This window comes from Lytechinus variegatus, chromosome 11 (genome assembly GCF_018143015.1).
Source record: "Lytechinus variegatus isolate NC3 chromosome 11, Lvar_3.0, whole genome shotgun sequence".
NCBI lineage: Eukaryota > Metazoa > Echinodermata > Echinoidea > Temnopleuroida > Toxopneustidae > Lytechinus > Lytechinus variegatus.
In genome coordinates, this window is record NC_054750.1 from 18,757,636 (window position 1) to 18,871,077 (window position 113,442).

At 36.4% G+C, this 113,442-nt stretch overlaps 3 protein-coding genes and 1 long non-coding RNA gene across 5 annotated transcripts; 2 read left to right on the forward strand and 2 right to left on the reverse strand.

Annotated features, from left to right (window-relative positions):
- Positions 1-754: 754 nt before the first annotated feature.
- On the reverse strand, positions 755-52,822 carry LOC121423718 (angiopoietin-1 receptor-like). The gene is made up of 27 exons (XM_041619149.1): positions 52,312-52,822; positions 51,383-51,676; positions 40,232-40,495; positions 38,390-38,521; positions 37,345-37,482; positions 23,418-23,546; positions 21,169-21,300; positions 20,815-20,930; positions 20,166-20,340; positions 19,317-19,604; positions 17,668-17,970; positions 17,402-17,475; positions 16,774-16,993; positions 16,085-16,287; positions 15,136-15,244; positions 14,448-14,753; positions 13,323-13,421; positions 12,002-12,189; positions 10,513-10,759; positions 10,124-10,234; positions 8,634-8,842; positions 8,300-8,413; positions 7,387-7,457; positions 7,144-7,184; positions 5,576-5,672; positions 5,062-5,161; positions 755-4,356 (listed from the first exon to the last, which is right to left on the reverse strand). The coding sequence occupies exons 1-27, from the start codon at positions 52,376-52,378 to the stop codon at positions 4,264-4,266; spliced, it is 4,320 nt and encodes a 1,439-aa protein (XP_041475083.1). The 5' UTR covers positions 52,379-52,822; the 3' UTR covers positions 755-4,263.
- Positions 52,823-68,182: 15,360 nt separating this feature from the next.
- Positions 68,183-72,649, forward strand: LOC121424320. Its single transcript, XR_005971360.1, has 4 exons — positions 68,183-68,265; positions 68,964-69,019; positions 70,343-70,433; positions 72,232-72,649. It is a non-coding gene; the product is annotated as an uncharacterized LOC121424320 (long non-coding RNA).
- A 5,709-nt stretch (positions 72,650-78,358) lies between these two features.
- On the reverse strand, positions 78,359-92,567 carry LOC121423997 (DNA polymerase epsilon subunit 4-like). Its single transcript, XM_041619558.1, has 4 exons — positions 92,336-92,567; positions 81,809-81,893; positions 80,966-81,007; positions 78,359-78,970 (listed from the first exon to the last, which is right to left on the reverse strand). Exons 1-4 carry the CDS (start codon positions 92,531-92,533, stop codon positions 78,951-78,953), a joined length of 345 nt encoding a protein of 114 aa, XP_041475492.1. The 5' UTR covers positions 92,534-92,567; the 3' UTR covers positions 78,359-78,950.
- An 8,995-nt stretch (positions 92,568-101,562) lies between these two features.
- On the forward strand, positions 101,563-109,900 carry LOC121424055 (dynein light chain Tctex-type 5-B-like). 2 transcript variants are annotated; one of them, XM_041619638.1, is made up of 2 exons: positions 101,563-101,814; positions 108,895-109,900. In XM_041619638.1, the coding sequence occupies exon 2, from the start codon at positions 109,158-109,160 to the stop codon at positions 109,779-109,781; it is 624 nt and encodes a 207-aa protein (XP_041475572.1). In that variant the 5' UTR covers positions 101,563-101,814; positions 108,895-109,157; the 3' UTR covers positions 109,782-109,900. The 2 variants fall into 2 exon arrangements, with proteins under 2 accessions (XP_041475572.1, XP_041475573.1); XM_041619639.1 differs by lacking the exon at positions 101,563-101,814 and adding an exon at positions 107,037-107,413.
- Positions 109,901-113,442: the final 3,542 nt, after the last annotated feature.

Consider the following 113,442-nt stretch of genomic DNA (forward strand, 5'->3'; position numbering starts at 1 on the left):
GAAGTCAGAGATAAAGAGTGATATCTGTATTAAACAAAAATATCTTTCTCAAAATAATTATGTTAAAAGCAAATGCTTTGGGTCTATGTTAAAAATAAAAACAAATCTGTAAGTATGCATGTTCTGGAATAAAGCTCTATTCTAGCATAACTTTTCATTAGGCATTAATACTACTAACTGGCTTTTAAAGAAGAAATAAGTGAAAATACATGACACTAATTAATAAAATATCAGATGACAATGTAGCTGGCTTGCAGATTGATAAATCATTGCTCTCTTGCACATAACTGTAGTTCATAACAGTAATAATGATCACCATTCTCATTTATGCTATATGTTCAAATTATATATTTTCTGCATGATTTCTCCTTAAAATCTTGTTTTTTAATATATTACCATGATGATGCTTCTAATCTCTTAGATAATGTTCTAATTTTTTAACTTAGCACCCTTGAGATATATAAAAAGACATATTACACACCCCTTTTATGCCGTTTGATGTGAATATAGGGCAAAAATGCCATTTTCCAATATAATAACCAATATAAAAATAATCGCAGATCAAAATGGTTTCCGGATTTGTGTTCAGCAGCCAAAATCGCCATAAAATCTGCCCGATTCGAACAAAATAGTTTTGCCCACCCCTATTTATAGGAGTAGCCATAACAAATGTTTGAAAAATATACCGTGTTTGATTTGACCTGTTATATTAAACCATTATGGGAATCCAAATCTAACAAGAAAATAGAGTTGAAGACATTCTTTTTGTTTTCAAATTATTTTATTTACAAAAGAGATTTAATGCAGACAGAAATACAACATGGAATATAGTGCAGACTGTACATACAAAGATTAGGGAGAATTCGTTTCAGGATGGAAGCTTAGATTACTGTATAGACCTGTCGGGAGGAATAATGTGTACTTGCCCGAATGTCAACTAAAACACTTCCCAATATCCCGGCTTCGATCTTCTCTGGAGAACCGTTCCATCTTGATCTCAGAATGCGCATTATTTTGGTTTAAACATTTAAGTCATGGAAAAGAACAAGATGGAGTGCGGTAATGTTCACACATACGCAGAAGAATGGCTTGCATGTATTCTCCATGATGACTGACCGATCCCCAAACTACCATCCTGTAAACGGGCTGTCACTCGACATGTAGAAAGGTTTAGCCAGAGTCCTCTTATTACTTTCATCCTAATTCTCGATATATAGAGTGAATCTGTTTCCCGATATAAAGAAATCGAAATACTGATAACAAGAATTGAATTTCTCGATTATAACGAAATCATTTTATGTTAATGAATCGTAATTATTGATGTATCAAGAAATAGGATGATATAATGAAAGGATTTGTCGTCCTTACATACTGATTAAATCATGCAGATGTGACAGCCTCGTATTAAACGAAAACTCCCTAAAATGTTCCTCAACGGTAGGCCACAGATCTTAATACTGATTGGATTGGCAAGAAAACGTTAACAACTGTGACGTAATCACACCATGATTTGGCAGTTCTGCTTAAAATTGCAAAAGTCATTAACATTTTTTATACCAATACGGACATAGATTCATCATGCATTAAGGAAATGTTGGACGAACATCAACAGCTCACTATTAACATGATAAACATGATGAACAAATGCGTACAAAATATTGCAATTTCAGCCGCTCGTATACATACAATAACAGAAAGCGTGATATTTACAGAGTATAAAGTGAAACTTTGTAGCTGCTGACAAGAGAACATACCGACAAGAATATGGTAATGTCTTAGCGCACTTAGTTATAAACATCTTCTATAATACAATGACAATATATTTACAATTCCATTGAAATCATAGTGAAATGAGAAGACTAACAAAAATATCAAAGTACACGCATTTTTGTTTATATATAAAAAATGCACTCGTAAGTTCATATCACAAAACCTTCACTTTTAGTAGTCTGTAATAATTATGTTTACAAAGTTGTAATCAAAATTCACATTACTCTCCACATATCAAATAAAGGAAATAATACTTATCGGCGCCTCCGCAATACTGCTATTGTTAAAAACCTTTTTGACTTACATTTTCAGTTTTGACATATTTGGGGTTCTAAAAAAGGGTTATATATGTTAATCATTTTATTCAGAAACAACAATTGGGAAAAGAGTGCAAAATGCAATTAACAAGCTGTATTTTCCGGTATATTTACTTCACGAGCTGACCACACTGTCGAAATAAGTACAGCAAAAAAAAAAGAATTTAAGAGGACCGACTTTAAGAAATGTAAAAGTGACAATTTTTAATGTCAAAGGTGTATCGCTTCATACGGGAATAGATAGCGGAGTCCAATTCATTCCAATAAATGTCAGCTTACACTTTTGAATCACGAAAAGGAACATCGCAGTCCATTGAGCATAACGATCTGCATTTTGAAAAGGCATTAGTACCTGATATCGCACGCAACATACACGAAACAAAGCTCCACACCAACCTCATCTAGGTCGTTTGACTATGGGCTCCGTAACACAAAGGTTTGCGATGAATTGTAAATATGAAAGAACCTCACTGATTGGTCCCTGGTCGTATCTTTATGTTAGCCAGTCCATGTAGCGATCGATCGCTAATCTATGTGTTAAGAGCCCTGGCGTTCTGGGTTCCATAACACAAAGGTTTGCGATGAATTGCAAATATGAAAGAACCTCACTGATTGGTTCCTGGTCAGTATCCTAAACCAAATGCGCGTGAAACATTGAACTTTATTGGCCAGTCCATGTAGCGATTGATCGCCAATCTTTGTGTTACGGAGCCCTGGCATTCTGGAGTCTGTAACGTTCTAGAATGTAACAATAGTATTTTCTTACCCATAGTACTTTTTTTTCCATTTTATAAGATCACACAGGCTTTCAGTATAATGACTGTTCATGTAAAAAGTACAACAATAAGCAGCAAATAGTTGTTAAAGTACTGATATCGATAAAAATATATTTAAATTTGAAATCCCTATGTAATCAGTATCAATATTTATTATTATCGTTCCAGAGTATGTAGTAATAATTCCTCATATGTAATAAGTATCAATATTTATTACTATCCTTCCAGAGTATGTAGTAATATTAACTGTAGTTCAATTCCGGATGGTCTTTATTTACAAAATTATTATTACTACTACCACCTTTAGTATTACAATCGTTTTCAAAATTATGTTCTTAATAACTATTGGCATTTTGTAAAAACAATCTATACATTCACACAATTCTGATTGTAAATTATTTCTCGTCGATGCCGAACAAAGCAAAAAATAGGCAGTTAAATCTTCTTTATGAGATCACGTTATTAAAGGGAAATATTACATTCTTTTTAACATGAGTTACTTAGGTTTTCCATAGACACAATACATTTCTCTATAACGTAATGAAATCACTAACATATTTGGAAAGGTTTAACTACGTGGTTCTCCTTTTGATTTAAGAAACATATAGAAACGTTTCAGGGGCATTACGGAATGATATATAAAAAAAAAAGAATCAGTAATCTGCCTAAAAGCGCATACCATTATCGCCTAAACAGTATTCTGGACAAAATACAAAAAAATCTTGGGTTTGATTTCATAGGACCTAACAAATTCTAACGATAATTTAATAAAATTGACACCTCGGATAAAACAAGCAAAGCGGAAATGAATACGACATTTGCTTGTCTCCAATATGCCACTTGGCTGATATATATAGCCGTTCTTATATTTATAGGAAATTATTAAGATTTATATGATATCAAAATAGTTCCCAAAGATTAACAAAATAGAGCTAATTGTTTATGAAACTAAGATATAACCACACATACGGTGGATGGACGGAGAAGCGGACACTCAGTCAAAAACAGGGAAAGGGTGTCTATCGAGATTGGTTACCATGGTTACATAATCTTGATAATGATTAATTAAACCCGATAATTCTCTGTAGTCAAGGATGCATCAATGAAGACATATTATGCAAATGGGACGTTGAAAGAAACTTGACTTCAATTCCAAATCGGTTATTATAAGTCCCAAATTTAAATGCAAGTCCTTAAATTTAGCTTAATTTTATAGTTGATTTGCGTTCAATGATGATTGAAAATCAATTACGCCTGATCATGTGATTTACAATTGAACGCAAATTTCTCCCCACACGCCATGATGGTAATTTTCATGTACCCGCAAAATTGACCGGTGTTTTCGCCGTGATGGGACCAAAGAGATTGTATTTATTGATTAGTTTGGCCGAAGAAGTCTTTCACATAGCCCAGCTATCGTGTTTAAAATCTTCGTCGGAGTTTAGCTCTGAGAATTGAAGGTCGCTCTCAAGTTTTTCCACATTCACATAGGGCTGAAAAGAGAAGTGAAATGGCAGAGATATACTTCATCGTGCAGCATATTTATCGTGGAACTTCAGACAGGAAGACGATTTTTAAACGAATCTACAACCCGTGAGTACAAACTCCACATTTCAAAAGGTTATATTTTGACGTTTATGATCATCATTGTAGCTATTATCGCTATTCTTCTCTATCATCATTGTAACTGTTCGTACTATTTCTACTCTCGGTATTTATTATCATTCGAATGATTATTTATCATATCATTATAATCCTTATCAGGAAATGTATTAGGATCATCATTATCATATTGTTACCGTCGTCATCATCGTCATTATTATCCATATTATCATCACTATTGCACCAATTATCATTAGATCGATAAGAATGGTGTGAGCTTTCTTACCAATGGCAGTTTTGAAACATGAAAATGGACAACACAAAGTGAGCAATGACAAAAATGGAAGCTATATTCCCATGGCGTATCGCTGTCTAAAACTCTCAGCACCTTGTTTAAGTCCATTACTCTAACAACTATTGTCAGTCTTAATCAAGCTGCTAACAATTTTGAACAAGTTGTTTACAGAACATTGAACATTAAAAAGGGTTTAACAATTGTAAAATAGCTTAAACAACTTGTTAAGATTGGCTTAAACAACGTGATTTGATTTTTAAACACCGTTTTTGTAGGTATAAAGTGCAAAGTGAATTTTTACCTGTTTTGCCTTTACTAATCCAGATAGTACTGTGTATAGCTGATCGAATGTTGGTCGGTCATGGGGACGATCACGCCAGCAATGACGCATGATATTATACCTATAAAACAGAGAGATGGAAGTATAAATACACCATTCAGTTCAGTATGTATAGAGTGTGGAATTATTGTCATGGTTTTGATTACAGTGATGATATCTATGAATATTTCCATGATTGTATCAAATATTGGTAATAATTATTGTTTTACTTGGTATCGTTCATATTATCATTACTTGTTGCTATTCAACTATTATTTCTTTGACAATCCCATAATCAGTTTCTATCATGTATTTACTGTCGATATGGAACGGAACTTCTATGTTCCTCTTGTGTCTCATTGCAACTCGTTGTTTTCGTACAAATACACACACATTTTTTTGCTAATAAGGTGTCTCCCCTTTGAGATCCACTCGTGTCCCTTATGTCAAAACTGAATTTCTCGGTAAACGTCACTTGGTAAATTATTTTACTTACACCTCATCCTCGCAGTTAAGGGGCTTTTCCATGCGATAACCAAGCGGTAACCTCTCATATAGCTCTGCACATGTCATACCAGGGTATGGTGTCCCACCTGCAAATAATAAAAAATGAATAAAAAAAAACCTCTTCTCACTGAAAAATTATGATAACCATCATTGTGATTGGGATGGTAGCGTTTCGGCATAGGGATTCTGACTCTCGCTTTTGAGAATTAAGGCCTGGGTTGAACCCATTTCATTCAACAAATTCATCCATCTTAATAGTGCAGAAGAGATCCCATGAATTGATACCAGGCAGGATTAACTCAGAAGCGCTGGATACCTCAGCTCAAACTGAAGTGCGTGCCAAAAGGCGGTGCTGCACCATCCCGAGTTTGCTCAATCTCGAGATTTTAGCCCGATCAGCCCTCTTCGCGATTAATCTCGAGATTCAAGAAACCCCGTCTCCACCATCGCACGAAGAGCGATTCTTGCTCGAGCGAGGCAACAAGCCCGATATTCCGAGCATGCGCACTTTCGATCTTGGAGTTTCAACGGCCCGCGCTTTTGAATAACTTCCCGCGATATGCAATCAAATCCATGTACTCTTTCGCCGAATTCGACCGTTGTTATGCAACAATCCTCTCAGCTCAGCCGCGCTATAATTATAAGCGAGTGAAGTATTCTTCGTTTAATATGATGACGGACTCCGAGGCAACGACAGAGGGGGAGAGAGAGATAGGGGAGGAAAGAAATGCTATTTGCTCACATTTTGCGAAGGAATAAGACGACAATGCTGTCAGTATTGTTATTGACTATGACCATCGTCGATAATGAGCGCCTCCCCCATCAGTCATCTGGTCTCTCCCAAAATCCATTCACGGGGGGCTTGACACCATCGTTGCTGATTGGGGAATTGATGAACGCTATGATAAAGTTGACTTTCGCATGCGTTCGGTATAATCGCTGTTTATGTTTACCAAGGCGGAAATGGAACGCGAATTGCATTATGGACTGAAGGTCATGAATAAATTAACCCGAGTCCAAACCCGAGTGCGTCTGCACCTACGAATTAGCGCGATAATTCGTAAATAGCGCGCTATTTTGCAAATAAACCCGAGTTGACTTGGGATTGCAATCTCGAGATTAATCCTACGAACTAGCGCGATAATTGCGTCTGCATTACAAACAATCTCGAGATTTTTCAGATCGGGATAATTTGCCGGATCAGAAATAGCGCGCTAATTTGAAAACTCGGGATGGTGCAGACAGCCCTTTAGAGTGATAGTGTTTTCTAAAATCCCTTCATTAATATCACCCCCGTTGTTATTAATCTTGAAAGTGGCTCTACCAGTCTACCTGACCTAAAATAGTGTAACTACTAACAACCCCATCAAAATATTAATCTTGTTTCTTTTCCATTCACATGAGCCCCTTTCTTTTAACTTCTTTCTACGAGGTAATAATAAGGCCTAATAAGGCCTGTTCAAAGTTACTGTATAACGATTCTAACATTAATTTGACCAGGGATGACTCCGAACTCCCTGATTTGAAAGTTCAAAAATAAGAAAGTTAATAACTCACCTAAAGTACAAATCTCCCAAAGAAGAACGCCAAAGGACCATCTATATAAGAAATATTAGAAAAAGAGGTGTAATGATCATGATCTAGAATCAAACCTAGCGTTTGATATGCATGAATTATCTCAAAATTGTAAAAAAATACAATAGAAATTTCGTCAATGCAATTGGGGTGTGCTCGTGTTTGTACGGCCCTGAATCCTCGGTAATGTCTTCAGAGATCTGTATGAATTATCTATATACTTACACGTCGCTTTTGGTTGTGTAGACACTGTAGTTCAGGGATTCAATTGCCATCCAGCGCACTGGTAAGCGACCCTGAGATTAGAGACAAAAGTGATATAATCATGATATTAAACAAGAGAGTGATTCAAGGATTTTCTCTCTTCGTTCACTGGACGTTAAACCATGGAATTGGTTCCTATCCGTCGCTTTAAATACGCAGATAATGTGAGAGGCTGAATTTGCACTGCACTGTTATGCCAAATTTGGAAGAGGCAAGTAGAAAATTGACTCGTTCGAAATGAATAGTACATTTTTATCATAAATTTGCTGCTAAAAGTGTCTTATCGAAAGAAGTTATTCAAGGAAAAATATTATGATTTAAAGAAAACAAACTTAAATGATAAACACAATTTTCATTAGTGGGAGGCATCCCCCCGCAATTATCTCGATCATAAAAAATAACTAATACGCCTATGCACTATTACTGTAGATATACCAATAAGCTGATAGGTGTACAGAAAGATTTCGTTCTAAGGAAGTCTTTGGCGGATACGTGTATAAGTTAAAAGTTTATTAATCTCTTAATTAGCAATTGAAAAAAAAAAAAAACCCACCATAACTAATTTCGTGATCATAATTGCTTTACATTGCCATAAAGTAATCAAGATAATGGAGATGCTAGAAAATATGTCAGTTCCAACAAAAACAAATCACAAATATTACTAGTTCAAACGTGAACATAGTAGATCAAATTTTCAAGGAGTATGGTTTTTAATCTAATATCTTAAGTACATCAGTAGATACGTATATCTGCCCAAAGAAATCACATAATGTCCATTAAAAAAAAATTCTTTGTATATAAACTTAACGAGTTCCGAGACAAGTTTGGAACACCTTTAATGGAGAAATAATATTTAGTTTATGTGGGTACTTACAGCTGTAGTCTTTACATAAACTTCGTCACTTCTTGAAAGACCAAAGTCTGTTACTTTGCATACATAGTTGTCACAGACTAGGATGTTTCGGGCAGCTAAATCACGATGTACACACTAGGGATAACGTGGTAAGAAGCAAAAGTGACATTCGTTTAGTTGTAACGTTTCGTTAGAGACATCATCAAACTAACAGGGGTCAATATCTGAAATTGTACATTACAAAGTATAAGTACATGCATTTTCGATTCACCTTAAAGTGAAGGAAATACGCTTGAATTTCATGTCTGTATAAGCCTGATATACACACTTTGCTGCTACCCAAACATTATCTTACCCCTTTCTGTGCCAGATGCTGCATGCCAAGGGCCACGTCAGCAGCGAATCCAAGAAGCTGCTCCGATGTCAAACTTGTAGACACATTGACCTTGAAGCGACTAGTCGGACTAGAAGGGAACGGCGAATCGGCTTCAATCGTTCGGCTGGATCGTAGGAAATTTAGAAGGTTTCCATAGCGAGCATATTCCGTTGCAACGTAGAGGATACCTGAGACAAGCAATAGCGATACCTAGTTATTCATATACATGCACAGAGAAATTCAAAGATGTGTTAGGGCATGCAAGTGAATGTCTATTTTATCATCCGTTTAAGACTTAATGATTTCAAATCATACAGGTGGATGAGAGTAGAATACTTTTTGGCAATAAGATTGAGACTCACAAAAGACATAATGATCCCCGCTTTTCGCAAGCGCCAATTCAAAAGTACCTAGTATTGGCCAGTTTGCTGGTTTTGAAAGAGTCAAACTGGACTACATGAGACTGGCGAATTACACAAAGTATGTTCATCATGTTCATTGTTTCTATCTGAGAAAGATGACAAGTGACCCAGAAGGCCAGAACGCATCAAACACTGCCTTCCTAACAAAATACTGAGGTGTTTTTATTCAGTCTAACAATAATCAATGAAGTATAAATATAGCATGCAATAAAAAAAATTGATTGAACCCGTCCATGGTTTGATGACCATTGGGAAAGGAGAGCTTATAACAAAACTTGATAAACACTCTTTTGTACTCATAAAAAGCGAAAAAAAATCAACATTATTTCAATTATCGGGAAAATTTGAATCGCGCTCTTTAAAGGTCAAGTCCACCCCAGAAAAATGTTGATTTGAATCAATAGAGAAAAATCAGACAAGCACAATGCTGAAAATTTCATCAAAATCGGATGTAAAATAAGAAAGTTATGACATTTCAAAGTTTCGCTTATGTTCAACAAAATAGTTATATGAACGAGCCAGTTACATCCAAATGAGAGAGTCGATGATGTCACTCACTCACTATTTCTTTTGTTTTTTATTGTTTGAATTATACAATATTTCAATTCTTACGAATTTGACGATTAGGACCTCCTTGCCTGAAGCACAAAATGTTAAAATAATGGAATTCCATGTGTTCAGGGAGGAATGAAACTTCATTTCACATGACAATGACGAGAAAATAAAAATATTTCATATTTCATATAATAAAATACAAAAGAAATAGTGAGTGAGTGATGTCATCAACTCTCTCATTTGGATGTAACTGGCTCGTTCATATAAATATTTTGTTGAAAATAAGCAAAACTTTAAAATGCCATAACTTTCTTATTTTACATCCGATTTTGATGAAATTTTCAGTGTTATGCTTGTTGAATTTTTCTCTTTTTATTCAAATAAAGTTATTGTTGGGGTGGACTTGTTCTTTAAACGCACACCCACCCAGACACCATGCACGCTGACATTCACCCAACTGGTTTATATTTCGATCTAACAGTTCTCCCTTACCTTGGTGTTCACATGCTCCTATCAGGTTGACAATATTCGAATGAGTTCCTACTTTGGACATGATCTCAAGCTCTCCCATGAAATCCTTTCGATCAGCATCGGAAGCACCATCTGATAAAAAAAAATTGAAAGACGAAAATTCAAATAAGATAAAGGGAAAATAATAGCATAGCAGGGAATGCGATAGATTCATTTTTTAACCGGAGGTTTCAGCGAATCATTTGTTTCTTAAACATTTTTAAGACTAGTTAACCATTCATGGTCTTTAAAACCGTTTGAAACAACCTTCGTAAAACTATGGCATGAACCCACGGTCTAAACCACGGTTTTGAATGAAACCGCCTGTGGATCTTTAAGTTTATAAACTATAACCGGGTCGGGATACCTACCTTTCAGCGTCTTGACGGCGGCTTCGATGACGCCTCCGTCCTTCTTCACCGTCGCTTTCATCACTTGCCCGAAGTTACCTTCAGCAATGACGAAGTTTTCTAAGGTGAGACAATCGAGGGGTATCCTCCAGTAATCCATAGGGACAGGTGAGCCAGGAGGCGAGGCCATGGCGCCGAACATCATACCACGACCGTTCTCATCGTAGTCATTCGTGATACTCTGCGTCACACTTTGTTGTCGAGCCAACTGAAATGATGAGATTAACAGTAGGAGAAATGTTGACTCTGGGTAGGATCTCATATCGATTGCTGGCTAGACTATAACCCTAGCTGTTTAATATCTTCTGTTCTATTTTCTAATAGGGTATTTTTAAGGCAATTCTAAATCAATTTTTACGTCGAATGGAAAATTGTTTCGAAATATTAATGCTCTTCAGGATTTCTTGAGGATTCCATGATGTTTTTTTTTCTTGTTATGGAGGACATGGCTTTTAAAACCCTTTGAGTATTTTGTTTTGCACTGTATACCCAGTGGAGGATCCAAGGGGTCTCACTCCTGGATGATCCCTGTATGTTTTTTTTTGGCACCCTGCCTCCCTTGATCCCCCATCCCTTCTGCATCTGGGGTGATAAACTTTTTATTTTTCTTGTAAAATTTCTTTCGGCAACAATAATGCCATTCTTGTTAACGAGGACAGAATGAATATCGGCAAGACAAATTAAATGGACCAATTTTCATCATGGAATCCTGAATCTGTCAATGTTTTTACCATAATTATACGAGGTAATCCTTCTATACAAAACTACGGTACAGATACACTATCATGATACTGCTAGGGATCTGTTTGAGGTTGTTCAACGTTTTATAAAGTCAGGGATCCTCTTTCGTGGTGTTTTGTATATTCATAATCATTTGATCAAGTTCAGTCTCTGCTACAAGCAGAAGCGGATCTAGAGGGGGGTGAAGTGGGGTTGCAACCCCCCCAAAAAAAAAATCCGGGGACCATTTTTTTAAATCTTATTTTTCTTCTTTAACTTGTAATTTTATTTTATTCTATTCTATTTCTATGTATTTATTTCATTTATTGTTTTTATTATTATTATTATTACTTCTTTTTTTTTTTTGGGGGGGGGGGGGGGTTGGGCGAACAAATGTCTTTGTATCTGTGTTGTTAACTGGCCTTACATTGCAGGAAAATGCAACTTAATTTTACAAATTTGCATGGGGTAAAATTTGGCAACGACCTCTATACCGAAAATAGTGGTGTTTTAGATGCAAGAAAACGCCATTTTCACACACAGATTTTCAAAAAATTTCCCTACTGTGGGAGGGGGGATACCCCCCTCCCACACCCTCCCCCCTCGCTCGCTCCGCTCGCTTGGACTCGGTCGCTACGCTCCCTTGCATACCACCCCAACCCCCCCCCTTTATAAAAAGCTGGATCCGCCCTTGACAAGTGACCCTTTTCTAGTACACTTCGAATCTCACCATTTCGTTGAAGCGGTAAGCGCCTAAATCCGACCCGGCAATACTGGCGACGAACTCCACACTCCCCGCCGACTTCCTCTTCTTATACATCCATCCACCGAAGACGATAGCGACGACGATGATGATTGAGACGCATACAAGACCGAGGGCAAGCACTGTGGTGCTTGATATTCCACCTTTATTCGGACCTGTAAAATAACAAAGTTAACAGCATAAGTATTTGATTACAAAGTTTGACCTGTCGATTTATCCACAAGTTTTGATATGTTGGCCTAATTAGACCGTATATAGTTCTGACATCATGATACGCTAATTGCATGTTCTGTCAATTTTGGCCTGATTCATTTGGTTACAAGTATCAATGTCAACAATTTTGCAAACTGTAATGACTGACCGGTCGCAAAGTTTATTGATAAGATTTGTTTGTATTTTTTTTTAATATAATACAAACAAGAGTCCCCTAACTTTAACAAAGATGCTGTGTAATGTCTACCTTTCAAATGTATTCGAAACAAATTAATGCAGCTGTTCTAAAAGATGCTGTGTAATGTCTACCTTTAAAATGTATTCGAAACAAATTAATGCAGCTGTTCTAAAAGATGCTGTGTAATGTCTACCTTTAAAATGTATTCGAAACAAATTAATGCAGCTGTTCTAAAAGATGCTGTGTAATGTCTACCTTTCAAATGTATTCGAAACAAATTAATGCAGCTGTTCTAAATCTGTTATGTACAAGCATGTGTATACAGTCTCCAGTATAATTGGTTTTATATGTACCAGAACTTTATCATGAAAATCGCAAAGGCAGAAAATAAGACAAAATCAAGGATCATGAAGGAGGTATAGGTTTTGTGACGCACCATGCACAGCGAAAATTGTGGTGTTAACCGGTGTACATAGAGGACCACACCAGTTATTTTACACCGGTGTTAAATTGGTGGTGTTAGTTTTACACCTATAGGTGTTATTACAACACCTATGGTTGTTACATTTACACTCTTTGGTGTTATGTTCAAACTCTAGGGTGTTATTTTAACACCTCAGGGTGTGGTCCTCTATTAACACCAATTGGTGTCAGTTTTAACACCACAGTTTTTACAGTGTGTGATCAATTGCCCATTGCTGTAGATGATGTAAACAATAAGTTTAATATACAATTTATAATGATCATAGCTTGTTATTTAAGCACGCTCCAACACAATAAACTCAATTATCAATTATAAAAAATAGGGCATTTATTGAACTTTATTGCAGGACCTATCTGGCAGTTGATGGCAAGTGACGTCACACAGGTAAACTTTAATAATAATCATGTACTTACTATATGAAGCTCCTGTATTTTCCCCTGCATTATTCGATGGTTCTTCACTTCCCTTCATAGTGATTGCGTTCGGTGGTGTGGTGATGAATTTCGCTGCTTCTGTAACAAGAAGAATATGGATGATAAACGAATAGATGCACACGCCAGTCAATATTCTCAAAAATTGCACGCAGTCAGTCCTTTAGATATTTCGTACATCTCCTCATACGCCCCGCTAGAATCACACACACATACGCGTCCACGCACACACACACACACACACACACACACCCAGACTGACTCCCTTACCCTCACACATTGAACGCGAAAACCCATGGAATAAAAAAAAATACAAATGTCGTGTCACCAGCAGGTGACATTCAGACACACAATGTCCCCACAGACACACACACACCCTCACACACACCTCTCAACACACGCACGCACCTGTGAACATCAACGATAACGAGGGGCTATATAGACTCACGTACACGCACCTTCTAAAAAATTACGAATGCACCGCAACCCCGCTCATCCACACTCGCCAGCTATACTTACACGCCCACACACTCACATTATAAGAAAAAAACCCGTGTTATGCATCTACCGATCTCTCACAATCACAGACACAAGCACAACATCAGGCGAAAACGTCATCACAAGAAGATGCACCGACAAACTAAGACATGAATTGAAAGACAATTGGCTCATAATATATACTGGCACTAGCGTTCCGTCCCACATACTCTTAAAACACCCTTAATGTCGACATTAACATCAGTTACGTGAATGACAAAATGCAACCTTTAGTCAGTACGTTATACATTACTTGCCGAAAGAAGATACATGTATGCCTTTGGCATAAAGACACTGTGGTGTTAATTTGGTACTTTTACTTGATAGTTAAGACTTGATAATATTTCTAAATAAAATTCTGTAGATTCGATGATATTCAACACATTAAATTTGATTTAATTTATTTGTTTGAATTTAAGTGTTGTTTATTCATTCATGCATGCATGCATTCATTCATTATTCATTCATTCATGCATGCATGCATGCATTCATTCATTCGGGTCCCCGAGAAACCGTCGAGAAATTTAAATACGATTATATCTTAGGGTGCCTTTCCTGTCGGTATCGTACCTTCTACTGTGAGAGTATTGTGGCTGATCTCTGCTGTGAATGGACCCGGTCCTACCGAGGTGTAGGCCCGAACCTTGAACGAGTACCTCATATTCGGAATCAGGTGACGCAACGTCACTTCCGTATCCGTAACGTTTTCAACGTCGCTCTGGTAGACACCGCTTTCCGTCACATACGTGACGCTGCACTCGTAGACGATGATCAAACCGTTTCGCTGATCGACCGGAGGCGGCTGCCAGGCGAAAGACATCCTCGTGTCCAAGGTCTGACCACTCACCCATGGGGTGGAAGGGGCTTCACTAGGTGCTGAGAGAGAGGGGGGGGGGGGGGATGCATGAATGAATGTGCGGTAAGTTAACTAATATGTGTTTTGATGATGTGATACGGGAAGGCCTAGATAATTATCACGACATACGATTCTATAAGTATTGATTTAGTACATTTTTCTAAACTTCATCCCCTACTTATCCCCCTTTGGAGACTTCGAAATGGTTACTTCGTGGATCATATAATTTTTCTGCAGCTCATTTCGTTTTATTATCATTTCCAACATTACAGAATATCCTTAAACACACAAACACGCACACACACACACACACCTTTGCCTAAGCTCACGCCCTCCCTCTCACATGTCCACTCAGTAATTCACCACACACTTACACGACTACACACACACACCCTGTCATACCTGCTTCTCTTGTTGTAACCTCTTTTCTGCTAATTTCTCCTTCCGATCGGTACCTGGTATTTGCAGATACCTCGACTACATACGATGTGAATGGCTTAAGGTCAAAGATCTAGGAACAAAGAAAGAAATGAAAAACAGTTAACGATCAGGAATCATTCTATAACATTGTAGATAAAATCATATAGTATACCATAATGACAATACGGATGATGATCCTAATTTGGGTCATCAATTTTTGCTACTTGGAAGTGGATCCAATCACGTCAACACACAAACAGAAGGATCGCCGTTTCGAATTAATTGTGAAGATGAGATGAATTTAAGACCAAAGGAGAAGTGAAGGCCACAAACTTACGGTATTTTACGACAGCGGCGTCGAAATTGCAAAAATTAGCGATTGAGCCTTTCTTTTTTTACGCTCGTGCCTAAGGTTTGGGAGGTCTTCTATTGGAATGAAATTTAATCATTTATCAATATGTGTATACACCAACGGTTTTACAGTATTAAAAATGTTCGAAAGAAAACGGTCGATAGCAAGTTAAATTACATGAATAGGCAGGAAGTGGCGCCACATAATCTAATGGTAGGCCCTATACAGAATATGCTTTCAGATATTACGTAACAAAAGTACCGTAATGAGTTAAAAATTTTGAAGGGGCTAGATATGGCGTATCGCTTTCAATTAATGAAAAGTTGTGAGTGGCTAAGCGTTAAAATATTCGACATTTTTATTTAAAAAAAAATCAAATTTGTAATAAGTTTATTTTTATTTCTTCGTTGCATCATCGGATTTTTTTTTTGTAATTTGTTAAGTCTTTTATATTATGTTTCCCTCTTGTTTTGTCATCGACATGATATGATATTTTACAACTTCAAACAGAATTATGAATGTAAAGTTTTTAAAATTGCTCTCAACATGCTCATGAAAGAATTGAGTTGGATTGTGCACCTGAAAGACATTGTTGGTTGTCCTTTCACCTCGTTCTTGGTCGCCAAACAGGGGAGTGTCACTCACAACTCCATCCACCTTCTCAAATATCCTGACGTAGTAGAACTGTATGATGCCTCTGGTTTCCTCAGGAGCGCTCCAACTCGCTCTTATCTGATCCGATGATTCCCTTCCCAGCTGAAAGTTCCTTACCGGCCCAGGGGCTGTATGGGTGTCAGGGGAAAGTTTGGTCGTGAAGAAGGTGAAAAATGAAATCTGTGTTTCAGATACGTTTCATTTTGTGCTTTTAAGGGAAAGTGAAGAAGTTATTGCTATACTCATATTCTACTTACAGTAAATTCACACCAACAGTTTCAAACTTAATATCATTTTCATTAGCAATAAATTTGTAATACTTTCTGCCTTCCATTCCCTCTTCCTTTTCTTCTGGATATTCGCATTCTTTCGTTCTATATTTTTCATCTTTGTGTTCATTCTTTTCTTTTTGTTCTCCTTCTTCTCTTCCTCCTCCCTTTTCTTCATCTTTCTTCTTATCATTGTTATTATCATCACTCAGATGTATCATCATCTTGTACTACTTCATAAGCGCTATCACCGTTAAACTATCCGTCATAACCAATCACACATTTTATAATTATTGTAAAAATACAAAATACGAAAATCTAAATGATATTATTCGGTTAACTCACGTCCTTCTCTCGTAGAGAGACTGTTTTGTGCTGATCGAATCGAGTCGCCACCACAGTTAAAAGGAGTCAATATGACCGTGTAATAAGTATTGGCGGATAAACTGGTTAGTCGGAAAGTCCGAGTACCCGGGTCATGGATTTCTTCTGTATTGACACTACCTCCAGATGCCCTATATTCAATCCGAAAACCGCTCAACTCATCCACGATTTCTCTAATAGGCTATACGATTATAATAAAACACAAATATTTCATGTCACTTCAAACAATTCACTTTAAAGCAGGCTAATATCATAGAGATGTATTAATAGTATTAGTATATATCTCTATGGCTAATCATATATATGGCTAATATACAGCGAACAACTTCTGACAGCTTCTTTAGGCGTACTGATGTCCTTAACGATTCCAAAGGGAATAGAAAAAAACCTTGGCAAGTTTATACATTCAAACTTACTTTTTTCAATTTATTCCACGGCAAAATATAAAACTTCCGGTCAGTACAAAACAGCATAGATATTGCGCCCGTACCTGGGCAAATTTAAAACTTATCGCATTTTTCAGATCCACCAATAGGCAGATAGGATGGCAATATTAATGCACAAAAGTAAACTCAGTATAATTACATACCCGCCAGGACGCTTCAATGGATGACCAGTCTTCGTCAGACGTAGTCAGTTGCAACGAAAACTCAGCCGTCGGCCCTAAAAGAGAGAGAGAAAGATGTATTTGATTTGATAAAAATCAGATAAAGCAAAAATTGATGGTGAGCACATATTTTTAAACATTTTACGTACTATTGCCCCACCCCGAGAAAATTTCTGCCTGCAGCCAGAAACCCTGTTCCTAGGTAGCTGAAGGTAAGTCCTTATAAAAACCAGTCAATCTCTACTTACTCGAACAAGTGGTCGTCAGTAACGTGGGTGGACCGCTGACACCTCGACCACCGGGCCCTTGCCGTATCAGTACCACTCGGACATTGTAGTCCTGGTTGCTAACAAGATCGCGAACGAAGACGGATGAACCCTGATTGAGGGGAACCGACAAGGGTGTCCACGCGTTACGACCGGCCCGTGTGTACTGAAGCTCGACGCTGCTGATGGGACCGTCACCATTGTAGGGTTCGTAGTTTAGGTCGATCTCCACAGCACGAGAGTCGGTGTCCAATATGATTGGGCCATTCACAGGTACTGGTTGCACTGGGTTCGAAACAAATTTCAAGAGTTATGATCAACGAATGCTTGAGGAGCGAGAAATTAACATTAGGGAGTGTTACATTTCTTATCCACGATAATTAGCATTTCTGCACAAGGATATGGAAGGGAGCGCAGCTTGAAGGGAGAGAAGATTCCTCGTCGGTGGAGGCTAGATTGTAAAATTTGAAGCTCCTTATAATATATGACATGAGAAAATATTCCCTTAACAATTAAAACCAATATCATTTTTACATCCTTGGGAGCGTTTCATAAAGCTCTTGTCGGACGTTTTCTGACAAAGTCTGTTTTATCCGGCAGTTACCATAGTAATAATACTTCTTAGGCAAGCAAAATAAAAAGTTGTCAGATAAGAAAACTTTTCGCAAATTTCCATGACAAGCTGTCTTGAACACAAATAGCAAGGTAAAAGATTTAAAATGAAGGGGCAGCAATCTTCATCAGCAAATACGTTGCCATGGATGGTGAAAACTGATGTCCTGATCCGTAAATAGGTCTCTTATTTACAAAGAGTATTAAAGGTTTATGACCATAGGCGGCGGGACGGGGGGGGGACGTGTCCCCCCCCCTATATTTTAGTTGGGGGGGACGGTCCCCCCCCTAAATTTTGTTTAGATAATCCCCTTTTTTTTTTTTTTTTTGCTTGTCAACTTTTTTCATGCGTCCCCCCTAAATTCACGTGGACCCCCCCCCTGAAACGTATGTTGTCCCCCCTAAAAATTTAGGTTGATGACCTTTTTTTTGTGCTTTTGTCAAATTTTTCACCTGTGTCCATCCCAAAATTTCAGGTGGACACCCCCTAAATTTTCTGGCTTCCGCCGGCAATGTTTATGACACCACACCACATAGGCCTCCAGGTGCGCGCTGTTTGACACAATAATCTGCTCGCATGTTAGCCAAGTTTTCGGTTCTCGCACGACGAATTCAAGAACATAAAAAAGTATTGTCAAACGTCATTCATGACAATGAACAACCAAAAACAAAAATTGGTCAAAACAGCAGTTGGACAAACGAAATATTTGTCATTTTTTGTCAGCCTCGAAACTCGTAACGAAATTGTTCCAGTTCACCAATTTTCGACAAAGTTCTCAAAGAAATTCATTCTTATTTGACTTGCACTTTCAATACATTCAATCTCTTCTGAATTCTTTGTGCATGGCATAAACTGTAATATTGAGGCCACACAATGCTTTAGGAATGTTAGAAAAAAAATTAGCGTTTATAGAGTTCGCATCCATATTACTACTGGTACCAGATCATTTCATTATCGTTCACATCTTTCTATAATATAGGGGTCCAGACTAATTTACACCTTATATTGGCTTCCTTACCAAAAACTTGGAGTTGTATGTCGTTCTGATCGGTTCCCGTGATTCCATTGGCTATACAACGATACGTGCCTTCATCTTCCTTGGTTACCCCGTCAATGTTAAAAAGAAAGGTCGGAGAGTTCCTAGGTCCAACTGAGATGGGGTTCCTTATCACATGGTTTGAGGGGGTCAACAGGGTGACATTCACGTCTTGATAGGATAGTCCATGCACTTTACACTGGAATTTAGCCACTTGGTGGAGGTTGACTGTATCAGCTAACCAGAATTGAACAATGCTCGGGGGCTCACCTGTGGGATAGAAAAAATCGATCGCTGATTCAGATTTCATAAGGTCATTTTACGATTTGATATCATTCATTAGAATAAAATTCAGTTACTTTCATTTATTTTTTCAATGTGTCTCACAAAAAACGTGATGATTGTGAAAGGCACATGTTCGTATTAGAACCCACGATCTTCTGATGAATGGTGAGAGTCGAAACCACTAGACCTCGATGGTTCGACCTCTTTGATTCTCGAAACATAACTAAAATTTTTAAAAAAAAGTAACATGTCTAAGCGATAAAGAGTGTCCAACAACACAATATGTGGCACTGGAGTCTGATCCGACATCACTCAAACGAGTCACATCTGGTTTCCGCCATATGTTGTCATAATCGTAGAGCAAATATCATGGTTCAGGATCAACCGTCTCTACAGCATGTACAGTTGTCCTCGAATCATTCTGTCGTAAAGCAAATATCAAGGTATAGGATTCATAGTCGTCACTGCTCCCTTTCACGCCCTTGGACTATTTTTTTCTTCGAAATGTAAGCTAGAAATACAAAGACGGACAACGGCCAATCTTACCTGTGACGTTGACCTTCAAGGTGAGGGATCTATCTTGACCTCGGAAGTTAATGGCATGACACCGGAAGTTCCAGTTACCGACTGAACCGCCAGGAACGAAGGTCATTCCTAAGCTTGTGTCGTTAGGAAAGGATAAATCCATCCCCATCCCAAACATTTCGGAGGGTTCAAACCGCTAATCCAGAAAGAAAGAAAAAAGGGATTTCGATATAAAATTCAAGAACGTGCCATAAGCATAGAAGGGTGTACATGTCCGTAACTTTCAGTACCAGGAAGGATTTGTGTGTGTTTTTTTTAATTAAATGATGAGCTTATGTGTGGTATACTCAGCTGTATAATAAAGATTAAAAAAAATGAAAATATACTTGATCTTGGTGTCGAATGGATCCCAGACTAAATAGTATCACATAATTGATATAGTTGTGTTACCATTCTTCAGCGTAAATCACACCTTCACAAAGTTCGCAATCTGAACATACTCTAAGAGGTGTCCGCATTGTTAATCATCACATTTTTCCACAACGATTGCAATGTGAACACACTCTGAAAACATGTGGGCACACTGTGAACACACTGTGGTGTGTCCATTTCCCTGCTAGTTACTATCGGCGATGCGAAATGGGAGTTGATCGACAGACCCACTAATTACCTCAATTTCAAAAGCGGGACATTCGTGGAGGGGAACTGCAGAAGTGCAACCGCAGGTCAATCGTACCTCAGTCGTATCGATCCAGGCAATATCGTGGGACGTGGTGAAATAGAATGCTACAAAATGAGAAGGCAAGAAGAAAAGGGTCAGAGACATGGAAATGTAATCATCAGATATATTATCACAATCAGCTAGCTCCAATACAGCACAGGGTTACTACTCTACGCACTGGTGCATAGAGGGGGTGGGGGGGCTTTGGGCCATGACCCCCCCCCCCCCCCCCGAAAAAAAAAAAGAGAAAAAGGGAAAAGGGTAAAAATATAATATTATTTTCGTAAAATATAGTAAATTTACCTTTTTCTTGGCACGTAGGTCCAGCCCAGTCGTCAGTGCACAGACAACCAAGGCAAGGGTCACATGAGCCACCATTTTGGCACTCTCCGGAGTCTGCGCAGAGTGATCCGTAAATAGTTCCATCAGCGCACGCTATAAATAAGAACACACAGAATTATCATGGTTATCATGGTAATCTAAAAATCGCAGAGAGGCATCGATCCTGGGGGGGGGGCAAACGTATCGACTTGTACCCTTAATAATTTTGACAGCTTGACCATGGACCTGGGTCCATGGCATGACGAATGTATTATCTGGAATGAAAAACATTGGAAGACACTTTTACTTGGCATAAAAATACTAATAAACATTTTTTTTTAAATTGTCAAGTTTTCGAGTTTTTTTTCTCTTTTGCCTCCTTGGTCTGTAACATGCATCGAAGACCTTGATTACCGTCCAATATCATTGTGTACTCAAAATAAAGATATGCTGAATAAAACTTTTTTTCTGCCAAATTAGAGATTATAAGGTACTTCAAAGAACCAGAAAAATGTCCTTATACGTTCACTCGTTTTTCGAAGTGTTGAATTAGGTATACTATTAAAGTAAGGGACAAAATAGCTACTAACCTTTTAATTCATTTATTCATTACCATTGTAATTCATAATAGGCCTACATAATCACATACAATGATGTGAAAACAAAATCTAAATTGATTACAGATATATGATTATAATCAACAATGAAGATGCATAAAGACAGCTCTAAGCACTCATTGAGAAAGTTCAGTTGCTTTAGTATAATTGCATTGGTATACACACTGGAAATGCATTAATTAAATTATATCCAAGTCTTTAGATACACATCCCCGGGAATGAATGAGTATCACAGACCCCCACTGCCTTGGATATGATGGGATTTCATGCAAGTTTTTCCGATGGATTTCATTTTTGCTAACGAATATATTCATAATATTATGATGTTGATTTCAAAAACACCCAGGGGACGTGTCAGTAATATGCATTACAAATGTATGTTATTTTAGGCGGGAAACGGGGTCATGTCACACAGCGTCGCACAATGTGTTCACATAGCTGACAATGTCAAGGAGTGTGTCACGCCATTAAAATGCTCAAATTCAACAGTGTGAATGTGATTTCACATAATGTTCCACACCATAAACACGCCGTGACCATCATGTGAACACAGCGTGAACACCTTGTATTCCACACCAAGAACACTTTACAAACACCCGGTGACCACACTGTGAACACATTGTGTTCCAGACACCGAACACAATGTGAACACATTTTGTTCCTCACACTGTAAACACCCCGTGAACAAACTTTAAACACGTTGTATTTTACATCATGAACACGCTGAGAGCACACCATGAACGCACTGTGAACACGCTATGAAGATACTGTGAACACACTGAAAACTATGTGAACACACTATGAACACGTATTTTACACAATGAAAACACTGAAAACACACCATGAACACACTGTGATCACGCTATGAAGACACTGTGAACGCGCTGTGAAAATTCTGTGAACACACTATGAGCACGTATTTTACATCATGAACACACTGAGAACACACCATGAACACACTGTGAACACGCTATGAAGATACTGTGAACACGCTATGAAAACACTGTGAACACACCATGAACACACTGTGAACACGCTATGAAGATACTGTGAACACACCGTGAAAACTATGTGAACACACTATGAACACGTATTTTACACCATGAACTGACTGAGAACACACCATGAACACACTGTGAACACACTATGAAGATAATGTGAACACAATGTGAAAACTATGTGAGCACACTACGAACACGTATTTTACACGATGAACACACTGAGAACACACCATGAACACACTGTGAACACACCATGAACACACGGTGAACACGCTATGAAGATACTGTGAACACACTGTGAAAACACTGTGAACACACTATGAACACATGTTAAATACACTGTGAACACATTTTGGACACCCAATGGGACACCGTATTTTTCTCCCCAGAAGGTTGGCATGCAGGTATTGATTGCGGAAGAATATAGACTCCAGCACTACTGTAATTTTGCAATATTAATTTCATACTTTTATTGATTTTGAGTAGACAGCATCACTATTATTATAATTGTGTTCTCAGTCAATTGTCACAACAGTTCATACTGTAAGCCTAGAATATACAACTATTTCAAGAAGTATCCATTAAAGGAATCAATGGAAAGCCAAATATTTACTCTTTATCTCACAAGTTGGACCAGTCCAGTTTCCAATACACATGCATCCAAAGAAAGAATCGCAGATCCCTTCATTTTCACAGTGACATGTCTGGAGACACCCGGCACCATAATGGCCATCCGGACATTCTGTAAGAAAGTGAGAGGCAGAGAGCAAGAGAATATAAATCATAGTAAATATGGAAATAATAGATTGAGACTGGTCAAGAAAAAAGTTGAAACATATTAAAAAAGTGAAAAATTACAAAGTTATAGTATTTTATGAGTCTTTGGGTAAAAGATGTTCTTTGCTTGTCATCTTGTACATAAACCAAGCGAGCTGATATCACCTCCCCATTAAAATATATTAAAAAGTAAAATTATTAAGTTAGTATACCATAAGAATGAAAAAGCACCATTAAACATGTAATTATCGTGAAAGGTAATCATTCCTGTATCATATTTCGTTACGAAGGGCATAATATAAAATGCATAACAAGTGGAATGCCTCTGGCCGTCTCACCTGCATCACGCGGTTCAATATAGCAGCAGTGCTGACTTTGAATACTACTCTAACTCGCACAAGATGTTCAGTGATACATGGTTACTCTTATGTCCACTTTTTATGAACTAGACCAATAAACTTACAGAGATATGATGGTTATTCACCAAAAAAACCCAACATGGCCAAAGTTCATTGACCTTACATGACCTTTGACCTTGATCATGTGACCTGAAACTCAAACAGGATATTCAGTGATACTTGATTACTCTTATGTACAAGTTTCATGAATCAGATCCATAAACTTTCAAAGTTATGATGGTAATTCAACAGATACACCCAATTCGGCCAAAGTTCATTGACCTTTGACCTTGGTCATGTGACCTGAAACGTGCACAGGATGTTCAGTGATACTTTATTACTCTAATGTCCAAGTTTAATGAACTAGACCAATAAACTATCAAAGTTATGATGGTAATTCAACAGATACCCCCGATTCGGCCAAAGTTCATTGACCCTAAATGACCTTTGACCTTAATCATGAGACCTGAAACTTGCACAAAATTTTCAGTGATGCTTGATTACTATTATGTCCAAGTTTCATGAATCAGATCCATAAACTTTCAAAGTTATGATGGGAATTCAACAGATATCCCCAATTCGGCCAAAGTTCATTGACCCTAAATGACCTTTGACCTTGGTCATGTGACGTGAAACTCATGCAGGATGTTCAGTGATACTTGATTAACCTTATGTCCAAGTTTCATGAACTAGGTCCATATATTTTCTAAGTTATGATGACATTTCAAAAACTTAACCACAGGTTAAGATTTCGATGTTGATTCCTCCAACATGGTCTAAGTTCATTGACCCTAAATGACCTTTGACCTTGGTCATGTGACATGAAACTCTAATAGGATGTTCAGTAATACTTGATTAACCTTATGGCCAAGTTTCATGAACTAGGTCCATATACTTTCTAAGTTATGATGTCATTTCAAAAACTTAACCTCAGGTTAAGATTTGATGTTGACGCCGCCGCCGCCGCCGCCGCCGCCGTCGCCGCCGCCGCCACCGCCGCCGCCGCCGCCGTCGCCGCCGCCGTCGGAAAAGCGGCGCCTATAGTCTCACTTTGCTTCGCAGGTGAGACAAAAACAAAAATTCGTTTGATTAAATTTCGGGGGAAGAAGACCAGGAAATTGAAAACGTGTTATTATCGGCTTACTCTATGACATGCATACAACTGTTTCACCAAAATAAACCAAAACTTTGAAATTGCATTTCTTTTTTAACCTTTAATCCGACTGAATCCTGACTAAATTTTTCGTATTGTGCTAGTTTAATTTTACTCCATTTATTCAAACCACATAGATTCAGCCTGGAGCACTTACTTTTGCTGATGTTTTGAAAAAGATTAAACGTCAAATTCATAGCCAATATTCTGTCGATTTTCCGTTCAAATAAGAATGAAATCATTTAAACTCTGTTGATATGAACTGTGATGTCAAAACATATTTGTTATTTTTTTTCAAGTAAAATTATAATAACATGACCACATCCCTTTGATGGAGGATTAGTAAAAGACAGAGAAGGATTTTAGATCATAACAATGAACCACTAATTGCATTCACACACGATAGTGTTGTTGAGAAAGTGACAAAATAACACACCCAACTGCAAACTGCTGCGTTTAGTTATGTTTCCGGGAACATGTGTTGGACCCTGTATTAAAGCAAATCTTGTTAACTCTAATCATGCTATAATTTAGGCCTCTTTTTCTCTTCAAGAATGGGCATCCTTGATCATCAATATGTAATTTCGAACAGATCAGTATATCCTGTCGATCTATCAACTGTGTAGCACCATCATTTTGCCTTTATTTTACTTATTTGTCATCATTATTACTTATTTACTTATCAATAAATTATTGATAAATTCAATCATCTGTAGAAATGTATTTACTAATTTATGTGTACATCTAATTTGTACACTGAAAGAATCGAACCCATACCGAATTAATTGAACTTTTAAATGCATACGCGATATATACGCCGGCTAATAAAGATTGGAGTATGTCTTTTCTACAGTTGCCCCCCCCCCCCATCTGGCGTCGAACATTAAGTCTGTTCTATCATTTTTTCGGGTGTTTCTAAAAATTAATGCTTGATCAACTTTGGAAACGTTATCAAATTGCTTTATTATCTTTATAAATCTACATGACTATTGCTTTTTAAAATCATAGTTGATCTTATCAAATCTATCTATTTTGCATGTGTACAGAAAGCGATATATTCTATCTGACAGTGGTAATTTTCACAAAAGATCAATGGAAAATATCAATACAACATTCAAAATGTACGCTTAACAGGTTTCATTAACATATTTGTTTTATCATGATATCAATAATATCGTATTGACTAAAATGACCTGTGACCCCGATTCACTTCCTGTTTGTCAGGAAGGAAAACCATCGACTAACAGGTGACTAAAAACATAGACTTATTTCAGTCTTTTTTTCGAGCAGTATCAATAAACTTTTACCTCTTAGATAAACTGAACTTTGCAAACAAAATATGGATGCCGATACAACGAAGCTTGCTAGGACAGGTCGTGGTGATGATGATGATAACAACCTTTTATTTGCTCTATGGAACTGAACGTCAATTCCAAGGTCTGTCGAAACTAAATCAACCCTTGATTAGTTACCCTGGATCGCATTAAGCAGCTAAATGAAACACCTGTGTCCCGTTACAACACAAAAGTTACCGATTAATCGTACGTTTGATTTTCACGATCGTTAAAAAAATGTTCTACGATCATTGCTCAGCAGTGTGTTACGGACCCCTGGTTTGATAAAACAGGGGGCTGTTTCATAAAACTGTTCGTAAGATAAGAGCGACTTTAAGAACGACTGGTGAACCTTTCTTACGCGCTTAACTATCGCCAATGTATATACCATTTACCACAAGAAAGGATCACCAGTCGTTCTTAAAGTCGCCCTTAACTTACGAACAGCTTTATGAAACACCCACCTGGCCCGTGAAGGCAGTGGCATACCTAGGATTTTCCAGAGGTGGGGCAAATTCGTCCGCACAAAAGTTTGAGAGGCCAAAAAAAAGGTATTCAAGTTCAAAGGAGAAATGAGGGGACCACTGTCCCCCGTAGGACTGGTACGCTAGTGCGTGAAGGTTTAAAACATAATTTGTAAGGACAGGGTAAACCTGTCTGCGAATCTTTTACTAAAATAAATCTGATTCATCATCACCACATAATAAATAGCTATGAAATACTTCTGTTTTAATAATCGAACGGGAAATCAATACAAGTGGACAATTCCGATATGTAAGAGATTAACTCACTGATACTTGGAATACACATAACTTTTCAAAAAACATCCGTTTCAATGTAGATCGTTGATCAATGTCATAAACTTTTAATATCCCCTTCTTGCTCATTTCTTTAGAATCTTTAAATCTTAGTATTATATATAGTACGTAGTAGTATTACTATAAGCAGAAGCAGCAGCAGCAACATCAATAGTAGCAGTGGTAGTAGTAGTAGTAGTAGTAGTAGCAGTAGTGGTGGTGGTGGTGGTGGTAGTAGTAGTAGTAGCAGTAGTGGTGGTGGTGGTGGTAGTAGTAGTAGTAGTAGTAGTAGTATTAGTAGTAGGAGTAGTAGTAGAAGTAGGAGTAGTAGTAGTAGTAGTATTACTATAAGCAGAAGCAGCAGCAGCAACATCAATAGTAGTAGTAGTAGTAGTAGTAGTAGTAGTAATATAGTAGTATATAGAGATAGTAGTAGTAGTAGAAGAAGAAGTAGTAGTGGTAGTAGTAGTTATATTAGTAGTTATAGTAGTAGTAGTAGTTATAGTAGAGTAGTAGTAGTAGCAGTTATATTAGTAGTTATAGTAGTAGTAGAAGTAGTAGTAGTAGTAGTAGTAGTAGTAGTAGTAGTAGTAGTAGTAGTAGTAGTAGTAGTAGTAGTAGTAGTAGTAGTCGTCGTCGTCGTCGTCGTAGTAGTAGGGGCTATTGGGTTGGTGGTGATGGTAGTGGTAATGTCGGTGGGAAAGGTAAAAATATCAATCTCTCTCCTTTAACAAATTTTTATTCATCTTTCACGATCTACAATGATGATATTGATGAATGGGAATGCATAATGCAGAGACGGATACAAACTCGAGCAATATATTCTTTACGCACAAATCAGTCGCTATCGAAATGAGACTGGTACGAGCGGTATCATAATGCATCCCCCCTTAAAAAATTCAATACAAGGCATTACAATTTCCTGTGTCAGACTAATAACATTACTTTCTCTGCCCACCGGTCGATGTGCCTTTGAACTTTCTTTTATTTATATTTTAGCAAAAAATGGGAAAAGAAATCAATTGATGAAATTCGTTTAAACCCTATTGGAACCCAATGTCTGTATTGATGTATACATCGATAAATCAAACAATGAAACGTTTGATGGTAGCAATATTGGTATCCGAATAGTTCAGGACATGCTTATTCTGGTTTACAGTGCAGGATGCTACATAAGCGCTTGCCCGATTGCCCGGGGCAAGTAAAAGTTTGAGTCACGCAAGTGTTTTGAAGTAAACCCCAAAACCACTTACCCGAATTGGGCAAGCTAAATTCTGACAGTAGAATGACCAAAGCTAGGGTCAATATGATATGATATTGACCCTAATTTTGGCCATGGCAGGCAAGAAAAAAAATCACTTTGGAAAAAGAAATGCAATAACAAGGTAGATCAGTTCATGTCAATAGAGAGAAAATGTCAATGGTTTATAAAACCGCAAAACTTTCTTTTGAAGAGGTAAAACTATATTTTCAAGGATTTTTTTAGGTAAGTGAAATAGATTTTTGGGCAAGTACATTTAACTATTCAAAAATCTACTTGCCCGACCGTCCGGGCAAGTGCTTTAAAAGAGTTATGTAGTACCCTGCAGTGAAAGAGTGACACACCTTGTTGAAAAAAATCAAAATACACGAATGTATTACAGATAATTAGCTCTATTCGGGAACAATACTATTTTTAGCCTAGGCTTTTAAGTAATACCAGGAACTTATACAAATGCTGCATCAATAAGAGCACATTTATCACTGTATCAAGTGGCATGTGCGCTCTTTCATGTTTTTAAAGGAAGAAATATAAAAGAAAAGACTTGCGAGTGTGAAACGGCGATTATTTTGACGCCCTCGTTTTTCTTTCCTTATCGATATCTGAACATAGATATAGGTACTTGCATGATATTTCCTGATAGATAATCATCTTGCCCTATTTATTTGTCTGGTGGGTGTTTCATAAAGCAGCTGTTCGTATGCTACGAGCGACTTTACGAACGACTGGCGATCCTTTCTTGTTATATGTGATATACACCAGCATTATATTGATGTTGATTTAGCTCATAAGAAAGGATCACCAGTCGTTCGTAAAGTCACTCGTAACTCACGAACAGCTTCATGAAATACCTACCAGGTATGATTACTTTTAATCTATTATTCCATCTTTTTCCTGATTTGACTCTCAGAAATGGCGATTTTTAGAATGAAAATATCATACAATAATTGCGATTTCTTTCGATTTTTTACTATATCGTAATTACCGAACAGACAATGGCTATTTTGGGAAATATCTATTCACTTTTATATGCCTTAAAGCAGTTCATTGGTTGCTTATAATATCAAATATTTAATTTCTTTACAAAATAAAAAATGATTGAGAACATTGGGAGACTTACACAAATTGCTGAATTGAGAGGTTTTTTGCTAGGTTTGATATGGTTAACACTCATAGTGTAATTGAACTATTTTAGAGAAAAGAATGTAAAGTAATACAAATAGGTCTATGCAGTAACTCAATCCTAGTATTATGAGAAAGAAAAATCCTGTTCGTTTTTCATCCATACTTAAAATCTACTAGGCCTGAAATAAAAAAAAATAAATATTCAATATTTTCAAGCTAGACTTTTCAAACAATTCGTCCTATAATGCTGTTTGTTCATACTACTTATAATGATATGATAAAATAAAATATTATACGCCTGTATACAGAGATATGTCAAACTGAAACTAATAAAGAATAATTCTCGAGAAGACAGGTATGCTTATTTTGGTCTAAATCCGTTTCCTATTAATTATTATATATATTATCCATTAAGTAGGTTTGCATATTGTTTTTGCTTTCACATTCAAAAGAGATTTGAGCGAACATATCCGTTTTATGGTTATTTGCATGGTTTTTCAGGACAAAAAGGTTTGTTCAAGATATTTTTTCCTCTGAAATTCTGGGGAAATCCTGCATATGACGTATTCTGATTTCCCTATTGTATCAATTTAAGTTCAATATACTGTGAAGATCATGAGAACGGTTGTTTGGAAAGTTACGAATGATTTTATGATGGAGGTGTCAAAGCACAACCCCCCCCCCCCAAAAAAAAAATCCCCAAGCTTATAATAATAATGATAGCCAATTTTTATAAAGCGCTTTTCCCAGAATGGCCCAAAGCGCGTTACAGCATATTATTACCCCGGTCATTGGATTCATTTCAATCAAGCACGAAAAGTCCACAATTTTCACTCCATGGGGAGCATTCCTTGCATTCGTCGCAGCCACATTATGGCGCTGCATGGCAAATCAAACATACAATATCTTTCGCATCCTACCGGGTACCCATTTAGCACCTGGGTCGAGAGTGGCAAAGTGTGGATTAACGCCTTGCCAAAGGACGCTATACCGCGGTGGGATTCGAACACACGACCCTCTGTTTGCAAGGCGAGAGTCATAACCACATCACGGCTCATCCACTGTGACTGTATTTCAAACTAATTTATTTCAACTACGGCAAAAGATGGACTACGCACTGTAAGGCAACCAGAAAAAATGTTTATGAATATTCATAATGTAGTTGTTTAATTTCAGACTTTCCTGATTGGTCAAAATGTGTCAAATGATATTCAACTGGAGAAACTATAGAAAGTCCTGAAGGAAATACTGACAAATTGGTGGTTGATTATGAGAGATGGGGAAGACTCTCACACTTGTGGTGTACACGGTCCTGAATATCGTTATCATTATCACCATTATAATGCAAATTACTGCAACATATCTATCAGCATAATGTTCATATTTTTAGTTTTACACCTGAAACCGTTGTGATATGAATGTACTCAAAGTGACATTCAAAAATAAAGTGAACAAACGCGGCTTATGGATATCGTAATTCCAGGAACTTAACATGTTAAACCACAATGATCACCTCGGTATATATATTTACTTAATTTCATTATCATATTGCAATTGTTTTTTATGATATTGATGGAGAGGATAAAAGCTCCTCGCATGAGACAGGAAAACAAGTGATTTATCTACCTTGTACAACGGTCGATGGAAGACGTGATCGGAAACATGTTTTAACAGTTGATGCTTTCTTCTCAGTTACTTAATGGATTTGAAACGTTAACCAGGTCTATAGAACCGGATGTTTTCCAAATTAATTTTTGTTTTTTCGTAATCAATTAAAGGTGAACGGCTCCAGAAGGCTGAAGTAACAGATGTCTTATACATGATCGATATCAATTTAAATATAATTAATCAACGTACACACACAGTAAAGTAGGTTAAATTTTGCGCCTAAAGCCAACACTGGCGGCACCTTCTGGATGCAATCTTGCCTTTTTTATATCCTGTTTGCATAAAAAAAAACGTGCGTTTGCACCATAAGAGGTGCAACTGTGCGCCTTTTAAGTTGCATCACGTCATTTAAAGATGGTAAATTTGTATACCTTTTTAAGATGGTGGAGTGTTGCTGAGTTTACAGATAAAGATGCAAAGTTGCACCCCAAAAGGAGCTACCGATGTTGCATTTGAAGAATTGCAAATTGCACCTATTTTCTTGTGTACAATGAATTCATGTTGGAAAAAGAGATCTCATGGGGAAGGTGACGAAGATTTAAATGCTGTGACTTTTGATGTTCAAACACAACATGATAAAGGAAAATTCAAAATAAAATTAAAAATATCATATAGATTGCAGCAGATATGTTTTACATTTTAATTGAAAATTTATAGCATCGTCAAAGTTTCAAAGATAACTTTTTATCGAGAATGAAAAAATGCCAAGACGTAACTTTGCACTCTATGTTAAACACAGTAAAAAAAACCTATACAACGCTGTTTACTATATGAACCTTACAGTAATTGTTTAAACAGTTTAAACAGGTGTTTAAATCTTAACCAACCAAGTTCAATTTTTAATATATAATTTTCACTGAATTAAACATGATTGTTTAAACTGTTAAACAAATACTATACTGTAAGGTTCATATAGTGCACAAAAAATGAGAACTTGCATGTATTAGTAATCACACTCAAACGTCCGAGTATTTTTGACACTATAGTGACACACATGGATGAGTGTTTTCACTCAATGAAGTTACTTCGAAAACACACCTAATGGAGTATTTTTGATTTGACACTATAGTGACATACCAAATGAGTTTATTTAATTAACTCAATTAATTGAGTAACTTAACTAAATGTTTTGAGTGCATTGCATAAGCTCATCTAGTGAGTAACGCTTACAAACTCAGAGAGTCAGTAAGTTAACGTTGCACAAACTCATCACAAGCAAGTTCTACTCACATCACTGCATCCATTCACTCAAACCAATACTCACATCAGTGCATCACCTTACTCAAACTGTGTACACGACTGACAAAGTAATGGGAAATCCATGGGATCAACATTGGTTTCTTGCTATATGAATATCACCAACATGCATTATATATGGATTTTTTTGGCGAGTAATATGCTGAGTAAAAAATAAACAATGTTTATGTGGTTTTTCCATTCGTTGGTCAGTGGTGCTCACAGTGTCATTTGCTCATTGAATTCCAACATATTCAATACATGCAGAGATTGGTTTGATTTCTGAGTTTAGAAAAGAGGTTTAATATTCATGAACATGAAAATATGGCAAACAGAACAATTAAGAAAGGCATCAGCAGTGTATAAATGCTCTACTGGCATCATTCATTTTCAATTTCTCTTTCATGGCTCTTCCATGTGAAATCTTTTCTTACAAACAAATAACAAAAACATGATCTAAAACTTATGTTAAATAATTACCAAACATAGAGCTCCAACATAACTTATCGTGATATCAACATAACACTTTTTTACCGAGTTATATTACATTAATGTAATGCAAACAAATTGATTATTTTCGTTCAAATTTGCCGGATACTATTTCAAGTTTCCTTGATTTTCAAGTTCTATATTTATGATTGTATTTTTCCATTATGCTCATTCAGTAATTCAAGACATTACATTCCATGATGGAGACACAAGCATTTTCGAACCTAACAATGATAAACATAACAATGTGTAAAGTAGACACCATCATCGTCATCACTATCACTTTGGTCATCAACAGCGTCACTCATCAGCATCGTAATCACCATCATCAACATCGTCATCATCATCATTAATGTCATCAGCACCATCTTCATCATTGTCATCAACACCATCACCACAATTATCTCAATCCTATCCATAATCATCATCATCGTGGTAATGATGATGATGGTGGTGGATATGACGAGTGACGTGAAGCTGACGAGGACTGTGATAGAGATTACAATTACGATAGTGTTAACTTTATGCATTTTTTCATTGTTAGGTTTGAAATGCTTGTCTCCATCATGGAATGTAAAATTTGAATTTGGGAATGATTATAATGGTAAATACCATCATAAATATAGAACTTGAAAATGGAGACCTCAAATTTTTATCCAGTTAATTTGAACAAAAACAAGATTGTTTGCCAAAATATTAACATTTGACAGCCCCGAGCTAATCTGGGGGAATGTGATTGCCAAATGACTACCATGAATCGAAATATACTAAATTTAATGCACAATATGTGAAATTAAACAGCAAAGTCGCCAAATTGAACTTTTGATTTACAGATCCCCATATTTTAAAGGCAAAAATTCAAACGAAAATTTTTAATTTGAATGGGTCAAATTTGGCGGGAAAACTTATATGTGATCCCAAACAGATTTTTAGAACGCTTCACAATATAAGCCACAATTGAAAATGCACCATGCCTCAGGAAGATCCGTTGGCACAGCCACATGAATTGTTCATACCTGACGGAATGTCCTTCATCCCTTTGTTCAATATATGGATACACTAATGGGCATTTGCCCTTAGAAGATATCTATGGCAGATCTCACTCTGGCATAATGTCCATTTTGTCCAATTTGTTGACATGCCTACTTGAGTTGATTGATGAGCTTTATAGTCGGTCATAGAAGCTTCAACTTTTTAAGTCAAACATCGTAACCTCCAAGAAAGACGGTGTCTTTTGCGACTTGAATTTCTTCACATATGATCGAATATCCATCATTGGCACATTTCACTTAAATGTGTGGATGCATCATTGGTTTGAGCAGCCTGAACTTGCTCTGGATCAGACTGAAATACAAGCAAATATATGAAACATTGTTATTGTAATATGATTGGTACATTTAACCCGTAACTTAAAATAAATTTCAGACATCCGAAAGGAACCACATGCCTCCTGCAGGTTAGCTCAGGATAAGGCATTAGAAAAACAAATTGTTAGAAATGAAATTAAGAAGATCATTTTCCATCTGTTACTGCAAAATATTCATCAGCAAGGAGGCTGATCCATTCTATGAGCCATCTAAAGAACTTTTTGCCATAAGAAACACAAATATTTATTCATTTTACATAGACTCTGAAAATCAATCATTCTGAAGGCTGATCATTAGAATTGAGGTTACACTGTACATGAACATGTATATATTTCAACGAGAGAGCATTTTTCTGTAGGTGATCTAAAGGTCTGGACACTGATTATGAAAGGAACATGGATAATATAATGATCTCTTATCTAATAACTAGTTTTAAATATGAAATATCAAAACCACACCCCTCAAACATGAGAAGATATATTCCATGATGAAGTTTTTTTTAAAGAATGTCAAAGTTCAAGGAATGAAAGATCACAAGATATATCAAGTTTTTGAAGTGTCTCGCAGATGACTCTGGATGCCAGCAACAATGATGACGACCCTATACCGATGTATATCATTAGTACATGTAAATTTGTTGCAACAGTAGAACAAAGCAGAAATAACAAAGTAATGACTAACCTGATTTTCTTGAACCATGAATACAGACAAGTTCTCTTTCAGAATACCTGGCACAATCATCAGTGCTGCCGTCTGATATTCTGAAAAAAAATAGGAAAGAAGTTGCATTATGTTTCTTTTTCTATTTTCAAAGCAATACATCTGATTATGAAGATATAAATTTCATAAAACATTGGAGAGTACTCACCCCCCCCCATTTTAACAAATTTATAGATATATGAAACAGAATTTAATAACTTTTTAATAGTCATTGCAAGGTAAGAATAAAAAAAATACTCAACAAACAGCACATTTAGCAAAATCATTATTTAAACTCTGGCCTCTGGCTTCAAAAAATTATCACTTATCTTACTTTTACCTCTCTCCTCCCAAAACTGAGAAATAAATGTCCCTGGTTAGTGGGAGGTTGTGGGCTTGGGGAGGATATTACAGTCAGGGGCAGTGGAACCGGGGGGGGGGCTTCAGCCCCCCACTTTTTTCCAAAACCATGTACAAAAATGTAAAAATGACCATATGATTGTGATTTTTAGCATGGTCTGCTCCCCCCCCTTTGAAAACTGTTCTGCGGCCCCTGACAGTAACCTGCAAACTAACTTCCCCTGTGGAAAATGCTGCAAAATTTGGTAGCACAATTACCTATCACAGATGTTTTCTTGGACTTGTTTAACACAAATGAGGCCAAATCTTCCAGCTTGCTGCAGAATGGTGTGCAGCAATCAGATGCAGCAACACCTGTCACCCTTGTCATCTCCTGCAAAAACTGAAAAGAGCATGCAAAATATTACAAAAAATATACTTGGAATATTTACCAACTATGAAATATTCAATAAGTTAAAATAAAATAATAAATTAATTTCTGGCAATAATTGCAAAGGAAATACCATCTTGCACCATATCTTAAACTTACGGCATAGTACATTTTTAGGGGGACATAATGTTTGTGTTTAGGGTCATCTACGATACTTACAGAAGTTGATTTGGTTTAGTTCTGGGGTGGTAATAAAGGATTTTAGTGGGGGGGGGGGGTAATTTTGATACCTAGCAACCAGAGGTGTTGAAGGATTGTGCCAAGTTTTATGCTTTTATCATTTTCTGAGCAATAGTTGCTGTATTTTGCACCCCTCGCCTCGGCTAGACAAAGTATGGGAGGCTGAGTGTCATAGCACTGTATTGACTCAGATTTCTATCAATACAAAGCTCTCACAGCTACATCATACATGCAAACACATCATTATCATGATCATCACCGACATTATCATTATCACCACCATCGTCATGGTCATTACCATTATCATTACCGATATTATCATCATCATCCTCATTCATGCATGCCGATGATGCCGACTTAGCCCTAGGCTAAGACTTAGATCAGTATCATTGATAACACAAAGTTACTCGAGTGGGACTAACACAAAAAATTTTAGGAAGGAAACACGAACCAGACTATGCCCATCAATATGTCTTCTGTTTTAGCCAATTTTACTATAATGCCGGTAATATTAATACCAACAACAGCAGATTTAAGAAAATATTCCATATAAAAAGGTTAACATAAAACAAACTTACCGGTGAAGACTGAATAATTTAGTAGTCAAACTCTGACTCCATCGCATGCATGCAGCTGATCTTTACTCTCTTGTGATCGTGATGACCCGCGCGCGCCGCACAAAGTTTCGTGAATAAAATTACTCAATGAAAACTTAGTGATGCGTTTCACGTGTGATGTTGGCCGTTAAACTAATTTTCGTAGATAATTTTACTCACTGGACAAGTAAACTGCATCGACGAGCGAGATAACCTGTCAATGAGTAAATGCCAAATTTTAAATTGAAAACTCAGTGATGCGTTTAGACGTGTGGATCTACTCATTTAACATTATTTTCATCGTTAACTCAGCTTCCTTACTCACTTTTTTCTTCATCGGTTGAGAATACTCGTTAAAGTGATCTTATTTATTTAACATTGAGTGAAATTAAACTCATCAATGCGGTAACGTATGTGATTCTTGCCGCATACTCATCTTTGGGTGTAAAAATACACCTTGTACAAGTGCATTTTACCCGCCTGTGTGAGTTTCTAAGGGCTTTACTCGAAACATCGAGTTCCGATTTTTTGTGTGTGAACAGCGTTGTATAAAATCTTAAACAGCATTTTTACTGTGTAAGCTTTTTAAGAGTTTATCACATTTTTATATGAGCTATAACGAGCTTTGATATAAATCTTAATTACAATAATCATTTCAAACGAATCTTACCTTCATCGCAAGCGAGACCAGTGTAGCCGGTGGCACAGGAGCACCCGTAAGGATCCGGTAGACAGAATTGCATGAATCGACATGAGTTAGCAGTGCACTCAAACTCACAGCTCGGTCCAAAAAGATTCGGGCCGCAACCTGCAAAAAAAATATTATGAAATAGTTTTATACATTCGAATTTACAACGAAATCATATTCAATCATTCTCATGGTAATTTTTGCATTGAATTGAATTTATTTCCAAATAAAAATACATATAAAATGGCCCTACTCAGCAGCACCAATCATAGTCCTGCTGGTCTACCGAGGGGTCCTCATGAAAAAAAATGCTACAAGAAATGAGCGTACACTAAAAATGACCAAAGTATACAAAACATGAATTACTATTTCATTTTATCACCACATTTGAAAAAAAGAATTATCAAACATATTTGATCAGAATAATAAGATCGGAGTATTTGGTTCCTTGTGGAGTTATAGAAAAGGCGAGAATAAGCGCAAAAAATGTGAAAGATCAGGTCACGAAAATACATAAGAATGAGAATCAGATAGCAGATCAATGCAAATGATGAAATATGCATTGTAAATAGGATAATATCAATATAACTATAATACAATCAATATCGAAATTCGAAAGGTTAAATGCATTTCATGATTTACTAATATAATTATGTCGACATATATCAATTCTGTGTGATTAAAAAGGACTTCATTTCATTTCCATTTCCAACCATGCCAGCGATTACAATGTAATGTTTATTTTCGGACATTAAGAATAAACATATAGTATACTTCTACATACAAATTCGATATTATACAAAGATATTGAGAATGGAGGTAAAAAAACAAGCTTGCAGAGAGCAGTCTCCTTTAAAAAAATTTTATAAATAGCATAGACGAAAAACTCAAATTAGGCCTAAATATAGCTTTTAAACTTTGAACAAAGAAAATTGTACAAAATTATACCATATTTGTATCTCCATCATGATTAATAGATTCATGTTATCAATACAAAACCATTGTATCTATAATAATTTTTTCTTACCTATTTCACATGTGTCTCCTCGGAAACCAGGGGGGCAAACACACACCCCAGTGACGTCATCGCATACCCCTCCGTTAATACATGTTGGGCATTCGTTGGTACATCCTGCACCCCAGCGATCAGCAGGGCAACCTGAAAATGTAAGTTATTATTATTATTTATTATTATATTATTATAATTATCATTATTCTTATTATAACTATTTATGTATTCATTAAACGAAATAGTCAGTTTTAAGCATTTCAATTGTCATTATAAACTGAAACGACAAATTTACTAGAAATAGGCCAAAATTAAAGTTATCTTATATAACTTGAAACCCCGGCCCCCACTGAGTGTTATTTAGGGTACGCCTATGCTCGTTCCCTGCCTTTTAAAGCAACCTCTATCTCATGTCTACCAACATTTCTGAATCCCCCTTTCGCGGGTTTTTCCTGCCTTGGAGACCCCCCCCCCCCTATATCCGGAACACTGCTCAATGTACCCCCTATCTCAGGTGAGCTCTCATTCCACCCCCCCCCCCTTGATCTAAGGTAAGCTGTCATTACAATAGAGGTTCCCTGATGTAATGATGGAGGACAAGCTTTCAAAACTATGGCAGGAATTTCAGGAATTCGATCATTTTTTCTATGACATTCAAGATTTTTTATAACTTCCTTTTTGAATTTCTCAGGAGTCGAACAATTAAGAGAGAGAGAGAGAAACAAAAACACCCCTTTTTAAAGAAATCTCCGGGTGAAAAGTCAAATACAATCCTTTTTTTTTTTACAAATTCGCGGGCCGGACTTGTCCCGCGAAAAAGTACTCTGTTACCGGACATTTGGGGAACACGCATGCGGCCCCTCCGACCCTGGAGGAAACCAGGGGGGGGGGGGCGGCTTGAACCATATTAAGAATGATTAACCTAAAAAGCGTGATGAGACTACTGATCTTTATGCATGAACCAACCGTTTTCTATAGTTAAGATTATACCTTTTTTTGTCAGCATGAACAGTTTTTGCAGTAATATTAACTGACTATATAGTCACAGCAGCGGTGGTCATCACCACCTTTCTAGTGTCATGCACCACTATCACTTCTACAACCATTAACTGTCACAGTGTGGTACAGTCGGACACAGTTTGGACACAAGTCATAGTCACTATATGAAATTGTTTTCATTTAAAATAGTGATCGTGTTGAGCATTATAGTAGAGTGACTATAGTGGTTCTATGATGACAAAGTGTCAAAATGTGTTACATCCAGTAGGGAACCCCCTCATAATATATAGCATTTATTAGGCTTCGATTTATCTGGTTTCCTATTGAATGGCGCACTATACATTACCCCAGCTGTAGCTCCAGCTGCTAAAGGCGCTTGGTGCATTCAAGGAATTAATCCCGCCGGGTACCCATTCACCTCACCTGGGTTGAGTGCAACACAATGTGGATAAATTTCTTGCTGAAGGAAAACACGCCGTAGCTCGGATTCGAACCCACGTCCCTCTCATTGAAAGACGAGATTCGTATAACTACTAGACCACTACGCCACCATATCCACCATCTACTATTCCTACTATCAATATTACCCCTAACCTTACAAGAAACAACTTACCACCACAACCACCACACAAACGAATATTACCCCTCTACTACCACCAATACCAGCAACACCAACATCCGATACCACCACCACACAGCCAACACCATGTCCACAGCTACTTCCACTTCTACTACCATCACCACAACCACCACCACTACCAGCACGACCACGACCACAAAGCTTCTATTACCTCTACGATCACAAACAAAATCAGCACCACCAGCCGCTACCTGTACCGACAATTGTTACCACCATCTTACCCCTAATAATGAGCCTCATATAACCGCCTTGGGTGTGGTCATCTGGCGGGTAAGCTTGGTAGATGCCACCATCCTCCTCTACCACTGCTGGTATGTTGTATCTATCGTTGAAGCCAAACCGGGTCGCGTTGTAGGGGAGGGGTTGGTCGTTATGGGCCCAGATGAGGTAATCAGGGGTTCGAGTCCTGCTCAATATCTGCATGGTGATGGTGATGTTATCACCGGGGCTAGCTGTGACGGTGAAGTGTTCTGGTTTGATCTGAGCTGCAAATAAAAGAGAAAATGAAGATTTATTTTTTAAAGGGTTGCACAACTATGAATTCAAATCGATTTCCAGTTCATCAAGAAAGAAATTTGTACGAGCTTCTTTTTTGTTCTAGAGTAATAAACCTGGTATATTCATCAATAAATTGTTAAAGTTAATATCACTATGGATTTTTTCTTCACTTTGTTGGAAATGGTTTCGTTCTGAAATGAAAGTAAAAAAAACAGGAAAGACAGTAGCTTTTATAATATTTCATGAGGTGAAGTATGGCGTTTCTAGATAACATTATATGTCATCATAAATCATGATCATGTAAATTATTACTGAGAGGAATCGTGGATGTTGACCGATAAATCGTCCAATAAATTAATAAATAAAATATTCTACTCAAAGAGGTTTATGAATGCAATGCATTCGTGTTTAACTTTCAGAAATCGACTGCATTTTGATGGCAATGTTGGTTTGTGCATAGAGCTATAGTTCCATGGTTTGTGTGTAGGGAATCGGCTGGCCATTGAATCATAGAATCTCTGACTTTTGGGGAGCTTTGCATGAAACTTGCGATCAATTGCAAGTATATTTTTGGTCTCTAAATGAAACAAAAGTCTTGCAATTGATTAAAAATTTGTGATTGATTGCTAATCTGTTTCTTGAAAAACAAGGATTGTAACCTGATTTGCTACAGCTAAAACTGATCGGTCTATTGTACAATTACAAACAAAAATATTTGCAATTGATTGCAAATAGTTTGTTTGCAACACCCCCTTAAAGTATCTCTTTCAAGTCAAAACGCTTGCAGTTGTGGCCTTTGTTGCTTGTAAATTTTCGAAGACTGAAACAACTTTCTGTGCAGGGGTTCACATCGGTTTTCAATGGATCCCCAAATAACCATAGTCATTTACAGATACTCTAGATACTTTATATCAGGGCGGCTCCAGGATTTAAAAAAAAGGGGCCACATTTTCCCGAGAATAATTTGACAAGCAGAAAAAAGAGGTTTTCACCAAGAATTGAAGGTCATTTCCTCCAATAAGGCAAATTTGACAATAAAAAAAAAATTGTGCATTCAATATTTTTGTCGAAGAGTCAAAATAATAATCTAAGTTTTGTACGCTTTGTTTACTCTCACTTATGATACTGCAATAAAATATAGGCCTTGTAATTACTTTTCCACTGTTTTCTTTTGGCAATTATTAAATACGGATCTTAACTCTTGAATAGTTTTATAGTGACAATTTTTACTGGCATATCTCGCATTGTTTGAAAAGAAAAAAAAGTAAATTATTTCACGCATCTCCACATTTCTTCGTCTTCTCCAATGTTTTGGTTCTGATTTTTACAAAAGAAAATTAGTAACCAAAACTATTCTTCAGACATTTTAACTAAAAACTCATTATAAAATTTCAAAAAAAAAATCAAAAAGAGATTGATTGAGAACCACACCCTCGCCCTTTTATCGTAAAAAATGAGATGATAAGTTTGAGAAAATAATACACAAAATATTTCATTGATTAATAAAATTTGAAGCCCACATTTCCGAAAAGATCTTACAAATTTAGATTCCCACCCCCCCCCACACACACACCCACACCCTTCACATACACTCATATCTATGATAATCAGATAATGACACACTTATCCAGAATATGGTCAATATGCACAGTAAAAAATATATATATATATACAACGCTGTTTACTATATGAACGTTACAGTAATTGTTTAAACAGTTTAAACAAGTGTTCAAATCTTAAGCAACAAAGTTTAATTTTCAATATCTAATCTTCAATAAATGAAACATGATTGCTTAAACGGTTAAACAAATACTGTAAGGTTCATATAGTAAACAGCGTTGTATAAAATCTTAAACAGCGTTTTTACTGTGTGCGTCATGACAAGGTAGGGTATCGAAAGTAGAGTCTTTTATTTTGATGAAAATCAAAATAAACCCTGTTTCACCTTCTTATCCCCTCGTAGTAGATCGGCTGATCTGCTAGACTCATTAGATCACGCTGTAGTCAAATACGGAACGGGTTACCATGTTTTGTGTCTAATAATAACGCCCAGCAACACCCGCAACATGCATTGCTGACGAGGTGATGTTCTTTCATTCACAGGGAAAAGTGGTTTCCATGGTAACAAGAGTAAATTCATTCTCCAGGCACGCCTTAGTTTCCAGGGGCTTGGCGTGACCCGAGACGTGCACCAAACACCCGGTTACAACGTGGCACCGAATTCAAACGAAAACGGTGTTACATCAGTCGCAAGCCGGTTATTTGCACGAATGCGAACAAATTATGAGAAACTCATCCAACCCTATATTAATGGAAAACTATGAGGGATCATTGCACCTCACTGTTTTCCAGTCGAGGTGTTGAGAAAATGAAATCTCTATTATATAAATTACAAATTGGCAATTTTGTCATCAATAGGCACCTAGATTCTTACATGGACCTCTGCAAATTTTATGTACATGTATCATAATATATAGTATACTATACTATATATATATAAAAGAAAATTCTAATTTCTGCGTATTAATTTTGGAAAAATAGTGATTTTGCTTCTAATTTGTCCCTCGCCTGTATCATAATTACATTACTAATGGAGCTTATTTGAAAGATAAAGCAATTACAGCTTTAAAAAAATGCAATTTTTCGTCCGATAACCTGCATAGAGTTGCTTGGAAAATGAAAAATAAATCTTTCATGTCACAAGATAAAAATACAGGCGGATATAGAGCTTAAAATATCAAGTTTTGAAGTCCGATAACCTTCATTGAGTTGATTTTTTTTTCATAATTGGAGTATGAATTTAAATCGCACCGGTGTGAGTGAGAAACTTGCAGGAGTGTTGTTTTAGTAGGCGATATGGTGCAAATGAAAATCAAATTATCTTGATTTTATGTTAATCAAATGAGATATATCTGGGATTTAAGTTTGCCATGCTTTTTAATGAACGAAAAGTAAAGTATATCACCACTTGCAGCACGCGCCAATGCAATTATCGAGGATGGCTTCATGGCCCCGGACCGTGTTCTGGGGAAGCCGTTATAGAGCGTATATACATGATATATGGGGCAGATCAGTGAGAAAATTTTCAAAGCAAAACCCTACCGAAATTATGAGGTAAGTTTCATAAGAGCTAACTTTTATTTTGTCATTTACTAGGTTAGCTCATGTAAATACTATTTCTTATCTTATATAACGGTATATTTCATTACTTTGTGTTCCTTTCAAGCTCAATGCACGCTCGATATTTTTTCTCGATAATGATTTTTATCATCATTCAATTAGATATTTATATGAAAGTCGTAATGAAATATACAGCAAAGAAGGTGGTAAAAATTGAATTAAGCTAAAAATGAAGTAGGAAAAAGTCATAGTTTTCAAAGTATTATTTAAAATGCGCTAGCTTCCTCAGCCCCCCCATGTTTTACGAAACAAAATCTTTATATTATGTTCAACTTTACATCGATGTTCAATTAATGTTGCTATTGCCGTTTGGTTACACTTTTTTAAATACCAAAGTAACAATAATGATTCATACCACGTCTCTATTTCAACAATATTTCATTTAAAAATACAGACTAGACAAGATATAAGCAGGGGCGGATCCAGGATTTTGAAATAGGGGTGGCGCCAGCGGCGAGGGAGCGAAGCGACCGAGCGGGGGGAGGGTGTGGGAGGGGGGATACCCCCCTTCCCACGGCAAGGACTTTTTAAAAAAATCAGGTCCAAAAGTCGTATTTTGAGAGCACCTTTAGAAGAAAAATGCACACTTAAATCACTGTAACTTCATGAATAAAAGACACATACTGACTCACGTAGGAGCTGGTTTCCAGTCACACACCGTATAAGCGGTCATTCAAAACATACATTTGGCAAAGGCTCTTCACTTGCTTGCATCGTGTGATTGAAACGTCAAATTTAAATGATACGAAACTGAGACTTGTAATCGATAAGTTCCGAATAATCCATTCTGTTTATTGTCATTTGTGTATTTACATTGTGTGTTTCAAACGAGAATTGTTTAGTCGTATGGCAACATGCATAAAATTTGGTTCTTTTTTCCCCAAAATGCACAGTAAATTGTTACAAACTACAGAAAAAAACGACATCATCTTCTGGTAATCAACCCTTTCCCTCGTATTATTTTCAAATTATCTTCAATAATCCAGTCATTCTGCACAACCTCAAAGTAATATAATGCTTCTTAAGGGGATTCTCATCATTTTTATTGTTTACGTTCAAAGTCTCTCATCGCGTTGCCATCTTAACTTATGACCAGCCAGGATGAAATTGTATTTATATTTATTTTAACATAAGATAATCAGTTTTTACGAAGCACTTGTTAAAACTATACCACAAATAATTAAATAAGGTCAATGATAAAATGCTAGAAAATACATGTAAGGAGCTTTGATATCCAGTCCATAATTGTATAAGTTATAACTATCAGTGGCAGAAAATGTAAAATAAACCGAGGCTCGTCTTCGGTATACAGAGTTCAGAAGGCATTTTGTAAGCTTTTCATTTATGAAATTACAACTTGTTTAGACCATGAATTCATATAGGCTTCCAATTTGATGTTTTTTCTACATGTTGAATCAATGTATACTAGCTTTCCAACCAACAAATTAAATGTTGTAAACTGTATTGATTGCCTTCTGTTGGCATTAACCTATAGATTATCAAACATTAAAAAAGGGGTAAGGGGGTTAATGTCACAATTTCTACATTTTAACAATATACAATGTGTCCTCTGGACGTTTTTCCCCAGCACGAAAGTATTTTTATTCCCCCCCCCCGTCACATAAAATCTTCGCTCCTATACGCTGACATATAGCTGCCTATACACAGCAAACGCGGAGTGGGGTCGACTGGTGATTGAGAATATACAATTTTGCTCCTTGATAATTCGTTGCAATGATTGCTTCGGCGAAACTTAGTTGGGGCGCCCTGGATAATATGCCTCTGAATCTACCAGAAAGTGTAAAAGTTAGTTTACATTAAATACAAATATGTCTGACCTATACATTTCAGTGAAAACGTACATGACCAAGGCAGAATGATAATGCTGCGCACGTGGCGCCCGATGTAGGGCTTCATCTTTGAGTGAAGAATAATCTCGGGGATAGACATTATCATTCGCATCGTTGACACTTTCTCTCGCGATCTGTTACTTACAATTTACATGTATTTGCCATAAAGACGGACAAACGCATGTTACAAAAAACACAAAATTTCGGGAAAAAATGATATCCAATCCAACATCTTCACAATGGTCACTGCACTGCAACTCCCGATTACAAGTGGTGCAACTTTCCAACCAATCGACTTGCGCGCCCTGGAATTCCGGAATTTACATATTGCAATACAGTATGACAGAGGTGCATTTGTGCGAACACAAAGGCCATGAGCGTAAGTTAAAATATAGTTTTGACTAGATCTAGCCCTTGAAATTGACTACATTGTACCAATCCAGTAAATATAACCATCCACCCCCCCCAAAAAAAAAAATCCGGCGAAAATAGGGGGGGCGCGCGCCCGGGGCGCCCCCCTCTGGATCCGCCACTGTATAAGTACGGGCTTATGACGTTATTCCCCCGTCTATATTTAATAGGCATGAAAACAGCTCATTTTTGATCGCATGAATATAAAAAGATGAACGTTCATTGAGATTTAGCTTTGCTACTAGAAAAATAATGAAGAACATAGGAAATATAAGTTAACTGAGCAAGGAATAGTGAACTTATCAACAATCTAGATCTTATGTCGCAAGCTCTTTGAGGAGTTGCGAATCATTAATCTTCAACTTTCTTCTATTTGTATCTTCAATTCCTCATGTATACTTTCAGACAACTTCAAACATTGTCAAATGCAGTATAGTGGGAACTACTTCGTTCTTACTATACTTTCCATAATGTACAATTATTTTGTTTCTGTTTTGTTTGGAAAGTCAAATGAATTAAAATAATGATGATTGATCTTGTGTTCAATTAAAGTAATTTTACCAGTAAAGAAAGCGCCTGCCTGCTCCATACTCCTGGCGAGTTTGATGTTTTGATCCAGTATCACCGTGTCAAGGTGCATTCTAAGTTTTCTTTCTACCATAGTAAAATCTAGATCACGCTCTTTTCTTTTAGATTTTCGTGTCTATTCTATTGGTTATATTTATCCTATTTGAATTCTTTGTTTTTACTTTTTCCAGTACTAGCCAGCAAAGCACGTTCGAACATGCTGGCCTACGCCTTCCTGCATTAACAATATTCTTTATTCACTATAAGAGGAGCAGGATGTATGGTAGAGTAGTTGCCTTGGTTGTGAACAAGGAACGTTCCATGTGTTAACAAAGAATCACAAGCAATCATGAACCTTTAAAAACAACAAAAAATAATAATAAAGCGTTAACATGAGAATGATGGCTTCCAGATTAAATGAGCAATAACAAACAGATGACGCCTAAACAAGACAGAAACATCATTGTTGCGCGAATTTGTTATGTTTACATTATACAAAAGAAATGTAAAATACCAAGACGAGTGTGGACTTGTAGTCAAACTAATAACGACAGATATCATGAACTTCAAGAGCAAAATATTTTAAACATCTTCAAGTACCTTATAAAATAATGGTATCTTCTGGATATTAACAGCAAAAAGTAATTGAAGGGGACATAAACAAATATCAAGAAAAAGCATAATAAATTAATTTGGTGTTTAGTATACCATAACATTGTTGTGTAAATTTGTTAAGTCCATGAGGCATAACAGAAGATACGAACAAGAGTGAGGATTTGTTAAACAGTGCACGGCATGATGAAGTAATCATTTCGTGTTGCACTTTTTCGGAAATTTCAAAAGAGTGATGAAATATAAGCATAAAATGTGTTTTCACAAATGTTCAATTTTGGAAGAAAAAATTATACGACAGTAATTTTCACAAAATATATCTTTCTGAAGGTTCAGGATTCTCCTGCTAAGCACACGGTGACGTCATTCACGATTAATTAGTCATCGATACTGTTTTTAAACGACTATTAGTAATCAACCTTTCTACGTCATAATTTGCAAGGGCACTAATCCTACAGTTGATATTTCTGAAGGTTTAAAGTAGTTTCATTTTGTCTTTATCCCGACTGTTGCTTGAATTTCAAGTTTTTGGAAACGCGTGTATGGATAATATATAGGGCCTACCTTATTCCGGTTCATTTTCTGTCTGCCCTTTTTTCTATGACTTCTCGGGGATTTTTTTTAACAAGTGCACACCTAGTTACCAATCATGCATATAGCACTTCCATTTATTTGAAAGCAGGATAAAAGAGCATTGTAGATTAAATGCCTTGCTCACGGTGCCGCGGCCGGGGATCGAACTCCGGACTTTCAATTTATAGCCAGGCGCCTTAGACCACTCGGCCACGGCACCTCCTTTAATTGTCTTTAACTATCTTTTGCTGTCAATTGGCAACAAATATTGAATGCATCATAACATTTATTCATCAATCATATATCCATTGCACTTGCCAGGGACTGCAGAACTGGGCGGGGGGTCGAGCTCCCACTTTTTTCAAGCAAAATACATTTTTTTTTAAATACCATCTGCATGATCTGATTCTGATATCATGCATGATCTGCCAGCCCCCCCCCCCACACACACACACACTTTAAAGCCGTTTCGATTGCCTTGTATGCTATACAAATGTAGGACGTCGAAAACAAAAGGGCAAATCTGTTAGGGTGACTTTTCATCAATATTAATGAAATGAAAATCAGTAGGTAAATTATGATATGAATGAAATCATTACTTTATAAGCCTCTGGGCCCATCGGCCCACACCCTTTGTGATGATGACAAATATGGAAGCTGACTTAGTGGTGACGGTTCACGCGTCTACGTTATGATGTCTTACATTTTTACACCCCATTTACATTTCCTTAGCTTGAATATGATTCAGTTTTACAAATAAAAGGAAAAAAAATTGAGATTACAACTTGATAGCTCTAAGGTAGGATTCAAATATCAAAATTTTTAATAAAGTCGTATTTTCATCTCTAATCGATAATCCCATGCAGTGGGCTCCAACGTAGAGTTTCGTCATAACTCGATCAGTAATACAGATTCGCAGCCTACAACCTGTCCACAAAACTTCTCAAATTTATCATCCATGATTATTGTTATAAAATCCAGGTATTGATGTAAACTGGTCCATATATTCGGGCTTATCCAACGGAAGCATGGGTAGATAAACCTCCTGTCATAACCTCAGTCAGTTTCCTTTACAACAGGAAATACTATCATACTCACAAGTCTCCCCGACACGATGTACAACCTAACTATCAGCCCACCCCAGCGCCATTTTGTATACTGTACTATATATACCAATACGATCATGCTGTATCACAAGGTTGTCTTTTCGTTTTACTACGCTTTTAAAACAAACTTTCAAACTCCAGCCTTAACTACACGTTTTTCCTGTCTACACATCAGCACTGATGGTCACTGAGGAAATTTCCGACGACTTTGAATAATAAAAGTTTACACTACAGTCTGGCCCTGTGCCTGAAAAGGAAAAGAAAAAACGAACTTGATTCATAAATCTACTTAGGCATGTCGTTGATGGTATCACAAGACAACTCAGGCGCCATTTTGACCCTCTTTCATCTCAAACATTATTCATTTTGCAGGCCTATTACGTTTCAAAGACTCATCCTTCGACCCTCAGGATTACAAGTTTCTTTTTTTTCCTGTATAGATAATTTCATGGTAATCATAGTCATTGATGGTTATCACCTGAAATTTCAATGACTCTGAAACCAAATTAATTGCACCACTTATTTCAATGGCATTTCTGGTGGTAATTTATTTTCAAAGAATACACGTTTAAGTGGGCATTACAATGAATGTGATTTTAGAGTGAAAAAAAAGAGGAATGTGATTGAAAATTTTTCAGCAATTTGACTACTACTACCAGGGGGGATCCAGCTATCGCAAATAGGGGGGCAAATTTTGTTGTTCACCCATATTTTCCCCTATCAGCCATTCAATATTTTTGTTTCTTAGACATGTTAGAAGGGGTAGTCCTGACAGTCAGTATAGCTTTATTCTTTAAACACAACATAAATATACAATAATCTCATAAGCCTTATTTAAATAGCGCGAGCTAAAACCTTTGGAAAGTTCATGCATTTTGTACTGAAAATGGAACATTCTGGACAATATTTGTGATCCTGAACAAAATGCATATGTAACCAAATAAAGTATAAATATACGTTCTAGCCTGATCGAAAGGGGACATGTTAAGCACTGTTTGTAGTTAGCCATGAATACAATACATATTTCAATAATTAAATAATGCGAGCGCGCAGCGAGAGCAGAAAGTTGTTGATATTCTGATCTGAAACTGGATACCTTTAAAATAAAGAACAGACTGTGTATCTCAATAAACATGCATGAGCGTCTTTTAGATTAAGACCTATAATCTGGGTATTTACATACATTTTTATCATGAAAATCAATAATGCGAGCGCGAAGCGCGAGCTGAAGATACTTTGATATTCCGATTTGAAAAAAAGTGTCAATTTAAGCACTATTTCAAGTACTGTGTAGGAAAAATGTGAAGTGGATATTGAACGCACTTAATGAATGATGCGACATTTTAAGAAGATTCGTCATCATATGAAAATGGGGGCGCACAGCGCTAGCTGATGCGTTTTGACAATCAGACCTGAAAAGGGATATTTTTAGATCTTTATGAAAAAAACGAAAAGGAAAGGTACTTGACAAATCAAATAATGCAAGCGCATAGCGTGAGTTGAAAATTTTGATATTCAGACCATAAAACAGACATTTTACAAAGCAATTTTTTAAAGATTTATTTGTAAATCAAATTCTACTACTATTACTTCTTCTTCTTCTTTTTCATCATCTGCTCTTCCTTTTCATTCTTACTATAATCGTCGTCATCTCCTCCTTCGCCTTCCTCTCCTTTATCATTTTCATCATCCTCATCACCGTTGTCGTTGTCGTCATTTTGGGACCTCGGAGAAGAACATATCCATCACATCAATGTCACTGAATAAAATACTCTATCCCAATCAAGGACCTCACCGACAGGAATCTCGTACACCATGGACCATTACAACCATGACAACTAAGGACATACTCCTCTATTAAAGAGCCAATAATTTAGGACCATTTGCAATGGGTCTGTGACCGAGGACACCATCGGTAACTGTGTGTCCGCCAGATCCAAGTGTTAAGTTCGTGAGTATCTTTCTCGTTTTTTTTTCTAGTGCTTCACTTTTCTTTGTTTTTCTTATTTCTTTCACTCTTTTTCGTTAATCCGATAGGCATGAAAAACGCATCTTACGCAACCACGCCCTTGTTGTGAGGGAGGGGGGGGGGGTACTTGCTTGTTTGTTTTTTTCTGGTGGTAGAGGATCAAACTACTTTGTTTATATATAGGCTACATCAGAAGTCTTTCATTTTCTTGAACGAACTTTTTCCACAAGCTCTTTCCCCCTTTTATTAGTTTAATAGTTTATCAATTATTTTTTTATTCTGTCTATATATATTTTTAATGATAATGTATTCATTTTATTTGCTTGGGGCGACGCCAGAGTTTCAGATTGGGGACAAGATTATCTACAGCTGATATTATATTTTTCCTCAAATTCCATAAAACGGGTAATGTACTTACAAGACCCACACCTCTCTTTTTAGAGAGAGTCTCCTTTCTTACTTTTCTCCCTCCTTTTCAAAAATATTATTCCTTTTTCACTTTTTTAAATAAACATGGCAGTGTTCGCCCGCGACATCCCCCCCCCCTCCCCGTTCAGCCCTTCCCATGTTATTAAGTTAATGATGGAATCATGTGATTATATTTACCATCTCGATTTATCTTCATGGTCATGACTTTGTCAGCCTCGTTGAGACCATGACAGGAATAAACTCCATAACGACTCTCAGCCCAGCTAGAGTTCCACCAGGTCTCAAGTCGACTAGGATCTATCTGGGAAGTATAAGGGGGTAGGGGTAATCCTTCATCCGCTGGAAGCACCTTCTGAAGAGTCAACTGGCCCCCGCTAAGCTGCCCGCTTGCATCCAGACACTCCAAGCGAGTAACGGCCCCCGTCACCAGCGGCGTGGAGTTGATGATAACGATCTCCTCTGCATTAAAACCTGTAATGATGTATTTTGAAATAATGTTACATTCCCAGGAAAATCGAGTAAAAAATGTCTAATAACGGAATAATGTAATTTAGTTCAAAGTACAATAAAATTCATGAATAAAATTTAACTAAATTTAAGTATAGGTCTATAATCAAAAGGTAGACATTATCGTATACATAATCATCGAAACTTCAGCTTTCAATAGTTATGTTCAAGTATTGTTTTTATCTAAAAGTGTAAATCTATATACTGTATATATTGAGCTGTTGAGTGTAATGAACAATGGGAGACGATTGGGCGTTAATTATCGCATTATGGTCTAGACTCTCATCAAAGTTGGTTGAAATCATTAGCGTTGGTTTATTAAATACCCGTAAATTTAACCAACACTTGGTAGTTCAAATCAGATTGAATTCACAATTACAAAATGATATAAATAAATAACTTTCACACAACATAGTTGATTTGCATCGCTTACTGCAAACCATCAGAAGTCAAAAGCATACAAATCAGGAAGAAAAAACGGTAAAATAAGACAAAAATGTGGATATCAGCAATTAGAAAAAAATGAATAGGTTTTAGTGATAGATCTTCAACGACAGAGGGGTTTATATAATGTTTGATTAATTGTTGATTATACTTACGGGAAATGGCTGCGATCGTCACTGCAAAAATAAAAAGGTACAATCCAATTATCCTCATGATGCACATATCAAATTAACCTGCAATCAGGAATTATTCCTTAGAATATATTTTCCTTCGAACGGTTTATATCATGAAATAAACTCAAATTCTCGATAGCATCACAATGTCAAATCAACTGTCTTCTAAAATTCGAACGGTTTTCATATACAAAAGACACATATGAACATTCTTGCAAAGATGTCAACAGTATAATCTCTGTTATTTTGAAAACCAAATTATTCCCATCAAGAGAAAAGTTTGAAAGCGTCTCGAATTTGACACGCCGTCAGCTGTTTTACGCGACGCTCGCTCATTCACAGGGCACTCCGTGGTAAACTAATCCACCAATAATTGGTGCTGGGGTGCGCTCGTGTAAATTAATATCCAATGAATTGTCTCCGAAGATAGCTCTTTCGGTAATGGAAGTCAGATTTATGCCAAGGACTGTCTAACTTTGGGATTGGAGGGATAGTCTGGTGAGCATATAGCTGGTGGTAGTTCAGGAACCTGATAGGAGCACTTCCTGGTTAAAGTTCCAGGAAATGATGCACGTACGTTGCCGTGTGGGATGAGACCGCCCCTCCTTTAACAAAAAAAAAGAACTTTGAAAACGGTTCACTAAATATCAGATTATGTGTGTTCGTGGGGAAAAACAACAGCAAATCTTGTGTCAAAATCTACCCAGAGATTAACTTTTTACCTTATGTTTTACCCCCGAAACTATATTAGCAATTGGTAATCAAGCTTTTTGAACTGTAAGTCGACAATTGTTTGTGATATTGTTTTTTTTCATTGAAAAATGTAAAAAGCGATCATAATTATAATCCCAGGTTTTGCCATTTTTAAGATTATTTGTCAAAGTTCCTCGCTCTTTAGAATAAATTACGAAGCATGTGCCCGTGTTTGGCACCCTTCACTCTAAAAAATGAAGTGCTAATTTAGCTCTTAAAGAGCGTGAATAGTGACTGCACTTCGGAGTGCTGATTTGTCTAGTTCAAATTTGAACTAGACAAATTAGCACTCCGAAGTGCAGTCACTATACACGCTCTTTAAAGGACAAGTCCACCCAAACAAAAAGTTGATTTGAATAAAAAGAAAAAAATTCAACAAGCATGACACTGAAAATTTCATCAAAATCGGATGTAAAATAAGAAAGTTATGGCATTTTAAAGTTTCTCTTCATTTCACAAAACAGTTATATGCACATCTCGGTCAGTATGCAAATGAGGAACTGATGATATCACTCACTCACTATTTCTTTTGCATTTTATTATATAAAATATGAAATATTTTTATTTTCTCGTCATTGTCATGTGAAATGAAGTTTCATTCCTCCCTGAACACGTGGAATTCCATTAATTTAACATTTTGTGCTTCAGACAAGGAGGTCCTAATCATCAAATTCGTGAAAAAAATGAAATATTGTATAATTTCGAACAATAAAAAAAAAGAAATAGTTAGGGAGTGACATCATCAACTCTCTCATTTGGATTTAACTGGCTCGTTCATATAACTATTTTGTTAAAAATAAGCGAAACTTTGAAATGTCATAACTTTCTTATTTTACATCCGATTTTGATGAAATTTTCAGCATTGTGCTTGTCTGATTTTTCTCTATTGATTCAAATCAACATTTTTCTGAGGTGGACTTGACCTTTAAGAGCTAAATTAGCACTTCATTTTTTAGAGTGTTCCCATTAAGATATTAGCTCATTATGCCACTGGAGAAAAAAAAAACATATTATCTTTAATATTACAAAAAAAGTCATCAAATAGAACGATTCTGGGAAAATTGCAGTTTCACGAACACTGTGAAGTTTGTGGTTCAATTTTAATGTATCATTTTGGTGATTTTGTCCCTTTATTGACCTGGTCACACTCACTTACAAAATAAAAAAGGACTAAAACACATCCAGCATATGGCCGGGATCACCTGGTTTCAATTAATGAAAGAATCAGTTGGATGCTTTTGATTCAGTTCAATTTAATGTTTTATTTTTTTTTTTGGGGGGGAGGGGATGACATGGACGCATGATAGTGATGTCATAGTAATAAAGAGGTATACTTCAAGATGAAACACAGTATACCCACGTGAGATATAAAACTAGACAACATTGGTTATACCCAGTTGACTTCTTATTTTGTGAATTTTGAATATTTGCCACCAACAATAAATACTGCAGATTACTTGATTCTTAAATAATATTCAGCAGGTTTGAAACACACAATACTATTTTTAGGACTATCATCAAATACCTTGACATAATATATAACATGAAAGCTAATAGGGGTGGGGTCAATCTCAACTAATTGATCTGCTAGCTACCATCCTTGTCCGATATCTCCAGAAATGCATCCCTGACGTAACCTCCATAATCCAAATTATCAACCCTAAATCTGTGAAAAAATGCTACCCTAAGCGATCGGGGACGAAAAACGCTGAAAAAAAAACCCAAACCCTTTTCCCAAAATATCTCGACGATGCTCGATTGCCCGAACCGGGGCCCTTTTCGACACTTTTTCTGGACCTGGGTTTCTGGATGCCAGTGTGTAGCAGGTCATGAAGTGAGTGACAGCCCCCCCCCCCCCCCTACTCCCCCGATCACTCGAGAATTAGGCATTTAGTATGAGTACAGTTACAAAATAGTTTTTAATATTATTTTTAATTAATAAAAAAAAATACAGCTGTGTCAGCAAAATAACCCTGGAAAATAACTCAGTCAGTGTGAGTACAACACTCTTATATAAAAGGCGTTCTTTTTAGATTGAATTTTCGATGCTCTTCCCGTATTTTGATCCTTCAGAGGTTCCATTGAAGGTTCTAAAGGCATGCATGGTCACACCACCCGAGCGTTAATTGTTGGAGCGGTCGTGGAGCGGTAGGGAAAGAGGGTCGAATTTCGCTCACAAAATTGGGGGAAAAAATCGAAAACAAAAATCGAAAAAAAAAACAATCGAAATCGAAAATGGCGGTGATGATTTTTATTTTTCTCTCCGTTCCACGACCGCTCCAACAACGCTCGGGCTGTGTGACCATGCATGCCTTTAGAACCTTCAAAAGCCACTTCTCTTGAGCACGTAAAGAACCTTTTGGGGAACCCCTTTTGTCGAGGGTTTCAAGTGCAGGACAGGTGGGTTTAAATTTGCACTCTTTTTCTCTATAGCGAAGGGAAAAATAAACTATCTACAGCAATAATGACCTATAAAACAAACTAATCATGAGAGTGTCATTTAATTGAAAAATGGCAAATGTCAGAGAATCCATCTCAGAAAGCGAATCTAGCGGAGCCAGAAATAAACATACTCTTATCACCAGTAAAGTGATCTCTTTTCCAAGACTAAAACTGGTAGAGTTCTCTAATTACAGAAGTGTTAAGGAAATTATAGGTTATACATATATAATGTCAAACATAATTTTCCTTGAATTGAAATAAATAACAATTTATATTAAACATCTAAAACTACAGAAAGTGTTCAAGAAATTACAGGTTATATGCAAAACATAACTTTCCAGAAATAAAATAAATAAATATCTATATTGTCTATCATGATGTCTTCATTTCATATTTCTATGAAGAAATTGTTCGAAATAACCGACAATTTGTCGTTGTTGCCGCTGTTGTTATTCACGTTTTCATAAAACGTCAAAGGCCAAGAGTATTCAGAGAATTTCAACTACTACAGAATATTTACCAATTAAAACGCAATTTATTGTTAATCAGATCGTTTCTATACTTTAGTATTTTTTTAAAGTGAGGTCGTCTTTGTCGTCATTTTTGAAAACTTAGAAGAACAGAGCCATCACATTGAAAATACATTTTCATTGAACATATTTAACAATAAGATTTATTGAAGAGGGAAATATCTCTTTATCGCCTGATGTCTATACAATTATATACATGAACTCTAAACTACAAAGTTCTATATTACTCATCATTCAGTTGTATTTCTTCAGTGGCCATGATTTCTCGAATCCACCAGAGCCCAAAGTTCGCGCCCACGTCCCGGAACGCGTGATAATTCCACATCAGCATCAATGGGATTCGTCAGAAAAGCTTCTAAGGACGATTTCGTGAAACCGGTCCTGTGTACAAATGCATATTACGTGTGGTAGTTGCTTTTATTTTTCTGGTGTAAAAAGGAGGGAAACAGGAAGTGATCTGTGGAATGACCCCGTATCCTGTTCATATCAGATAAATACAGTGAATCTGTACCCCTCAACCTGTTGGTGGGTCGCCAGCCATCTATGACTGGAGTTGGTTTTATTTTCTTGTTTATTTTTCCTATATATGTATAAACTAAAGGAATGATTAGTATGACCATTAGCGTACCTACGGGGGGGGGGGCAGAGGGGGTAGACTGCCCCCCCCCCCCCCTGACGAGTCACAACCCATGCAAGGGACGTATCTCTGCCCCCCCCCCCTGACGAGCTGACGAGTCACAACTGATCCCTTACGAGCCACAAGTGGTTGAAGACCTTTTTTTTTGCTTGTCAAATTGTTTGGCGGACGACTTTGCCCGCCCCCCCTTGGAAAATCCTAGGTACACCACTGAGTATGACCCAGTATTGAGTAGAATGGGAGCATGCGTGTTTGTTGGGTAAAATCAAGGAGCTTGTTTGAAGATCCTTGGTGAAGTATACTGTTGACATATTAGAAAAAGAACATAATATTATTACCAGTAGGCTATAAAAAGCACTATATCACATAATCAGAATTTTTAAATTTTATTCCTGTTAATAAATCAGTGTCATTATCTAGGGTTATGTAGGGTAAGTTTCACATTGAGGGAAACTAGTTTTCTTTTTCTTTCTTTATGAAACAGCAAAATGATTTGAATAGAATGATGAAATCGTCCATCCATTAATGAATATATATATATATGATATAAAATAACATTTTATGTTATTGTGTTGGATACAGATAAGACAAAGAGGTAATGCATTGCAATTCCAAAAATGATTACTTCCGAGTATTATAATACTTGGGAAATAAACTTTGTTGGAACTGTATTGCATGATCTGTAATTTTTCACTGTATGATATGATACGAACCAATTGCCTGGAAGCAGTGATTATTCTAGACTCAACGACTTCTAAAAATTATAAATATTCAGGGTGAGATAAATAAGAGGATGCATGCATGGATGCAATAATTATTGGAGGGAGCCCCATAAAATTTGTAAATTTTTAGTAAAGCAGCGTATGTGGGAGAGAGTATCCCCCGTCCCCCCGCCAAGAAAAAGAATAATACAACTATATTTAGAAATATATCATAGAGAAAACTTTTATCTTTTCATCTGGGTCGAGTGCAGCACAGTGTGGGTAAATTTCTTGCTGAAATTACGCCATGCTGACTCATTATGAAAAATACGAGACATTTGGCTTCCTCCGGCTCGTATGCATGGGCGTCCGTCGATATAACACATGATATTTTTATGAAAATATGCAACCTTTTTCTTAAAATTGATGGAGAGGGGGAAAAATTAATCGTATCGAGTCGGGGTATTCAGTAATGAGTACAGGAGAAACTGATTTTCATGATTCATCCCATTCGATTAACTCATCTATGCGTGTTTTGGGAGCAATCTTTCCCTTACTCATTGCTTTTTGGCAGAAGTTCTATGGAAAATGCACCTTTTTTCACACAAACTTTGAGACACTCTGTATTCATTCCCCCGCTGCTCGAGAATGAATGGGCAGTTAACGACGGGGTGAAAGATTTATTGAAGAATATGGAATGTATATTTCACGAAAATGGAAGTCATTTCCCTCATTGGATGTTATCTTCAATACGTATTTTTTAGATGAAGTTAGTTATCGAACACTAGTAGGCTCTCCTGGCATTTGAGGTCTCTATCGGTGACGTCACTCAGGATCGTCATGCCTGAACCATCGGCCTGGCAGGGGTCGCAATGGTAGTATGTTACGCATAATGCACTCGATATATACAATAATCTTGTCCTCTCGTTCAAATGAATGTGAAACTCATATAATTTTCATCAGAGCATTCAACAGGAGTACTGCAGTACACATTTCTTTGACATAAGTGAATTAAAGTCCCTCCAGTGAGTTTGATCACCCCTTTTGTGAAAATGTATCACCCCTACGGTTGTAACACAGTCAGCTGTTTGCACTAAGGGTCACTCCGTGACCTGTGTGTGCGTTCAAGAGTTGTACAAGATTTTCTGTTTCATTTAGGCAGAAATCTCTCATAATGGGATTCGAACCCACGACCCTCTGTTTCAAAGTCAGAAGACTTATCCACTGGGCCACAACGCTCCACCTGTGGTTAAAATCTTTTCCAATTACGTGTTATATTGCTACATTTCATTCCTCTTTATTATTTAGAATGGTTTTAAAGACTTTCGGAACGATTTTTCGCAAGTTCAGGGCTAAATAATATTATTCTTCCATACTATTTTTATATTGTTCACAAATTCCCCGGGCAAATTCCCTTTTTTTATTATTGTTTTAAGGTTCTGTGATACATTAGGTTGATATTTCAATTTTATTATGAATATACATGTATCATGTATTTATCAATTTTGTCATCACCAGGACTTAGTGGCGTAATAATGCAAAACTTTTGAGAGGAACGAATTCAGTGACTGAACACGAACCGGACTTTTTTCCTGAAAAAAAAAAACTGAACCGAAGAAGTAATGTCATTTTTACACAATCTGTCAGTCTTGTAGATATCAATGAAAAACACTTTTATTACAATAAGTAAATAACATGAATGCTAGATAATGGTATTTTTTTAATGCATATAGGCCCTAACTCATCTAGGGGGCTGGGGACGAGGGGTGGGGGGTGGGGGAGGCCTAAGGATCCCCTGTTCAGGTAGCTCTAGCTCTGGAGCTTAGATTTTTGGTAGACGCCCTCTACGTACTGGTATGATACGTGGCAGAATAAATGAAAACGTCAACAGAGGGAGTAGAACTAAAAATCTGTGACATAAATACATCTTTCCTACCAATTCTGATACTACAGAACACACCATGATCTCAAATATTCTTATATTCGGGTGAGTACTTATTGCATGAATGGTCTAATGTTGCTAAATTCTTTGTCAAGTGCTTAAAATAGCAAAGAATTTCAATGCTAAAATTTCCTCGGTCCCATTCATTGAAAATTGTGTAGGGCCTAGATCTAGACAGTCTAGACTGACTTTCACTTTGGGAAGAGCTTACGTAGTCATCTGGGCCACTCCTAGTACCAATGAGGTCCAAACATTAACATGTATGGACCTCATAGGCGACATTACCCAAAAATATGGGTTAGACAATGCTGTTCTGATTTCCAACCCAAGACTTTGGTAAATGTACGCCTTAATACAAATTGGAGTTACGTGATATGACTTTCATTTGTTGGGGAGACAAAAGTATTAATTAAGTAGTTCAAATTAAAATATATTATCATTAAACTTACATTTCAGGCCCTTTTTGTTGATTTTCGGTGAGCGTTCCACACAGCTGCGACGAGTGATCAACTCCGAAGTGATACGCGAACTGGTCAGCTGATCGGTCAGGTGATCGGTAGATTATCTTTTTGTCAGACGTTCATAATTTATGTAAAGCGTATCAATCTTCAGTATCTTGATTCCAAAGTATCAGTATTGCAGATAAATGTCATTATTGATTGGAATCAGTGGCGGATCGGGGGGGGGGGGGTGGGGGTGGGGGTGAGCATTTCTGCCCGATCCCCCTATTGAGATTTGTAGTAAATATTTTGGAATTAAATACGTTGTTCATACTAGTTATGCGACCCCTCCCTTATGATGATCACAGCATTATTTGTAATGGGGATATTTCGTTCATAATTATTCTTGTCTCTTCTTTCTCCTTTTTAGCCTTTTTTTGCTTGTTAAAACCTTTTTTCCTTTTTTTTTTGGGGGGGGGGCTCGCCAAATTTTACGTGGGTCAAAATTACCTTCATTTTTTTAGTGACAATCTTTTTTTCATTTGTCCAGTTCTACGCGAGACAAAATTACCTTCGATCATTATTATAGTTAAAAACTTTTTTTTATTTTTTATTTATTTATTTATTTTTTTTTTGGGGGGGGAGGTTGCCAAATATCACGCGAACGTTTGTCAGCTTTTACTGTTTTATTCGACTTATAATCAAATATTAAATGGGGCTTACCACAGTTTTTTTTAAAGTCAATTCATAAGAATATTCCTCCTCGGGATTTGAGCTTTCTTTCATGAAATATCAATTTTTTTCATGATTACCAAAAATACTTAAAATTTTTTATCGGTGTATGCCTATAAAGCTTTAGCTCATGCGTTGCGCCTGCCATATTTTAATGCTGATCAACTTTATGCTTTTAATGAATTCCTAAAAACAATAAATTCTCAGATCATCAATTTTGTCGCAATCGAATAATTCGATTGCGTCTCTATCAGTTTTGAATATTCATAAAAAATATCAGCTCGTGCTTTTTGCTCATAATATTTTGATTAGTAAATTCTTCTCTTATATAATCGAGTCGGATAGATAGATAGATAACTAGAGAGAGAGTTGGGGGGGGGGGTCCCTCAGCTACTTGTCCTCGCTTATTTGTTATTATGCTCATGTTGTGAGAGCTTTGTGTTTTCACATTTTTTTCTTTTTCAACCTTTTTATTGTCTCGGAGCTTCCCTCTATTTCTTTACACTATATGATAATGTAGTCCTGTTTCAATCATTGGCGGCGGAAGCCCCAAATTTTAGGAGGGGACAACCTAAAAAATTTTGACAAGCAAAAAAAAAGGCTCTCAACCCAAACATTTTAGGGGGGACGTAGGAAAATAAATTGACAAGCAAAAAAAAAAGGTCAACAACAAATTTAGGGGGGAACGTCCCCGCTTCCGCCGCCTATGGTTTCAATTCTTTTTTTGTTCTCATTTCAATGAAAACATCATTATTAAACTGACGTACATGTAGAAGACTTTATTACGAAATTTTGACATTGTTTTGTTTCATTTGTTTGGCTTTCTTTTTTTCTTCTCCTCATCTTCTTTTTCTTCTTACTTTTTCCCTTTCCTTATTTTCTCTTCAGTATTTCATTCAGGTATCCGCCAATTTATACAACACCAAGCATATAGAGGCGGATAATCAGTGAGGGAGCATGACGGTGTGCCGCTCTAAAAAAAAGGAGGAATATTGGAAGAAAAAAAAAGAAGAAGGGATGGGGAAAAAATAAAGAAAAAAAAAGATGATGATGGCAATGACGATGATGAAAATTATCTTGGTGATGATGATGGTTGTGGTGACGGTTGTGGTGATGATGATGGTGATGCTAATGATAGTGGTGATGATGATGATGACGAGATGTAATTTTGTTATTTTGTCTTTGAAAAAATTAAGTAGTGCAAAGTTGAATTCATTTAAAGTTTATTATGAAAATAGCAGAAAAAAAATTGGTATGATTTCGAGGAAAATCCATCCCCCACCAATCTTTTTCAAAGGTAAGATTTTTTTTTTGCCCGGGGGGGGGCCACTTCCATTCACGAGTGGATACCATGCGCGACCATGGGGTCTCGAAAAGCACCCTAAACACGTAATTTCCATATTCTGAAAATGCACCCCTTAACAAGTATTGGCGTGTGAAACCCTACCCTTAACAAGTATTGGAAACAAAACGATACTCTTGGCAAATATTCCCTGAAATGAACCCCTAAACAAGTACAGGAATGTTTTATTGTTACGGGTCCTTCGGTCGTCGGCTTTACCTTATTTGGTTTAGTACGACCCCACCTTCTACACCTCGCGCAAATCGGACTCTAAACACGAAGTGTTGGAGCAAAAAGGACATCCTTTATAAAACATTTTGATTTTGTTTTATCATCCCCGCAAATTAGACCCTAAACACGACGGTTTTCCTAGCGAATTAATAGATACCCTTTTTTCGTTATTTTTGTGTTTTTGACACCCTTATCACGTTACGTAGGTAACGTGCCCTATCGTGAAAAGGACATCCTTTTTACGTTTTTTTTTGGTAGCGCATGGTATCCACTCGTCAATGTAAGTGCCCCCCCCCCCCCCCGGCCCCCGGGTTTTTTTGTGACGGCGTAGGCCTTTGCAAGCAGCTATTATTATGGTAAAAAAGTAAATGAAATGTCAAGAAATACATGATAATGATTTTTATGGTACATTTTAGTAGGCCTATATCAATTCATACTTGTTATCAAAAAGAAAAAAGTGGGTCGTTACGGACCATTAAAAATGGGAAATTTGGGCATTTTATATTTAGGATAGAGCAACTGCTCGTTATAGACGTCACAATAAATCAAGCATTCTAAATTCTATCAACTCCATTTTTTGTCAAATAACACCTTCATCGATATTTTGAAATGATTTTTCTCATATTTTCATCATCTTTTTATCAGGGTGAAATTCCCCTTTAATTTACAAAACAGATTTGCAAACAATATCAAGAGTAGTGGGAGGCAAGGGTGGAAATCTAAGGTAGGGGACCAGGGGCTGGAAAACAGGCAAAAAAAAAACAAAAACAAACTAACAAAAAAAAACAAAAAGGAAGGTTTATCACCCCCAAAAGAAGGTCGTCTCGTCCAAAATACATGTTTTACTTCGATTTAAATGATGTAGGCCTATTTCTTTCCATCATATATAAAAGAACAAAAATAGTAGGGGGACATTTGATAATGTGCCCCTACTATTTTGGGTTAGGGGGAAGTGTCCCCCTGGGATTTGCGCCCATGTGGGTGGGGGGTGCTGCACCTCCTTTCGGAATCATTATGGAACAGTGTGAATAGTCGCTGTGATTTCGATCTCATACCTATAAAAAAAAAAATAGAACAAAAGAACGCCTTGACCACAGGCCAAAATGCCTAACAATTTTTCCGCGGCATTAACAACTCTCGTAAGGGGCGCTCCATTTATAAATAGAGTTGCATGTGTAGCTGTCTATGGCAACAGAATCCATCGCAGAATTGAAGCCAGAAGCGTGGGAATTTGGCAGAAAATTCAAGAAAAGAACCGGTGAGTACCGATTTAAGAGTAATTATATATTCATTAACATTTATTGAATCATAAGAATAAAGATTTTTTACGGAAAGAAAGCTTAGTTCTAAGCTAGGGCTGCCCAAATGCGCGTGAGTGGAGTCTCAGTTTCTTAACACGGGTAAGTATTGCGGTGTCGCCTAGAGTGATCTAGGCCTGTTACATGACGAGATGAGCGATACCTAGGAACGTCCTAGGACCATTCTTCCAAGATAGGAAGATTAGCGACAAATCAGCGCTTTCCGTTTCACAAAGGCAATTTTGCAATCCAAGTCCGCGACATCGTTTGATATCCGATATCAAACTTTGTCAAACGATATCATATCGATTAGATCTAGCACCGGAAAATATTAGTCTTCGTCACCTGAACCTTGTTCATTGAATGAGTGCCTGAACCTTTTATTTCAGAATGATGACTTTTCATACAATCATTTGTTTCAATGAAAGGAGATCAAATGTAGTCTTGAGGACGCAATGATGATGATTTTTTTTAAATATGTCATATATTTCTTCATCATTGACGTCTTGACACTCTCTCCATAGTGCCTTCAGCGAACGACCAAAACAAAGATGGATTCCCCCCAAAAATCCATCCTTTTAAACTGAATTAAAGAGCAATCATTTAATTTTATTAATTCTTACACCTTCCTACGCCTAATGCGTAGGAAGGTTTTAAATATTACTATTTAAAAATGTAAAAAAATGAAGATTTCTTACCTAACTGATGCCGCGTAGACCTCTCGTTCCACATGTAAACAACGGAAATACAATAGCGTCGACCCTTGAACCGCTTATGTATGACGTACTTCCGGAAAGCAATGCCGTCTTAACGAACAATTTAGAGATAATAAATCTTATTTAACAAATATTAAAATTTATTTTGTGATCATAAATAATTTATATATATTGATATGAATTATTTATGATCACAAAATAAATTTTAATATTTGTTAAATAAGATTTATTATCTCTAAATTGTTCGTTAAGACGGCATTGCTTTCCGGAAGTACGTCATACATAAGCGGTTCAAGGGTCGACGCTATTGTATTTCCGTTGTTTACATGTGGAACGAGGGGTCTACGCGGCATCAGTTAGGTAAGAAATCTTCATTTTTTTACATTTTTAAATAGTAATATTTAAAACCTTCCTACGCATTAGGCGTAGGAAGGTGTAAGAATTAATAAAATTAAATGAATGCTCTTTAATTCGGTTTAAAAGGATGGATTTTTTGGGGGAATCCATCTTTGTTTTGGTCGTTCGCTGAAGGCACTATGGAGAGAGTGTCAAGACGTCAATGATGAAGAAATATATGACATACTTAAAAAAAATCATCATCATTGCGTCCTCAAGACTAGATCAAATGATGTTTTATTTATTACCGATTGTAGAATTGATGTATGGAGCTTACTTTATTAGGTAAAAAAAGAACAAAACTTTGAAGATTCACAAGTCAATAAAATCAAAATTTTCATTATTTCCTTTATTCAGAACACGGTGTCCTTTTAGAGACACGTTTCATTGATATTTCAATGAAAAAGACCCTTGTTGCTTGTCCGATGTAAAATTGATTTAATAAGTAATTTAGACATTTTATTGGTTCAATATTCTGTATTTTTATAGCATACTTTTATACACTCAGCAAAAAAAGTTCTTGGACACTTATAAAAGTTATAATATTCCATATAGATATTTGATTAAAGGAAAATTATTGTATGTCAACATGACCAGACAATATTTCTCTTCCAGTATGACATGACATTTTCATGTGAACAGTCATGCATGAGTGGTTAAATGCTTTAAACAGTAGCAATGTCAGTAAAAGAAAATTGCAAGAAATGGACCATTCAAATGCTAATGATCATGGCTATCATGTAGGCATACATTCAACAATTTCAACAGGCATTTATCATTTGAATTGAATGCTTAGGGATGCATCATGAGATGCATAATGAGGTGGATCATTTGGACACTCACTTTCAAGATGAAGCTTTCCAACCAAGAGCGTGCAAGAGGAATGTTGCAGGCTGGGCAGTCATTTAGACAAGTGGCTCGATATTTCCAAGTTTCACCAACAACAATTTCAAATTTGAACAGCGTTATTTGGCTACTAATGAAGTTAGAGACCGCCCTAGGAGTGGTCGACCTAGGGCCACCACCCCTGCAGAAGATAAGAAGATAAGAATAATTTTCTTTTGCTTATGCCAAGATACTGAAATTTGACATTTTTTTCATCGACTATAAACTTTGACTTAAAATCCCAGTGGAATAGTAATGCATCAAAGGTGGATAACTTTCTCTTCACTATTAAAGTGGTACTTGACTTTAAAATTGCTTTTATTGTTTAATGGATATTTATGCCACACAAACTTCCACAACTGAAAGAATGACTGATCATTTGCCTGCAATTTTCTTTTACTGACATTGCTATTGTTTAATGCCTGTAACCAGCCATGCACTGACTGATCCATTTCTTGCAATTTTCTTTTACTGACATTGCTATTGTTTAAAGCATTTAACCACCCATGCATGACTGTTCATATGAAAATGTCATGTCATACTGGAAGAGGAATATTGTCTGGTCATGTTGACATACAATAATTTGCCTTTAACAAATATTTATATGGAGTATTTTAACTTAAGTGTCCAAGAACTTTTTTTGCTGAGTGTATAATGCTAATTTTGTAAATTATGCGTTAATATGTTATTTGTTGAGGTAAAAATAGGGTTAGAATGGAGTAAAAACAATCAAGTGTCTGATTGTATGAGACTAAAATAAAAAGGAAAATATGAGAGGCTGTGTGTGAAAAATCTTATTATTGTCAGATATAGCGCAAGAAATACAAATGTGAGCGTTCAGAATATAAACGTACCTCAGTTGCATGATGAGTAACCAAAGACAAGGAATATATGAACATTGCTGCAAACTTGTCCAAGTGAATAAAGTAGTGCTTTGCAATCCGCAATGGAAAAAATACTGTTAACAGAACTAATGCTAAAAAATTACAAGGATCATAAAGGTTGGTCACATTTAAAGGTGATCACCTAATTTATGGAAGTTTATATAAGAATATAAGGTTTAAGAATATACGAAGTATATATGTTCAACATTTCAAAGTTAAGGAGTAGAGACTACCGTGATTCTTTTAACATGACAAAGGAGCAGAAAGGGGCTTACCCTACGATTTAAAATACACCTCTTCGTATGGACTTTCCCTAATCTTTTCTTTGATGAACTTATCTTTATTTGTAACGAGTGTGATGGATTCGTAAGCTATAGGCCTAATCTGTATCTTATTAGCTATTTTGTTACTGCAGATTTTTTTGTATCACTGTTTCACATCTCAAGTTATCCCAAATCCAAGAATTAATTTTGATTAAAATTAATCTCATCAAAAATGATAATGATAATGAAAATGACATAAAACTAAATAAATGAAATAGCATGTTTAACATCTCAGTTTTGTATTTTTTTTTTGGGGGGGGGTTTTCTTTGTTTTTTGCTGAACGTTATAAACATATAAACACGTTTTATTTCCTCACATAATTTCTATTAAAGAAATTTGTTTTCATGTTGTTTAATTATCTATAATGATAAAGCATGAGGGGTCAGAGAGACAGTGCCACCCATTTTGATAGTTCAAGTTTATTTCTTTTTTAAATGGAAAACTGGGTTGGGATAGAACAGAGGGAAAATAAAAGAAAACATATTATGAAAAATATATGGGCTTACGTTACCCCCGGAAAAGTTAAAATGACATCCGTTTTGGTTGTCTTGTCGACCTGAAATTGATGACAACTAGCCCCCATTTAAAAAATAACGTGGCGCCATCCCAGATAAAATGCATCATCAACCCCCTAAAAATATGTTTAAAGGTGACATGTCAGTGTGGCTTGCTGACGGTGGCGGGCGGTGTGCAAAGAAGATCATGCCTACGTAGGACATGTCTGGAGGTGTCTTTCCAAGGACCATTCTTCGTATTGCCCAGATGGGCTTTGTGAAACAGTTGAGCGATATCTTGTTCTTACGTAGAACGGTTCTAAAGACCATTTCATGCAACAGGCCCCTTGAGTTCTTTGTCTTTTGCTTGGCGACAGCATGCAAACCATGTGCTGTTTGCGTGCTGTCGCCAAGCGAGAGACAAAGAAACCGCACCCTCTTGATTTTTCTTTAAGTTTCACTTTCAATGGGAGAAACAAAGCACCAGATATAAATTAACATTTTAATACAGTTAGCTTATAACAGTTTCTTGAAATTTGTGATGCAAAATACAAAATTTCTATTCCAAAGAATCGATGTCAGGTTCAGCAATCGTTTGTCGTCATGTTTCTAATGCTGCAAGAACATTCCGATATGCGCGCCAGGCAATCATGTTCGTGCATCATTGCATAATGTCTACTACTGCCACTGTGGTGCGTATGGTATACTTAGGTCTATGGAGGGAGAGGATACCTTTAAGCCAGACCAACAGAGCATATTCTGACCAACATAGACTGATTTTTCGGTCTAGCCTAAAGCTTGGACATCAAAAGAGTTAACATTTCAAAAATCCTTCTAGCGTTTAAAACTTCATACTGCAATGAATTATTACAGCTGGTTATGAAAATATCTAGCTTTTTGATCCATGATATTTGATATGTTGATTGTTATGACTAAAGTTTGAATGTATTATTGGTCGTTAGTGATTATTTATAGCTTGGTTTTGTGAATTTTTGCAACTATAGTATGAAAAAGGAGTATTATCTTGGTACTGACATTTGTTTTGACATACATGTAACTCATAGTGTGGTAATTATTCATCTTATTCCTCTCCCTAAATTAGGCAGTAAATCATATTTTTTTTCTTAATTTTATTTTTCATTTTCAGGACTCTAATGATAAATGCTGGAGCAGTGTTGAACTTCAAGTTGTAAGTTAGACTATTACTCTCTTAAGGCGTGAAATAATATTAAAGATAAATAATAGTAAAGATAACAGCTTCAAAAGCACATAACACCATTCCACTCACATTCAGATGGGGGGGGGTGAGTTTCATGACCAAGAAGACAAAGGGAAAAAGGAATTAAAAGAAAAGAAAAAAAGGCTTATATTTATTGTCACTTTCTAAATAGTTTGCCAGTAATAGTAAATTGACACAGGTATAATTATATAAATATCATTTGATTTGGTTGTGGGTTGTGTGACTGTCTGTGGAAATAGTATTCAATAATTAATCTAACTGTGATGATATATAAATGAATAAATTATATTGAATTGATTTCCCTTTTCATTTTATCAGAATCGATACAATGTATAGATAAAGATTTGATTTATCTAATAAAAATGTGGCCTTGAATGGCAGATTTTATATATCATTTTCCACCTCTTTTTTATTCATTCAACAAAGATACTAATGCAATAAAATGAACACATTTTTTTCTGGTGTAAGAATTTAGGGCTTTGCATAAATAAATATTGAGCCAACCACAAAATGAGAAGCAGCTTTGTTCAGAATATTTGTATTTGAGATTCATTACTTTTTTTCATATTTCTTTCTATTAAATTGTATGTGAATGTGCAATTTTTTTAATGTGAGAATAAAGATGGTAATATATGTTTATTTTTCAGTAAAAAGAGAGGTGACAAAGTTGGCTTTGATGACAATATTGGCGAACCAACAACAGGTGTGTGATTTTATTAATTTTCATTCATTTTACAATTTTTACTTGAGTGCAAATCATTAAGGAATACTTCCACCCCCCTCCCTCATCACTTTATCCGAATAGCTGAGCCTGTCTAAAATTCATTGTTACAGAGTTAATGATCGTTTCTGGATAAATATATATATATATAAATAATTACAAATAAAAAAAAATCATTTGGTAAAACCATCTCATACGTAATTTTTACCGAGTAACAAATTCTTTCATATTCAGGTCTAGCATCAATATGTATAAGTTACTTTTTTTGATAAAAATTACATAAAACAACAACAACAAAACAGAAAAGAAAAGAAATGTAACACAGCACTACTACAAAGCAATACAGGTTTCTTTGTCTAAATTACCCAAAATCTAATACAGTATATTATTTTTTTTAGCAAACCTATGCCTAGTGGTGTCCCTATAAGCAAGCCATTTTTTTCTGTTTGGTTTTCTTGTTTCAACTTGGAAATAAACTAGTCAAAAGATTGCAAGATCTTAATATGTCTACGTAAAATGTTTTCTTTGCTATGATAATGCAATGATTCGATAACACATGTTGTTTGGTTTTAATTCCAAATAAAATCTCTTCATCCTTCCTTAAATTTAGTATGCCACCGTCTTAGAAAATACATGCTAGCATTCTATTTAACAGATGTTCAATTGTTTCATGTTCATGTTTTCAAAAAGAACACATCTCATTTTTTATAACTTTCATTTTCTCTAACTTTGCATTTGCTTTTACGTTTCTGGATATTTGAAGTTAGTCATTTTTGTCCATGCTTGCTAATATATTGAAATCAAAAATTAAAAGCATCAATTGTAAATTTTATCAAAATTTAATCAGATTTTAGGTCATGTCACATTTTTCTCGTAGCATCCTTCAGTGGGCTTTGTGATTATCTGACAATGAATTGAGACTAGACCTTAGAATTATAAAAACGAAATACTAGCTTTTGCAAGATGGAAGCAGACATTTCTTTTGTGTAGTTTTCAAATAATAAGTCTTCAATTTATAAATGCAGGAAGTAGAGGCCATATCTTCAGAATAGTCCTGATCATGATTTCTGTAATAAAATAATAATTTCCATACCTTTTAGGGTTCTAATTTTCTATAAATGAAATGGTTATGTTGGAATTATAGAGGTTAGATTTTAGGAAATGTCTTAGTAATTCCTTTGGTTCTAGCTTTTTGATTGTAAGAATTTCTGGTATAAAAATGAGATATTAGATTTGGGGGTTTTAATTTCTTTTGGACCTGTAAAGTGTTTTATTTTCTTGTTTACTTCTTTTTGTCATTTGCAGGTGATAAAGTTCGTGAATTTCTTCTGAATCTGAGATACTTCAGGATATTCATTGCTTTATGGAACATATTGATAATGTTTCTCATGTTGGTGTAAGTACTGCCTATACATAATAACATGTTGACCTTGCCTCGACAATAGAGGCTGCTCCGAGGCCGCTCCCTACTATGCACCAATTCCTTTGAATTTCACAATGGAGAGCTGAGAGGCTTTGTCGGGAGTTGGTGGACCCAGACAGCAATATAGTCTCGTGACTCTGGACAATTACATATTTGAAATTGTCTAGGGTGGTATTCCGAGGTCATTTTATCTTTAAAATATTTTATTTTATCTCTAAAAAGGACATTGGTATCCTGAGATGACATTTTATATCTCAGATCTTGTGTATAAATTTTATCTTTTTTATGATACGCAACAAAACAGTGCCTGCGTAGACATACCCATCGCGTATCTGGGTATTGCAACGCGGATGACGTGCTTGCGCCCAAAATACTTTGAAAAAAATTAAAATAAACTTAAAAGAGGGTAAGGGCTATTTTATCTCCGCGACGTTGATTTCACCAATGTTTCTAGGTGAATTTACCCCAAATGTTGACATAAAAATGAAGAAAAATTATATATTTATAGAGAATAACGCCTTAACGTTATTCCTGTACAATCAGAAAGTATTTCATCAGACTTGTCTTGATTAATATTGTCTTTGAAATGATGCTTGAAAAGATGCGATAGAGACAGATGAGAGTATTGTCCTTTTTGTTAAAAAGAATTCTCTGTAAAGACGCGCAAAGGTATAGTGCAAGCGTATTTGAAGTCAATAAATTGACGCAATCTGGCCCCTTTGCCACACCTCCTGGCGGTATGGATTTCAATTGGTTGAGTGACACGAGAGTGCTATAAAAGCGCATTTCTAATTGGATATTGATTAAAAAGTAGGTGTGTCTTACAGAGATAAAATGAACAGAAAATTGTTCTCAGAATACCAATTCAGAGAGATTTTAAGGGTATTTTATTTCAATTATTTTAACAGATGAAATATTTTATCTGAGATAAAATGGATGTCAAAGAAATTAGTGCATCAGGGTTGCAAAAACTCTCTTATCAGATCAAGTAACTTCTGAATTCGCTCCCCCCCACACACACTTACAAATACAGACACCAACTATTTCTCTTTATGGTGCAGCTGAACTTGCCTCAGGTGAATACATTTTGAGTCACAGATGGATAACAAAAGAATGGCCTTTTATGAACACATTTTAATTTTCTGTATTGACTTGTGAGGTTGACTTATGCATGGTTATCAAGTATTGAAAGGAGGACTCACAATGGCATGGACTGTCCAAAAATTTACCATGATTTTAAACTTAATACTTAAAACTAAACATAATACATGTTATTTAATGCATGCTTGTCAAATATTAGAACCCTTGTGAACCATAAATTAATGGCAATTTATGGAGTTTATGGGGAGGGAGTAAGCAGATAAACAGATATAGAAAGAGTAACAAAAAGAGAGAAAGTAGGAGAAGGACAAAAAGAAAGATGGAGGGGCCAGAGAGAAAGACAGATAGGGATGTATCGAGTCAGAGACAGAAGGGCTTGATCTAGACAGGCAGATTGGGAGGTGCATTTATGAGAATTCAGACGAATATGAAGCTACACTATCTACAGACAGAGAGTGTGAGACAGAATGACAGACTCGGTGGAAAGAAGAAGAAAAAGAGAATGGGTGGAAAAAAGACACAGAATTACAGAACATATGATATATGTGGATCATACCGGTATATGTTTTCCATTTGTTAAGTAATTTTTTTTTAAAGAGGAAAGGTTCTTATAGAGTAAAAAATACCTGGTATCCCTTTGATTATCTTCATTTTTACTTTTATTCAATAGATTCTTTGGATCATGACGCTTTGGTCACAAACATCATGATAAGGCCTGGAATGAGTCTGCAATAGAACAATACACAAAGTGATCGGTTGCGCATCGTGGAAAACATTGTGATATCTATCCATTTGGACTGTGTTGAAAGACAGGAGAAACAAGAAGGCAATAACTTGTGGAAAGGAGCTATATTGGAGACACATCCACGGTTGGAGACTTTGCTGCGCTATGTGTGGGGTTGACACTTGGTATAGACCACTGAAGAAGTTGCAGCCGCTAATGTATGTGCCTTTGATGTTGACATCTGTAGGATGTATACTCCAGAATCAGTAGCTCTCGCTTCAAATACTCCTGGGGGCCGTTTCATAAAGCTGTTCGTAAGTTTAGAGCGATTTTAAGAACGACTGGAGAACCTTTCTTACGCGTTGAATCATCGCCAATGAACATTTTGGTGTATATCATTCACCACAAGAAAGGATCACCAGTCGTTCTTAATATCGCTCTTATCCTACGAACAGCTGTGTGAAATGCCCACCAGCATATTCTACAAGAGAATCCTTTATGGTAGGTAGTCTGCAGGCACAGACCCTGATTAACACATGAATCAACAATTGGGTCCAGTGACAAGTCTATTTCAAGTTCCAAATTGTACATTTACTGTAGTTACAATGTAGGAAACCTTGGTATACAAGTTTGTTTCAACTTATTTAACTTTAATGTAGAACGCTTTTCACAAGCAGGAATTTGCGCATGCAAAATAGATAGTAGAGGCTAGAAACTACACATTAAATGACCTTTAAACAAGTGCATGAAGTAAATCAGTCAATAGTGTTAGTAAACCATTTAACCATTTTCAGTTGACAGGGATTAAGAATTCCCTAATCATTACTAACATCCACGTCTTACACTTATGAAATAGGCCTCAAGTTACATTCTCTCTTAAATGATTTATCATTTCTCCATTGCCAGTTTCTTTACAAACATGTCTCGAAGAAGACTAAGTGAGATAACAATTTCTGCAATTATTGGATAGTTATTAGAGGGTCAATAAATCCCAGTGGGAGGATTTTTCTTAAGTCATGACCTTCACTTAACCTTGAAACATTAGCAAACTGCCCTTCTGTGTGTTAAACATTTAAAAAATATCTTCTCTCCAATGGTCAATTTGCGGTAATGTAAAAATAATTGATCAATTTATAGCTAGTAGTGATATATGACTCACAGTCACATTTATTTCAAGTTTAGGCTAAAGTCGTTTGCTCTATAGCAGATCCATGTCATATTACAATTTGGTCTCCATGCCACTTTTAATTCCCATGGGATGGCGCTGGGGTATTGTGATGGGGGAGGAGGCGTGTGGACTCGGCATCCTCTTCAAAGAAGGTATGCTTAAACTTGTTTTGAAACCTTCACTTTACCCCCGATGAGAAAAATATCAAAAACCTTTTAAAGGAGATGTTCTAGTCAAATATTCATTGCTTCTCTCATGCTTTCCTGCATGAAATGAGGTGCGGTATTATTGACATTTTTCAAATAGTTTGAGACAGTTCACAGTTCAATCACATGACCAGAGCTTCTATAGGATAGCCTATTAGTTCTGAACTTCTGACCCTAACTTCACAATTTACACACTAAAAAGTGTCCCTGAGTCATTGAATAATTTTTAAACATCCACTTTTTAAGTTTTATGGTACACATGATTTTATATCTGTTTTCTTGGATCATTTGTGTTGCTATAAATGACTATCAAGTTATGTTTAATTTCAGTTATAGTTTCTGGGTCAAGTGCAGTACAGTTATACATATTATGGCTTTGGGATACTTCCCTAAGTGTAAAGTTTACACTGTAAACACCCAGTAGTCTTTTGGCATGTAAATGAAAATCAAAATGAAGAAGTTATCTGTTTCTCATTTATTGAATTATATAATGATTTCCTCCTTAGTCCTTTGCTTTAGCATACAGCTTTTTTTATATTTGAACAAAAAAGGTGTAAAATATTCATGCTGTACATTTATATCGCCATATGACTTTTGACCTTTTCTATGGAATAAAGTTCTAAATAATAATGAAGAAATTATGATTTTGTATGCATTTTTGTTGTTGCTCATTTCACAAAACTCATCGGGTGAAAACTTTCCAGAGATTCCATTGAAGTATCCTGTACATGTATTTGTTGAAATTAAAGCCAAATATGCCATATGTTTTGAAAACCACTATCTCAAGATTAAAAGACTACTGAAATACTTTCCCATTCCATTCTCTGATGCAACAGGTTGAGATTGTAGTCTTACACATATACCAACTAAAATTTTTCTGTTTCTCCTTGCAACATCATGCAGCAACATTCTGCTCCCCCCCCCCCCCAAACAAAAAACAAAAAAACTACAGTACATAAATGCTTCCAATCATTCTTACTTTGCAATATAGATCAAATGGCCATCCTTAGTTTTATTTAAAGTTCAAGTCCACCCCAGAAAAATGATTTAAAGAAAGATAGAAAATTTCATCAAAATCGATGTAAAATAAGAAAGTTATGACATTTTATACTTGCCCATATTTTTCACAAAACTGTTTAAATACACAACTCTGTGACATGCAAAGAGACGGTCGATGATGTCTCCATGTCTTTTGTTTTTTATTGTTTGAATTATACAATATTTAATTTTTACAGATTTGACAATAAGGACCAACTTGACTGAACCAAATAGTATTAAAACAATGCTAATTCCACATGTTCAGGGAGGAAGTAATCTTTGTTTCACTTGACAGTGAGGAGAAAATTATAATATATCATATAATAAACTACAAAAATAGTGGATGGCATTATCAGTCTCCTCATTTTCATACCAACAAGGATGTGCATATAACTATTTTGTGAAATTAAGGTAAACATTAAAATGTCATAAATTTCTTGTCGCATCCAATTTCGATGAAAGTTTCTTTGTTATGCTTGATGGATTTTTCTATTTTTATTCAAATCAACTTTTGGTTGGGGTAGATGGCTATACGACAGGAGATCCATCTTGGACAGTTCCCCTTTCAACACAATGGATACACCAGCGATCCTGGCAAAATCTTTGTTATTCCAGATAATATACCATCTATGGTTCTGGCATCTTGGGCTGTTTCATAAAGCTGTTCGTAAGTTAAGAGCGACTGGTGATCCTTTCTTACGCGCTAGACCATGACCAATGTATATACCATTTACCAGAAGAAAGGATCACCAGTCGTTCTTTAAGTCACTCTTCACTTACAAACAGCTTTATAAAACACCCACCTGGATTGTTTATGTGACTGTAGTAGCATAACAAACTCCAAGGCCCGTATTCTGAAGTCGGGTTTAACTTAAACTCGGGTTTAAGTTGTGGTCCAAGTATGGGAAGCCAAAAGTATCAACATTCTTATTAAAGGGGAAGTTCACCCTGACAAAAACTTTATTGTAAAAATAGCAGAAAAAATAATAAAAAATATTGCCGAAGGTTTGAGAAAAATTCATCAAATAATTAAAAAGTTATTAGAATTTCAATTATTTGATTTGTGACGTCATATGCGAGCAGCATTCCTACATAGCGAATGGTAAAAAATCAATAAAATGTCATTTTCTCAGAAAATTGAAAATGGTTTTCACTGTACCTTTTGTATATCAATAGACAAATTATTTCACACCCGATCATGAAAAGAAAACAAAATTAAGTCATCAGGAACCATGCAAAATTTGAAATTCATGCATTTTATATTACATAACACATGGGGCAGCTGCTCGTTTATGACGTCACAAATCCAAAACTTTGAACTCTAATAACTTTCTTACTCTTTAACGGATTTTCCTCAAACCTTCACCGATATTTTTTACTATTTTTTCTGCTATTTTTGCAACAAAGTTTTCTTCAGGGTGAACTTCCCCTTTAAGTTTTACATTTGTTATGGTTCTGATGTTTACTCTGCTCTTTCCTGATTCATCGATAGTGAAGACAATCATTTATCTATACTTCCTAGATAATTATGAATGAATCAAGAGCTAAATGAACTGAAATATGAAATCTCTACTGTTAGTGATTTATGTATCAATTGGCCATCCAAACTTAAACCACAACTTTAAACCAGACTTCAGAATACGGGCCATGAGTGAAGTTTGGTGAAATGTCACAGATTTTCATTTTGATCTTCAGTGAGATTGAGAGAGGAAAGGAGTGGATGGGATGAGAGAAGATAAAGGGGGAAGAAGAGCGGAGGGGAGATACAGGTTGGAGAAAGAATAGATGAGAAAAAGAGAGAGTAAGAAATGGTGAGATGTGAAAAAGAAGAGAAACAAGGGTGGAAGCAAGATATTTATATAGAGAGAGCATAATCCAAATAAAAGAGGAGAGAGAAGGGGTGTTGATGAACAGGGGGAAAGGGATGTTTGGAATTTTGCGCTTTGGTTCTTTCTATCCCTTTTTTGTCCTTTCTCTCTTGAAATTTTTTGCTTTGTTCTTTCTACCCCCCCCCTTTTGTCCTTTCTCTTCCTTTCTGCCTTCCTTTCTTTCTTCGGTTCTTCCTTCTATCCTTCCTTTCTTTTTCTCTCTCTTTCTTTTTGTCTCTTTTTCTTTCCCTCTCCCTCTCCTTTTCCTTCCATCTTTCTCTCTCCCCTGCCCTACATGTACTTTTCTCCCTCTATCCATTGAGATAATGCTTTTCTCCCCTTCCTCTTTCCCAATTACTCTCACTCAATACACTTACATACATACATAAATGTAAAATACATTGTGAAGTTCCTCTTTAAAGTGGAAGAAGTAGGCTTATGTCGAAACAGAAAAATCAAAGAATAAGAACAAAGAAAGTTTGAGAAAAATCGAACAAATAATGAGAAAGTTATGAGCATTTGTATATTGCAATCACTGATGCTATGGAGATCCCCCTGTTGGCAATGCGACAAGGATGTGTGATGTCACATGTGAACAACTTTCCCTTTGATGGACTATAAAATACACCTAAATGTCTCTTTTTGCTTTTTCATATGGTGATACAAACTCTTTATCCATGATGTATTCTTTAAATATCTGTATTACATGTCCTCCTATAGAAAGAACACATGATCTACTGACAGATGCGATAAAAGAGGCAGTTTAACTAAAAATATACTTTAGTAATGGGGAGAGTTGTTCACAAGTGACACCACACATCTTAATCGCATTGCCAATGTGAGGATCTCCATAGCATTAGTGATCGCAATATTCAAATGCTCATAACGTTCTCATTATGTGTCCAATTTTTCTCAAACTTTCATTGATCTGTTTCTTTGATTTTTCTGTTTTAACACAAGCTATCTTGTTCCAAAGGTTTCATTCTCCTTTAATTACTTATATTTACTACTAGTAATTGACTATACAGAGACACTAAAGTCTTGATAATACATACAATATACAAGAGTTAGATAACTTTTATTTAAGATCTAAAAATTATGTACAAATAGGGATATAATGATACCAACAACCTCATGTCAAAATATTTCCACATGGGGTATTATGAATATCTACATGTATACAATAATTATGGGACTGCTCTTGACCTTCTCTATGATCAGAGGTTTTCATCTCTATTTCTTCTCATGATCTCTTTACTGCATCATGCTTCAATAAGTTTTTACAAAAATGACAAAATGCAGGTGTTCAGTGTTTGCATGGGTGGCCCACCAATATTGTAGATAGTAATGAAGGGACATGAAACCCTTATATAAAGTTAGCTCGTGAATACAAATTCAAGTAGACCTTACGGTGAAATGTAAACAACGCATGTTCAAGAAAGCACGCTTAAATTCTACCAATTTGAAAAACTGTCAAAAAATAATTTAGCTTTCTAGACTAGGCACTATACGGTTTCTCAATATCTATTTGCGATGTCCCTTCAAGGCCAACATATCGTCGCACGCACCAAGAACCGTCCTCTCTGCGCAGAAACAGTGCGCTATCGCGCCTCGCGATTTCACCACGAACCGTCCTCTCTGTTACGATGCCCTCTGTGGCGTAAATAATTCACTTCAAGAAAATGTAAAGACATGGGATGAAACTTTGGAACCTGAACTATCGAACGAAGACACCGGTAAATAATTTGCTCTCCTTGTAGGTGCACTTATTGCTAGTTTAAAAAACCTTTTTTTTTAAATGCGTTCTCTGCAAAACTAACTTTTGCATCAAAGTGCGCAGAGAGGACAGTTCGTGGTGCGTGCGACAATATACGTCAGCCAATTAGACTGCCCCATTGAATTAGATCACATATTCCTGCGTCTGATTCAGTCAATGTCGGACCAGTGATAGTCGACATAATGACTTAATACACAAAGAAAATAATGTACACAATTACATGACTTCCCTAAGTTGTGAATACTGATTACACCCTTGGTTAGGCATAATGCAGATACAATGGCACAATTATGGCATCACCAATAGAGAATTGAACATAAGCTCAATCATCTGATACCCTATAACGTAAACATGTGCATGTACCAAGGCCATTGTGGGGAGGCTTCCAAAACAAGATCCTTTTCAAAATATTTCCTGCAGGAGGCACGAAATGTGATTGCATCCAACACCTTGCAGAACTTTCATAATACTGCCATCATACATGCAATCAAACCCACATCCAACAGTCCATTATGGCATCTTTGGCACAATGAAATCTGAAGAACCCTTTATGAAGACCAACATGATTGGACGATGAGGCTTCCTTCTTTATGCTTCGATCAGTTGTTCTAGTTCCATTCAAGAGCTCCTGAAACAGGAAAAAAATCAGATCAATTTTGACAGGTTAATAACAAAACATACTTGAAATGGTCTAGAACCATCATGGACTCATTAAGAAATAGCTAAGAGTTAGTGTCACAAATACATGATGAAAGATTCAGAGACAACATCCTTAAAGGACAAGTCTACCCCAATAAAAAGTTGGTTTCAATAAAAGGAGAAATATTCAACAAACAGAACTCTAAAAATTTTATCAAAATCGGTTGTAAAATAAGAAAGTTATGACATTTTAAAGTTTTGCTTAATTTCAGAAAACAGTTTTATGCACACCCTGGTCGGTATGCAAATGAGCAGAAAGATGATGTCACCAACTCACTGCTTTCTTTTGTATTTTATTATATGACATATGAAAAATTCAAATTTTCTCGTCATTGTCATGTGGAACAGACTTTTATTCCTCCCTGAACATGTGCAATTACCATTATTTAAAAGTTTGTGGTTGAATCAAGTTGGTCCCAATTGTCAAATCTGTAAAAATTGAAATATTGTATAATTCAAACAATAATAAACAAAAGAAAAAGTGAATGAGTGACATCATCGACTCTCTCATTTGCATATCAATGAGTTGTGCATTTAACTGTTTTGTAAAAAATATGCGAAACTTCAAAATGTCGTTCTTATTTTACATCCGATTTTGATGAAATTTTAAGTATTATGTTTGTTTGATTTTTCTCTATCCATTCAAATCAACAATTTTCTGGGTTGGACTTGACCTTTAAGGACATTAAATTCCATTCCACGGTATATTTGTAACCACTTGGTCTAGGACACATGGGTGGTGATTCATAAATCTTCTTACACATGGAGGAACTTTCTTGTGCACTTAGACCAGGTGCTCATGTAACGAAAGTGAACAGAATTGCAAATTCACCTACTGCCAACTCGTCCACTCCCCACATGGTCACCTTCATTTAGTCTAATAATGCCTTTCAGTCCATCGACATTTTGTCTAACAACCATTCCTATAACCATTTGGTCCAATCATCATTTTGTCTACCGTAATGACCATTTTGTCTTTGACCATTTCGTCTTATAACCAGTTGGTCTAATATCCATTTCATTTTTATTTTCATTTTGCACAATTTAACACTTAGTCCAATTAGAGTAAAATGATATATGGACTAAATGGCTATTGGACCAAATGATTATTAGACAGAATGGCATTTGACTTAATGAAAGTAGACCATGTGGTGAGTGGACAAACTGATGGTAGACCGAATGATAGAAGACGCCTTGGCAATTGGACAAATTGGAATTAGACGAATTGGAAATAAACCTTTTTAATTCCCTTTTGATAAATGAATTATATGGAATGTAAGAGGAGCGACAAATAGACTGCCAACAAACAGCATTCCAGTTAAAGCATGCTATGAGCATCTTCTAGATGAGCTATCCGTCCACCTGAATCTTTCTTTTTATAATTGATGAGGTTTGATACATAATGTACATGTGGAATCCAGTTAGCATGAATCAACTGTTGCTATGTCAACAAATGCTGGGAGTTTCATGTAAGTGAGTTTTACATTTGATTTCATATTTTAGAATTCAGTTTAAATAACCTTCATGTATCTGCTCAGTGCTCATACTGTGATGCACTTCTCTACAAACTCGCTTATTTAAAACCTGGTCATGCTTCATGTGGTATGTTTTTTTTTTTACAAATGTACCACTCATTTCATCTAATTTCATTTTGACTGTATAACTGTATGGTCAAATATCCAGTTTTGCTAACCGAATGTTCTCTATTTTCATACAGTTTGAGCAGATGAGCTACAAGATAATACATTAAAAGACTAAGTAATAAATAGCCCAAGAAAAAGACAATCTGGCAATAAGACCAAGTACCAGTTAACCAAATGATACATTGTAAAAAGGGTTAAGCCTGGATGAAGCCAGCCTATCTTGAATGTGCACCAAATTATTCACCAAGCATGCATAAATCCAAGATTAAAGAGTAACTTACCTTCAAGAAAGGCATAAGAATCGTGTGCATCAATTGACAGATCTGAATAAATAAATAACAATGATCAATGTAAATATTTCTTAATCAATCAAATTTGTATGTGCATGTACATGATATTCCACTGGCGAAGGCATCGAAAAATTACTCTTTACAAACATTAAAAACACTAAAGGGTCGTTACAACTCAACATGAAAATCAGTCAAGTGTAGATTTGACTTTCGAAGAGGCAGTGCATACAGTTACACTTGACAGAGATAGGTCAGAAAGAAAAAATTATGGGGTCTAACAATTTTCAATAAATTAACTAGGACTTGTTTGAAAAAAAAAAGAAATAGTGAGGTTGGGAATACTCAGTTCTACCCCCCCCCCCCCGAACTCCCTTTTCCTGGACCAAGACTACCTAATACTTCAACCTGTAATATTGTTTTATTGTTTTATCTAGTTATATATTAAGTTAGTTAATTTTTAATTCAAAGAGATGGGGGATTAAGAATTTTAAGGACTGGCCGGATTTTCATACTTATTTGTTCTCTGGCAAGTTGACAAGCTTGACCAAAATAATCCTTGCATTTTATTTGTGTCCTTGTACGACAAGATCAGGTGTCTATTACTACAGTGTTAGGATATTGTACAATAAAATGACAGCATGTCAGTGTTGTCAACTTTCATGAAATGATGGACTAAGATATTAACTCTTGATACTCAATTCAGATGCTCACATGAAATGTTTACAAAGTTTTGAAATGCATTCTCTATGACACTGATTACCCTTATAATATTTTAACTGTACAGTGAATCTGAAAATCTGAAATGTGCAAATTGTAAATATATTATTGTCTTACCAATATCTTGTTTCCTTATGGTCTTCTTCTTGCCCCTTTCAGTAAAGCTGTATGCAGATTTGGTAAAATTCTCAAGGAAATACTCCTGAAAAGATACAGATATTGATGCAAAAGTTGCAATTTCACACCTTGAACTATGTACCCAAGAATGTCAAACTCATACATGCTGGGATTGGATGCTGATCTTTTTCTCCTTTTCATGACAAAGTTGAAGGGTCATGTTTTCAAGATGGATTAAACCAAAAAAAATTGACATTACATGTAGTCAACTTTCTGTTTAGTTAAAACTATTAGAGGTAAAGTCCATACCTGAAAAATATTGATTTGAATAAACAGAGAAAAATCAAACTTGCAAAATGGTGAAAATTTCATCAAAATCGGATGTAAAATGAGAAAGTTATGGCATTTTAAAGTTTTGCTTATCTTTCACAAAACGGTGATATGCACAATTCAGTGTCATGCATGTCAGTTAGTCCATGATGTCCATCACTCACTATTCTTTTTTTATTTTTTGAATTAAATATTTCATTTTTTACAGATTTGACAATAAGGACCAAGTTGACTAAATCATACAGTATTAAACAATGCCAATTTCACTTTTCAGGGAGGAATAATCACTGTTTCACTTGACAATGAGGGGAAAATTATAATATTTCATATCATAAAATAAAAAAGAAATAGTGAGTATATGATGTCATCAGTCTCCTCATTTGCATACCGACCAGGATGTGCATATAACTGTTTTGTGAAATTAAGTGAAGTTTTAAAATGTCATAACTTTCTTGTTTTACATCCCATTTTGATGAAATTTTTAGTGTTATGCTTGTTGGATTTTTCTCTTTTTATTTAAATCAATTTATTGATTGGGTGGACTTGTCCTTTCAGTGAAATATCAGGGACGGTTACCTTGATATCAACCACCAAAGTCAAGGCTGCACCTGCATAGAGATGCAGAGCTGACCGTGTCAAGATAAAAAAATCAAATGTTTTTGGATAGATAAATTTATCAAACTTCACAAGCGCACTAAACAATTTCCTCTCAGTCAAAATGAACAAAATTTTGACACAGGCTAGCTTCAATAATAATCTTTACTAAGCGCATGTCAATAATTAAGAGATCGGTTTAATCACAAAGAGGCTGTAGCCCCACATATCAATTGGTTCTGGAATCCAAAGTTACAAAATGGCTATTGTGAACGGGGCCAATATACACTCAATCATATACATCAACCAACAAATACCGGAAGGTTATCCTATAATATCATAACCTCTCACTCTTGTCTTGTCTTGTGAATACTGCACTTGAACGCCTCAAAGAGGCTATAGACGTGCAGGCCATTCATGCAATTGCTGCCGCTATATACTTCTTTTAATTAGCATGTTTTTGCTTAGCTGTTTCTTAAATGCAGCTAGATCAGGTGCATTTTTAGTAGTGGGAGAAAGTGAATTCCACTCTACAATTGTACGAGGGTAGAGGGAATATTTGTAGCACTCGACTCTGTGATCCCACTTTGACTTGCACACACAGTCACAGACGTGACGCCGTGTCGTCTGCTTCCGACTTACTTAAACTAAATTACTACCACTATATCATTATTTTACAAATACTCAAATTTATTACCAGATTATAAATAATTATTAGTATTATAGCAATTATTAATAATAACATGATAAATTGTAATATTTGTGAAATAATAATTATCTATAAATTGTTCTTCACAATCAAAATGGCATTGCTAGCCTGAAGTAGGTCATACATACCGTAAGCAAAGAAATTATCATATTTTGGAGAAAAAGAAAAGCATGTTTATAAGGCAACAATAGTCAAAACTGACTAGTTTGCCTATTCAAAATAACGACAACAACAACGGTTCACAGGTCAACGCTATTGTATTTTCGTTGTTTACATGTGGATCGAGGGGTCTACGCGGCATCACTTAGGTAAGAAACCTTAATTTTTTTACATTTTTATCTAACATTTTTTAAAACCTTCTTACGCATTAGGCGTAGGACATGTAGGAAGGTGTAAAAATCAATAAAATTCATAAACTTCACATGATTATTGTATAAAAGATGGATTTCTTTTCCTAGGGAAATTCATCTTTGTTTTGGTCAGTCTCTTATGCGTCTATGGGAAGAGTGTCAAGACATCAATGATGAAGAAGTATATGTCAGGATTTTAAAAGTCATCATCATTGCGTCCTCAAGACTAGATGAGGAAGCCACTTTTTGGGGACCTGCCTACTGACTGGTTTTAATATATCCCATCCCATTTTCATTGGTCTTTCTTTTGCCATTTTGCACTCATTCAATGAACAAGGTTATGCCAATTCGTGAATATTGCATTCCCATTGAATTCCGGAACGAATTGAGCCTGCCTGTACACTCGTGACTCTAAGTCTTATTTAATTATGCCAGCCAATCTCTTAATTATTGGGATGTGCTTAGTAAAGATTATTGAAGCTAGCCTGTGGCAAACTTTTATTTTGATTCACAGGGGTGTGAGCAAGAACAAATTAAAATAGCTGAAATTGCAAAAGCTCCTATACTTTTGTACAGACAAAAACAAAGAATGCTGAAATAAGCTTGACAATTAAGAACAAATATAGCTGAAATCAGCTAAATAGCTGAACTCTCACAGCCCTGATTCAGTAGAATAGACCTTATCGCAAATAGCGTCTGTCGCGTGAGGGCGTCTGTCATCGCAGAGGATCACGGGATGCGAAAGGGGGCAAACGCAGAATCGGCTATTGGGAAGCCATACAACGCCATATGTTTTGTGCAGTGTCACTCAAAATCCAGGATTTTTTTTAAGTCTGATTTCTTCGTATTTAAATTACTTTGGATACTTGAATGTGGATTTATAGAACAATATATGTATCATGATTGCCCAGTGAAAGTATGAACTCAATACTCACCATATTTTCGAAGTTTTATGGGGCTAAACTTGGGAAGATTTTGTGGGAAAAGTGAGACGGTGATTGCGGGTCAACTTGCCGATCGACTTAAGAAAAGAGCACGTCGGCGATCCCAATTAGATAGCAAATTTTTCCATGAAAGAATATTCATGAAAATCATAATGTAGACCATATATCTCCATATAATTTAGCTATATAGCTTTGTTATTTTGGGGCAAATATAACTCGGGCTCTTTAGTTTGATCATACAAGCTCTATATAGGGGGTGAGACAAATCTAAAGTATATCAAAAATAAGCTATATATATATATATATATATATATATATATATAATATATATATATATATATATATATATATATATATATATAGTATATATAGTATATATATATATTTATTTATATATATATATATATATACATAATGAAGGACATATAAAAATGACATGCAGAATAAATAAATCCCTGAATTTGAAACATCCCTCCAACTCTCTGTAATTTTATTTTGTCTGAAACTTAGTAGATGATGGATATTTAATTCATATAAATGATATATATTCCATTCTTTTGATAAAAAAATCTTATTTCAACATTTACATCTTCAATTTATTTCATCGCATTCAGTCACTTCTCTTACAGATCACCTTCCTCATTAATTTTCTTTTTGTATCTTATTTTTCTCTCAATATATTTTCGTCTATTCTCATTTTTTATTTTCTTTTTTTTTCTCATTATTTCATTCATTATTTTGTCTAAGCATGCCAATGATTAAACTTCAGAATGTCCGACCACGATCCTGAATAATATGCAACTATTATGTAGCCTACTGTGGAGAGAAAAAGAAAACACAGCTCGGTTTTTAGGCCTACTGAATAAAATCATGATTGAGATAATTATTTATGAAACATGTATTCTTGACTATCGATTGATATTACAAACATACATAACTAGAATAAAGTAATCAAATGTACTGCAGAGTTTGTTTTATTGATCATCATTTTTTTTTACTTGGAATTAGGGACCACTTCCTCCACTTCTTCTTCTTCTTATATTGGTTTGAGTGGCGATTAGTCATATTTGACTATTGTCGCCATTTACTCTATTAATAAAAATCTCACTTCTCACATAATAAAATTATTACCAATAATAATTTATACATATGTGAAATATTTTTCATGTGCATCCTTCTAATATGAAAAGGGATGATTATGGTACAGTTTGCCGTAACTCTAATCAAAATGGCATATAAACAAATCTTCGCCAAAAACAAACCGCTAGCTTCAGCTCAGTTCCAACTAGTTGCGCTTGCCCTGTCCTTTCAAGATGCAATCATACCGGTCAGCACGGTACATTGTGCCGATTTTTCGGACGTAAATGCCTAGGTCACCCATGCATAGACGAGGGGGCGCTAGTGTACCTGTGCTTACAGATGGGTTAAACATTAAAATAATTTATTTCTTCTTTTTTAAACAACAACAACAAGGCGAAAACACTTGTGGGCTTTGTTAGTTATATGTGCAGAACATATTGTATATATTATATCATACATTATTATATATATATATATTTTTTTTTTTCTTTTCACATTAGACTTGTACAATCATATCCTTTCATCTTTCTTAATAAACAATACAATATAAAAAATAGTACATCACTCCTTACTAAAACGTTTCGTTCTTGAAACGAAACGTAAAAGTGCTTTCTGTATCCCTGGATCATCTTTTTTTAAATACTCCATTATTTGTCCAGGCTGTGATTCATTCAAATCTACAAGGAGCATTGATCTTTCAATTATATATTTTGGACAATGTAAAAGATAATGTCTGACAGTTTCTACCTCACGACATGTATCACAAAACCCTGTTTGATGGATCCCTAATCTATGTAGATCTTGGTTAAGACCAGCGACTCCAAAACGGAGACGATGGAGTACAGTTTCCTGTCTCCCTAGATTGCATTTATATGAGGGTAACACTGATGGTTGCAACTCTTTCAGTGCTGAGTTAGTTTTATTCCATCTTTCTTGCCAAACTATCTTACAACTTTTTGAAATAAGTTGCATAATCTCTGATAATGTTATTTGATTATGAATTTCTATTTTGTTTGATAAAGCTGTTTTTGCGCAGGAGTCTGCTATTTCATTTCCTTTTATTCCACAGTGACCAGGGATCCACTCTAGGTATATATCTAAACCTTTATATTTGAGTCTTGTAGTAATAGTCAGAATTTCTGTGATAATAGGATCGTCTTTCCGATTCTGTAAAGATAAAAGTGCACTTAATGAATCACTGAAAATAACAACACCTGTATATATATCTAAATGTTCTATCCATTCCAGTGCAAGAATAATCGCAATCAATTCCGCCCTGTAGGAGGAGGTGAAATTAGATAACCTTTTGCCTTGGTAAAAAGAAAAATAAGGTACGTAGAAAGCGGCTGAACTAATTCCCTTTTCAGGAGCTTTGGATCCATCAGTGTATATATGGAGTTGGTGTGACCATTTTGTATGTATCAATTCCAAACTCAGTTGTTGCAATTGTATTGGATGGTCCGATTTCTTAATTTGTGAACTTAATTCAGTAGATATAACTGGTGGACAAAATAACCAAGGGGGAAAGGCTGGAGAAATAATATTTTCAATACTAATTTCTTTTCCTATCTTGGATTGAAGCCTATAACCAAACGGTTTACTAACGTTCTTACCTTTAAGATAATCGAACTGCCAACATGGTTTGATACGTGTTATTAATGGGTGATTACTATGTCTTTCTATATTTTGTCTGTACTTGCTTGATAACATTTGCCTTCTTAAATCTAAAGGAGGTTCTCCCATTTCCACCTGCAGAGAAACTAGCGATGTCAACGACAGCCCGCCAGCACATATTCTGAGTGCTTGATATTGCACCGAGTCTAACAACTTTTTTGTAGTTACTGGAGCACTATCATAAGCTTGACAACCATAATCAAAAATTGATCTAATAATTGCCCTGTAAACCATGAGTAAGGACTTAGATGAACTTCCCCATTTAGTTCCTGTTAAACTTCGCAATATATTTAGTTTCCTTTTACTTCTTGAAACTACGTTCTCTATATGGGGAAGCCAAGACAATTTACTATCAAATATCATTCCTAGGAAACGGTGATTATTTTTATAAGTGAGTATACTCCCTTCAAACTTGACTGTTGGAGGTGTAACGTTTGTAAGCTTAGTGAAAAATACCGGAACAGTCTTCTCAATAGAAAAATTGAATCCCCAGTCTTTAAACCAGGTACATAATATATCTAGATAAGTTTGTATCCTTAATCTAATATTCTCTACATTTTTTCCAGAAAACCATATTGCACAATCATCAGCATATATGGATATTGTCACTTCAGGATCAATTGGAATATCTCTCATCATGACATTATATAAAAGGGGGCTCAGAACACTCCCCTGGGGGAGTCCGTTATGGATTTGGAATGTTCTGGATTCAGTATTTGTAACTCTTACCTGAAAGGTACGTTCTGTTAGATAATTTTCTAAAAATGTTAACATATTTCCTCCTATACCACATTGAGCTAGTTTGTACAGTAATCCATCAATCCAAAGACTGTCATAAGCCTTTTCGACATCCAAAAATACTGCAAGAGTGTGCTCACTGCAATTGATAGATTTTTGAATGTCATTTTCTAATAAAACAATATTGTCAGTTGTACTACGACCTTTTCTAAAACCGCTGATGAAATTAGGCAATAAGTTATTTTTATCTATGTACCACTGCAATCTATTTTTTATCATACGCTCTATAACTTTGGCAAAACAAGATGTAAGTGATATTGGTCTGTAAGAGATAACGTTTTTTGAGTCCTTACCAGATTTCAAGATTGGCACTAAAATTGAGTGTTTTAGAGAACTCGGGATATCCCCGGATTCCCATATTCTATTAATAATGTTCAACATAATTTCTTTTGTGTTTTTTGGCATATTTTCGTATACAATGTATGGAATATTATCTTTTCCTGGAGCAGCAAATTTAGTAGATTTAACTGCTTTCTCAAATTCATTCATCGAGAACGGTTCATTAATGACATGTTCATTTTGGTAGAAAGAGTTTTGTACTTCCTTGGTTAATGTTTTATTGATATCTTGTTTTTTGTGTCCTAAGGATTGGAAAAAAGTTCCAAAAATCTCTACTCTCTCTGGTAAGGACGTAATGGCTTTACCTTTCTCAATCAAAATAGGCATATTTTGTGATTTTTTGACAGGTACGCCATTCAAACGTTTTATACATGACCATATCTTTGTCTCTGGCATGAATCTGTCTAGTCTTCTGCAAAAAGCTTGCCAATATTCTCTTTCCGCTTTCCGGAGAACTCGTTGGGCTTCTGCCTTCTTTTTTTTGTATTCGTTAATTCTATCAAGTGTAATTTTTCTTGATAGATGGTTTCTTATTCTATTTCTTTCTTTAATCTTTTCAGTACATTCCTTGTTCCACCATGGGACAGGATTTTTTCCTGTCTTTCTTTTTTTTGGAATTGCTTCATGAATACATTCTTTCAAGCGTTCCATAAATGTATGAAAAATGTTCTGAATATCATCTTCAGAATTAATTATTTCATTTTTTATAATATTTTCACATTTGTATGCAAATATGGGCCAGTTAACATTCTTAAAAGAGATATGTTCATGAGACATGTTATCTTTGGCCTGATTACTTAGATTTTCATGATTTTTTTCTTTCTTTCCAAGTGTTATTTGAATAATAATTGGAAAATGATCACTCCCAAAAGAATCTTCCATAACCTTCCATATCGCCTTACCGGCCAGTAATGGGGAGGAAATACTCAGATCTAAGCACGAAAGCTTTCCAGTACAAGGATCAAGTCTAGTTCCTGTTTTATCATTCAATACTATGAAGTTATTCTCATATATAAATTGCTCAATGGCTTGTCCATTTCTGTCGGTTTTGTCACTGCCCCAGAGGGTACTATGGGCGTTGAAATCACCTAAGATTATTAGGTTATCTGTTTCATTAACATTTTTCAACAATGTGTTTAGAATTGATTCGTTTAATTTTTTGCATGGATTATAAAAGTTGATAATAGATATTATTTTATTGGTGACATATATGTTAACTTGTTGTAATTCTAGACTTGGATCATTGATTGGATCTTCGTACTTAATCCTATCGTGGATATATATTGCACAACCCCCTCTTCGCTGACCTTCCCTATTTCTTGGAAGGCATGTATAATTTGGAATACAAAGTGAACTATTATCATAAAACCACGTTTCTTGAACACAAATTAAATCATATTCTTTATTTGTTTTTAAATGATTAAGTAGCTCTTGTCCGTGCCCTAATAAGCCCTGAGAATTCCATTGAAGGATGGAAAGTAGGGCAAAGAAAGCGTTAGTTCCTGCGTTGTTGAGTTATGATTTCCTTTTTTTGTTGCCGCAATCTTCTTGCAGCAGTTAAAATTAAAGCATTTATTTCTTCTTCTTCTCTACCTTCAGTTAATGACATAATTAATTGACATATAAAAACAACAATTTGTTCATCACTGGCTAAACTTATGAAATTAGGTGTGGTATTCTTTGTCGATGTACCAGCTGACCTGTTAGCCTGATCTTTAACTTCAGACAGTGGTGTATCCCTTTGTTGGGTGTTGACAGGAAAGTTAGTCTCCATAGGTAGTTCGCTTGGAACCGTTGCTACCTGTGGATTTGTAACTTTACTCTGGTTATCTGTTACATATGTTTTTACTCTTACCTTAGGTACTGATTGGGAAAATCCCTTAGCATCATCAGTGACTGTCTGTGTGACTTTTTGTTCACTTTGTGTTTTCCAGACCTGGGATGCTTCAGCATATGTTAGCTTTCTTATTATCTTTATTTCTTGTACTTCTTTTGCTTTTTTGGCCTGCTGGCATCCTTTGAATGCTGCGGAGTGTTCACCTCCACAATTGACACATATTGGTGTCAATTTCTTCTGGCATTGATCAAAATTATGATGATCTCCACACCTAACACACCTAATCTGAGATCTGCATATGTCAGCAGTGTGACCATACCTTTGACACTTAAAACATCTGGACACAGGAGGGATATATGGTTTTACTGAAAACATCTGGTAGCCTAGATTGATATTCTGAGGGAGATCTGCCAGACTGAAAGTAAGAATCACACTCCTCATAGGAATAAAAATAGGCTGATTATTATCAGCACCTTCTCTTTCTTTGTCATTTTTGTTTCTCTGGTCTTTCTTTACTATTCTTTTTACTGCTGTCACTTTCTGGTCTCTCAATTCTTCAAGAATATCCTCTTCTGATGTTTCAGTTGGGACACCATATATCACTCCTTTAGTTCCCGACCTACTTTCCGTGACCTTTACTGGTATATTGCCTATGTTTTGAATCTGTGAGATGGATTTCATCTGCTTTAGGTTGATACATTTTACCAGCAACCCAGTGCTAATGGGTTTAATAAACTCTACTGGTTGTGAAGTCACATCTCTGATCGCTTTTTTTACTTTTAAGGGATCAATATTCCTTAAATTCAATTTCTTCTGTCTATCTATAGGTGCTATAAATAACTTGAAATCAGACAATCTTTTGGTTGAAGTAAAACCTGGAGTACGATATGATGTATTCGAGTCAGAACCTGACGATGCGTTTTGATTGATATTTTCAATTGTAATATCGTCACTCTTTTCTCTTTTTCTTTTTTCTGGTTGGTACGAAGTGCTTTTTTTTCGACGTGGTCTTTGTATCATCCAGATTTCTTCATCCGTACTCGTTATTGTATGGTCCGGCTCGGATGTCGCCGGCCCAGTCGCCATGATTGGCCTTTGGTAAAAGGGCGGGAAATTTGAATGTTAGTACGGTACGTATAGGTGCGACCTACGACATAAAGTAAGTGTGAAGTGCTCAAAAAAGCCCACAAATGCTCGCTTACCCTGTCACTTGACCATAGGAAGGATGTTCCAAATGCACAATTTAGGCTAACAGCGCGATATTGGTAATTTATAGAATTTTTCTGATATTTTCAGAGATAGTGAGTTGCACGTCCTACTATACGCCCAATCCAATCCAATCCAATCCAATCCACTGCCTCGCCGACGTACGGTGTCCCCGGGCCGAGAGTGCATGCCCACTGTCCGTGCATGCACAGCAGCTGCGCAGCTCAAAACACGCACAGACAGTGCGCGAAAATGAAAGAAAATTATACTTTTCTTCATAAAATCTGTGGTAATTCTTGGAGCTATAGATAGCACATCCATCTCTGCCACCCATGATTAAGAAGAAAAGTGATGTTAGACTCTGGAACAAATATGACGAGGCGTTTACTGGAAAATTTGCAAAATGTCGGCTGCGGGCGTCGATCGTATTTTGATACACTATGGAAATCGTACACTTTGTCGGCTGCTTGCGCTCGCATGGTCGCGTCCGGAAAACAGCGGCGCTATTGCCCCCTTTGCGATCCCATGATCCTTTGCGTGAATCTATTTGCGATAAGGTCTATTTGTGTAGTGCGCTTGTGAAGTTTGAGAAGTTTATTTTGGAACCCAGTTTATTACAATCTACACGACACACAAAACAACGAATGGGACCGAAGGTAAACTTACCGTAGCCTTCGCTAATAAAAATACAGATTCCTGACTTGCTAGTGTCACATCGGGATCAGTTTTCATTATGTTCTTTATCCTCGTCAATGGAAATTTGTTGTTTCTCGTGGCTGTTTGAGATTTTTCATCCTCTTTCGTCTCTGAGTTTTCACTTTCTTCTTGAACTTCCCGCGGAACAGCAGAACTTTCTTCAGCCATGGTTGATTTTTTTGTAATACTAGAGAGGGCGTCCTAGTCGCAACAAATTTTCTCGTCCATGCTCGGTCGCTCCGCTCACTTTGAACACCGCGGCCCTAATAAATCTGAGCATCATTATCTGAATTTAGACCCAGTGGTGTGCTGGGGAAAAAATCGACAGGAGGGACAGAAATTGACAGAAATCTTCCAAAAGGTAGGGGGACCAGGAAAATTCGACAAGAAAAAAAAAGTTACTAAAAGCCCCCCCCCACTCGGGCCCAAGTGTCAGGTTATTTCGACCAAAATGAATTTGACAAGGGAAAAAAGGGTTATCACGGTCATCTCGTCCAAAATACATGTTTTATATCGATTTTGAATGATGTATTTCATTTATTTCCATCCTAAAAGAACAAAAATAGTAGGAGGACATTTTACATTGTTCCCCCTACTATTTTGGGTAGGGGACGCCCCCCGTCCCCCCTGGGATTTCCGCCCATGCCGCAGGTACATTACTGTATAAATCCCTAAAAATCCCTTTACGTGTATCCAATCCATGGTGAGACGGAGTAAAGTTAAAATAAATAAATTTTTAGTTGTGGAACTTTATCGAAATACTGAATCTTTGATTATGATCACTGCATACCTCCGGAGAGAGGGGTCACTGACATTTGAAAGGGAACAACTACTAGTATTGAAATCATTTGTCAAAATTAACACCTTTCAAAATAATACTAAGACTGGTATATCTTCCATATTTTCTGCCATTGTGCGAATTTTAACCAGGGTATTTTATTTAGCACCCTGCACTACACCGTTACTTTGTATCAATATCTTGATAAGTGCCTGGCTCCTATCCCTCTTCAATTTGCAGACCTTCCCATGATTTTAATCAAAGACAAATGCCATTAAACTTTGCTCTCTCACTTAATGTAAATAAATAAATAAATAAATAAATAAATAAATAACGTAAATGACATTCAAAACCATAAAAAATCTGACAGCATCAAATCAGCATCATGCGGGTCGTGTGGCCCAGTGGTTAGAGCATTTGACTCATAATCGCAAGGTTGTGAGTTCTAATCCCAACTCTGCCATTGTCTCCACTTCGATAAAAAGGCCCAAGAGTATGATCTGTCGTTTACAATGTCAGCCACTATGGCTGATTAACCTAGACGTAAAATGTTTTCTAGCTAATTGGTTAGATGTTAGCTTGGTGTTTACCAGCAAAACGCTGTCCTACCAAGTTCATACGGGAGTTACCACTGTCAGTGACAGACTGCCGATAAGGGGTATACCTATAGGTTTTCAAGTTGTTTGGAAGACCAAGGGAGGATGATATTTGAAATGTTTTTGGGCAGTCCCAAGAAGTTAGTTCCATAGACGGGGTGGAGCAGCCAAGAATGACACCACATGTCCTTTTTTATTTGGGTTCTTTAAGTTTGATGGAACGCGCGAAGACCGGTAAGAGGGACCAGAGGGGCTGAAAATTAGAAAGTGCAAGATTATGAAGTGAAGATTGATGATACTAGTCCTTTAACTAAAAAAAATCCTCAAGAAAAGTGTAAATATATTTTTTAATATTATATAATTAATGATACACCCCCAAAATGGTGGAATGAAGACATGAAATCACTGATTTTAATGGCACAGAAATGTTTTCGCCCTAAACGTGGCTAGTTTATTACGCTTTTGCATTATTATATCTTTCTTGGGTTAGCTAGGTGCCGCGGAACGGTTTTGAAAGGGGTAGACCATGAAAAAAATCACAATCAGATTTTTTTTTTAGTTTTTGAGACGTTTATCCTTAGCCCCTCTCCCCCTCCCCTGTATATTAAAGGATAGTTGGCTCCTTATATGATGTCAAAAAACAGTTTGGAGAAAAACATTGATTATTTTACATACACACAAAAAATTGGAGCTTGAAAAGTTCATTGAACTTAAATTTGCAACCTCGGCGGATTCATTGTTTCGTCATAAAGGCTTGCGCGCATATGTGAATCCGCCCGCTTGGCAACAAAAAGTTTGTTTATACTTTTGAAGAAACCTCTTATTAGCATTTAGCTAGTTCTCGAGATATCATTGCGATTTCATCGTTCTCGGCAATTCTTTGAAAATTTATCGAAGAAATGGGGTGTATTCAGTCCAAAGGTCATCATGATGATGATAATGACAAGTATGAACTTGGGATCAACTTACGTCCAAGAATAACCAACTATCATAAAAAGGTATTGGAAAGTATATAGATATAGACGAGTTAAAAAAAATTAATAAATACCACTTTACACAATGGTAGAATATTGTTTAAAGCAAACCCGTAGTAAGAGGTATAGGGGGGGGGGTTAAATTTGTCAAAAGTTTGGACTAATAGGGAAGGAAAAGAGAAGAGGAGTAAGCCGGGATTGAGCCCCAAACCTTAAAATCATGGCTATTGATTTTTTAAGCCTACATAAAATATTTGGTAAATGTTAAGATTATCCACGATCAATGTTTGAAGTATTAATGCTCTGATGAAGTGAAATATTTACACGGGTAACATACAATCGCATGAAATTCAGTAAAAAGAAATCATGATATAATCATTTAAACTTTCTAATATACTTACAGTCAATCAGAAGATCACTTTCGGGTGAATTGAAAATATCAGAACTTAATATTGTTCAGTGGGTCTGAGGTGCCGTGGCTGAGTGGTCTAAGACGCCTGGCTATAAACATGAAAGTCGGGGGTTCGATCCCCGGTCACATATATCCGTGATCAAGGCGTTCAATCAACATTGCTCTTTTATCATGCATTCAAATAAATAGAAATGTTATAAGAATTCTTGGTAAATTAGCAAGTACTTGTTTAAAAAAATGAAATTTTCACTAAAACTCAGTTAGCATGATCAATACACAATAATAATTAAACAACTGAACGATGTCATACAGTTCTGGGAATTTAACGATTCTTGATATTTCTTTTTTTATCATTAACAGAAAAAAAATATACACTTTTCTGCTGTACAGACATGTGTGAATTTAAGTTTTAAAAGAGAAAATCAATTTTGAACAGATAAAGATTATGATCATCCAAAAGATAACATGATAAATGTATAACAGACAAAATAAATGAATTTTGTTCATTTTTTCAGAGGGAGCAGGAACAGGACGTCCCGATGATGATCATGATGGAAGTAGATGGGCCAACACTCTGGGATCCATCTCCCCTTCGACATCATCATGACGACGATGACGATGATGATGACGATTGCATCGTATTCCCTGAATCATCGAGGAAATCAGAGCCAATAGATCCCGACTATGACCAAATTACAGTGAGTACAAATTATGTTTTATAATTGGAAAAAAAATTATTGATGTTAAAATGATAATTGTTTTCAATGCGAACAAATTCATACATAAAATGTTTGCATAAAATTGAGGCAATGTTATGGGTACAGGGAACATTGTATTCAAAACTAATGCAATCACAGTTGGAATGGAAACTAAATAAAAATAAATGCATGTCTCGAATGCCCTTTTTTACTGATTGAAAAGGAAATTGTATTTGGTTTTCAAGGTTGCGTTTGATGGGAACTCTTTCTGAAACTATCCCCCTTTTCTTTTTTATTTCTTTTTGCAGGACATGGTCGGCATCAAGAGTCTCGATGTCATCAACAGTCACGATCACCAAATCGTAGGGGCCATCGTCATCAATAGGGTTGCTGACGATATCATCGATGTCGACGAAAGGCGATCTCCATCCGTTGACTTATCGTATGAGATTACTGCCGTGAGTGTAGATGCGGAGAGTGAAAGTGAAATTGATCATCAATCCGACAAACAAGGAGACTCTCTAAAAGTTGATGAAGATGAGGGCGTGGTTTTGGAGAGACTAGAACAAGAGTCAGAATCAATAAAGGTAATTTCTTCATTTTTGTTTTAAATCATCTTGGTCATCATTTCGACAACATATCGTCGTCTCAGTAGAATATTTTACAGATGAATAAGTAAGAAAAGGGGATGGAGAAAACAAAATGAAAATATATTGAACAGATATAAGTCATAGAAATAAAAGTTTAAAACAGAGATGGAATGATTGTTCTTAATTAAGCTGCGGAATCAACAAATATGCAAGAGTAGTAAATGGTTTCTCTTCGTTCTTTTTTTCAGACTTCTTCCTATCCAAGGATCGACGTTGCGGAGCCATGTGGAACAGTATGTTGGTCAATCCACCAGCGACTACTGACTGAAGCGGGTGATGCAGGTCAGGCTTGTACGAGGACAACCAAGGAGGTGTCCCTAGAAGAGGAGGCAGAAGTGGAGAGTCACCTCAAGGACTTGATGGAGGAGGCAATCGGTTTGACGGTCAAAGTAGCAGAGGAGCAAATGGTAGAGAGGTTCCTGCAAGTGGTCATGAAGGCAGTAGAAGTAGCTGCATACGAAAAGATGGCATTCCGACTGACCTGATGAAAAGTCGGTGGCACAGAGGAAAAGATTGTGGAAATGTTCCTTCAAGAGATCATAAAGGCAGTTGAGGTATATAGCAGCATACGAAAGGATGGTGAAGACATTCCAAGAGACTAGTCACTTGATGCGAATGTCAACTGGTCACCGGCACGGAACAAAAGATGTGAGAACGGTTCCTCCAAGTGAACATCAAGGTAGTTCAGGATACTGCATGCCTCTTTGAAGACGCGGATGTTGAGCATTGCAAAGACATTCCAATGGCTTTGAAGGGATACCGCAGACCAAAGTAATAATAGAAAGGTTCATCCACGTTGGTTGAGAATGCTGTCGATTGATCGAGGGATGATGGTTAGAAGTGTAAAGAGAATCATGGATGCCTTGGTGGAGGTCTTCTTCATGATTCTTGTTGATGAAGGAGGACAAATGGAGTCCGGGAAATGAACATTTGCATGAAGGCAGAATATGATAATTCTCACTCTAGCTAAATTATGCATTAAAAATGAATTGAAAAAAAACTCATTATACCTGTAAACTGACTCATTTGTAAATCAATGTGTCATTTTTCACCTCTGTATAAAAACGTAAGAATGACCATGTGATTGTGATTTTTAGCATGGTCAGCCCCCCCCCCACTTTTGCTCAGCCCCCTCACTTTGAAAACCGGTCCGCGGCCCTTGTATGAGGACAATTACCATTCTGGAAACTTTACCATTCTCATTTATAGTAGCAAAAAAAAAATAACTATCATGGAAATGAGTTCGATCATCGTAAGTGAGGCCAAATCATGGCTTTCATAAACTACAAAATGACACAAAAGGATGAAATAGTAAAACAAATAGGGACAAACGGTTGATAAATAGTCTAATAGATGGTCGAAATATTGAGGAAGACATATGAAGTGGTCACAAGTTTGCTCAAACCCTGTTGATCCAAATTTTGAGCAACTGTTTCGTTTGTTATCCAGAGTACCAATAATGGTAAAAAATTGTATTGTTTGTACAGTAAGCATGACCCATTATATAGACCCCCCCCCCGATTCATTTTCCGTATTTGTGTGAGTGGAGTTAGAATGGATGAGGTAAGGTGGTAAGGTGGAACGAAGGAAAGGGAAGTCGGTCACAAGCTAAATCAACGAGCCTCTATGTAACCCTTACAAGTATTGTAAACATGGATCTCTGTAGGCCATACCCCATGCAGCATTATTATTGAATTATCATTAAAATACATACCTCTTGTATGAAAAAGTGTAAAGTGTGAGGGGGCAAGACGGCCTATAATAATGTATAAAATGGTGAAGTCGTGTTATTTTTCTTAATTCAAACTTGAATAACAGGTGAAATATACGAGTTAAACGGTTCAGAACTTTCTTTTCGATGATAAGCGTTATGCTTTCTTCAATGTTCTTCCTCTTTTGTCCCCTCTTGATTTTTTGTTTTGGGGGGGATATCATGAAAGGCGGTTGCCCCTCCCTCCATCGTAACGCCACTCCTGTCTTGATAAACAAACGTTATCATTGATAAAATGCGCATTTAAAATGTTCGTGATCATCCGGGGTGATCATAAACGATCATTCCCATAGGCGGCGGAAGCGGGGGGGACGTGTCCCCCCTAGATTTTAGGCGGTCCCCCCCCCTAAATTATTTTTTGGATAACCTTTTTTTTTTTTTTTTTTTTTTTTTTTTTTGCTTGTCATTTTTTTTTCCTGCGTCCCCCCCTATATTCACGTGGCCCCACCTGAAACGTGTGTTGTCCCCCCTAAAATTTATGTTGATGACCTTTTTTTTTTTTTTTTCTTTTGCTTGTCAAAATTTTTTTGGGCGCTTGTCCTATTTTTTACATGTGTCCATCCCAAAATTTCAGGTGGACACCCCCTAAATTTATTGGCTTCCGCCGCCAGTGATCATTCCTATCATGCCTATACCTGTATACAGGTGATAGTAATATGCCTTGTTCGGGCCTTTATTTCAATAGCTGGTGGTAAAGTCCATGCAAATTGTATCCCTACCCCCCCCCCCCTCACCTTATTCTGGGTCCCCTTCTCAAAAAGAGATATCAACCTCAAATTGTATGGAAATCCAACAATGCCATATTTTTTTCTATAGGAAATTTGCACAATGTCCTTTGTACAGACCGGTAAACAGAGGGAAGCACATTGAATTTTCAAGAAAACAATGAATGTATAAAATAGCAGATCTATATTTTGAACAAACATACATATGAGACGTTGACGTTGCTGGCTTTCCATAGTTGTTGATATGATCAATCGCAAAAAAGAAGAGGTGGAACACTGAATCACTGATGAAAACGTTTCAGACGGCATCTATTGCCTCCTTAACAAATGATAATTCAAGTAAACATTTACTCTCTTCCAAAATGGCTTTATCTTTTTCGTAGCATGTAAATCAACCATAGTGTAAAAAGGGAGATAAGTAAAGAATAAAGTTTTTATAATCGTGTGTACGAAGGAAGGCCCAGAATAGAAGCTTGTGACGACAAAGCCGAATGAATTAAGATGCATCCAGAATCATGAAAATGCCACTTTCCCCATAATTTGTCTGCTCGTCTGATATTTTCATCAATCTATGGTTTCAGTATCATTATCATTATATCCGTCTGTATACCGTTCCTTCTTCGGGCTTCCACCACCCGTCTTTCCTCTCAAATCGCTTTGACCCCCCCCCTTGTTCGCCCCCCTCCCACTGAAAGAAACTAAACAATATTGCTCTCCATTGGTTTGTAATAACGACTTGTGATTCTCGGTTACGAGGTTACGGGGGTCTTTACACGCAAAACTAATCCAACATTATTGGACGCTATTTCGATCTAATATAAAGGAATAAAATGTTTAACAAAGATTATGAGAATCGTAAAATATCGGGATTGGAGGATTACTATTGTCTGCATGGTGGCGTTTGAGCAAGTCATCGTATAAACCATCAGAGCAAAGATGAGTGACTTTTAGTAACAAGAGCATTGTATAAAGAATGGCTGATATTACCCTCAAAGGTGACAGCTATATATAGGTAAAGTAGAAATTTTGATTGCATGGGAAACGGATATAAAGTAAACACTATCGTTGTGATATAAGGTCTACAAAGAAGAATATTTCAGCGTGAGTTTTATTGGTAAAATTGTTGTTCAACGCATCTGCACTCTAAAAGCAAATCAGTCAAAAACGACTAGTTAATAGGGTCAACTGGGTGCAACTGTTATTCTAGTCATATTTGACTTTTTTCTAGTCATATTTTACTAGAACAAAATTATTTCTGACTAGAATATATGTCAGAAATGTGAATATCAGTGATTGCCATATCAGTTGATCCCAGCTAACTACTGGTCTAGTCAATTTGACTGATTTATTTTAAGAGTGTGGATATCAAAATAAAATAAGTCCGCGTATATTATTATAAGCGATCGTCAATATTCTGTTCCCGTACTCCCATACTCTTATTTTCCAATCAGTTCAGATTGAGAAAATATATAGACGTCTAACTATAGATTGAGCTTGTCGAAAAAAACTGGATTGGTCCGTCGATAGTCATTTTCACATGCAATCTAAACTTTATGCAATATATCTCAGTAGTACGCTCCAATTTACCATCCCTGCTCTTCACAACCTTGTATATTAATGTTATTTCTATATTATCAGTGTTAGGTTGATATATCAATGTTAGGTTGAGTGTTAAGTTGATATATCAATGTTAGGTTGATATATCATTGTTAGGTTGTTATATCAATGTTAGGTTGATATATCGGGGTATACCTCTTGGCCCTATATGCACTAGTTTTGAAAAGAAACTTCCTCTATTCAAATTTCCGATAAAAAAAATTAATCAACCAGAAGTGAATACACCTGCAGATCATGAAATTTCAATTTTGATCATGAGAACACTTTCTCATGACCAGCTTTGTTGATTGGCTCTCTCGCTTGCATGTTTTCTTAGACATCCCTGTCCTGGGCCCGTATAGGGGAAAAATACCTTCGGCATCTCTTTTCATGTGCATTGGCGGCGGAAGCCAAAAATTTTAGGGGGACGCAGGAAACAAAATTGACAAGCAAAAAAAAACATGTTACCAACCAAAATTTCAGGGGGGGACTACCAATTTTTTTTGACAAGCAAAAAAAAAATAGGTCATCAACAAAAAAAATAGGTCATCAACAAAAAAAATAGGGGGGATCGTCCCCCCCCACTTAGTTTTTTGGGGGGAGGACGCGAACCCCCGCTTCCACCGCCTATGTTCATGTGTGATGATCTAGGCTTTGTATAGATCACGTTGAAGGTGAAGGTGAGCTCATAAAGTTGACTTTTCTACGCAGTTTTAGCAAGTAAAGTAATTAGAAGCTAGAGTGGAGGTTTAAAGGTGAATGTAAGTCAATGTAATCTGGTCTCGCACTAGAGGCCTCGCGAATTCAATAGAGGTTCATTTCGAGTCGCGAGTCATTCATCGATTTCTCACTTTCCCTGAAAAGCAACGACAATTATGTTCTCATGGTATTGTTCTAAATATTGATTTTATGTCTCAAATCGTGAACCAGTGGATCAAGAAAAGGACATTGTGAGATCGGTCGATACTTGTTAGTGACTATAGTTTTGTTGATCATCTCATGTATGGTTGAATAAACATTCATTCGTACGTGACTATCTGTTTAAATCATCGCGATATTTATTATCGGTTGTATGATGCCACCGGTTGTGTTTGTTTTTGGCGCATTCGTGACTTTGCTATAGGAACTTGAACGCTGATCTTGTTAAAAAAACTTAGTCTGTCGACTCTAAACGAGAAGGATCATTAATCTTACAACAGATTTCGAATTTCTTATATAATTTATCGTAGGATCTACTCCGTGTGATAAGGTAAGAAACATACTTTTTTCTATGTTCGAAATGCTTGTTTGTCGGGTAAACACTGTTGGATCATCCGTTGTAACCACAGTGCAATTTGTTTCTTATAGGACTAGTTTATGAATGATTGATTAAGACATATCAACTTGCCTACCGAGCCCGTGCAAACTTTTAAGGTAAGGGGTCTCCAATTCGTCAATATTTCGTTATCGTGAACAAAAAAATTCGACCAGAGAAGTAGGTCGACATTTGGCTTATCAAAAATTGTTTCCTATTTCTTGGTTTTTAATTGCTATTTTTTTTGGGGGGGGGGGTGGGGTGGCGTTCGCGCACCCCGAACCCCTGCCAGTGGCGTAATAGGCGGGGGGGGCAGGGGCAAGCTGCTCCCCCCCCGGCGGATTTCAGCGGGGAAATGAAAAACGGGAAAAAATAAAAGGGGAGAAAAAAGGGGAAGGAAAGAGGGAAAGGAAAGGATGAAAAGGAAAGAGAAGGGGAAAATTGGAAAGAAAAAAAAATTGAAATGGAAAAGGAAGGAAAGCGGGAAGAAAAACGAAAGAAGAACATTTGAGAAAGAGCAATTCATTCCGAAATAGACCTATGTAGTGCAATAGCATGATGGGAAATAAATTAAAAGATGACAAAATGGCAAACGATATAGGGGGAAATGAAGGTAGAATGGAATTAGTCAAAAGCTAAATTGGAAAAAAGGACAAGAAATAAAAACTTACTAACACGACCGGGCTGACGAGGATAGAAAATAAAGAGCGGGAAGAAAGAGGGACTGCAGACAACATTGTGCTATTAGCTTTCTAAATTTTATGCAAATAAGCTACCAGGGCTTTGCCCCAGACCCTAAGCAGTAGGGGCTCTTCATCTATGACTTTTAAATGGCTTTATTACGCCCCCACCTATAGGGACCCTTCCTACATTAAAGGACAAGTCCACCCCAACAAAAACTTGATATGAATAAAAATAGAAAAGTCCAACAATCATTAGGTTGAAAATTTCATCAAAATCGGATGTAAAATAAGAAAGTTATAACATTTTAAAGTTTCGCTTATTTTTCACAAAGCAGTTATATGTGCATCCTGGTCAGTATGCAAATGAGAAACTGATGACATCATCCACTCACTAATTCTTTTGTATTTTATTATATGAAATGCGAAATATTCTAATTTTCTCCTCATTGTCAAGTGAAACAACGATTAATTCCTCCCTGAACATGTAGACTATATGGTTCAGTCTAGTTGGAACTTACTGCCAATTCTGTAAAAAATGAAATATTGTATAATTCAAACAATAAAAAACAAAAGAAAAATGTGTGAGGGACATCATAGACTGTCGCATTTTTATGTCACAGAGTTGTGCAAAATGTCATAACTTTCTTATTTTACATCCAATTTTGATGAAACTTTCAGTGTTATGCTAGTTTGATTTTTCTCTATTTATTCATCTTTTTTTTTCAAGCAATCTGCTTATGATGACAATCCTTCTCCTGCAAATTGTGAACATCATGTAGTTAATCATTTTTGTCTGAATTATCTTTTTAGTAATCTTTATTTACAATTTATGCCAAAAATGCTAACATATTATGTTTATTATGTTATGAAAAATGTATTATACAAATGTTATGGATGCAGAAGAAAACAATAAATCAAATCTCAACATTTTTATGGGGTGGACTTGACCTTAAAGCTTTACGTTTAATTACTGGTGTATAGGCGCGGGAGGGGTCACCCAAGAGGATATAAAAGAAATTATAAGGGACAACGTTTAATGAAATGAATGGAAACAATGAAATGCGTTATTTGCTGAATATAATGGAGAAAACTATTACATAATTAGAATTTAATTTCAATAGGCAATTTTTAAAATATTTTTTCTATGTTTTTCTCCCTCAAAATATTTGTTTCAACTGGGTTGAATAGATGTGTAGTGCAAAAGCTAGAATCTGTATATACCCGCGATTTGATTAAATGGCGGTAATCTGCGAGGTTTAAATCGCTATGATATCAAGAAGATCCGGGGGCTCCGCCCCAGACCAAACCGCATAGCACTGCCGTATATGAGTATGAAAGGGTTGGGCCATGGACCCAAAAAGTTCTACCAAGAAAAAAAGGAGGAAAGAAAAGCAAAGGAGAAGTGTGGGATATGATTTTATTTACTGAATGTAATGTCAAAAAATATCTCAAAGTTATAAATTCTCATGAAAAGGTGATTTTTTTCTCGCTCGCTTCGCTCGCTCGGGACTTATATTAAGCAGCTTTTTAGCACATGCGCCATACTGCGCCCCTAGTTTTTTGTTTTGTTTACTCTGCACGCTACTGCCGCAAATAATTCTGTTCACAGTGGCGTACAGATCACAAAAAAAGAATAGAAAGAGAGAAGAGTGAAATATATTCTCTGGATATCATGTCAACATCTATCACAAAATTGGATTTTTGTATTAAAAATGTCAAAATGTTTGCTCGCTCGCTTCGCTCGCTCGCAATTTTTTTACAAGATAAATTCTACCTGATTCGCAATGTCTGGTCGCCCCATTACACCATTACGCCTATTCATAACATAATATGACCGGGAAATATTTGGCTCTTGCCACCCACCCCTGCAAGTCGATCCCTGTTTCTACACAAATAGAAATAGGCCTTCCCCTTTCGGAAGGTTAAAATTGAAGTGTTTTTTGTTTTGCTCTATTTGCTAGGCTCATTACCGATCACCAGTGAACTAAAACGTTTAATGATTTTCGGATTATCTCTGACGTTGGTAACCATGCGTAGGTTTGAAGTTTCCATTTTATTTTAATCCTATTCTGTAATTAGGCTGACCTCTTTAATCCCCGAAGACAATACATTCTAAACGCAGACCAGCGAACAAAGAACATAACGTTCTACTAACTGTACACTGCCAAGTAATGTCAAAGTAACTGTCCGTCAGATTTAAATTCTAATAATCAATGAGACAGGGAGACAGACAGGAGATATTATCGTGTGTTCTTTTTTGCCCTTTTGTCATGTCTCAGCAAGCCATAAATGTTAGTATTCTCAATACTTTAAGTCTGTTTTCTTCATTGATATGCAAGAAAGAGTAGCGACCAAGCGGGAAAAATATGAAATAAAAGCCTTTTTTGTTTTTGTTTTTAAAGGGTTGGGGTTCACGAAATTTGGTTCTCGGCTTAGCATGGTCGATTGCAGTCGAGGTATTGAGTCGAAAATTTCTTCCCTCGAAAATGTGACAAGCAAAAAGATCTTAAAAAGTTGTTAACAAGAGATTTTTTAAATACATTTTCCTCCCAGAAAATCCGCTAAACAAAGTAAAAGGGCAATTTCAAACATTTTCAACAGAGATGTAATTATTTTCTAAGTAGTGGACAGTGTCCTTTAAAAAAAATTCTGTGACTTCTGAATTGTTGCCTATCAGAAACTATTAACAGGAAAATGCCTCCGAAATTTTTTTGGGGGGTTGGGGGTAATTTTTCTCCAAAGAAGTATTACCCCCACCCTGATAAGGTTAGCCAGATACGCCATAAGGGCAATGTGGCTTCACTTGACTTAATTTGGCCATAAGTCCCCAAATGATCGGCCAGTGGAAAGGGAAAGGCGTAGGCCAACAATGTGACTCTATTTTGGCGCCTCATGGTGCAAAAGTTTCTTTAACAGCCCTATGCCTGTATCATGACTATGTAGGTATAATCGCTTTACTCGAGTGACTATCATATTGGGTAGGCCTATGTATTTCTATTTCTTCATTTTGATCTATCTTTAATCAATCAAAAAATTGATTGCTTTCTAAAACTATACTGAATTTACATCTCATTAGAAAAAAAATAACAGAGCGAGTGAGGTTAAAAATAAACTAATTTTAATGTTCAAAGTGCTATTATTTTCACCATCAAAATATGCTATATACTAATTAAATTATTATCAGAAGTTCGTGGTTACCTAGATTTCCAAGTTTGTATACTTTCAGTAACCTGTATATGCATGGATGTATAACTCATATTTTCTATTGGAGAATACTGAACCTTTGGATCGGCCAAATAATCATAGAAATGGCGGATTTAGTACAACACTCCTCGTTTCAAGTTTTGTATCGAACCCAAGTTATTTCATTCACAGATAGATAAACTTGCAGTTGAACGAACTGTATGGCGTCAAAAGAAATTAAAGAAGGTCACGCAAGAGTGGCAAGTATACAAAGCTTTCGATTCCAACTCAATACGACATCGGTTTATGTCGTCATGGCAACCAATATAAACAAACCTATATTTAGTTCTGGGCTTTGAATGCTTGCTTGTATGTGGTTAGTAATAATTCGAAATGAGGCAGGACTGGATAGGACTGAACTGACCTATATCAGAACTTGGAAGTCAAAATCGATTACTTAAAAACAAAACAAGCGTGGCGGGTCACGATACGAAAATGTTATTGCATCGCGCTCGAATAGTTTATTAAACAACTCCATGATATCTTACATGCCAAATTTGTTTAAAACGTTCACGTTCATTTTCGGGTCAGTGAAGGCCTTAAATAAACAACAATAAAATGTTTAGTGAGATACGGATACTGTTTGTCATTAAAATCTTAAAAATCTCAATTTTTCAGGTCCGAATCTTAACAAATTTCAGCTCGCGCTTCGCGTTCTAACGATTCGATCAGTCCTTTCATAAATCCCGACATTAAAAGGAGTGAAAATTGAATATTGAAACCAGGTACAAACAGTTTTTAAAACATTGAAATAAGGAAAGACAGGTAAAAACGAAGAAGAAACTAAAGAAGGAATGTCTGGGCGATGTAACTTTATACCCAAAATAATTATTAAAAAAAAGAGTTTGACATCATCAGTCCTATTGGTCCCCCCCCCCCCAGTTGGGGGTAAATTTCAAATTTGTCTACTGCCAACTGGTCCACTAGTTGGCAATTGGACGAATTGGCATTAGATGAACCTACTTGCAATGGGTATTAATAGCAGGTGAGAAAGAGAAACAAATCTCCAAAGACACCGAGAGGGACAGGGAAGGAGGGAGATCTCGGAGATTGAGATATGTACATGTTTTCGATAATGAGTGAAGGGGGGGGGGTGAAGGAAACTCGAATCATCAGCTGCGTTTCCAGGGGTCACCCCCTGGTGCTCACCCCGTCAACATCGAGCTTGGGGTTGCCATGACAACCACCCCAGACAATGTGGTAGCCTGCATTGTGCATTCATCCCAAACTGCGGTGAACTTGGTTTTCTTCTCCCCCAAAGCCGCGATCGATATTATCTCCTTACAGTGTACAATGATGACAGGATAATTATGGAAAGCAGTATGCATGGGCCAAAAGATACTTCAAAAGTTTGCTTCATCGACTAAGTGCCCGAAACACAAATTATCGGAGGATTTGTAGGTATTAGGATTTGAGTGGGAGAAGTTTTAAAATCATCATTTGCATTTCCTAAATTCATCATCGCTGTTCATCTTGTTCCTCAACGATTAATATCTCGTAATAGAAATAAAAATGATTCAGGACCACTGATTGTATACTTCCATATTTGTTCATCATTGGAGATATCAACGACATCGGATGTTCCTACAGGTCATATCATAATTCTTGTAAACACATCGTTTATTATTGTAAGTGCAAATTCATAATTCTAGAGTATACTGCTTAACATGTCACATTCTTATCGGTTCACTTTGTAGTCCGTGAACAGACAACTGACTTGCAGATGAGGGGGACTTTGGGGCTCCAATCATATGAATTTCGTATTTGCGTGATCAAATTATTTCCAAAAATTCCAAACACCCCCTAAGCGAAGTTTTTATATAACGAGTGCACGCGCGACCCACGTCCATAACTGAGAAAACACCCCTTTAAAACACGGGGAAAAGGAGAAAAAGAGGGAGAAAGGAAGAAAAACGTAGTGGTAAAGAAGACATCATTGCTCATTATAATGTTATATAGCATTATGTTATGTTATATTACATAAGAAACATTTTTTTCATAATTTTATGAAACATAATTTGCTCAGGGCCTATGTCTTTATTGTTCCTGGTGCTCGCATTGTCTGTTTAACGAGATATATAATCCTGTTGTACTAAAAACCTCCCGTTTTCAAGTCAATGTACACCAAATATATTTCCTCGCACTTTGAATTATATATTATTGTTTTATGTAGTGACATAATCTCTTTTCATGACTGCTTAAAGTGATTGCTCCATTTTAAGGTCTTGATATAAAACATATCCTGTCCATGCTTGCGTTCGCATTAGTGGATTGGTGAGATATGTCTGCTCTTCATGGATTCCTACTATCAGTCCTTAAAATGTCCCTTTTTCTGATCTGAATATCCAAAATTTATATTTGATTAGTGAAATGCGTATGTTATCATGATTACAATGACTACGAGTGCTTCATGAGTTTAGATGTAATTTTAATAAAATCAGCAAGCGCTTGGCACTCGCATTAGATGACTATGGTGAGATATGTATATTTTTTTTATAATGAATTCGTAAGATACAGTCCTTAGAATGTCCCTGTTTGGAGTCAATATATACAAAAATTTCAGCTCGCGCTTCGCGCTCGTATTGTTTGTTTAGCGAGACAGGAACTTATCATGATTACAAAAAGTTGCTTATAATGTCCCTTTTTAGGTCTGAATAGCGCTTCGCGCTCGATTTATTTGATAAGTGAGATACATATCCGTTTAATGACACTGTCCTTAAAATGTCTTTATTAGGTCAGTATACCTGGCAACTGATATTGCGAGTTTTCCGAGCTAAGTTACTCAAAATTTTGCAGGCGCCCTCCCCCCATCTCATGACCCACGGTACGCCACTGATTGTGGATCCCTGGGATATCGTGCTTTTTACGAACTATCTCCTAGTTTAGATGGAAATGTGATTTTATTGGTAGATGTGTCTTCAGTTGGCAGATTGATCCTCAATGGTGTATCATTAATCATTTTTTTGTAGGTACAGGTTTTATCGGGGCGCCATGTTCTTCAAGGTGTCGTAGTATAGATTTAGCGTTTTATGAAAACTTGATTACTAATTTGCAAAGATCCATTTGCAATTTAATTAATAATTTCTCTATTCTTTTTTTTTCTTTTCAGCTTAAGGGCAACGGAAATCTACCACAAAGTTCCTGATGTGATAGTGTCTATTCAGTTGGTACTTTTGTCGTGGAATCAAGTTCTTGAGCGAACAAAAATGTGGATTTCAAGATGAGTCGTGATTGATTGCAAGATTTCATACTAATTTACGATCTGGATAGAACAAGATTCGCATCCACACATCATCGGTTTGATTGCAACGTGGTGTTTCAGTTTCACGTTTATTTTTCATCTTAAAAAGTCAAGTGCTCTTAAAACGCAACATGGCGGCGTTAAGTGAGCGGAATCTAGAACAGTTTAACCAGCAGCAGCCGACCGGTCGACGCAGACCATCGGTAATGTCGCGACGCGCATCGATCGTAAGCAGTCACTCCACATCCAAAGATGGCGACATGATGGGACCGCCTGGTTATCAAGGAAAATTCCGACGATTGTCCAGGGCGTATTCTATCTCCATGGGCAGCCATCGGGGCAACCACGCCCTGCGATCGGCTGCCGATTCTCAGCATTCGAAACCGGCGGCTGTGAAATACGAGAACACCTTCAAGATGAAACCGGATGAGGGGGCGGTCTTCAAGCACGCCGCGGTCCAGTCGATCCTGGAAACCGTCCTGGAGCGGTATCTATCAACCGCGCAGTACGCACCGAAAACTGTATCCATGTTCACGCAGAACATCGTCGACGAGGTGAAAAGGCGAGTCAAGGACTTGAAGATGCCGAGGTACAAGATAGTCTGTCAGGTCTACATCGGGTCCAAGAACGGCCAAAGTATGCAGATGGTCAGCCGAGCGGTCTGGAACACAGAGACAGACAACTTCGCTACGGCAAACTTTCAGAATCAGTCGCTCTATGCCATTGCTTCCGTACACGCAACTTACTACGAATGAACTAAATGACTTTGAGCAACTCACTTGTACAGACGTTTAAAGATCTATGGGCCATATACCATAGATGGAGCGAAGACACAATGTAATGTCTATTTGCCTCACCCTTGGCCATTTCAGGGGCCGCGGAACGGTTTTCAAAGGGGGGGGGGCTGACCATGCAAAAATCACAATCATGATAATCATTTTTACGTTTTTGTACACGGTTTGGGAAAAAAGTGGGGGGAGGGGGCTAAAGACAGACCCACCCCCTGCTTCCGCGGCCCCCTGCATTTAAGATTAATGTGTACAAAAACAACATCAGTTTGTATTTTTCTAAAGGACGGTTGATATACTGGATTCAAGAGTAAAGAGTGAGGTTGTTCAGACTGACAGTGGTAGGTGTATGGATAGTCTTATCCAGAAAGGCCCAACTATACTGATATTGTGATTTTCTCAGTTCGGATAAGGTGTTTTACTTATTAGTTGGCAATTGACTAAGTGAATTATGAAGAAACAGTCGATTCATTTGGAAAGCAACATGTATTCCTAGCGTATATATATATATTTTTTAAGCAAGTGCACACCTAGATACCAAATAGCATTTCCATTTATTTGAAAGCAGGATAAAAGAGCATTGTAGATTAAATGCCTCGCTCACGGGCATAGGTGCCGCGGCCAGGGATCGAACCTCGGACTTTCTATGTATAGCCAGGCGCCTTAGACCACTCGGCCACGGAGATGGGAAATGGGGGATGTACCCGCTATTTGAAGTGTATCTATATAATAATTATGGGGGCATTTCCCACTAATTCGAACCCCGCCCTTTCCCTTCATCTCGCCCAGTTAAAATGGCTTATGTGAATGTTGTCTTGATATAATATTGTACATAATGGGGTATTATTATTTTATGAATGTCTTTTGTACAAACGTCAACTATTACGGATATTACATTTCAATTGGTTCTCTTTAATTTTGTACTATGCACGTGATAATCTTTCTATCGCTCAGATTTATTTTCGTTTTCACATATTCAATTCAATTCAATTCAAATTAAAGGATAAATAAAGGAGAAGTATGCAAGTGAAAAAAATCACTTAAAAATTATATTGATATGTGATTATAATGATGAGATATTTATTTTGATGAAAATAATGCTACATTCGACCAATTTCATGAATGTGACTGATGTAAGGTCAATGCACGGGTGCCTGCATGGAATGATTGTTAGAATTTTTGAAACGTGGAGGCTAGCGCCTATCAGCTAAAACCGAGTTGATATGTTTCATAGAGTGCTTACAGGTTTCCCACAGAGCATAGAATGATGATAAAAACTATTATTGTCATAAAGTATACATTGGACGACATCAGAACAGAATCATTGTAATTGTAGGCAGTTGCTGACGGATTCCTCCGTATATTAAAGAGACGCTTCTTATGAACCCAAAATGTTTTATCATTACGTTACATCCACTTGCACCTGCATTGGGTCGGGTAATTTAAATACACGGTAAAGCATTCTTATTCCTATACATAGGTTTACTTCACACCTTTATACCTATGTTTGTGGAATAAGCCTTTCATTACACTGCAAAAACTCCGGTGTTGATTTAACACCAGCCCGGAATCTATCTGTCCACACCAGAGAAGTGTTAAACAACACCAGTTTAGTTTTGGTCTAACACACAACAACAATTAGTATTAAAACAGCATCTGTTTCATTCCAAACTGGTGTTATTTCCATACTTCTCTGGTGTGGACGATCTAGATTCCGGGCTGGTGTTAAATCAACACCGGAGTTTTTACAGTGTATGAACACTTTTTGAGGTAATTATGAGGAATACCATTAAAATCGTATCAAGTCTTATACAGACATTTTACAAGAAGTCAGAAAGAAATCCTTGACCAATGGTTGCATTTTATTCGTTTGTTGTGCAACATTAGCAATTTGGACATTAAATGCGATTTATGTCTTCAATAACATGTAAAATTCTTATTTTGAAGTATATTCATGTATATCTGTACAATAAATACATGCTAGCTGTAATAGCTGTATAGTCTTTATTTCAAAAATATTAAAATCGCCGAGAGATTGTATAAACTAAAAATAGGAGAGATGAAGAGAGTGAGGATGGGGGTAGGCCTATATAAACACAATTGGCCCGTATTCTGAAGTCAGGTTTAAAGTTGTGGTTTAAGTATAATGGGAAGCCAAAAGTATAAAAACCTTTATTAAGTTGTATGTTTCTTATGTTTACTTTGCTCTTTCCTGATTCATCGATGGTGAAGACAATCATCTAATTATACTTCCTAGACAATTATGAATGATTTGAGAGCCAAATGAGCTGAAATATGATATCTCTACTGTTAGTGATTTATGTCACAATTTTTATTGGCAATACTTAAACCACAAATTTAAACCCGAGTTAAAGTTAAAATCCGACTTCAGAATACGAGCCTATGACTTAAGAAAATGAGAGAGAAAGGCAGAGGCGCAGATGTAGAGAAAAAGAGTGAAGAGAGAAAAGGAGAGTGGGAAAGAAAGCGGAGCCGGAGGGGGGGGGGGGAGAAAGGACAAAAGAAAAAGAAACCCCGAACTAGTGATGGCGCTATATAGATTCTTCTTTTTGATAATATTGACCATCCATAATGGGAAATTCAGTAAATCCGCATCTTCACCATTCCGGACGTGATTTTGAGTGTGTATTATGATCGCTGGCTTACACAATCATGAGGAGATAAGGCCATAGGGGCCATAGACCCCCGCCCCCCCCCCAACTAAAGAAGAAGAAGAAGAAAGCACACTGGGTAGGGCGTATAAACTTGAATCCCTAACCTTGATCAGTTTTTTCTCCCTGATGATCGATCGCAATAAGACTGATACCGTCATATATGAGAGTAATAATGATTACATGTATAATGATGATGATGATAATAATAATAACATAAAAAATAATTATATAATTATAATTATTATCATTTTGATGATAATATTAACATAAATAATAATAAAAAAACAATAATAGTAATAATGATGATGATGATAATAATAATAATGAAAATAATGATTATCATATTAATAATAATAATGATAATAATAGTAATATCGGCGATGATGATGATAACAGTAATCATTGTTATTATATAATCAAACAGGTCATGTGGTCCAGTGGTTTGAGCATTGGACTTTTAATGGATGGATGTGGTGATATTTTACCTGATTGCTAAGAAAGCATGAATGCTTGTAAGCAAGCAACCAGAGGACCGACGGCTTAAAGTCCCCTCCGAAGGACCTGGTACTGAAGATTAATGCCTTACCAAAGGGCACTAGCGCACCTAGTGGGAATCGAACAAATCGAACAAACCTAGTGGGAATCGCAAGGTTGTGAGTTCGAATCCCAACTCTGCCATTGTCTCCACTTTGATAAAAAGGCACAAGAGTGATATCTGTCGTCTATTATGTCAGCCACTGTGGCTGATTAACCTAGACGTAAAATGTTTCCAAGGTAATTGGTTATATACCAGCTTGGCGTTTACCAGCAAAAATGCTGTCCTGTCTAGTTCCTACGGGAGTTATACCATGGTCACATTTGTTCTACAGCGGCCGTACGGCAAGTCGAAAACAGTCGTTTTATTAATTTTTATTCAAACCATAGTAGCTGGTACAAAAAGTGTTAAAACGGCT

What these genes read in the sequence shown, in the direction of transcription:
- LOC121423718 (XM_041619149.1), bottom strand. Translation starts at nt 52,378, where the DNA reads ATGTGCATCATGAGGATAATTGGATTGTACCTTTTTATTTTTGCAGTG. An exon ending in GACGATCGCAGCCATTTCCC is followed by an intron (nt 51,677 to 52,311) that starts GTAAGTATAATC and finishes ACATCATTACAG; the next exon opens with GTTTTAATGCAGAGGAGATC. An exon ending in TATGAGGCTCATTATTAGGG is followed by an intron (nt 38,522 to 40,231) that starts GTAAGATGGTGG and finishes TTACATTTTCAG; the next exon opens with GTTGCCCTGCTGATCGCTGG.
- LOC121423997 (XM_041619558.1), bottom strand. Translation starts at nt 92,533, where the DNA reads ATGGCTGAAGAAAGTTCTGCTGTTCCGCGGGAAGTTCAAGAAGAAAGT. An exon ending in TTTTATTAGCGAAGGCTACG is followed by an intron (nt 81,894 to 92,335) that starts GTAAGTTTACCT and finishes GTATCTTTTCAG; the next exon opens with GAGTATTTCCTTGAGAATTT. An exon ending in TTCTTATGCCTTTCTTGAAG is followed by an intron (nt 78,971 to 80,965) that starts GTAAGTTACTCT and finishes TTCCTGTTTCAG; the next exon opens with GAGCTCTTGAATGGAACTAG.
- LOC121424055 (XM_041619638.1), top strand. Translation starts at nt 109,158, where the DNA reads ATGGCGGCGTTAAGTGAGCGGAATCTAGAACAGTTTAACCAGCAGCAG.